Source organism: Euleptes europaea, chromosome 1, assembly GCF_029931775.1.
Source record: "Euleptes europaea isolate rEulEur1 chromosome 1, rEulEur1.hap1, whole genome shotgun sequence".
Taxonomy (NCBI): Eukaryota; Metazoa; Chordata; class Lepidosauria; order Squamata; family Sphaerodactylidae; genus Euleptes; species Euleptes europaea.
The window spans coordinates 9,528,333-9,672,139 of record NC_079312.1 but is presented as its reverse complement, the minus strand read 5'-3'; the positions used below and the strand labels follow the sequence as shown (position 1 = coordinate 9,672,139).

Sequence of the window (143,807 nt, the reverse complement as noted above, 5' to 3'; positions counted from 1 at the left end):
GCCTAGACTTCCTATTTTGTTTGCTTATTTGACTCCTGCTTCACACACCCAGGACTGTGAAACATTGCTCTACAGAACCTGTGATGATTTTTAGTAAACAGTGGGAGATGCAGAAGCATCCGGTATCCACGTTTCAGACTTCTGTGAGAGTTTATTAATGCCTTAACTTCTAAGCTCAAAAATATAACCGCTGGATCAGACCAAAATGCCCCTTAGTCCAGGCACAGGCATTCATTCTCTCCCTGCTGGGACCTTCCAGTTACCCTTGTGCTTAGATTGGCAGGAGTACAAGAGGGCACCCAAAATAATGTCACATGACAGGTCGCTGTTACATCCAGCCAAAAACCCAGATGTGATTTCAGCACATCAGTCAATGTCCTGGAAAACCTAGGGCAATACTAATGGGTTCCCCGAGCATCTGCATCCAAGTTTTTGGCCAGATGAGACATCACGTCCACCCCATGCCCACTCCTTAGCTCACAGGGGTGCCAGACATCGGCCTGGCATCCCTAATCCCATATCCTGTTCTTCCTGTGGTCCACCAGATGCCCTTAGAAACTTTTAAGCAGGGGCAAAGAAGCCAAATTGTTGGCCCCCACCACCAGGTTTTCAGAGATATGCTGCTGCGGAACGTGGAGGTTCCATTTATTCATGGTGGCTAATAGCTGCGCCCAGAATTGCCTACCTTTCCTTTTTTTAAACCACCTGTCGTCCCGCTAACAGAAAAAGGTGAGATAGGAATATTTTAATTTGGGGGAATAAGAATGGAATTGCCCTCCTTGAATCTGTCTAACCTGCTCTTGCCCTGTGGCTCTTAGCCTGTGGATCATGACTGGGGATCTGTAGGGTGAGTATAAAATCTTGTTATCTTGGCAGAGTAATTCTCTCCATCCGGTTGGAGTACCGAGCAACTTGCATATCGATGTGAATTAGCAGCAGATAGCTGCAGGGCAAGGAACTTCGGCACTCAGTTCTTATTTGGTACAGGAAGAGTGCAAGAGAGTAAAGGGCAGGGTTACCCCACCAAATAATAATATAATAATTAATAAATAAATAAAATACCAGTTGTGAAGGTAGAAAGCCAGCAGGGCTATTAGTTAGAATGGATACTAGTCATGCTGCATACCTATTCTCTCTAGTATCAGCGGAGCATGCCTATTATTTTGGGTGCGGAGGAACACAGGCAGGATGGTGCTGCTGCAGTCTTGTTTGTGGCTTCCTAGAGGCACCTGTTTGGCCACTGTGTGAACAGACTGCTGGACTTGATGGGCCTTGGTCTGATCCAGCAGGGCCTTTCTTATGTTCTTATGTTCTAACCCTTCAAGTGAACAGCCATCACTACATCCTGTGGCCCTGAGTCCCAGAAGTGAGGGAGGTGACAGGTGCCCACAGGTGAGGTATTTATTTTTTCTCCTGCCCTAAACCTTCTGCCCAACAACTTGATGATGTGCCCCAATCCCATTCGGGCACAAGGCACCCTTACCATGTGAGAGGGCATCTTGGGCAAGCTCCTGTGCCTGCGCCCTCTGCCACTCCTCCAACTGAGCTCCTTCTGCCTCAAGGAACTTAGGTTCTGTCTTCAAGGATGGTCCCCACAACTGAAAAAGCAGGAAGGGAGACGGGTAAGGGAAGGAATGGGACAGGCCGAGGAGATGGATCCTGCCCCACTCCCAGACTCCTCACCCCTGCATCGACCAGCAGAGGTGCTTCAACCACGGGGGCAAGAATCGGGGATGGGTTTTCTTCCCAGCCTAGTGAATTCTCTAAAGGTATAAATACCTGACAGGGAAGCCTTAGAATAAGGTCATTGCTTGAACAGAGTGAATGAAACTCCCTCACCTGCTCTGTCTGCCTCTTCTCCTCTGCCTCACTCAGGAGGAAACCTTCGGCCAGGGCCACTGCCTGGGAACTGGTCTCTGGCCCACATTCCCTGACCCAGCACTGCATTTCCAGGGGCAGGATGGTCAGGAACTGCTCCAAGATCACCAGGTCAAGGATCTGCTTCTTGGTGTGGCTCTCCGGCTGCAGCCAGTGGTTGCAAAGTCCATGGAGCTGGCTGCAAACCTCTCGGGGCCCGTCAGCGTCATTGTAACAGAATTGCTGGAAGTGTCGCCTATGTAAATCAGAGTTCATGGTGTCTTGATCCAGGACCTCTGACACAGCTCTTTCCCAGAATTCAACACCACTACCAGCCTGGGTCAGAAGGGGTCCTTTTCTTGATTTCTTGCCAATTCCAGATCCTTCTGGGTCCTGATCTTCCATCTCCTTCTCTTGGGTAGCCTCCGACTATGGAAAGATACTCTTACTCATGGGACTATGAAGAGGAAGAGGACAAGATATCAAAAAGGCAGAAAGAAACCAAAGGAGAAGGGAGCTACATCACCGACCCTGGTCAAAAGACACCTAAGGGTTCCCCAGGTGGATCAGAAAGAGCATCCTAGGTGTACTTTGCGAATCACGATTAATGTCACTGTGCTGTATTACATATCAAGCTCTTTAAAGATATGCTTGTTTGGTCCTTCAGGAAAGTAAACCATCTCTATTTGGCACTTTAAATATCTGTTGCAGATGTTTTGAGCTTGGCCTGCGATGTGTGGGGATCAGTCTGACTAGGGGGTAAATCTCAACGTCCACTGGAGCCCAGGACAAAATAACTGGGAACTGCTTTACCATTGCAGACCTCTCCTCAATAGGGCGGACATGTTTGGCAATAGCTCTGTGCAAACAGCCAGCAGAGGGGCAGGGGCAGGGGGTCATCAGGCCTCTTCAGGTCAGGGCAGAGGGGCTGCTGGGATGAACAGGAGGAGGCATTGAGTCCCCAGGGAAACTGCAGATGGGAGATGTCTAAAATGTGTGTCACTGGGTCAGCCGCTGCCATGAATGATTTCTCCCATGTCCCTAAGCCAGACTCCTTTCTGGGCCTCCCTACAACCTCCATGACTAAGAAATTATTTTAATTTATTTTCATTTACAAAATACAGATCCCCACCCTCAAGGGTCATTAAGACGGCTAACAAATTAAAACATACATAAGAAAAATCACATTTCAAAACAATTTTAAACCCCACCCCACCCCCTCAAAAGCGCACATGGTTAGCAGCATTTCTCTCTTCCAAGACGGGAAATCTCCCCCCACCCCCAATGCTTACTTGTGAGTAAGCTTTCCCAGGATCCCGCTGCTACATATCCGAAGCCCTTCCTATTCTCTTTCACAATTCAGTAGCAAATGGGCCGTGGCTCAGTGGCAGAGCATTTGCTTGGCATGCAGAAGGTCCCAGGTTCAATCCCCGGCATCTCCAGTTAAAGGGAACTAGGCAGGCAGATGATGTGAAAGACCTCTGCCTGAGACCCTGGAGAGCCTTGGAGAGGGGCCATGGCTCAGTGGCAGAGCCTCTGCTTGGCATGCAGAAGGTCCCAGGTTCAATCCCCGGCATCTCCAGTTAAAGGGAACTAGGCAGGCAGGTGATGTGAAAGACCTCTGCCTGACAGCCTTGGAGAGGGGCCATGGATCAGTGGTAGAGCATCTGCTTGGCATGCAGCAGGTCCCAGGTTCAATCCCCGGCATCTCCAGTCAAAGGGACGAAGCAAGTAGGTGATGTGAGTAGACCTCTGCCTGAGACCCTGGAGAGCCGCTGCTGGTCTGAGTAGACAATACTGACTTCGATGGACCAAGGGTCTGATTCAGTATAACGCAGCTTCATGTGTTCAGTCCTCCTTTGAGGAGAGGCTGTGCCTCAGTGGTAGGGCATCTGCTTGGCATGCAGAAGGTCCCGGGTTCAGTCCCCAGCATCTCCAGTTAAAGGGAGTAGGTGATGTGAAGGACCTCTGCCTGAGACCCTGGAGAGCCTTGGAGAGGGGCCATGGCTCCGTGGCAGAGCACCTGCTTGGCATGCAGAAGGCCCCAGGTTCAATCCCTGGCATCTCCAGTTCAAGGGAACTAGGCAGGCAGGTGATGGGAAAGACCTCTGCCTGAGACCCTGGAGAGCCTTGGAGAGGGGCCATGGCTCAGTGGCACAGCATCTGCTTGGCATGCAGAAGGCCCCAGGTTCAATCCCCGGCATCTCCAGTTCAAGGGAACTAGGCAGGCAGGTGATGGGAAAGACCTCTGCCTGAGACCCTGGAGAGCCTTGGAGAGGGGCCATGGCTCCGTGGCAGAGCACCTGCTTGGCATGCAGCAGGCCCCAGGTTCAATCCCCGGCATCTCCAGTTCAAGGGAACTAGGCAGGCAGGTGATGGGAAAGACCCCTCTCTGCCTGAGACCCTGGAGAGCCTTAGAGAGGGGCCAGGCAAGGAGGTGAAGTGAAAGATCTCAGCCCTGAGACCCTGGGGAGCCGCTGCCGGCCTGAGTGGACAATACTGACCTTGATGGGTTAAGGGTCTGATTCAGTAGAAGGCAGCTGTGCGTATGAGTGTGTGTGTGTGTTCAAACCTCTCCCATCCCCGCACCGGAACAGAACCCTTTTTCCTCTTCCGGCCCCCCCCCAATGCTAAGCCTCTCTAGCAAACGGCTCGGCAGGTTTAACCATTTCTGTGCTGCAGGCGAATGGAAAAACCCGCCTCCTGCTCTTCCGCCAGGCTGCCCTCGGAGGCGCCCTGGGCAGCTCAATGGGCCTACTTTGGAGTCACGCTGCACAGGGTTCTCGCACGCTGTTCAGCCATCCCCTACAATGGCACGTTTAAGGGGGGCGAAGGGGGGGGGGAGAAAGAAAAGACCTCAACTCAAAACAAAAGGTCCTGCCAGCCCACAATGCAAAGCCAGTCTGGTCCAAATCCCCTTCGAGCCTATCCTGTGAGGCTTTCACTCCCAGGAAAGTGGTTTTAGGGTTGCATTGAAAATGCGTGTTCCTACAAATCGGCGAAGATGAGTTTTACAAGTTTAGTTAATGGTTTTTATGGATTGATGTTTTTTTTTTTTAATACAATAGAGATAATATTAGTAATTTTAAACACTGTCAAAGCACCTCTCCGGAAGTCCAGAGGTGGTGGGAACAGTTTGGGGTGTGTGTGGGGTGGGGGGGGGGTACTGGAGCACTGTATTTTGCAATTGATACTATACGACTGTTACTACGATGGTTTTATAAGTGCTCTTTTTTGTACGTTTGGACTTTTGTATTTTGTATGTTTTCTTTTTTTTGAGTTTTGATTTATGTATGATTTATGTATACTATAATTTTTTTTATTATGAAAAATAATAAAAATTTATTAAAAAGAAAAAAAAGAAAATGTGTGTTCCTGCAAGATCTTCCCTGTTTCTCAAAACCAAATGCGAGCTAGATCGCACCCTCGATCTTCCTGAGCACTGATGTGATTCTGCCCTCTCGATGATAGGGGTCACCATCTCTTACTTGGGGGGGGTCTGTTGGCCATTCTCTGCGCCCTCAGAGAAGCTTTGGGAGATATTCAAATAACTGTTTTCAAGTTGGGGGGGGGAAGGGCACCCCTTGCCTCATTGTTTACACCTGCAGACTTTTTGTGTGTGCGTGTTAAGTGCTGTCAAGTCGCTTCCGACTCATGGCGACCCTATGAATGAAAGTCCTCCAAAATGTCCTATCTTTGACAGCCTTGCTCAGACCTTGCAAATTGAAGGCTGTGGCTTCCTTTATTGAGTCCATCCATCTCTTTCAGCAGAACCTTTTTTTTTGGGGGGGGGCAGTACTAGGGACACCAGCGTGGCGTTGTGGTTAAGGTGTCGGAGTAGGATCTGGGAAACTCAGGCTCGAATCCCCACTCTGCCTTGGAAACTTGTTGCTTGACCTTGGGCCAGCCATACACTCTCAGCCTCGACCCTGGCAAGTATTTGGATGGGAGACCTCCAAGGAATACCTGGGTTATGATGCAGAGCCAGACGATGGCAAACCACCTCTGAACATCTCTTGCCTCGAAAATCCTAAGGGGTCACTATAAGTCCCCTAAGACCTGGATGGCCCAGGCTAGCCTGATCCCGTCAGATCTCAGAAGCTAAGCAGGGTCAGCCCTGGTTAGTATTTGGATGGGAGACCACCAAAGAATACCAGGGTTGCTGTGCAGAGGAAGGCACTGGCAAAACACCTCTCTTGCCATGAAAATCCCCAAAAGGGGTCACCATGAGTCGGCTGTGACTTGAAGGCACATTACACACACACTATAAGTCAGCTGTGACTTAACGGGGAGGAGGGGGGCAACAACAACTAGGGACTCCAGCCTCCAGGTGGGACCTGGGGATCCCTGAGAATCACAGATCATGTCCAGACTACAGAGATCAGTTCCCCTGGAGAAAATGGATGCTTTGGAGGGTGGGCTCTACGGCATTGTACCAAACTGGGGTCCGTGCCTCCCTAAGCTCCACCCTCGAATCTCCAGGAGTTCCCCAACCTGAGCTGGCAACCCTACCTCCCCACTCTGCCAGTGGGAACCTGGCATCCCTACATGGTACTCACAGGTACTGAGTACCAGCACCTTTGGGGGGGGGATCTGCTATGTCCTGAGAGGGGAATTGGTGGAAAGTAATGCAACTTTTTATATGAGTAGTGGCACTTTTAATTTTAAAACTAAAAAACCCCCCTATTTTAGGGATTTCCCTTGCACATGGGGCACAGTTCTGTGTAGTTTAGTTGCAGGTGACGCAGGCAGTTTAGGGTCACAATCAAACTGAACCCTTTTCTGTGGACTTAGCAGGATGGCAAAGGTGCAGGAATCTGCCTGCTGGCTGTATTCCCTGTGGATCAATTCTCAGAAGCAGGGTGCTGGTGACACTGCTATAGACAGCTTGGGAGACTCCTTTCTGTGGGAATCTGAACTTTCTCAGCCCTCTTGTTGGTATGCTGTTCTGCCAGACCCTATCCGTACCACTGGGCTTCATTCCCATCCAACTGTACAGCTTTCAAGTCAAGAACATACATGCACAAGCAATCCAAACAGAGTCAGAATCAGTGCTTCTTTATTGTTCCTATTAAATGCCACTCATTCAGAGCTTTTTTCAAGTTATTTCAGACCCAAAAAGCTTCTGTTCGTTCTCCAGTAATGGCAAATGTAAAATTGTAGTTTTTAAAAGTTGTCAGGACAAATATATTGTCTGCCAGCAGATGGCAGGATTGCTTTTCAGAACCAGGATTGCTTTTCCTAAACCAGCCACCTGAAGAGTGAATTTCCACTGGGCAAACTGCTCTTAGGCTAGTGGGACTCCAGTCCAGTACCACCTTAAAAGTTCTTGGGTATAAGATTTCGAGATCACAGCTCCCTTCATCAGACCCAAGTAGGTATCTATTTTTACAAACTACACTATGCCAATAAAGGTATTTGAATTTGAGACCCAAGTAGAAAAAGATATCTCTGAATTTTTATATCCCAGTCAGAAGGTTGTAAATAATGCTTGTAAAAGATCCAAAGGTACAATGCATATTCTAAATCAACTTGAATAGAGCAGAGGGAAAATGCAGAAAGTATCACCTGTAGTGAAATAAAAATCCTATGTCCTTATTCAGCCCTGGGGGTGGTTCACTGTTCTCAACTTGTGAATTAAAATATTAAGTTTTATCTGAGAGTAGCTATATTGGTCTTCAGTAGAACAGGTACAATCAAATCCATATTTCTTGTAGGTCTCTAAGGTGTTACCAGACTCAATTCTGCTGCTCTAAGGTTGCTTCCACAAAGTTGGGTTCTGAAGCATCCATATGCCCTCATCACCGAATTGGCCACCTTCCGTGCCCCCACCCCCCGCCTTTTGCTGCAATAATGTCCAAATTTTAAATCTTTTGGGAAAGTACCTTTTCTCACTGTCATTTGTTCTTCCTTTTAATTTCCTCCAAAAGAGGGGGGATTTTTAAAAAAAACTATTTTAAAAAAGGATACACATAAAAATGTAACAGTGGTAGCGGATCTACACATAAGTTTCTATAAATTGTTTCCAAATATCTAAAAATAAATCCATGCACAATTGCTGTCTATATGCCATGCATTTAAATACACAAAGACTTCTAAGGTCCTCAAACTATTGTTTACCAGAGGTGGGCTTTTATTGTCCCGTGTTGTTATACGAGTCCTTTAGCTGTAGTAGGGGTGTAGTGGTCAAAGTGTCAGATCACTTTTGCGGTCCATCTGATAGCCTCCAGAAGACAGGCAAGTAGTTTAAAAGTACACAGACATCCTCAAAAATCAATGAACATTCTAATACAAAATTTATATGAGTAATAATTTCTTCCTGGAAAACCAAATGACTGGATGTGCCCAAAGCATACATTTAAGGGACTGCCCTGCAAGTTATGCCAGTGATTAGATACTTTACTCAGTCCTTTGCTAAAGAGTCGATGTGGTGTCCAATATATCTCAATCATAATTTTTTGCTCAATAATTCTCAACTTAAGATCCACACAGAGAGCAGATATAAACTTTAAGGCCACATCCCATTGCTTTGGCAAAATAGGGTGATCTAGCTCCTTATTCCATTCATTGTGGAGTCTCTGCGTGTCATATTGATGAATTGACATCAAATATTTATAAACAAATATTGTAGGTTTTGTTTTCTGCCTTGATTCAATTAATGTTTTCAGGACCAGAGGGGACTCTGAGACACTTAATGCCGCAGATACCAACAGATGTTGCAACTGCAAGTATTGCCATTCTACATAAGATGGCCAGCCATTTCTAGACCTCAGCTCAGAAAATGACAAATACTCACCATCATAACCTATCAACTGGCCCAAGTCTTCCATAAAAAAAAAAATTCTTCCTAATTTTAGATCTGGATTGGCACCTAATGTTAAGTTTGAATGTGAAAATGGATCTAACTTATATTGTCGTGCCATCATACACCATTGTTCTTCAGTTGCAGAAGCTGCAAGAGGAATGGGATCCACTCTAGGATAAGCAGACCCTAATGCATTCTACTTAAGAGAGGGGCACCAGACAAGAGACTTCCAAAAGAGTTCCAGGTGGATAGTCCAACTGCAAGCAATAATTTCAATAATTAGTACACGTTAACAAGGATACCTGATGATGTAAACGAAGCTCAGGGAAACCAGATCCTCCTTCATTGAATGGCCCATTTATAATCCTCTTTAAAGAAATCTGAGTCGGTGACAAATTCCACATAAATGTCCAAAACAACATATTAATTTTACAAATGTACCAACAATTTACATAGAAGGCATTGCCTGTAAAATATAAATAATCCTAGGTATAATATTAATTCCTTGAAGTGAAGACAATACTTGAATACTTCAGTTTTGTGTGGCTTGTGGAAGTGGGAAACACAATGTTGTTTAAGATCTCAGGCCTTCACAATTGGCATTTTGCCTGGGTGAAGTTTTCATTTGTTCATTTTCAGTCATTCGACCACACCAGTCTGAGAGGTTTAATGGGATGTTATCTCCATGCAATGAAAAGCTTCCCTGACCCATTTCCACACACTGTGCCTCTATGAAAGGGACAGGACAATTTTCTCCAGGCCAGTTGGCAATCTTAATTATACCTATCAAGGTCAGTCTTGTCTGCTCTGACTGGCAGCAGCTCTGAACCTGGGACTTTCTGCATGCTGAGCAGATGCTGTGCCACTGAGCCACTACCCCTCCCCCAAATTCCCCCACATGTACACAGTTTTTCAATTCACACCACCAGGTCGTTACATATAAGCAGTTAATATCCAATCAAATTAGGCTTTCTTGGTCTCGAAAAAAATGAAGAGTTCAAACACAACTTGTCCTGCTTCAGACACACAGTTTTTAGCCTCTACTTCTAGCTTACTACTGTGACTTTTCTTGGGGGTCAATTTTAATCAGGCCATTTTGAGGGCAATTAATCCTCTTCTGTCCCCCTTCCCCCTTTCAACTGTCATTTCCCAACTGCCATTTTGCTTCCAAGGGAAAAGAACGCCCCCACACACACCCTCAATCCTGTCTGGGAAGATACATTGCATCCGTCATCAACAAACTCCATTCTGATCGGTACTCATCATCCAATAGAAAGCCAGCCTTTTACTCCGGCTCCTCTTCCCTCCTTTTGTGTTCCTTTCTCTTCAAAGCCTTCTCTCATCCACTCTACTAAAATCAGCTTGTTGTGGTGGTTAAATTTGCTGAACCACTGAGCACTTCATATGCCTTTTCTCTGGTGGCCCAGGTGGAGGTTAGGGAGACAGTGGTGTAGTGGTCAGAGGGCTGAAAAAGGGCTCACCTCTCTCTGTAGCATCTCCCCCGCACAAGCTCCCTGCCATTCATGGCTGGTTGCTGACGTGGTTCACCCCACTGCACAAGCGTCCCTCCGTCTTTGAGTCAGGTGCTGCCTCCAGGTTCGGGGGCATCTGCTGCTCAAAGCCTTGCAGCGCTGCCCTGTCTGTCTCAGGTGTCGGTGGTACATTGCCTAGAGCTGCATGCTCATTCGATGGGGGAGAGGGGCCTGGTGCCATTGTCTGTATCTGTCTTCCGCGGCTCTGTAACACTAGCCCAGACTCTATTGGCAGTGCCTTGAAGGATGTCCACCGGATCTGAGACCATTGTGGATGACAACTCTGGGATCAAAGGCTTCACCAGATTCTCCCTTATGTGGGTTTTTCGATGATGTTGAAGGTGGCATCTCCCTCTGAATTTCTGTCCACACTCTGAGCATTCAAAAGTTCTCTCCCCTGTGTGGATTCTTTGATGCTGTTGAAGATCACCACTCAAGCTGAATCTCTTTCCACACACTGAGCACTCAAAAGGTTTCTCCCCTGTTTGAGTTCTTAGGTGCCGCTGCAGACTGCGACTTTCACTGAATCTCTTTCCACACTCTGAGCATTCAAAAGGCTTCTCACCTGTGTGGGTTCTTAGATGCCGCTGAAGATGGCCTTTCCGGCTGAAGCTCTTTCCGCACTCGGAGCATTCAAAAGGTTTCTCCCCTGTGTGGGTTCTTTGATGATGGTGAAGAAGGACACTGCAATGGAATCTCTTTCCACACTCTGAGCATTCAAAAGGTTTCTCACCTGTATGGGTTCTTAGATGCCGTTGAAGACTGACACTCACTCTGAATCTCTTTCCACACTCAGAGCATTCAAAAGGTTTTCCCCCTGTGTGGGTTCTTCGATGCTGTCGAAGATCACCTCTCGAGAAGAATCTCTTTCCACACTCTGAGCATTCAAAAGGTTTTTCACCTGTGTGGGTTCTTTGATGCCGCTGAAGACTGTGACTTTCAGTGAATCTCTTTCCACACTCAGAGCATTCAAAAGGTTTCTCCCCTGTGTGGCTTCTTAGATGCTTTTGAAGATTGCCTCTCCAGCTGAAGCTCTTTCCACACTCGGAGCATTGGAAAGGTTTCTCTCCTGTGTGTGTTCTTTGATGATAGTGAAGAAGGACCCTGTAATGGAATCTCTTTCCACACTCTGAGCACTCAAAAGGTTTCTCTTCTGTGTGGGTTCTCAGATGCTGTTGAAGACTGACACTCTGTTTGAATCTCTTTCCACACTCTGAGCATTCAAAAGGTTTTTCCCCTGGGTGGATTCTTTGGTGCAAAAGGAGCTGTGATCTCCTCTGTGATTCATCTGCTTTCGCATCAGACAAATTCTTTTCACTTTCTGAGTAGACAAATGTCTTCCCTCCTGAATGGTGGGAACTCTCTCTCTGGTGTTGAATAAGGTTTGAATTTTCTGAGAACCTCTTGCCACAGTCTGAGCAGCAATACAATTTCTCTCCTATATGGATTCTCTGGTGTCTCATAAGCTCCTCTCCAGAAAGGAAGCTCTTTCCACACTGGAAGCAAGAATGGGCTTTCTTTTCAGGGTGGTCTTGCAAATCAGTATCATATTGAGTTTGATCTGAGAAATTAAGTCCCCAGTCTAACCATTTGTACGTTTCCTCCACCTTGGGAATTACTTCATGGAAATCCCCTACTTGGGAGGGAATGGGTTTTTCACTCATCTTCTCTCCAGGGCTTCCTTCCTGCCTCTCAGGTCCATCTCGATCCAATTTTTGTTCCTTGTCTCTTTCCAAAGAGAACCCCTGGAATTCCCCAACCGTCTCCTCAACATTTTCTGCTGGAATCAAGAGAGAGATCCAATCAGCACTCATGCAAGGAGATAAGCAACAAATCAGGCTCTCTTGATCAATGGGGTTGCATTTTGTTTCCATTTTCGGAGCTTCTCTCTCCCCTCCACTCAATTTGAGCTGCTGGTCAAAACGTTTCCCTGGCCAGACCCTCCTCTAGTGCTGTTTATATATTCTGACTACCCCTTCCCAAACTTCCCAATATGTATTTTAATGGAAAACATAGGAAAGAATTGGCCCCCACCCTTCACATTTGACTTGCTGTGCAGGTCTTTTGATGATTAAATACAAGAAACTATCAGAGAGTTTCCATCCTGGTGTAACCAGAGCAATAAGGAGCTAGTTTTCAGCCTTCCAAAGTACATGTTTCCTGTGGTTGGGAGGGCAGGGACTCACTCAGTGAGCCCTACAGTTAAAAGGGGACCCCCATCATTTTTTAAAGAGGTGCCAGTTGTTGGTGGAGCAGGTAAGGCTGGAAGGCATCTAGGTGACCTGTGTAGGAAAGGGCGGATGGGCCTTTGGCCCCAGTCATCAGAACAGATCTTAAATAACCCCCTTTCCTTGGAATTCTGACATAGCATGGCGGGTACAGTAACAAAATGGCTGCCACAGGAGGCGGAACAAACCATGAAATGATTGCCATAGTTGAACTTCAGTAGCACAGTGTAGATTCTTGTGCTGTGCTGGTAGCTGCTGTCAGAGCAACATTTAAAAAATCTGTACAGACAACCAAATCTCCAATAGTCAATCACAAGCCTTGCTGGGCAAAATTAACCAATTTCCTAAAAACACTTCATGGGCATCAGAAAAGTTGGACATATGCCATTATGCCCATGGGCACCACATTGGGGACTCCTGATCTAGCTACCAACTCTAGGAAACAGAAAATGGGACTTTGTCTTAATCCAGTAGGGGTATTTTCAAGTTCCCAGCCCCTTTAGTATATACAGGATTACAGACCCTCAAAAGCCACAGCTGAGCTTCCAAGCTTCCCAGATTTCAGGCCCCAGAAGGCCTCCCCTCCTCAGAATCCAGCAGGCTTTATAATTATACCAAACCAAGTGTTGCTAAGAAGTGAATCAGAAATCTTCTATGGCTATTCCTCGCCTGATCCCTAGAAGTAACCATGAAGGATACCTACTTGCAGCCAGCTCATCTGGGGAGGAAATCCTCTCTTGAGATCCTCTTGAGAAACTCTCCAGCCCTCCTTTGGATGAAAGGCTTTCATCAGTCTCTGCTGGAGTTTCTCCTACATTCCTGGCTTCTTTGGCAGAGAAAGAGAAGAAATGACAAACATAAGAACATGATTCTTGTATTGGGAAGGAAAGACATCCAAGGAAGAGAACAATTTCTTCTGGAAGGATGGAAACATGGTAAAGATCAACGTCCACAATCCTAACCACTTTAAGGGAGACAGATCCATCCCAGAGCACAGACACAGAGAGTGACTGTAATCTCAACTGCGGAAAAAGCATGTTGTAATGGTTGGCAAGCAAGAAATTAGGATTTGACCCCTTCCAGAGTCTTTCTGAGGGCCTCTCAGCCCCACCTTGCCTCAAGCCAGGACACCGTCTCTGGCTTCGGTGATGGCCACAACACTGGCCTCAGTTATCCCGGAGCCAGCCAGGCGGCTTGGGTCACTCTACCTGGCCATGCTGAACATTGCGTTTGCTGCCATCCCAAGGCCCTAAGGAGGGGCTAAGTAATGCTTCTAAAAATGTATTGCTCGTCATGATTTTAATTCATGCATGATCCCAATGGCAGCAGTTTACACCTTTGGCACCTGTGAAATTTCCTTACCCAGAGAGGCCACGCTCCCATAGTTCTCCAGCATGACTTCCCTGTAGAGAGCTCTTTGGACTGGATCCAGCAGGGCCCACTCTGCCTCAGTAAAATAAACAGTCACCTCCTCAAAGTTAAATGGACACTGAAAGAAAAAGCAGATTCCCTCCTCAGAGATCATGGCAGGCAGAGACGGCACACTGGAAGGTTGTTCTGGGAGGATGCAGGATGGAGAGTTTGGCATGAGTAAAGCAAGTGGCATTCAGAACCTCTCTCACTTGGACTGCAGGAGCAAATGACCTCCTGAGAAAGAAGGGGGGACCCAGACTGTCTCCCTCTCATCTCCCCTACCTGGACTGGGGGTGCAGCAGCCATTTCCACACACATGCCAAAATGAAGGATTGACGTCTCCTCACTGCCTGCAAAGGAGACAAAATTAGAAGGGAGAGTGTTAGCCTAGACTTCCTATTTTGTTTGCTTGTTTGAATCCTGCTTCACACACCCAGGGCTGTGAAACATTGCTCTATGTACACTGAACGGAACTTGTGATGATTTTTAGTAAACTGTGGGAGATGCAGAAGCATCAGGTACCCATATTTTAGGCTTCTGTGAGAGGTGATTAATGCCTTGTTGACTCTGGAGCTCTAAAAGGTGATTGCTGGATCAGACTAAAGGGCTCCTTAGCCCAGGCACAAGCATTCATTCTCCCCTCGGCGGGGCCCTTCCATGTCCCATGTTGAGATCGGTAGGAGAACGAGAGGGGGCTGAAACTGATGTCACATGATAGGTCGTTGTCCAGCCAAAAACCCATATGTGATTTTAGCATATCAGTCAATGCTTTGAAAAATCTAGAGGAATACTAATAGGTTTCCAGAGCATCTGCGTCCAGGTTTTCGGCCAGATGAGACTTCACAACCATTCACCGCATGCCTCAAACATTAGCTCACATGGGTGCCAGACACCAGCCTGGCATCCCTAATCCTGTATCCTGTTACTGACTGTGGCCCACCAGATGCCTTTGGCAAGGCTTTAAGAAGGTGCATGGAAGCCAAAATATTGGCCCCTAGCAATGGGTTTTCAGAGGTATCCTGCCCCAGAACATGGAGGTTCCATTTATTCATGGTGTTTAATAGCTGGGCCCAGATTTGTCTATATTTCCTTTTTTTAAAACCACCTGGAGTCCCACTAACAGAAAGAAGGTGAGATAGGAATATTTTAATTTATGTGAATAAGAATGGAATTGCCTTCCTTGAATTTCTCTAAACCCCATCACCACATCCTATGGCTCTGAGTCCCAGAAGTTACATCTGTGTTGCATGCAGAAGTATTTATTTTTTCACTTGTCCTAAACCTTCTACCCACCAACTTCACTATGTGTCCCAGTCCCATCCAGGCACAAGGCACCCTTACCATGTGAGAGGCCATCTTGGGCAAGCTCCTGGCCCTGAGCCCTCTGCCCTTCCTCCAATGGAGCTCCTTCCGCCACAGAGAAGTTAGCTTCAGTCTTCACGGAGGGTCCCCGCATCTGAAACAGCAGAAGGGAGATGGGTAAGGGAAGGAATGGGACAGGCCGAGGAGATGGATCCTGCCCCACTCCCAGACTCCTCACTCCTGCATCGACCAGCAGAGCTGCTTCAACCACGGGGGCAAGAATCGGGGATGGGTTTTCTTCCCAGCCTAGTCAATTCTCTGCAGTATCTGGGAAGGAAGCTTTAGGATAAGACTGTTGCTGGAACTGAGTGAATTGAAAACCCCTCACCTGCTCTGCCTGCCTCTTCTCCTCTGCCTGACTCAGGAGGAAACCTTCAGCCAGGGCCACCGCCTGGGAACTGGTCTCCGGCCCACATCCCCTGACCCAGCACTGCATTTCCTGGGGCAGGACAGCCAGGAACTGCTCCAGGATCACCAGGTCCAGGATCTGCTTCTTGGTGTGGCTCTCTGGCTGCAGCCAGTGGTTGCAAAGTCCATGAAGCTGGCTGCAAACCTCTCGGGGCCCATCAGCGTCATTGTAACGAAACTGTCGGAAATGTGGCCTATGTACATCTGAGTTCACGGTGTCTTGATCCAGGATCTCTGGCACAGCTCTTTCCCAGAATTCAACACCACTCCCTGCTTGGATGGGAGGGGGGCCTTCCCTTGACCTCTTGCCAATTCCAAGCCCTTCTGGGTCCTCCTCTTCCATCTCCTTCCCCTTCATTTGGGTAGCTTCCAACTGTGGAAAGATAAGCTTATTCACGCGGCTGTGAAGAGAGAGAGGATTGAATAGAGGGGGTGGGGGAAACCCAAAGAAAATGAAGCTCCATCACCTGGTCAAGAAACACCGAAGGACTGCTCTGGTGGATCAAAAGGGCTGTCCTTTTTGTAGTCTGCATATCAGGATTAATGTCAATGTGCTGTATTACGCATCAAGCTTTTTTTTAGATATGCCTGTTTGGCCCATCAATAAAGTAAACTACCGTATCTCTATTTGTCACTTTAAATACATGTTGCAAATGCTTAGCCTCCCATTTCTAGGGATGAGTCTGTCTAAAGGCTGCACCTCAAGGTACGCTGGATCTCTGAATAAAATGACTGGCAATTCACAGCGGGTAGCCGTGTTAGTCTGTCCGCAGTAGTAGAAAAGAGCAAGAGTCCAGTAGCACCTTAAAGACTAACCTTTAGTCTTTAAGGTGCTACTGGACTCTTGCTCTTTTCTACTAACATGACCGGGACAGCGTTTGGCAGAAGCTCTGCGCAAGCAGCCAGCGGAGGGGAAGGGGGCAGAGGAGTGTCAGGGCGCTCCAGGGTGGGGCGGAGGGACTGTTGAGATGAAGGAGGGGGAGGCAACCAACCAACCCCCAGGGAAACAGCAGGTGGGGGGCACGTGTCCCATGGGGCATACGTGTCACAGAGCATGAATGATCCCTCCCGCGTGATGAAGCCCGAGACTCGTTTCTGGGCCTCCCTGCAATGGATCCTTTTTGATCCCTGCAATTGAGTTTGATTTAATTGCATTGACAAAATTCAGATCCCCCCCCCCAACAAGGGTCCCCAAGATGGCTAACGAATTAAAGCAGACATTAAGCAAATCACATTGCAAAATAAAGAAAGACTCAATCAAGGAAGCCGCAGCCTTCAGTTTGCAAGATCTGAGCAAGGCTGTCAAAGTTAGGACATTTGGGAGGACTTTCATTCATTGGGTCGCCATGAGTCGGAAGCGACTTGACGGCACTGAACACACGCACATTGCAAAATAATGTGAAACCCCACCCCAACCCTCAAAAAAGCACACGGTAGCAGCATTTCTTTCTTCCAAGTCTTACCTGTGAGCAACCCTTCCTAGGATCCGGCTGCAAGGCTTTTCCCTGCTGTTGCCTATCAGAAGCCCTTCCTGGTCTCTCCCCCCCCCCATTCAGCAGCAAAGCCTCCCCCACCCCCCAGCACCGGAAAAGAGCCTTTCTCCCCCCCCTTCCCCCAATGCTCGGCCTCTCCAGCAAACAGCTCCGTCGGTTTAACCCTTCCTGTGCTGCAGATGCATGGAAAAAAACGCTCCCTGCTCTTTCCACGAGGAGCAGCGCCCAGACCCGGCTGGTGGGAGTCGGTTTCAGCCAGGCTGCCGTCAGAGACGCCCTATGCAGCTCTGGAGTAACTGCACAGGGTTGGAGTAACGATAGGGCTGCCCTGGAGTAACTGCACAGGGTGGTGCTCCCGTGCTGTTCAGCCATCTGACAATGAGTGGTGGTGGGGGAAGTAAAGGCAAACTCACACGAACACATGAAGCTGCCTGATACTGAATCAGACCCTGGGTCCATCGAAGTCAGAATTGTCCACTCAGGCCGGCAGCGGCTCCCCAGGGTCTCAGGCAGAGGTCTTTCACATAACCTGCCTGCCTAGTTCCCTTGAACTGGAGATGCCGGGGATTGAACCTGGGGCCTTCTGCATGTCAAGCAGATGCTCTGCCTCTGAGCCATGGCCCCTCTCCAAGGCTCTCCATGGTCTCAGGCAGCGGTCCTTCACATCACCTACTCCCTTTAACTGGAGATGCAGGGGACTGAACCCGGGACCTTCTGCATGCCAAGCAGATGCTCTGCCACGGAGCCATGGCCCCTCTCCAAGGCTCTCCAGGGTCTCAGGCTGAGGTCTTTCACATCACCTGCCTGCCTAGTTCCCTGTAACTGGAAATGCCGGGATTGAAACCGGGGCCTTCTGCATGCCAAGCAGATGCTCGACCACTGAGCCATGGCCCCTCTCCAAGGCTCTCCAGGATCTCAGGCAGAGGTCTTTCACATCACCTTCCTGCCTAGTTCCCTTTAACTGGAGATGCCGGGGATTGAACCCGGGACCTGCTGCATACCAAGCAGATGCTCTGCCACTGAGCCATGGCCCCTCTCCAAGGCTCTTCAGGGTCTCAGGCAGAGAGAGGTCTTTCATATCACCTGCCTGCCTAGTTCCCTTTAACTGGAAATGCCGGGATTGAACCCGGGGCCTTCTGCATGCCAAGCAGATGCTCTACCGCTGAGCCACAGCCCCTCCCTGAGGGAGGTTATGGGGAGCAATTCAACCGCTCCCTCTGACTTCCTGGGGACTGACAGTCGTGATTCTGCCCTATCGGTCATAGGGTCGCCCTCTCTGACTTGAGAAATTCCTAGAGATTTGGCCCCTCTCTCTGCCCTCAGAGCCTTTGGCGGATATTTAAATAACTGTTTTCAGGTGGTCTAAGAAAGGGCATCTTTTACATCACCGTGTATACTTGCAGACAGTTTTTGTGGTGGTGGAAAGTGCTGTGAAGTCACAGCTGACTTGGGGTGACTCCACAGCATTTTCAAGGCGAGAGCGGCTGGAGGTGGTTTGCCATGGCCTGCCTCTGCATCTTGATCCTGGACCTGATCCTGAGGTCTCCCATCCAAACAGTAGCCAGGGTGGGTCTGAGAGAACTGTGTTTGGGCCAAGGTCACCCAGCAGGTTTCACGTGGAGGAGTGGGGAATCAAACCCGGTTCTCCAGATTAGAGTTTGCATGCTGGCTCTTGCACACAGTTTTAGGCAGGACTTTTGTGTGTGTGCAGTACTCACAGGTACTGAGGACTGGCACCTTTTGGGGGTTGTTCGGCCAAGTCCTGAGATGCACATTCCTGTCAATCTCCCCGTCTCCTTCTGATCATCTAATTACCTTCCCAGGTGATTTTTGGTTTCTGACTAATCTGGGTAACGCTTTCAATTATGAGCACATCTCTCAGAAACACTGTCCATTGGCCTTCTTTAGACAGAGCATGTGGCCCTGTCCATTGCTGTGATGTGGGAATTGGAAAGGAAGGAGACGAGTCAGCAATGGCGGTGCAACCAGACCTGGCCCTTGGGGGCCAGCGGGAGTTTAATATAGAGCAGAAGGCTGGAATGTAACCTCTGATCAGCAGAGCAGGTCAGCAGACCTGAGTAACTATGGTAACCAAGACAGTTGATAGTAGCGTTTACTAGGACATGATGCGCACTGCGAAGCATAATACTAGATACAATTCTACTGCAAGGAGCTGGGACCAAAGAATGTAGCTACCCAAGAACAAAGGCAGTCTGTCCCAACTGCCCACTCAAGGCCTAGTGACGGGATGTTCCCAGCGTCACGGCTGGATTGCTTACCAGCAATCCAGCTCGGCCAAGACCCTTCACCCTAGCCCTATACCCTATAGCTAGACCCCCCAAAACCCTGCTCTTAACGGTGGTGTGCCAACAACGTATAGAGCAAGACCTTGTTCTTTACAGCGGTGGCGTGCCAACAACGCCGGGGGTTTCGCCATGGGTCTAGGGGTTCAAACCCCACATCTCCCCCTTTTTAGTTTTAAGCTGGTAATAAGCATAGTACATGGTCCGACGTTGCAACTGCTCCTGTTCCTTAGAGAAAGCAAATAAGTTGTACAGATTAGGGAGACATTGGATGAAGCATCCCAATGCAATCAAACCAGCAATAAGTTCAAGCAGTGCTAGAAAGGACGCTCGCAGAGCATATGACGCAAGTTTTCCAGTTCGTCTTCAATGGTTTTGTTCAGGTCATGGAATGTGACTTTGCAACCTGCCTGACCGACAATCTTACAAAACCCACCTTGCCAAGCCAGGAGAAAATCTAAAGCAAAGCGGTGCTGTAAGGTGATGTGATGCAATTCAGAAATTTCATGCTGCAAGTCTTGAATCAGGCGGCTTGTAGCATTGACAGTCATTTTTAACCTACAAGTGAGACCTAAGATGGAATGACGGTTTTCCTGGGCAATGATCCCCGGGTAGCTTCCCAGAGTCAAAAGTCCAGTAAGACCAGCCCTTAAGGCGCGACCCCAGTCACTTCCCCACTGAGTTGGGTGTCCACAATTACCTGATCTGAACACCCGGGGCCAAGGGGGGCCGCTGCGGCACGCCTCACTTTGTGATGGACCACATGTGTCCTAGAAGCATCCAGGACTTGGACTGGTATTGTAAGATACCCAAGAGCCGCACAGTGATATTTTCCTGGGTGATAGTTGGTAGCCCACCCTGAACCCCAAAAGAACCAAAGGTTGGGATTTCGGATGAGCCAGTTGCCACAAATACTTCCAGAGGTTAGCTGGGAAGCATTGGGAGAAAACATCGGAAAGTGTGATACAGCTGTTGTATGGTGGTGTTCATGAGAGTGAGATTGGGCTGAAAGGAGGAGTTAAAGTTACCCCAAAGGTAAAAGCAGTTAGAACAAGCAGTATAATTGACAGCATTATTTCCCCACAGTTTATCAACAGTAGTCTTATAAGTCCAGTGAGAAAACTGAGGATTGTTAGCATAACAACAGAAACACAACCCAGGTAGAGAACGATGAAACCGAAATTTGTGAAAAGGAGTATTGTTCCAGTGAGAGTCAGTGATTGATGCAAACAATGTTGACTGGTTCAAGTTCTGTAGTTCAGCAAGAACCAGTTCAGGTGCATTGAAGGGAGTAGGCAAAAAGGACATAATAAAGGAGGTTCATAAATCAAAGAGACGTTTTGTCCATGAAATGCAAACATGTAAGCAGCAAGTTTGGTGCAGAGAAATCATGCTTGACCCCCTGCACCCCAGAGCTCAAGAGGCAGAAACACAAGTTGAGCAGGACTGAATTTGCAGTCAGCTGAGCAAAAACAGCAGCGAGGAAGTGCTCTGGGGTCACAGGCAGGTGTTGCTTGGCCAACTCCTGTTGGGCTTGCTCGGACAAGGTTTTGAGATCCCCCCAAGTGACAGAAGGGCTTGGTTTGCGCCCACGCCTCCTCTTGGCCATAGGCTCACGATCCCCCAACTGAAGGCGGAATTGAGGAATCGGGTTGGAGGACTCCAGTGGAGGAAGCAGGCTGGGGAGACTCTGATGCCACGCCATGGAAATCAGGCCGCACACACCGAGCAGGCACCCACAGAGGTCCGGTAGGAGTTTGGACAGCAGCGTAGCCCCGGCCCCACGTGATAAGAGGCACTGGCCCGTGCCAGTGGGGGTCGGGCAGACGGCAATACCGCACCAGGGGCTGTTGCAGCGGCTCGTCGGCCTGGAAATGCCGCTGAGTCCTAGTAAGAAATTTTGAATTAAAAGAGAGAAGGTTAAGATGGTTGAGAGTAAAGAGAGCCTGAGCCAAGAGGCTCTCTTTGTCCAAGAGGGAGAGGCCAACTCCCCCTTGTTTTTTAAGTTTTTCAAGCATGCGCTTGAGGGTGCCGTTGGCACGTTCCACGATGGCTTGGCCCGCGGAATTGTATGGGATGCCAAAGGTATGGCGTATGTGCCATCGTGCACAAAAGGCAGCGAAGGTGGAGGAACAATAGGCAGGGCCATTGTTCTGTTTTTAGTGCAGAGGGAACACCCATGACCGAAAAGGCACGGACCAAATGGGTGCAGACGTGCTTCACTTTCTCCCCTTTGTGAGGAGATGCAAAGAGATACCCAGAGGAGGTATCCACGACCACATGAAGATGATTCCAGGGGGCAAAGGGAGTAAAGTGAGTAACATCCATTTGCCATAATTGAGCGGCTCCAAAACCTCAAGGGTTTACACCTGTGGAAGGAAAAGAAGCCCGCCTAGAGCACTGAGGACATTGTTGAATGATGGCAGAGGCTTTTGCAAGGGCAAATGAAAGTGTTTTGCTAAGGCCTTGGCATTCTGGTGATGCATGGCATGACTTTTAATGGGAGAGAGAGCAGCATAGGAAACAAATCTTTTGGCTTGTCACCACCACTGAACATGTGCAGAGTGCACTTTGAAAACGGGCAGGTTTCAGGTTGGGAGAGCAATGAGGCTTCCAATGCTTACAAGTGATGGTAGTTTACACAAAGCAAGTTGCAAAAAATTTTGTTGTCAAAAAATTAAGCAAAAATATAAGTAAAAGAAAAATAGAGCTCCTGTGTTTCAGATTATGAAGGTCCTTGCTGTGAATCTGCTAAATTTTAAGCAAACCATAAGGTTTTTGCAAAAAGGCCCAAAAAAGACAGAAAGTGATGGCACCTCTGTGCTTACACAGAGTGTCAGGGCTTGCTTTGCAAGCCAGAGAGCAAGACCTAAAAAAAAATTCCTTTAGAAGTGGAGCTTGCGAGGAGGGGGGTGCAGGATAGAGCGGTGCAAAGGAATGTGTTCCTTTACCAGTCAAGGCCATTGGAGAGTACATCTTATCTCTGTACAGGCAAGGAGCAAACGGGCACCCTCCCTCTTTGGAGTGGGGGTACGGTGAATGCATTTCTATAGCAAAGTGTGAGCTGTAGGAAAAGTGTTACTGGGCCTGATGATTGCGTTCCTCCCCCTATTTCTCGGAATGAAGGCAGATGGGCTATTCAAAGAAGGTTTCTGCTTGAGATTTGGTAGGCATTTTAAAACCCTTTTCTAGTGTTAATTCACAAGCTTTTTGTACCATTTTATCAGCTGCAAAGCTGGATTTAAGAGTTTGGACAAATTTGTCATTGGTCCTGGAGTGTGCCAGTCCGGAGATACCTTGGAAGTTTGGCAGGCACAGATCAATGCAAAATCAGATTCCCCAGTCCTTGTAATTTGTTTTCTTTTACATCTGACTTTTAACAGCCAATACTTAAATCAAAATGCAAAGGTAAACAGGAGAAATTTCCTAAAGGAGGAGAGGACTGAGGTATACAAATGCTTGATCATTACTAAAGGGAAGACTTTCCTTGTGCAATGAAAGTAACCGTACTTATTTAACTATAATATGAGGACACAGAAATAGTTTTCTTGCCTTTCTTAGACATGGTGAGAGGGCATACATTTGCAGTTGGAAATCAAAACATGCAGGGTGGGGGGAGAGCCTGCTCCCCACAATGTGTTTGAGAGGAACCGGTCGGCTTCCTCACAAACAAGCACCCTAAAAGTACCAGTTAAAACACACACACACACATAAGCTTATTTTTACAAGAGCATAATATGACTAAAAGCTACACATTTTTCAATTTCAGGGCTAACATTCAGGGCTAAAAGACAAAAGAAAAAAACCAGGCCTCCATACTAAGGAGGCTTTTGTCACTATACTAAGCATTCATTTCTTCTTTATCATTACTCAGAACAAACCCTTATTTTCCCCTCATATTGCTTTTGTACACACTTTTACACTTCATACACACAGTAAAGAAATGGATGTCACACACACAAAGGGACTCTTAGGCGTTGCAAAGCTTCCACTTTACCACCAGGCAGCGGCCAGTGGTCGATCCACACATAGTTATTTGAAAGCCATGACAAAGCGAAGGCACGAGGCTTAGGCATTAGTGACTAAAGTAGCCTTTAATTGAGACAAAAGGTCTCGTCCCAAAGATTGATTTTAAGTGGGACGACAATGGAGTACATACTCCCATCTAATGCAGTGGAACCCCCCACCCCCCAGACAGCAGATGAACGTTCTAGAGGCCAGGAGGGGTCCCAATCATGAAAGGTGGTTACAGAAACATCAGCACTAGTATCAAGGAGATTTTTTAACTTTTACCTTGAACCTCATACTCACGACTTGGTTTCAGAAGTCAGATGTTTTCAGGACCAAGGTAATCTGTAAGGAATCAAAAGACAACTTCCCCTTGTCCCCCTCCCAGTGCGGGAGTGGGACAAGGTGCGCAAGGTGCGCACAGGAAGCACCCTCCTTTAATTTGAAAGGAAGAGCGCTCCAACACTGCAAGACAATAGGTACATTATCCTGGACCACAACACTGCTCTGACCCATAAGCCTGATCAGCAGTGATATCAGCAGTGACACTGAGCTGGGCTGCAGCACCATCCCAGACCACATACTGAGTCTTCTGACTAAGAATCAGTCTCATCAAAACTTTCCAATTTCTAGGCAACATACCATAACCAGTACAAAGCCCCTCAATCATACCTTGAAAGTAGGTTGACTGAAGGCCGTTCTCCTTTATTGCTTTATTCAACTCCCGAAGAAGTGAATAAGGCAAAGGAGCCCATTGCAGCGTGACAATCCCCTGAGCGTCTTGCTCACGCGTCAATGGAAAAAATGCAGGCGGTTCCCCCTCCCACTCTTCGGAAAGATCCAGGTCCCCATTGCAACGGGCTGCCTGGACTGCCAGCGCCACTTTTGATCGAGGCGGTGGACAAGCAGGAGAAGGAGGGACAGGTGAAGAAGGCATGGGAGTTAAAGACGAGGCTGCAGGGAGGAGAACCAAAGACGAGGCTGCAGGGAGGAGAACCAAAGACGAGGCTGCAGGGAGGAGAGCCGGATAGGGGGGCGGTAGCACCTCCACAGCAGGTTGCAAGAGCATGTTGGCCACTGGCGTCCCAGCGCAGACAGCTCTATCAACCTTTTGCCAGGCAAGAATAATTTGCACTGGTTCACGAGGCTCACCCTTCAATTCCCTTCCTATTCGTTCCCAGTCTCCTGGATTGAAAGTGCCTTCCTGGGGATACCAGGGACACTGACAATCAATCTCCCGTAGGAGATCCTTGAGATCTGCCACTGACATTGAATCCCCGCCACACTGCCTAACCAACTGATGAAGTTCTTTAGCATGCTTTACCTGTTCCGTAGATAATGTTTCACCCATACTTACCAAAGGGAGCCAAAAGCCGAGGGAGCAAAAGCCGAGGGAGCTGACAAGCCGAGGGGGCCGAAGCCGAAAGCGCGCAGAGACTTGTCAGCCGTGGTAAGCGGGCAGAGTCCGTTGGATCACGTCGGCGGCACCAGATGTGGGAATTGGAAAGGAAGGAGACGAGTCAGCAATGGCGGTGCAACCAGACCTGGCCCTTGGGGGCCAGCGGGAGTTTAATATAGAGCAGAAGGCTGGAATGTAACCTCTGATCAGCAGAGCAGGTCAGCAGACCTGAGTAACTATGGTAACCAAGACAGTTGATAGTAGCGTTTACTAGGACATGATGCGCACTGCGAAGCATAATACTAGATACAATTCTACTGCAAGGAGCTGGGACCAAAGAATGTAGCTACCCAAGAACAAAGGCAGTCTGTCCCAACTGCCCACTCAAGGCCTAGTGACGGGATGTTCCCAGCGTCACGGCTGGATTGCTTACCAGCAATCCAGCTCGGCCAAGACCCTTCACCCTAGCCCTATACCCTATAGCTAGACCCCCCAAAACCCTGCTCTTAACGGTGGTGTGCCAACAACGTATAGAGCAAGACCTTGTTCTTTACAGCGGTGGCGTGCCAACAACGCCGGGGGTTTCGCCATGGGTCTAGGGGTTCAAACCCCACACTGTGAGGGCAAAATTGAGGTGGGAAGACAACCGTACACCCCTCTCCATCTCCTTGGCAGAAGGAGGGGATTTTAATAGGACTCAAAAACAAATAAAACTCATGTTCAAAGACACAGCCTTGTCCTTGTGGAGCCCCGTTTTAGTGCCAGCCTTTCCTACGCTGAGGATTCACCAACGGGCACTTCTGTGGGCCACATTGCCTCCTTGAGGACTGGCAGCTTGGGAAGCTGCAGCTTTGCCTCCCGAGGAGCTCACCATGCCACCAGCCCACACGTTAACCCCCAATAGGCCTTTTGTGCAAAACCCTCTCTTCCCCCAGTCTGCTGCCTCCTGCTTGCAACATCTGTGGCCAGCCACCCCTTGAAGCACTGCAAACCTTTCCCTTTCTGCTTTCAGGCTCCCTAGTGCAAATTCCACCCCCAAGCCCCACCAAGGAACATGCTGCTGCTTCAGATGCACCCCCCCCCAAGCAAAAAACAAGCAGCTCCCCTGGTCCTAGGTGAGTGTGGGTAGGAGAGGTCTCTCTCCCTCTCCTCTTCCCCATTTTCCCTGACAGATGCTTTTCTCCTACCCAGGCAGTGATTTCCCTATTTCTCCTTGTCTCTGTGGGTCTGCCAAATCCTGAGCTCATCCAAATCCAAAGAAGGAGGCATGTGTAGGATCTAGCCCCAAAGCAGTGGCGTCAACTACAGGAGAGGAAAATGCATTCATAAGAGCAGGCAGAAAGTCTATGGAAATACGTTTCTAAATAAAACGTAATGAAAATAGAGCTTTCACAGAGACAGCAATAAAGATGCAATCTCAATTTTTGAAAAACATTTTTTTAGATATTTATACTTCTCATTTTCCCCAATGGGTAGAGTTGCCAACCTCCAGGTACTAGCTGGAGATCTCCTTATACTGCAACTGATCTCTAGTCAATAGAGATCAGTTCACCTGGAGAAAATGGCTGCTTTGACCATTGGACTCTATGGCATTGAAGTCCCTCCCCTCCCCAAACCCCGCTCTCCTCAGGCTCCGCCCTAAAAATCTCCAGGTATTTCCCATTCCGGAGCTTGCAACCCTACCAATGGGAACCCAAGGTGGGTTACTGCATTGACTTCCCTTTCCCTTTTTTATCCTCCCAACAACACTGTAAGGTAGGTTAGACTGAGAGGCAGAGGGCCTGTAGGGAACTGTAGGAGGGAAAATCCTCTCCCCCACTCAAGGCAGCAAGACCATTGGATGAAAACGCTGACCATAAATGCTTTGGAGGCATTTTCTTCTCTCCAGACTATCTGGGAGTTACGAGGAGGGTGGGGCTGCCAGTTCACCAAGGGTGAAATCTCCTGTCCCTTGAATGGATGCTTCATGAGTGGAAATGGGCAGCTGAACGTTTTCCTGGCCTGGATGCATGCCAAGCAGGGACCCAAGCCCTCTCTCCCACCACAGAGTGCCCCCCCTCCATCCACAGGCCATGTGCCATCCACATCTCATCTCTCATAGCAAGCAAAGAATTCTTTCCAGGAGAGCAGATAAGAAAATCCCCCACACGTGCACACAATTCATATGGGACTCATGTTGCTTTTAGACCTCTACAACACAGGAGCTTAGTTACATGGAGGCCCAGAGAGGACAGGGACCCTCCTTTCTCTCAAACTGGGGGGGGGGACTTTGTGGGGCCAGCTCTCTCTCCCCCCCTCTACAGCTCTCTCCAGATATCCAGAACTCTGCCTTCATGCCCAAATGTCTTTAAAGGAGAGCTGCCAAGTAACCAGGAGAAACTCCAGCCTGCTCAGCTCCTGGGCTTTTGACAGGTGGTTTCATCTGCAGAGATCAGGAAGGGAATCCGTTCTGAGCCTGCAGGGAAACCTGATCCCCTCCTGCTCGGTTCTGGAGATCCAGCCCCAGTTCCAGGGGGCAGATCCAGAGCTGTCGAAGCTCCCTGGAAAATGAGGCTGTCCTGACCGCCTCCTTCCTGGCCCTGCTATGCATGTAGGACCCAGAGACCCCCTTGAAGTGCTGCCCAGTCTGGGGGAGCTTCTCCACTGTCCCATACCACAGGTATTTACCCTCCCAGGCACTGAAGGGAGGGTGTCCAGTGGAATGCCAGAGCTCAATTCAGGTCCTGGTGTTTTAAAATATTTTTTTAAATGGCCTTGGTGAGGGGGTGGAGGGACTACTCATTAAATCTGCAGATGACACCAAATTGGGAGGAGTAGTGAACACCCTGGAAGTCAGAGACAGAATACAATGAGTTCCAATGAGATATGATCACACAGGAAAAGTGGGTGCATGTGAACAGGATGCAGTTCAACAAGGACAAGTGCAGAGTTCTACATCTGGGTAACAAAAATGAGAAGTACACATACTGGATAGGGGGATACAAGGGTAGCAATGTGTGTGAACGAGATCTTGGGGTACAGGTGGACTGTAAGCTGAATATGAGCAGTCAGTGTAATGTAGCAGCAAAAAAAAGCCAATGTGGTCTTGGGGTGTATCAACAGAGGCATAAAATCCGAATTGCAAGATGTCCTAGTTCTGCAGTACACCGCATTGATCTGGCTGAACCTTGAGTAGTGTGTGCAGTTCTGGAGGCCTCAATTCCAAAAGAATGGGGACAGAACGGAGCGGATGTAATGACTGGAAGATCAGACTTTCTAATATCTCTTTATTCTGTATTATTATTTTATACTATGTTTTTGTTTGTGTGTGTATATATAAATATATATAAATGATTTCAAAAAGACATGCCACACTCATTTATTTGATTAAAAAAATCTAATAACGTGGTGTCTATGGCTGAGTATAAGCCTCTGGGTGTGGGTCCCTTCTCAGTCTGTGTTTCAGACAGGCTTTTAGAACTACACCTGCTTAAGTAGCCATGAGAAAGGACTTGATCTGGAAAAGGAAGAAGGGGTGGAGAGTGTCCCTGCTAACTATCAGTACCATAGATGGTCATATTCTTTGCTGGCAAGTAGCAAAGATGCTAATTGGGGGCATTATCCTTTGGTGGCTCTGGCCCTATCTGGCTGATCAGTCCCAGAAGCAGGGTTGAGGGACAACCCCTAATAATATGGATCAAAAAAGAAGAGATGACAATATACTTCTTTGCAATACATAGTAAACATTACATATTAATTAAAACACTAATAGTTCCCTAATAATCATATTGTAAAACAAAGATTTTCAATACTTATAAAATACAATTTTAAATTAAACATTATTTAAAACCAGATTACTATTAAATTAAATTATTGAATCAAACATAATCAAACAATTTCTTACAAAAATCTTATAGATGCCAAAGATAGAGGAGGTTTGGCGTTCCCTGATTTAAGATGGTATTATGAAGCGTCTTGTTTTGTCTGGTTAAGACAATGGATTTTGTTAGAAAATCCCAGATTATTAGATTTAGAAGGATACAATATGAGATTCGGTTGGCACGCGTATTTATGGTATGATAAAGACAGGGTGAATAAAGATTTTAAGCATCATATTATAAGAGCAAGTTTATTACAAGTTTGGAAGAGATATAAGAGAGGTTTTGAATCTAAAACTCCAGGACAGCTTAGACCCCTGGAGGCTTTTTCAAGAAGAGGTCCAAATATGGACCCTCACTGTAAGACTTATAGGGAATATATGTGTGTGTGTGTAAAGTGCCGTCAAGTCGCAGCCGACTTATGGCGACCCCTTTTGGGGGTTTTCATGGCAAGAGACTAACAGAGGTGGTTTGCCAGTGCCTTCCTCTGCACAGCAACCCTGGTATTCCTTGATGGGCTCCCATCCAAATACTAACCAGGGCTGACCCTGCTTAGCTTCTGAGATCTGACGAGATCAAGCTAGCCTGGGCCATCCAGATCAGGGCAGGGAATATATACAATATGAAAATGGTCAATGGAAATTAAAAACAAGGAAGAATTAGGTATTTTAGATTGGTTTAAATATTTCCAATTAAATGATATATTTCAAAAAGATCAAAGGGTAGGGTTTATCGATAAGAAATCAACTTTGGAGGTAATATTAGAATCAGAAAATAAAGGTATGATTTCCAAACTGTATCAACTGAATACAATCTAGAACAAGAAAGAGTCAAAAAGGTTATGATAGCATGGGAAGTATATAGGACATAATATTCATCTGGAAGATGGGAAAGACTTTGGAAAAAAGAATTTAAATTTACAATTGCTAGTAGTATAAGAGAGAATATGTATAAGATGTTTTACAGATGGTATATAACCCCAGAGATATTGGCCAAAATGGACAAATCTATTTCAGACAAATGTTGGAGATGTAAAGAACAAAAAGGCACATTTTTCCATGCCTGGTGGACCTGCAATTTAGTTAAAAAAAAATTGGAAAATGTTTGTAAGAGAAACTAACAATTTGATTTACGGGAACATAAAATGGAAATCGGAATCCTGCCTATTAGGCCTATTACCAAAAAAAATGGAGAAAGCAGATAAGATGATCTGTCATTATAGTTTTGCGGCTGCAAGAATAACACTAGCTGAAATCTGGGAGAAACTAGGCTTCTTTTAAAGGATTGGAGAGACAAAGTATTATATTTTGTACAAATGGCCAAATTAACGTATAGTCTACATGGAAATGATGTAGAAGAGTTTTAAAAAGACTGGCATAAGGCCTTTGTACACTGGGCTAAAACGGCAAAGACTGATTTTATGAAGATTGTAAAAGAGTTGTAAATAAAATACTGTAGTAAAGGGGAACTAAATATATAGTAGATGATATAAAGTTAAGGGGTACTTCTCCGGAAGTTACAATGGGGGGGTGGGCGGGCACATAACACGAGGGAGGGACGGGGACTTTTACTTTTAATTCTATATTATTTTTTGTTCTTTCTGTTAACTTGTTTTAACTTTACTTAAAATCCCTTTTCTTTCTATTTTTTATGTAATTTCTTTAATTTAAAAAGTCAATAAAAATTCTATTTAAAAAAAAAAAGGTTTCTCCCCTCTGTGGATTCTTTGATGATGGTAAAGATGGCCTCTCCTACTGAATATATTTCCACATTCTGAGCATTCAAAGGTTTCTCCATCTGGGAGCCCTCCTGGTCCCCAGATGGCTTTGTGCCATTCTCCATCTCTACTTGCCTCCTCCCAACCTCAACCAGCTTCAGGAAGTGTGAAAGATTTATGAGGCTGGCTGCCCCAGCACCTCCTTCAATCCCCTGGAGCCCTCAGCCAGACTTTGACTATGTGGCTCTACACTCCTCACTTGCTTTCTTCCCACCCTTCTCTTTCATTCCTAGGCCTGGCTCATCCTGCCACCCTGTGCTTCACACCCAATCCTCTGTTCCTTCAAACCCCTGGCCTGGAAGGGGCTCACCACTTCCCCCCAAACTCCCCCCACCCATTCATGGCTGGTTGCCAATCAGCTGGCATACCTCCATAACTGCAGCTGCTGTGTCCCCCTCCCAAGCTTCCCTCCATCTTTGAGTCCAGCACCACCTGTAGGTTTGAGGGCATCTGCTGATGAAAGCCCTGTGACACCAGCCTGTTTGTCTTGGAATCAGCAATGCCATGACCAGAGTTGCATGCTCTCTCGATGGTGGAGAGGGGCACAGTGCTGGTGCCTGCGCCTGTCTTCCGTGGCTTTCCAACACATGCCCCACTCTGTTGGCAGCACCTTGAAGGATATGTTCATTGGATCTGGGACCACTGTGGGTGACAAGCCAGGGATCAAAAGCATCACCAGACACTCCCTTATGTGGGTTTCTTAGATGCTGTTGAAGGTTGCCTCTCTGCCTGAATCGCTTTCCACACTCTGAGCACTCTTGTGTGGGTTCTTTGATGCAGCAGAAGATGGCCATTATGACTTAATCTCTTTCCACATTCTGAGCATTCAAAGTTCCTCACTTGTGTGGGTTCTTTGATGCTTTTGAAGACTGCGACTATCACTGAATCTCTTTCCACACTCTGAGAACTCAAAAGGTTTCTCATCTGTGCGGGTACTTAGATGCTGTTGAAGACTAACACTCTGTTTGAATCTCTTTCAACACTCTGAGCATTCAACAGGTGTCTCCACTGTGTGGGTTCTTTGATGATTTTGAAGACTGCCCTTCCGACTGAATCTCTTTCCACACTCTGAGCACTGATAGGCTTTCTCCCCTGTGTGGGTTCTTTGATGCCTTTGAAGGTGTCCACTGTGACTGAATCTCTTTCCACACACTGAGCACTCAAAAGATTTCTCCCCTGTGTGGGTTCTTTGATGCCTTTGAAGGTGTCCACTGTGACTGAATCTCTTTCCACACTCTAAGCACCCAAAAGGTTTCTCCCCTGTGTGGGCTCTTTGATGAAGATGAAGATGGCCACTCTGACTGAATCTCTTTCCACACACTGAGCACTCAAAAGGTTTCTCCCCTGTGTGTGTTCTTTGATGCTGTTGAAAACTGCAACTGTGACTGAATCTCTTTCCACACTCTGAGCATTCAAAAGGTTTCTCCCCTGTGTGTGTTCTTTGATGCAGTTGAAGACTGCAACTGTGACTGAATCTCTTTCCACACTCAGAGCATTCAAAAGGTTTCTCCCCTGTGTGTGTTCTTTGATGCAGTTGAAGATTGCTACTGTGACTGAATCTCTTTCCACACTCAGAGCATTCAAAAGGTTTCTCCCCTGTGTGTGTTTTTTGATGCCTTTGAAGATTGCTACTGTTACTGAATCTCTTTCCACACACATAGCATTCAAAAGGTTTGTCCCCTGTGTGGATTCTTTGATGCCTTTGAAGGTGTCCACGTTGACCGAATCTCTTTCCACACACTGAGCATTCAAAAGGCTTCTCCCCTGTGTGGGCTCTTTGATGAAGATGAAGATTGCCACTGTGACTGAATCTATTTCCACACACTGAGCACTCAAAAGGTTTCTCCCCTGTGTGTGTTCTTTGATGCTGTTGAAGACTGCCACTGTGACTGAATCTCTTTCCACACTCTGAGCATTCAAAAGGTTTCTCCCCTGTGTGTGTTCTTTGATGCAGTTGAAGATTGCTACTTTGACTGAATCTCTTTCCACACTCAGAGCATTCAAAAGGTTTTTCCCCTGTATGTGTTCTTTGATGCCTTTGAAGGCTGCTACTGTGATTGAAACTCTTTCCACACTCAGAGCATTCAAAAGCTTTCTCCCCTTTATGCTTTCTTTGATGCAGTTGAAGACTGGCACTGTGACTGAATCTCTCTCCATACTCTGAATATTCAAAAGGTGTCTCTCCGGTGTGGATTCTTCGATGCATTTGAAGATGGCCCCTTTGTCTGAATCTCTCTCCACACACTGAGCACTCAAAAGGTTTCGCCCCTGGGTGGGTTCTTAGATGCCGCTGAAGACTGTGACTTTCAGTGAATCTCTTTCCACACTCAGAGCATTCAAAAGGTTTCTCCCCTGTGTGGCTTCTTAGATGCTTTTGAAGATTGCCTCTCCAGCTGAAGCTCTTTCCACACTCTGAGCATTCATAAGGTTTCTCCCCTGTGTGGGTTCTTAGATGATAGCGAAGAAGAACCCTGTTATGGAATCTCTTTCCACACTCTGAGCACTCAAAAGGTTTCTCACCTGTTTGGGTTCTTAGATGCTGTTGAAGACAGATATTCTGTTTGAATCTCTTTGCACATTGTGAGCGTTCAACAGATTTCTCCACTGGGTGGCTTATTTGCTGCAAAAGGAGCTGTGATTTCTTCTGTGATTCATCTACCTTCCCATCAGAGAAATTGTTCCCACTCTCTAAGCAGATGAATGTCTTCCCTCCTGAACAGTGGGAACTCTCTCTCTGGTGTTGAATAAGGTTTGAATTCTCTGAGAACCTCTTGCCACAGTTTGAGCAGCAATACAGTTTCTCTCCTATATGGATTCTCTGGTGTCTCATGAGCGCCTCTTCAGAAACGAAGCTCTTTTCACACTGGAAGCAATTATGAGCCTTCTTTTCATGGTGCTCTTGCAAATCAATATCATATTGAGTTTGAGCTGAGAAATTCAGTCCCCAGTCCAACCATTCGTATGTCTTCTCCACTTTTGGAATTACTTCATGGAAATCTCCGACTTGGCAGGGAATGGGGTTTTTGCTCATCTTCTCTCCATGGCTTCCTTCCTTCCTCTCTGGTCCATCTTGATCCCTGAACTTATGTTCAGACTTTTGTCCCTTGTTTCTTTCCAACGAGAACCCCTGGAATTCGCCAACCATCTCCTCGACAACTTCTGTTGAAATCAAGAGAGAGATCCAATCAGCACTCATGCAAGGATATAAGCCACAAATCAGGTTCTCTTGATTGATGGGTGTGCATTTTGTGGCCTTTGTCAGAGATACTCTCTCCCCTCCACTCACCTTGAGCTGTTGGTCAACACTTTTCATTGACAAGATCCTCCTCTAGTGATGTTCTGACTATCCCTCTCTTCACCAAACTTCCCAATATGTACTTTAAGGAACAAAGTGGGAATGAATCGGCCAACACCCTTCACATTTGACTTGCTATGCAGGTCTTCTGATGACTAAATATCATAATATATAAGCCTTTGACTATACAGAGTTTTCATCCTGGTGTGACAACAGCAATGTGCGGGTAGGTTTCAGCCTCCCACCACACATATTTCCTGGGGTTGTGGGAGCAGGAACTCACCCAACAAACCCCAAAGTTCTAAGGGAACTCCCATCATTTTTTAAAGAGGTGCCAGTTGTTGGTGGGGCAGGTAAGGCCTGAAGTCATCTTGGTGACTACTGATGGGGCTTTGGCCCCATTCATCAGGCTGTTCTTAATAACTCCCTTTTCCCCTGGAATTCTGACATGGCATGGTGGGCACAGAAGCAAAATGGTTGCCACAGAATGTGGAATCATCCACAAAATGATTGCCACAGCTGAACTTCAGTAGCACAGTGTAGATTCTTGTGCTTTGATGGCAACTGTCAGAGCAACATTTTAAAACGTCTGTACAGACAATCAAATGTTCAATAGTCAATCAGAAGCCTTGCTGGGGAAGAGCCCTATCTAGCTCCACCAATTTTCTAAAAACATTTGGTGGGCGCCAGAAAAGTTTGGCAGGCACCATGATGTCCACGGGCACCAAATGGGGGACTCCTAGCTACCAACTCTAGAAAACAGGAAATTAGTCTTTGTCTTCATCCAGTAGGGGTATTTTCAAGTTACCAACCCCTTCCTCTAGAATATATAGTATTTAAGGATACTGCAGACCCTCAAAAGCCAAAGCTGAGCTTAACCCCAAAGCAGCTTCCAAGCCTCCCAGATTTCAGGCCCCAGGCCTCCCTCAGAATCCAGCAGGCTTTATAATTCTACAATACCAAGAGTTGTTAAGAAGTGAACCAGAAATCCTTCATGGCTATGTTTGCCTGTTCCCTAGATGTAACCATGAAGGATACCTATTTGCAGCCAGCTCATCTGGGAAGAAAATACTCTCTTGAAATCCTCTTGAGAAACTCTCCACCCCTCTTTTAGATGCAAGGCTTTCGTCAGTCTCTGCTAGAGTCTCTCTTATATTCCCAATTTCTTTGGCACAGAAAGAGAGAGAAGTGATGAACATAAGAACATGATTCTTATATCGAGAATAAAGACATCCAAGGAAGAGGAAAATTTCTTCTGGAAGGATGGAAACATGGTCAAGATGAAAGCCCCAGCCATTGTAAGGAGAACAGATCCATTCCAGATCACAGTCAAAGAGAATGACCATAATCTCACCTGGGGGAAAGGCATGTTGTAATGGTTGACACGGCTTCAGTTGACCCTAGGCCAGCCAGGCAGTTCGGGTCGCTCTTCCCAGCTATGCTGAACATCACTTTCGTAACCACTCCAAGACCTTGAGGCCCCCAGGGGAGGCAAGTAGTGAGGCAGGGCTCAAAACAATGTACTGCTGGTCAAGATTTTAATTCATGCATGATCCCAATGGCAGCAATTCACACCTTTGGCACCTGTGAAATTTCCTTACCCAGAGAGGCCACGCTTCCATAGTTCTCCAGCATGACTTCCCTGTAGAGAGCTCTTTGGCCTGGATCCAGCAGGGCCCACTCTGCCTCAGTGAAATACACGGCCACCTCCTCAAAGGAAAAGGGACACTGAAAGAAAAAGCAGATTCCCTCCTCAGGGATCACGCCAGGCAGAAAATACACTTGGGGCATTCTGGGAGGGTGCAGGATGGAGGGCTTGGCATGGGTAATGGGAGGGGCATTCAGAACCTCTCTCACTCAGACAGCAGGAGCAAAAGCCCCCCTGAGAAAGAAGGAGCATCCCAGGCTGTTTCCCTCTCATCTCTCCTACCTGGACTAGGGGTGCAGCAGCTGTTTCCACATATATGCCAAACTGAAGGCTCAACAATGTCTCCCCACTGCCTGCAAGGGAGAAAAAATTAGTAGGGAGAGTGTTAGCTTAGCCTTCCTATTTTGTTTGCTTGTTTGACTCCTGCTTCACACACCCAGGGCTGTGAAACCTTGCTCTATGTACACTCAACAGAACTTGTGATGCTTTTTAGTAAACTGTGGGAGAGGCAGAAGAGAAGCATCAGGTTCCTACCTTTCAGACTTCTGTGAGAGTTGATTAATGCCCTGTTAACTCAGGAGCCTAAAAGGTGACCACTGAATCAGACTAAAGGGCCCCTTAATTCAGGAACAGGCATTCATTCTCCCCCTGGCTGGGCCCTTACATGTCTCCTGTGTTGAGATTGACAGGAGAATGAAAGGGGGCCAGAAATGATGTTGCATCCAGCCGAAAACTCAGATGTGATTTTAGCACATCAGTCAATGCTCTGGAAAATCTAGAGTTATACTAATGGGTTTCCAGAGCATCCGTGTCAGGTTTTCGGCCAGACGAGACATCACATGCACCCCATGCCCCAAACTTTAGCTCATGGGGTGCTGGACACGGGCCTGGAGTCCCTAATCCCATATCCTGTTTCTGATTGTGGCCCACCAGATGTCCTTGGAAAGAAGGCACAGAAGCCTAATTATTAGCCCCTAGCACCAGGTTTTCAGAGGTATGCTGCCTCAGAACATGGAGGTTCCATTTATTCATGGTAGCTAATGGCTACGCCCAGATTAGTCTACCTTTCCTTTTACAAGCCATCTAAAGTCCATCAAACAGAAGAAGGTGAGATAGAAATATTTTCATTAATGTGAATAAAAATGGAATTGCCCTCCATGAATCTCTCCAATCAGGCAGGATGGTGCTTCTGAAGTCGTCTTGTTTGGGGGCTTCCTAGAGGCACCTGGTTGGCCACTGTGTGAACAGACTGCTGGACTTGATGGGCCTTGGTCTGATCCAGCAGGGCCTTTCTTATGTTCTTATGTTCAATCCCCCTTCAAGTGAACGGCCATCACCACATCCTTTCTCCCAGAGCCAGACATCCACTCGTTGTGTGCAGAAGTATTTATTTTTTCACCTGTCCTAAACTTAGCCAACAACTTCACAATGTGCCCCAGTCCCATCTAGGCAAAAGGCACCCTTACCATGGGAGAGGCCATCTTGGGCACACTCCTGGCCCTGCGCCCCCTGCCACTCCTTCAACAGAGCCCCCTCCGCCTCAGAGAACTTAGCTTCCATCTTCACAGAGGGTCCCCGCATCTGAAACAGCAGGAAGGGAGACAGGTAAGGGAAGGAATGGGACAGGCCGAGATGGATCCTGCCCCACTCCCAGACTCCTCACCCCTGCATCGACCAGCAGAACTGCTTCAACCACGGGGCAAGAATCGGGGATGGTTTTTTCCCCAGCCTAGTCAATTCTCTACAGTATCTGGCAAGGAAGCTTTAGGATAAGACTGTTGCTGGAATTGAGTGAACTGAAAACCCCTCACCTGCTCTGCCTGCCTCTTCTCCTCTGCCTGACTCAGGAGGAAACCTTCGGCCAGGGCCACCGCCTGGGAACTGGTCTCCGGCCCACATCCCCTGACCCAGCGTTGCATTTCCTGGGGCAGGATGGCCAGGAACTGTTCCAGGATCACCAGGTCCAGGATCTGCTTCTTGGTGTGCCTCTCCGGCTGCAGCCAGTAGTTGCAAAGTCCATGGAGCTGGCTGCAAACCATTCGGGGCCCATCGGCCTCATGGTAACAGAACTGTCGGAAGCGTTGCCTATGTACATCGGAGTTCACAATGTCTTGATCCAGGATCTCTGGCACAGCTCTTTCCCAGAACTCAATCCCACTTTCAGCTTGGATGGGATGGGGGCCTTTCCTTACTCTCATGCCAATTCCAGGTCCTTCTTGGTCCTGCTCTTCCATTTCCTTCCCCTGCTCTTGGGTAGCCTCTGATGGTGAAAAGATACCCTTACTTTGTGTGGCTATGAAGAGGGAGAGGAAAGGACATTGAGAAGCAAAAAAACAAAACAAAAACCAAAGAAAATGAGGTGACATCTGGTTAAGACACACATAAGGATTGCACTGGTAGAACAAAAGGACTGAACTTATTGCAGTCTGCCTATCATAGAGTTGGAAGGGGTCCTACAGGCCATCTAGTCCAACCCCCGCTTAATGCAGGATCAGCCCTAGCGCATCCCTGACAAGTGTTTGTCCAGCCTCTGCTTAAAGACTGAATATCAATGTCATTGCGCTATATTACATATGAAGCTTTTTTTAGATATGCCTGTTTGGTCCTTCTGTTGGAATATGCAAGGCTGTCATATTAGCTGTGGCAGGCAGAGTTATAGATGTAGGGGATCGAACTGTCAACCTGGGCTGATGTCCTGGCCTGGAAAGCCCCTAGGAGGCCTGATGACACTGGCCAGAACCAGTTGAGGCCAGCGGCTGAGGTGAGGTGTTGCACCTGTAGGGTGACTCAGCCTGAACTACTAATTGATGCCTGGTGGTGGCATTATGTATCTAAGTGTTAGACTCCATGAGTCTGTGTCGGGAGATTGTGGTGGATAGAGTGTGTATTTAGCACTGTAAATAAAGCTCCAGTGGTTCTGCATTTCTATAAGCTCCAGTGGTTCTGGTGGTCATTCCTGGACGTTGGCACCATCCGCCAGCTCTCGCGTCACCTTCAAGAAAGCAAACCATCTTTATTTGTCTCTTTAAATATCTGTTGCAAATATGAACTTAGCCTCCAATTTCTGGGGATGAGTCTGTCTAAAGGCGGCACCCTCAAGGTACGCTGGATCTCTGAATAAAATGACTGGGATAGAAGCTCTGTGCAAGCAGCCAGCAGAGGGGAAGGGGGCAGAGGAGTATCAGGGTGCTCCAGGGTGGGGCGAAGGGACTGCTGGGATGAAGGGTGGGGGGAGACAACCAACCCCCAGGGAAACAGCAGGTGGGGATGCTGGCGAAAATGCGTGTCGCATGGGGCAGCCGAATGGCATGAATGCTTCCTCCGGTTGTGATTAAGCCCGAGACTCCTTGCTGGGGGGGCCTCCTTGCAACCTCCGTGGCTGAGAATTGATTTTGATTTAAGTGCATTTACAAAATTCAGATCCCCCCCCCCCACAAGAGCCACCGAGATGGCTAACAAATTAAAACACACCCAAGCAAATCACATTTCAGAATAATTTTAAACCCCAACCCTCAAAAACGCGCACGGTCGCCGCATTTCGCTCTTCCAAGACGGAAAACCTCCACCCCACGCTTACTTGCAAGTAAACCTTCCCAGGATCCGGCTGCAAGGTGTGTTTTTTTTCCTGCTGTTGCGTATCCGAAGTCCTTCCTGATCTTTCCCAATTCAGTAGCAAAGGCGACCCCCCCCCTCCGCCCCTCCAGCAAACAGCTCAGTCGGTTTAACCCTTTCTGGTCTGCAGACGAATTAAAAAACGCTTCCGGTTCTCTTACAAAGGAATTTCAAAGGGAGATTGGAAAGAGAGACTGCTGAATTACAGTTGATATTCAAACTAAAGTCAGTGCATTGATCTGGGCTGAATAAAGACCATGCATTCATGGCTCATGACCAATGCTGATTTCCCCACACCCGTCTCTCCCCTGGACATCACAGACTCTTCTGCAGACCACACCTCATCCCATCACGCCTGCTATTCACATTGACATGCTGTTAACATTGACACACTAATGCTTGTCTGAATTCACTCTCCTCTACTTAAAAGACAGATGGATTCACATTCTAGCTGTATCTGAAGAAGTGAGCTGTGGCTCACGAAAGCTCATACCCTGCCAGAAAATATTTTTGTTAGTCTTTAAGGTGCTACTGGACTCTTGCCCTTTTCTACTACTGTTCTTATGAGGAGCAGCGCCCAGACCCGGGTGATTGGAGTAGATTTCAGCCAGGCGGCCATCAGAGACGCCCTATGCAGCTCAATAGGGCTGCTCTGGAGTAAGTGCACACAGGGTTGCGCTCTCAGGGTATCCCATGTTCAGCCGTCTGACAATGGGGGGGGGGTCAGAGAAGTAAAGGAAAACTCACATGAACACATGAAGCTCCTTATACTGAATCAGACCCTTGGTCCATCAGTATTGTCTACTCAGACCGGCAGCAGCTCTCCAGGGTCTCAGACAGGGGGTCTTTCACGTCACCTACCTGCCTAGTCCCTTGAACTGGAGATGCCGGGGATTGAGCCTGGGACCTTCTGCATGCCAAGCAGATGCTCTACCCCTGAGCCACGGCCCCTCCCCAAGGGAGGTTATGCCGAGCAATCTGAAGCAGGTCTGGTCAAAATCCTCTTCGGACCTATTCTGTGCGGCTCACTCCCAGGATGGCACTGAAAATGTGTGTGTTCCTGTAACATCTCCCCGCCTCCCCATTCACAAGCCATGTGCCATCCACACCTCTCATGTCTCATAGCGAGTAAACAAACCATTCTTTTGATATGCCTGTGTTATTGTATCAATTCCCAATGACAACAACACAGTAGGAGGTTGAGAGTTCAAAGCAGTTTGCTTATTAGGCCCAATATACATACTGGGTGAGAACTGCCCCAAACGCACAGGACAATTCACACACCAGAACAAAGGATTGCAACGTTTATAACTTCTGGTCAAATGCGTAGTGTAGTGCATAGAGACACAAAGACCCAATAATGGATACATTTGGATTAGCAGATCCTATCAGTGTGGTTTTGAGGCGTGGATTTAGGTGGCCATATGACCTCTAATGGAGAAACGAAACTTAACATTCTTATCTGACACCCCTAAATCACTGCCTTGGGCCTCATTAGGGCGACTAGCTGTACCAGGCCCGCAAGGATGATCTCACTGGCACCTGATTCGTAGTGTATGCCAGTTTATGCTAACTCAGTGATCACACAGGAGTGAATAGGAACCAAAGAATAATACTTGACCCCTTATACATGGGGTATTGCCATTATATATGTGTGCAGAATATGGTATTGTGCTAGATGCTAACCCTTATACCCTGGGCTTAGCATCTTTATAAGTGTGAGTATGCGGACTGAGTATAAAAGCATACATTTCCAATAATAATGAAGATTATAGGCATTACACTTTCCGGGAGAGCAGAAAATCCCCCATACATGCACACAATTAATATGGGATTTTTAATTATTATTCCTGCCAGCCAGTTTTCAGTTTTGGGAGACTTCTGCAGTTTTGCATGCTTCACTGGCCTTAGCTGAACTAAGATCTTTTGTCTGTTTCTAGCAACCCATTTCCCCTTCTGCAGTCTTGGACATGTGGGACAATCTGATTTCTTCTTAAGGAGTCAGCAAACTGGACTTGGGCTTCTCAAATCAGCCACAAAACTCTGAAAGATCTCTGCCTTGCTTTGCTTTCTGGTAGGACAAAACTATGGATTCATTTTTCATTCGTCTACAGGACAGAAATTGAAATTGTTCAAGACTTTCTATTCCTTGGCTCCACCATCAACCAAAAGGGGGACTGCAGCCAAGAAATTAGAAGGAGATTGAGACTGAGAAGGGCAGCCATGAAGGAGCTAGAAAAGATTTTGAGGTGTAAGGATGTGTCACTGGCCACCAAGACTAGATTAATTCATGCCATCGTATTCCCTATTACTATGTATGGGTGTGAAAGCTGGACAGTGAAGAAAGCTGATAGGAAGAAAATAGATTCCTTTGAAATGTGGTGTTGGAGGAGAGGGTTACGGATACCCTGGACTGCCAAGAAAACCAATCAGTGGGTTCTAGATCAAATCAGGCCTGAACTGACCCTAGAAGCTAAAATGACTAAACTGAGGCTGTCGTATTTTGGTCACATCACGAGACGACAAGAGTCACTGGGAAAGACAGTCATGCTAGGAAAAGTGGAGGGCAGCAGGAAAAGAGGAAGACCCAACAAGAGATGGATTGACTCTATAAAGGAAGCCACAGCCTTCAATTTGCAAGATCTGAGCAAGGCTGTCAAAGATAGGGCATTTTGGAGGACTTTCATTCATAGGGTCGCCTGACGGCACTTAACACACACACAAACACACACACATAGCACAGAAGGGTTAAAGTGATGGAGTTGTTTGCTAGAGATGCCGAGCAAGGGGAGGGGAGGGGAGGGGAGGGGAGGGTCTAGAAAGAGGAAAGGCTCTTTTCTGCGGGAGGGGGCTTTGCTATTGAATTGGGAGGGAGGACTGGGAGGACTGGGAGGGCTCCAGACAAGCAAGAGCAGGAAAAAGCCTTGCAGCCGGATCCCTGGGAAGGTTTACTCACAAGTAAGTCATTCTCGGAGGAGAGAAATGTTCCCGGGGGGGGGGGAGGATATTAAAAACTCTTCCAGTGCAGTACTCTTAATGCTTTAATTTGTTAGTCGCCGTGGGGACCCTTGTGGGGGCAGAGAGCCGGGGGTCTGAATTTTGCAAATAAAAATAAATCCTTAGCCAGGGTGGTCATAAGGGAGTCCCAGGCATCGTCGCCCGGGAGGAATCATTCGTGCCGATCGCATTTTAGCTAGTGGCCATTTATTCATGGAAGGTTTTGCATTGGATTTGCCACTCTTTAGATGCACTTTCCCCCCCCCCCATCCCTATTCTCAAAACTCAACAATAAGCCGCCATGCAGAGTTTTGAGAATTCAGATGGGGGGAAAAGTGCATCTATAGAGTGACCCATCCAATGCAAAACCTTCCATGAATAAATGGCCAGTGTTTCTCTCTCCCTCCCGCACCATCTGCTGTTCCCTGGGGGGGGGGGGGAGCGTTGCATCACCCTGCTCTTGTTCATCCCAGCAACTTTTCTGGCTTGCATTGGAGAGGCCTGACGCCCCTCTGCCCCCCACCCCCTTCCTGGCTGCTTGGACAGAGCTATTGCCCACCGTGTCATTGGGTCCAGGGGCTCCAGTGTTCCTTGAGATTCACCCCTAGACAGGCTGAGCCCTAGAAATTAGAGGTAGGGATGCCAACTGCCAGGTGGAGGCTGGAGATCTCCCGGGATTACAACTGACCCCCGGGCGGTAGAGATCTGTTCACCTGGAGAAAGTGGCCACGGTGGAAGTTTTGGATTCTATGGCATTTATACCCTGAGCTCCCTTCCCTCCCCAAACCCTGCCATCCTCAGGCTCCACCTCCAAAACGTACAGGAATTTGCCAAACCCGAGCTGGAAACCCTAATCAGAAGCCAAGTTCATAACATCCCCAACAGATTTTTAAAGAGCCTGATAGAGACGTTTTTCTGAAGGACCAAACAGGCATGTCTAAAAAGAAGCCTAGTGCATAATATAGCACAATGATGTTAATCCTGACCCGCAAACTACAATAAAGACACTCCTCCTGATTCAACAGGGCAGCCCTTAACGTGTCTCTTTACCCGGGTGGGTGACGTAGCCCCCTTCTCTTTTGGTTTCTTTCTGCCTTTTTGATATATTTTACTCTCCCTCTTCATGGAGGCTATAGAAGACAAAGGGGAGGAGATGGAAGAGCCCAACCCAGAAGGACCTGGAGTTGGCAAGAGATCAAGGAAAGGCTCCCTTCCTACCCAGGCTGGGAGTGAAGTTGAATTCTGGGAAAGAGCTGTTCCAGAGATCCTGGCTGAAGACCCTGTGAACTCAGATGTACATAGGCGATGCTTCCGGAAGTTCTGTTACAATGACGCTGATGGGCCCCGAGAGGTTTGCAGCCAGCTTCATGGACTTTGCAACCACTGGTTGAAGCCGGAGAGGAACACCAAGAAGCAGATCCTGGACCTGGTGATCCTGGAGCAGTTCCTGGCCACCCTGCCCCAGGAAATGCAGTGCTGGGTGAGAGGATGCGAGCCAGAGACCAGCTCCCAGGCCGTGGCCCTGGCCGAAGGTTTCCTCCTGAGTCAGGCAGAGGAGAAGAGGCAGGCAGAGCAGGTGAGGGAGTTTCATTCACTCTCTTCAAGCAACGACCTTATCCTAAGATATTTATGCCTGTAGAGAATTCACTAGGCTGGGAAGAAAACCCAACCCTGATTCTTGCCCCCATGGTTGAAGCAGCTCTCCTGGCCAATGCAGGGGAGGAGAGTCTGGGAATGGGGCAGGATCCGTCTCCTCAGCCTGTCCCATTCCTTCTCTTACCCGTCTCCGTGGCTGCTGTTCCAGATGTGGGAACCAACCGTGAAGATGGAAGCTAAGTTCTCTGAGGTGGAAGGATCTCCGATGGAGGAAGGGCAGAGAGCGCAGGGCCAGGAGCATGCCCAAGATGGCCTCTTACATGGTAAGGGTGCCTGGTGCCCAGGTGGGATTGAGGCACATAGCGAAGTTGTTGGTTATAAGGTTTAGGACAGGAGTAAAAGGAAATACTTCTGCACACGACACAGATTTAACTTGTGGTACTCACAGCCACATTTTGGAGGACATTGATTCATAGGGTCGCCATGAGTCAGAAGCGACTTGACTGCACTTAACACAACACACTCACGGCCACAGGATGTATTGATGGCCTATTACTTGAAGGGGGGTTAGACAGATTCATGGCAGGAAATTCCAGTCTTGTTTACATGAATTAAAATATTCATATCTCACCTTCACTCCATTTGAGGGACTCCAGGTGGCTCAAAAAGGAAAGGTAGACAAATCTGGGCACATCTATTAGCCATGGTGAATAAATAGACCTTCTGTTCTGGGGAAGCATACTTTTAAAAACCCATTGCTAGGGGCGAAAAATTTGGCTTCTGTGCCCCTGCTCAAAGAAGAAGAGTTTATATCCCACTTTTCTCTACTGAAAAGAGTCTCAAAGTGGCCTACAATTGCCTTCCCTTCTCCTCCTCACAACAGACACCTTGTGAGGTAGGTGAGGCTGAGAGGGTTCTGAGAGAACTGTGACTGGCCCAAGGTCACCCAGCATGCTGCAGGTGGAAGAGTGGGGAATCAAACCTGGGTCTCCAGGCTTTCCAAGGACATCTGGCAGGCCAAAGTACTGGACTGGGAGCTTTGAGGGTGGAGCACAGGGTGGATGTGATGTTATTTTGATGTCTTGTCCAGTGGAAACCTGCTACTCTGTAAACTCATTGTTACTATCCTAGAGTTTTCAGATTCACTAAAGCCACGTTTGCGTTTTTGGACAGATGTAACGGAGACGTGTTGTTTGATGTCATTTCTGCCCCCTCTTTGTCTCCCACTAGGTGGGACACAAGGGCATGTAGGAGAGCCCAGCTGGCAGGAAACAACTGCTGCACCTCCAGTCCAGGTAGGTGAGAGAAGGGGACAGCCTGGGTTCCCACCCTTCTTTCTCAAGGGGGCTTTTGCTCTTGCACTTGCTTCTAAGGTGTCCAAGCGAGAAAAGCTCTGAATGCCCCTCCCTTTACTCATGCCAAGCTCTATCCTGCTCCCTCCTGGAATGCCCCTTTCCACAGTGCAGTCTCTGCCTTGCATGATCTCTGAGGAGGGAATCTGCTTTTTCTTTCAGTGTCCGTTTTCCTTTGAGGAGGTGGCAGTGTATTTCACCGAGGCAGAGTGGGCATTGCTGGATCCAGGCCAAAGAGCTCTCTACAGTGAAGTCATCCTGGAGAACTATGAGAACATGGCATTTTTGGGTAAGGATCTTTCACGGGTGCCAGAAGTGCGAATTGCTGCCTTTGGGTGTAAGCATGAATCAAAATCTTGACCAGCAATACATCATTTTGAGGCCTGCCCTGCTACTTGCTCCCTTTAGGGCGCCTTGTGTCCTAAGAAAGGCTGGAGAGTTTCTCAAAAGGATCTCAAGAGAATATTTCTTTCCCAAATAAGCTGGCTGAGTGTGGGTATCCTTCACAGTTCTGTCAAAGGGATGGGCAAGGAATAGCCATGGAGGATTTTTGCTTCAGTTCTTAGCAACTCTGGAGTTTGGTAGAATTCTAAAGCTTGCTCGCTCGGTAGTGAGGGAGGGAGGCCTTTCTGGGGCCTGAAATCAGGGAGGCTCGGGAGCTCCTTCTGGAGCTGAGCTGAGTTGCAGCTCTTGACGGGCTTAAATACTGGATATTCCAGGGAAAGGGGCTCTTAATTTGAGATCAACTCTAGTGGGTGAGGACAAAGCCCCATCTCTTGTTTCCTGGTGTAGACAGTTGGATCAGGGGCCTCCAACATGGTGCCCATGGGCACCATGGCATTTGCTGACAACTTTTCTGGAGTCCTCCAATTTTTTTTAGGAAGTGGGTTTGTCTAGAGGGTGATTTTGCCCAGCAAGGCTTCTGATTGACTCCTGGAGATCTGATTGGCTGTGCAGATTTTTAAATGTTGCTTTGGAAACAGCTGCCACCACAGCACAAAGATCTGTACTGTGTTACTGAAGTTAAGCTGTGAGAATTGTTTCGTGGCTGGCATCTCCAGTGGCAGCCATGTTTGTTTCTGCGCCCACCATGCTGTGTCAGAATTCTTAAGAAGAACTCAGCTAAAGAAGGCTGAAGGCCCATCAACCCTTCCTTACAGCGCTCACCTAGATTCCTTTGGACCTATGTGACCCACCAATGACTGGCACCTCTGCCAAAAATTATGTTGGTCCCCTTTGAATTGGGGGTTAACTTGGTGAGGTCCAGGCTTCTCTCCTCCCCCACCCCCACCATCAGCAAACGTGTATTTTGGGAAGCTGAAAACGAGTATCTCATGACTCTCATCACACCAGGAAGGAAACTGTCTGCATATCTGCAGGGCTACATATCATGATACGTTCTTCTATTTAATCATCAAAAGATCTTCATGGCAAGGAAAATGTGAAGGGAGGGGGAACAATTCTTTCCTACTTTTTCCGTTAAAGTACATATCGGGGAGTTTTAGGGAGGGGAAGGATAGTCAGAATAAATAAACAGCACTACTGGAGTGCCTGGCCAGAGAAAAGTTGTGATCAGCGGTTCAGGTTGAGTAGAGGAGAGAGAGAAGCTCTGAAAATGTAAACAAAATGCATACTCATTGATCAAGAGTGCCTGATTTGTTGCGAGTCTCCTAGCATGAGTGCTGATTGGATCTCTCTTTATTACAGCAGAAGATGTCAAGGAGACTGTTGGGGAATTCCAGAGGTTCTCATTGGAAAGAGACAAGGAACAAGAGTCTGAATGTAACTTTGAAGATCGGGATGAACCGGATGAAAGTCATGGAGAGAAGAAGAGTAGAAAACCCATTCCTTTCCAAGGAGGGGATATCCCTGAAGTAATTCACAAGGCAGAAGAAAGATACAAATGCTTGGACCAGGGATTGAATCTCTCAGATCAAACTCAGTATGATATTGATTTGCAAAAGCACCCTGGTAAGAAGGCCCATAATTGCTTGCAATGTGGAAAGAGCTTCCTTTGTGGAGAAGAGCTCATTAGACACCAAAGAATCCATATAGGAGAGGTACTGTATTGCTGCTCAGACTGTGGCAAGAGGTTCTCAGAGAAATCAAACTTTATTCAACACCAGAGAGAGAGTTCCCACCATTCAGAAGGGAAGCCATTTATCTGCTTAGAGAGAGGAAAGTATTTCTCTGATGGGAAGGCACATAAATGGTTTACATGTGGAAAGTATTTCACCTGCAGATCACATCTCCTTTTGCACCAAAGAACCCACACAGGGGAGAAACCTTTTGAATGCTCAGAGTGTGGAAAGACATTCAGTCAAAGTGCCAGTCTTCAACGGCATCAATTACTCCACACTGGGGAGAAACCTTTTGAGTGCTCAGAGTGTAAAAAGAAATTTAGTTGGAGTGGCAGTCTTCAACGGCATCTAGGAACCCACACAGGGGAAAAACCTTTCAAATGCTCAGTGTGTGGAAGGAGATTCAGTCGGAGTGGCAATCTTCAACTGCATCAAAAAACCCACACAGGAGAGAAATCTTTTGAATGCTCAGAATGTGGAAAGAGATTCAGGCAGAATGGCCACCTTCAACTGCATCAAAGAACCCACACAGGAGAGAAATCTTTTGAATGCTCAGAATGTGGAAAGAGATTCAGGCAGAATGGCCACCTTCGAAAGCATCAAAGAACCCACACCGGAGAGAAATCTTTTGAATGCTCAGAATGTGGAAAGAGATTCAGGCAGAATGACCACCTTCAAAAACATTTAAGAACACACATGAGGGAGAACCATTTTACATCTTAATGACAACCACAGACTACACACAGATAATGAGTATATATCAGATGTGCTTTTGTGGTTAAGAACTGATCATTTATCTGAACGGGGATCAGATATTTATATTAGAAAGGTTTCGTGTGAGATCCGAGTCCTTTTTTCATGTATATACATTTTGATGTGATTAGCAAGTCAGATTTCTCTGGAGTGAACTTTAAGAAGAGTTTAGATTTTCTGGGTATAAGCTTTCAAGAGTCAAAGCTCCTTTAATCAGATTTGTGTGCGTGTTAAGTGCCGTCAAGTCGCTTCCGACTCATGGCGACCCTATGAATGAAAGTCCTCCAAAATGTCCTATCTTTGACAGCCTTGCTCAGATCTTGCACATTGAAGGCTGTGGCTTCCTTTATTGAGTCAATCCATCTCTTGTTGGGGCTTCCTCTTTTCCTGCTGCCCTCAACTTTTCCTAGCATGACTGTCTTTTCCAGTGACTCTTGTCGTCTCATGATGTGACCAAAATACGATATCCTCAGTTTAGTCATTTTAGCTTCTAGGGTCAGTTCAGGCTTGATTTGATCTAGAACTCACTTTTTTTTTTTTTGGCAGTCTATCTTAATCAGATAGAATATATATATGTATATATATATTTCTAAAATCAGTTTAAGATCCTAATTTGAAATCGAGCTTGCTTTATATATTCTAATGCCACTTGTTTTTGCAGCAGTTATAGGGTTTGCTTTCAACTGCTTGTATTCTCTAACTTCTTGCCTAATAAAGAAAATTGAAAAAAACTGATAGATTCTGGAGATATGTGGGGGTAAAACAGCTTCAAGTACAATCCTTAGCAATCTAATTTGTCCAGATTCTCTAATTGGATACAAGAACTCATTATCTTGTTACAGAAGGAGTTTCAAGACCAGCTCATCTTTCCTTAAGCATGAAGTTATCCACATGGGGGTGGATTTGTTAGTTTGATTGCAGGCCTTGGGAGAGTGGTTCCGTGATGGAAATGATGAAGAAATCACACAAGTACACAGTGAAATAGGTTAGAAAAAGGCCACAGCTTTCCCTCTGTAATTTGTACTTTTCCTGCTTCAAACAGCAACCTGGCTTTGTGGTTTCCCTAGAACTTGACAAATTACAGAGCAAGGCTGAGCAGAGTCATACCTTTTTAAGCTCATGTAAGTAACTAAACTCTGTTTTGGACTGCGTACTTCAGAAGGTTGAGAGGAAAATGTGGGTTGATAAATTTTTCCAATGTTTAACTTTTTTGCCCCAAACACCCCATATACTGTTTTGAGATATAGGGTTCTTTTTATTAAAGGAGAGTTGGAGGACTGAGGCTGGATCCAGTCCTGGACGAATGCATAGAATCATAAGAGTTGGAAGGGGTCCTAGAGGCCATCTAGTCTAACCCCCTGCTCAATGCAGGATCAGCCCAACGCATCCCTGACAAATGTTCATGTAGCCACTGCTTGAAGACTGCCAGTGATGGGGAGCTCACCACGTCCCTAGGCAGCTGATTCCACTGCTGAACTACTCTTACTGTAAAAAAAAATTCATAGGCTAGCCTGATCTCAGAAGCTAAGCAGGGTCAGCCCTGGTTAGTATTTGGATGGGAGACCACCAAGGAATACCAGGGTTGCTGTGCAGAGGAAGGCACTGGCAAACCACCTCTATTAGTCTCTTGCCATGAAAACCCCATAAAGGGGTCGCCAAAAGTCGACTGCGACTTGACAGCACTTTACACACACACACACATAAGTGGACAGGAAACTGAATATGAGCTGCCTGTTTGATTCATTGGCAAAAAAGGCTAATGCAATCTTGGGGTATATCAACAGAGGCATAACATCCAAATTGCAAGATGTCATAGTCCTGCTGTACACTGCGTTGGTCAGGCCACACCTGCAGTACTGTACGCTGTTCTGGAGGCCGCACTCCAAAAAGAATGTGGACAGAATGGAGCGAGTGCAGAGGAGAGCAAAGAGGATGATCAGGAGCCTGGAGATTTGGTCATAAAGGCCATCTTCAATGGCATCTAAGAACCCACACAGGTAAGAAACCTGTGATCCTGCATGTTTTTGTGTAGTTGTGAACTTGCGTTGGGTTCGTCAGATGGTGAATCTGATGACATAAGGGTTTTCTTTTAACTTGGACAGTTACTGAAAATATTAGATTTATTGTCTTTTAATTAACAGTTCAGTTTGGACTTTTAATCTTGCTTAAAAAGTTAATGAGCACATATCACAGTTTTAGACACATCTGTGGTTAAGAACCAACAATTTATCTAGATGTTCACGTCTAAGTTAGAAAGATTTAGCATAAGATAAAGAGTGCTGCTTTTCCTGTATAAACCTGTTGATGTGATAAGCAAATTAAATTTCAGAGCCATTCTGGCTCTCAGATTGTAGCTTGCCGGGTGCTAATTGATGATGCTTTATTTTACCTTACTGTCTTGTATTTTTAAGATTTTGTACATTTTGTTATTAAATGAGAAGTCTATTGAATTGCTGTGAGCCGCCCTAAGCCATGTGACCCTGGAGAGGGGTGGGATATAAGTCTAAAATTAAAATAAAATAAAAATAAGATTCTTGGCTGCCATTTTGGTGTTGCTCGCAACCCAAAGCAACACTGCCAAGACGTTCGTGTCATAGTTAAAGTGTTTACTTATTTTCTGTAGAGCTTATAGTCTTTTATAAGCATTGGGTGAATGTTTCCTGACCCTTGTGGGGTAGCATTTTATTCCCTTTTCAGCCTAGTTTACTATTGCAACAGAGTGCCATGCTAACCCCATAGATCAACCACAGCCTTTACATTAGGAAGCAGAATTTAGTGGCCAGCAAGGCACATTTAATTATTTCCTTAATTTGAAAAATGTCATTAATTAAACAAGAGTTTTGTGGTGGTGGGGTGTGTGGGGGGAGAGTAGAGCTGGCCCAAGGAGACCCCCCCCCCAGTCTGAGAGAGGTCCCTGCCCTCTCTGGGTCTCCATTTAACTGAGCTCCTGTGGAAGCCTGAAAGCAACGGGAAAAGAGCTCCTGAAAAGGCTCTTTTGCTTACTAATACTGCATGGGGTTCCTTTTGAGCAGGAGGAGATGTCCAACTACAGCAAAGATATAAGAGACAAAGGGATTATCCATGGGAGGAGGGCTGTTACATAGCATACTCCCATGGGACCATAATGGTTTAACACTTCCAAAATCTTCTTTTGGTTCCTGCCTCTGACCATGAACAGACTGCCTAGTCATCCCCACTGTGTAACCACAACCAGCCTCTTTACTTCCAGTATTAGAGAGGTGATTTTCCTGGGCTTGAAAGAAACACCCATAAAATTGGGTCCTTTTTCACAACATGATTAAAACAAGAGTTTTAACCACACAGGCTATTAGTTTTTTAAAAAGCAGGATTTTCTAGACAGAATGCAAAAAGGGGTGTAGTCCTTTAAGGTGGAGCTCAGACTGTATCATGGAGAAGGGAATTGTTTGATTCTTCAGACTTGGACATAACAGGTGGACGTGGGCTTCCAAGTCTCCACTGTTGAGTTTTAAAAGTCAAAAAATCCCAACCTCAGAAGAAAAAATGGTGCATTTTAGGAGATGCAGCCGCTCTTTTGGGCTTCCTCTGAGATAAAATTGCCCTAGCAAGGGACAGGAGGTATGGACAGCACATGGCCTGTGGTGTGGAGAAGTCTTCTCTCAGTGGTAGAGCCTCTGTTTAGCATGCTGGGGACCCCTGGTTCTGGCCTAAACCAACCAATATGACTTTGTTGAGACTCAATAGAGCCGCTGGCAGTTGGAGTACACAGGAATTCACTATGCTGAAAGCTAGACTACTGTACTGCAGTCCACAGGAGGATCCCTTTGAAGACAACTTGGCAAGTGGAGCTGGTACAGAAAACCCTGGCCCAGTTAGTTATTAGAAGCTTGGCAAAGGGAGACGATTACACCTCTCCTGCATCAAGCCCTGCTTTCTTAAAAAAATATGTATATAAAATCCTACTTTGGGAGGGGCTGTGGCTCAGTGGTAGAGCATCTGCTTGTCATGCAAAGGGTTCCAGGTTCAATCCCCGGCATCTCCAGTTAAAGGAACTAGGCAGGTAAGTGATAAGACCCCTCCTGCCTTAGACCCTGGAGAGCCGCTGCTGGTCTGAGTAGACAATACTGAGTTTGATGGACCGAGGGTCTGATTCAGTATAAGGCAGCTTCATGTGTTCATGTGTACTTTCATCCATTTTCTCTCTTACCTGTTTCTGTCTCTTTCTTCTTGGGAGGGGTCCAGTCGAGAATGCTGTAATTTCCCCCCAGTTTTCTGTGGGAAAAACATCACTGAGCAATCAGCCAGCATGAAACTGGAAGGGAAGACCCACAAAAGGGAAGCACCAGAGGGGATAGGAAAGGCCCCTTCGTGTCTTCCAGGATGGGATTATCAGAGGATCCTCCGAAGCAGACCAGGGGAACACACTGAAACCAAGGGAGAGTTCACTTCAGCTGTGGGAATCCCAGCGGCAGGAGTTCCCCGGGGCAGTAGAGTCCCCTCAGTCACACAGGACGATTCCACTATGGCCTGAAAAACCTTCCCCCTGGGAGAAGGCCAAGGCCGTTTTGGCCTGCTTTGAGCAAGCGGCCAAAGCCAGTTGACGGCTGAAAGAAGAGTGGGTGACCCGACTTCTACCAGGACTCAGCGGAGAAGCTGAAAAGGCCTTTTGTAGAATGGAGACGGAGAGGATTAATGAAAAGCGAAGGCAGCTATCTTGCGAGGGGAAGCCATGAGTCAAGGGAAGCAGTGTCAACAGTTCAGGTTACCAGGAGGCTGAGGGGTCATGGGGGGGGGGGCTTACAGCTGACTGTGGGAAACTGGCCGTGGGTTGCTGAGAGTGAAAAATCAAGAGATTCATAGAGTTGGAAGGGGCCATACAGGCCATCTAGCCCAACCCCCTGCTTAATGCAGGATCAATCTAGAGCATCCCTGACAAGGATTTTCCAGACTCTGTTTAAAGACTGCCAGTGAAGGGGGGCTCACCACCTCCCTAGGTAGCCGATTCCACTGTTGAACAACTCTTACTGTAAAAAACGTTTCCCCCTAATATCCAGCCGGTACCTTTCCGCCCGCAATTTAAACCCATTATTGCGAATCCTATCCTCTGCTGTCAACAGGAACAGCTCCCTGCCATCCTCTAAGTGACAGCCCTTCAAATACTTAATACTGGAGAACCACCACAAGGAGAAGATCCTGGAGCTCTTGATCTTGGAGCAGCTGCTGAGCATCCTTTCCTCAGAGATCCAGGGTGAGGGAAAGGGCCCCCAAGAGCTGCTCTCAGGCGGTGAACCTAGCCTAAGAGGTCCTCTTGAGGCAGGACAAGCAGGGAGGATCTTCTGTTGTGTGGGTCTTGAGTGTGTGACGGCCTGGGGTGGAGATGGGGCTGAGCTCTCCAGCTCAGGTGGAGGGGGGGAAGAGAAGGGAACATCGTGGAGTAATGGGCTGGTCCATGTCCTCCTTTAAATGCTCAAGCCAGATAACTCCTCCCTATCCCAAAATGGTTTTATCTCTTACTTTGGGAATTGGTTTGCCTTGATTGGGATCCCCCTTCCACTGGGAGAGGAGGCCTGCAGGTTGCCTCCTGCTCCAATTTCCTGCCCTATTGCAGTGTTAGCAGATGAAGCCTGAAGGATCATCCACAGGTTTCGATCTGAGAGTCCTAAAGAACTTTATGTATGTCCATACTCCTGTGTGGTTTTTTAAAAGTGTTTTTCAGACAAAAAATAGAAAATATAAAACAATGTCTACAGATATTAAAAACAAGTCTACAGATAAACCTCTATGAAAGGCTTATCTATAAAATATCTAAACATATGGCAATGCATAACGGTCATCTATATGCAATACATTCAAATGTTCATAAGGCTGTAAGATCTTCAGTCCGTTGGATTACAGGAGATGGGCATTTATCCCTCCAATGATGTAATAATATGGCGTCAGGGTGGTGTATTGGTTAAAGTGTTGGGCTAGGATCTGGGAAACCCAGGCTTGAATCTCCACTGTTTCCAGGGAAGCTTGCTGGGTGACCTTGGACCAGGTCACAAACTCCCAGCCTAGCCCTTTCCTAGATAGCTCAGGCTAGTCCAATCTCGTCAGATCTCAGAAGCTAAGCAGAGCGGACCCTGGCAAGTATTTGGATGGGAGACCTCAAAAGGAATACCAGGGGCGTGATGCAGATGCAGGCAATGGCAAACCACCTCCAAACGTCTCTTGCCTTGAAAACCCCACCAGGAGTCACCATAAGTCATGTGACTTGGTGGCAAAAAATGTAATAATATAAGCCCTCATAATATTAAGGGCACAGAGGGTTCATTTGTTTTGACCATCATTTAGCCTACAGGAGACAGGCAAATAGTTTAAAAGTTCACTGCATCCTCAAAGATCTATGAATATTCTAATACAAAATTGATTTGAGTAATTCCTTACCCCCCAAAATAGTAAATAGCTGGACAGGCACAAAGCATATGTTTACGAGATGTGGCTTGTAAGTTAGTAAGCAAGGGTCAATAAATGCATGCTCTTTCCATGTCTTTAGTGCCACTGTACTATTTCTGCATCTAATTACTTTCCCAGATTTTTTGTTTCTGACGAATCTGGAGAAAGCTTTCATTTACCAGGATACTCTTCAAAATCGCTTTCCACTGGCCTTGTTTAGAGAGAGCTTGTGGCCCTGTTCATTGTTGTGAGGGCAAAATGGAAGTGGAAGGACGACCCTCCCCCATCTCCATGGAGGAAGGAGGGGATTTTAAAAGGACTCAAGAAATAAAATTCACATTCGGAGCCACAACATTGTCCTTGTGGAGCCATGGGAAGGGGCGGGGCTGTTTGTCTCATTAAAAACTAAAACACCATGAATATTTTTTTCTTGAAGGAATTTCCCAATTACTTGCCAGGCCACAAGGGTACTGCCATTTATTGATTTCAAATCCCCCACCCCCCTGCTGAGAAAGGTAACTTAGGAGAGGAGTCTATGTAGCCAAGACTGTGCTGGATTACATGAGGACCTAATTCCTTTTTAGATTTTCCCTGGGTCAGTGGATCAGGACCACACTTCTCAAGGAAAAGGGGCTTAAGAACATAAAAGGAGCACCGATGGACCAGACCAAAGCCCCATCTAGTCCAGCATTCTGTTCACATGGTGGCCAAAGAGCTCTCCATTCCTTTTATAGCCATCCAAGTTGTTGAACTCACTTGTGGCAGTGAGTTCTGCAATTTAATTGTGTTGTGTGAAGAGTTACATCCTCTTGTCTGTTCTCAGTCTCCCACCTTCAGCAACAGTGGATGGCCCTGGGTTCAAGTGTTATGGGAAGGGGAGAAAAGGCTCTCCCTGTCTACTCTGTCCACACCATGCATACTTATACAGACCTCTATAATGTCTCCCTTTACATGCCTTTTTTCTAGGCTAAAAAGCTTCATTGATCTTCATAGGGCAGCTGCTGTAGCTCTCTAATAATTTTGTTGCTGTTTTCTACTCTACAATATCCTTTTTTAGGTGTGGTGACCAGAACTGTACACAATATTCCAAAGGTGATCTCGCCATAGATTTGTATAAGAGCAGTATGATAGCAGCAGTTTTATTCTCTATTCCGGTTTTAATTATGGCCAGCATCGAATTTGCCTTTTTCACAACAGCTGCAACCTAGGTGGAAATTTTCGTCCAGCTATCCACAACCACCCCGAGACCCCTCTCTTGGTTTGTCGCTGCCAGATCAGATTCCATCAGTGGATATTTGAAGTTGGGAGTTTTTGCCCCAATATGTGTCGCTTCACAGTTGTTCACATTGAATCTCATTTGCCATTTTAATGCCCATTCCCCATGTCAGGAGAGCTCCTTTTGGAGCTCTTTGCAATGTTTTTGTCTTAACCACCCTAAATAATTTAAGCTTTCCCTAAGTGCCAGTTTCTTGACCTAAAATAGCCCCAGGGGTGCATTTGCCCCACTGGGGAACCCTTAATGTACCCAGTCCATGGAAATGGTGCCCCCATTGGATCAAATAGGACCCCCTGAGGTTGTTTCAAATTGAGAAATGACATGGCAGAAGGCCAAAGTCCCCTCTCCCCACGCACAGTCTACCTGATCCTAATTGGGTTTCTGCCCATGCCTAGAATTGAGCTCCAAACACAGAACTTGCAACGCATATCTGACAGCACAGATCCATGTAGACAGGCTCTTAAATGCAAAGCAAAGCTTCTGCTCCAGCCATGGGTCTTTCTGTTCTCGGGACATTTATAAGGCTTAACTCATGAATGAATTATTTGGTTTTCCAGAAGGTTTATTTATTTGGTCTCCTTCTCTCTTGCTTTCAATTTAGCAGAAAAAATCTTCTTTATTTACTTTATTTAGAGCCTACTTTTCCGAGACTCAAGCTCGATTACAAAAAATATTTGAAAAACCCAATAGTCATATAGGAGAAGCTCAGTAAATAAAAATGCAATATTCCTATGATGATAAAATTAAAAAGAAATACAAACAAAATTCTATCCAAAGCAGAAATAATGCAGAAACTGGGTTTTAAAGGCAGAAGAGGTGATACACATGGTGAATAGACTACAGTCCTCTTGCCTAATGGAAGTGCACCTCTGCTGCCTCCTTGGCAGACACACATACTCCCCGTACTGCTGCCTGCTGCTCTTTCATAGTGCCAGTGCTGACCACTGCAGCTGGGTGACAGATTTTGGGTGGGGAGCTCATCATAGCAGTTGGCTATCTTTTCCTCTCCCCCTGGGTTAGTGGGGGGGGGGAAGGTAGTAGTAGTGAATTTCATGTATTCTGCAAGTGGTTGGACTAAATAACTCTTCAAGTCTCTTCCAGCTCTATGCTTCTCTGTAGATTTCCAAGAGTATAGGTTGCCTCTGTGTGAGTTTTTTGATGCTGTTGAAGATGGCTCCTCTGACTGAATTTTTCCGCACATTCTGAGCATTCAAAAGGCTTTTCCCCTGTGTGAGTTTTGTGATGCTGTCGAAGATTGCTCCTCTGACTGAATTTCTTTCCACATTCTGAGCATTCAAAAGGTTTCTCCCCTGTGTGGGGTCTTAGATGATTTTGAAGAGTGGAACTGCACCTGAATTTCTTTCCACACTCTGAGCATTCAAAAGGTTTCTCTCCTGTATGGATTCTTTGATGCTTTTGAAGATTGAAATTGAAATTGAATTTCTTTCCACACTCCAAGCATTCAAAAGGTTTCTCCCCTCTGTGGAGTCTTAGATGATGTCGAAAGCTGCCACTTTGCCTGAATCTCCTTCCACACTCTGAGCATTTAAAAGGTTTCTGTCCTGTGTGGGTTCTTTGATGCTGTTGAAGATAGCCACTCCTACTAAATTTCTTTCCACACTCTGAGCATTCAAAAGGTTTTTCCCCTGTGTGGATTCTTTGATGCCGATGAAGATGGCTACTCCTACTGAATTTCTTTCCACACACTGAGCATTCAAAAAGTTTCTGCCCTGTATGGATTCTTTGATGCCACTGAAGGAGGCCTCGCAGAATGAATCTCTCTCCACACTCTGAGCATTCAAAAGGCTTTTCATCTGTGTGGGTTCTTTGATGCTCCTCAAGACGAACACTCTGATTGAATCTCATTACACAGTCTGAACATTCAAAAGGCTTTTCACCTGTGTGGGTTCTTAGATGCTGCTGAAGACTGAAACTCTCACTAAATCTCTTTCCACAGTCTGAGCATTCAAAAGGCTTTTCACCTGTGTGGTTTCTTAGATGTAGTTGAAGATGGCTACTTCTATTGAATTTCTTTCCACATTCTGAGCATTCAAAAGGTTTCTCTCCTGTGTGGATTGTTTGATGCCGCTGAAGATTACCTCTCTGACTGAATCTCTTGCCACACTCTGAGCATTCAAAAGGTTTCTCCCTTGTATGGTTTCTTTGATGCAGTTGAAGATAGCCACTATGACTAAATCTCAGTCCACACTCAGAGCATTTAAAAGGTTTATCTCTTGTGTGGCTTATTTGATGCCACTGAAGACTACCACTCCTACTGAATTTCTTTCCACATTCTGAGAATTCAAAAGGTTTCTCCCTTGTGTGTATTATTTGATGCAGTTTAAGATGAGCTCTCTGATTGAATCTCTTTTCACACTCTGAGAATTCAAAAAGGTTTTTCTCCTGTATGTATTCTTTGATGCCGTCGAAGAAGGCCACTACTACTGAATCTCTTTTCACACTCTGAGCATTCAAAAGATTTCTCTTCTGTGTGGATTCTTTGATGCCATTGAAGATGGCCACTCTGATCGGATTTTTTCCCATACTCTGAGAATCCAAAATGTTTCTCCCCTCTGTGGATTCTTGGTTGCACAAGGAGCTGTGATCTGTATTTGAAGTACTTTCCACATGAAAAGCATTTACCGTGCTTTGGAAAATGTATATTGCCCTTGCTTCCATCAGAGAACGTCATTCCACTCTCTGAGCAGACAAATGTCTTCTCTCCTGACTGATTTTTTTGGTGTTGAACAAGGTCTGATTTCTCTGAGAAGCTTTTGCTACAGTCTGAGCAGTTGTAAGATATCTCTCCTGTATGTGTTTTTAGATGTCTGATTAATTCTGCTCTACATAGGAAGCTCTTTCCACACACTAGGCATATATAGGTCTTCTTTCCACAGTGCATTTGCAAATGGATATTATATTGAGTTTGATTCAAGAAGTTCATTCCACACTCCAAGCACTTGTAGGTTTTCTCCACAATGTGTATTCCTTCATGGAAATCCACCCCTTGGGAAGGAATGGGTTCTCCCCTCGTCTCGACAATGTGGCTTTCTTTCTGCCTCTTAGGTCTGCCATGATTCCAGAAGTTACCTTTCACGTCATCATTCTTCACTTCATCTGATGATAGCTGATGCAGTTCTTCATCCTCCTCATTCCTCTGATCATCCCCTGATGGAATAAAGAGAGAGATCCTGTTAGCCCCCACGCAAGGAGGTCTGATTTGCACTTGAAGTTCTATCCAGACACCAAATATTTCAGGGGCTTCTTCCTGCTGTACAAAAAAGTATACAATAGGACACACTATTAAAGTACATTAAAGCTTCCTACATCAGAGACACTTGGTTTGGAATCTGACCATTTATATGGCTCCCTACCTGTGTGATTTCTTCAATGTGAAGTAAGGGCTGTTTTCTGACTGAATCACTTTCCACACTCCAAGCAATTATGTGGTTTCTCTCCTGAGGGAATTTGCATTAGTGACATTATGATCATACTCTGACTGAAGGTCTTGGCAAAGGCCACACTTTCATCTTCATTTTCTCTGAAGCTGATTCTTTGGTTAGCATGGGTACCTACACTCCTTTTTTGGACTGACCATTCTTCTTGGCCTGGAGTTTCATGGAAGCCCCCTTCTTGGCAAGGAATAGGCTTATCCCCCTTCTTCTCTGCATGGCTTCTCTCCTGCCTCTGTGGTCCATTTCCACCCCCAAAGTTTCCTTTGGAGTCTTAATTCTTGACTTTTTCCAAACAGAAACCCTGGAATTCCCCAACTGTCTCCTCTACATGTGATCCTGGAATAAAGATAAAAGTCCAGTCAGCACCCACGCAAGAAGCCAGGCCACTAGTCAGGCACTGCTAATTCCTGGATGTGCAATTCCTCTATCAGACCTTCTTCCCCTGCCCCCCAACTGAGCCGCTGATCACACCTTATCTCCTGCCAGGCCCCCCAGGTGAGCAGTTCTTATACTCTGCCTATCTTTCCCTTCCCCATATGTACTTTGAGGGGAAATGTGGCAAAGAACTTCCCCCCCACTTTCCCATTTGATTTGCCTTGCAGCTCTTTTGATTCTCTGCAGTTTATGATTAAATAGAAGAGAAGGTTTTTGTACCCCACTTTTCTTTACCCTGGAGTCTCAAAGCGGCTTACAATCGCCTTCCCTCCCCCTCCCCACAACAGACAACTTGTGAGGTAGGTGGGGCTGAGAGAGTCCTGAGAGAACTGTGACTGACCCAAGGTCACCCAGCAGGCTTCATATGGCCAAGTGCGGAATCAAACCCGGTTCTCCAGATTAGAGTCCACCTCTCATAATCACTATACCACAAGAAGTTACCATGACATCCAGTCCTGCAACTGCACAGAGAGTTTGATTCTAGTTGTGACAAAAACCTCGAGGAGCTGATTTTCAGCCTTTGCTGGAGCGAAGGGAGAAGCCAGGACCTCACCAAGTGAACTCCACAGTTCAAAGGGGATGCCCATGGTTTTTTGAAGAGGTACCAGTTGGGAAGGCAGGGAAGGCTCAAAGGCATCTAGGGGATGGCTGTAGGGAAGGGTTGATGGACATCTGGCCTTATCCATCTTGGTTGTTCTTAAGTAACTGTTCCCACCTTGCCCCAGAAAGAGATTCTGAGCTTCCCAGATCTCAGGCCCCAGAAGGCTACCCTCCCTCCTTTCACAGTGGGCATTATAATTCTACAAAATGAAAGAGTTGCTAAAAAGTGAAAAAGAAATGTCCCATGGGTATTCCTTGCCTGTTCTCTTGACATAGCCATGAAGGATACTCACTTGTAGCCAGCTCATCTGGAAAGGAAATACTCTCTTGAGATCCTATTAAGAAACTCTCCAGCCTTTTTTCAGATGCAAGGCCTTTGTCTGTCTCCACCACAGACTCTCTTACATTCTTGTCTTCTTTTGTTTTGTGGGGAGGGGGGAGAGAAAAAAAGAGAGAGAGATCATTCTTATATGGGGAAGGAAAGAAATCCAAGGAGGAAGAAAAATTCTTCTGGAAGGATTGGAAACATGGTCAACATCAAAGTCCAAAATCCCAACCAGTTTAAGTGGGACAGATCCATTCCAGATCACAATCAGAGTGGATGGCAGTAAGAGGATGGCAGTAATTCCATCTGGGGGAAAGGCGTATTATAAAAATACCTGAGAAATTAAGGTGTGGCCCTTTCCAAAGTCTTTCTGAGGTCCTCTTAGCCCCACCTGGCCTCAGGCCAGGACAGCCTGTCTTGCTTGGGTGAAGCCACAACACTGGCCTCAATTGCCCCTGGGCCAGCCAGGCGGTTTGGGTCACTCTAACTGGCTATGCTGAACATCGCTTTTGCTGCCACCACCCCACCACCTCGAGGCCCCCAAAAGGGAGCAAGTAGTGAGGCAAGCCTGAATACGGTGTAGTGCTGGTCAGGATTTTGATTCATATATGATCCCAATGGCATCAATTGGCACCTTTGACACCTGTGAAAGACCCTTACCCAGAGAGGCCACGCTCCCATAGTTTTCCAGCATGACTTCCCTATAGAGAGCTCTTTGGTCTGGATCCAGTAGAGCCCACTCTGCCTTGCTGAAATAGACAGCCACCTCCTCAAAGAAAAATGGACACTGAAAGAAAAAGCAGATTCACTCCTCAGACATTATGCCAGGCGGAGTCAGCACCCATGTAGGGGGCATTATTGGGGGGTGCAGGCTGGAGAGCTTGTCATGGGTAAAGGAAGTGGAGTTCAGAGCCTTAGAAGTGCAAAAGCTTCCCTGAAAAAGAAGGGGGGAGACCCAGGCTGTCCCCTTCTCTCGCCTACCTGGACTGGAAGTGCAGCAGTTGTTTCCTGTTGGCTGGGCCCTCCCGCATGCCCTTGAGTCCCACCTGGTGGGAGAGAAAGAGGGGGCGAAAATGACATTGCATGACACATCTCCATCACATTTATCCAAAAAATCCAGAAATGACTTTAGTGCATCGGAAAACTCTAGGATACTATCAATGGGTTACCAGAGTGGCAGGCTTCCGCCATCAAGATCAAGACATCAAGATCACACCTATCGCATGCTCCACCCTCAAAGCTTGCAGGATGCCAGGCCACAGCCTGGCATCTCTAGTCTAGTACCCTTCTCTGTGACTCTGGCCTGCCAGATGGCCCTGGAAAGCCTTTAATAAGGGGCACAGAATCCAAATTGTCGGCCCCTAGCAACAGGTTTTCAGAGGTATGCTGCCCCGGAATATGGAGGTTCTATTTATTCACCATGGCTGACATGCCCAGATTTGTCTATTTTTTTGAGCCACCTGGAGTCCCTCAAATGGAAGGAAGGTGAGATACGAATATTTTAATTCATGTGAAGAAGAATGCCCTCCATGAATCTGTCTAATCCCCCTTCAAGTGCATGGCCATCGCTAAATCCTGTGGCCAAGTCCCACAAGTTAATTCTCTGTTGCATGCAGAGGTATTTCTTTTTTCTCATGCCCTGAACTTTCTACCCTACAACTTCACTATGTGCCCCAATCCCATCCGGGCACAAGGCATCTTTACCATGTGAGAGGGCATCTTCGGCACACTCCTGGGTCTGCACCCTTTGCCACTCCTCCGACAGAGCTTCTTCCATGTCAGAGAAGTTAGATTCTATCTTCATGGACGGTTCCCACATCTGAAACAGCAGCCAGGGAGTCTGGTAAGAGTAGGAATGGGACAGGCCAAGGAGATGAATCCTGCCCCATTCCCAGATTCCTCATCCCTGCATTGACGAGCAGAACTACTTCAACCACAGGAACAAGAATCAGGGTTGGGTTTTCTTCCCAGCCTAGTGAATTCTCTAGAGGTAGAAATATTTGGCAGGGAAGCCACAGGATAAGGTCTTTGCTGGAACGGGGTGAATGAAACCCCCTCACCTGATCTGCCTGCCTTTTCTCCTCTGCCTGAGTCAGGAGGAAACCTTCAGCCAGGGCCACCGCCTGGGAACTGGTCTCCGGCCCGCATCCTCTCACCCAGCACTGCATTTCCTGAGGCATGATAGCCAGGAACTGCTCCAGGATCACCAGGTCCAGGATCTGCTTCTTGGTGAGCCTCTCCGGCTTCAGCCAGTGGTTGCAAAGTCCATGGAGCTGGCTGCAAACCTCTCGGGGCCCATCAGCCTCATGGTAGCAGAACTGCCGGAAGCATTGACTATGTTCATCTGCGGTCATAGTGTCCTGTGCTGGGATCTCTGCCACAGCTGTTTCCCAGAATTCAACACCACTTTCTGCTTGGATGGGATGGGGGCCCTTTCTTGACCTCTTGCCAATTCCAGGTCCTTCTGGATCCTGATCTTCCATCTCCTTCCCCTTCTCTTGGTTAGCCTCCAACTGTGGAAGATACCCTTACTCACGTGGCTATGAAGAAGGAGAGGAAAAGATATCAAAAAGGCAGAAAGAAACTGAAAGAGAAGGGGACTACATCACCGACCCTGGTCAAAAGACACCTAAGGGTTGCCCTGGTGAATCAGAAAGAGCATCTCTGTTGTACTTTGCGGGTCAGGATTAATGTCGTACTATATTATGTATCAGGAAAGTAAACCACCTCTATTTGGCTCTTTAAATAACAATTGCAAAAGTTATTAGCTTGGCCTGCGATGTGTGAGGATCAGTCTGCCAAAAGAGTACATCTCAAGGTACACTGGAGCCCTGTATAAAATGACTGGGAACAGCTTAACTGTCACAGATACCTTGTCAATAGGCCCGATGAGTTGTTAGGCAAGAGCTCTGTGCAAGCAGCCAGCAGAGGGGAAGGGGCAGAGGGGCGTCAGGCCTCTCCAGGGAAGACCAGGGGGGCTGCTGGGATGAACAAGAGCGGGGGAGGCAACACCCACCCACCCCAGGAAACAGCAGACGGGGCGGGGGGAGAGGAAATGCATGTCATGGGGGCAGCTGATCAGCATGAATGATTCCTCCCGTGTGATCACACACAGACTCCTTTCTGGGGCACCCCACGACTTCCACGGCTGAGAATTCATTTTGATTTATTGTCCTCTGCAAAATTCAAATCCCGCCTTTCTGCCCCCAGAAGGGTCACCGCGGTGACTCACAAATCAAAGCATTAAGAATATTACATCGGAAAAAATCTTAAAAAACCCCGCCCCAGCCCTCAAAAAAAAAAAAAAAAAAAGGGACGCAAGATCAGCATTTCTGTTGATTTGGTAAAATGGTTCGTAGAGGAGAAGGAGACCCAAGACCTAATTTGCAAGAAAACAGTTATTTATTCGGAGCAGCTGCTACCCAGAGCACTCTACTGAGTAAAAATCTCTGAGCCCCGATTGTACCGAGGAAGGGATATTTATCCAAATTCAAGATATGACCACCCATCAACATTCAGGGTATATCTGATATATATATATATATATATATATATACACACACACACACACACACACACACATATACTATAATTATTATAATATAGTAAGTAGCAGCTTCACCCAGTTCTTGTTGTGTGTGTGTGTGTGTACATATATATACACACACATATATTATATAATATTATATATATATATATATATATATATATATATATATATATATATATATATATATATATATATATATATATATATATATATATATATGATTATAATATAGTAAGTAGCAGCTTCACCCAGTTCTTGTTATGGTTTACTATAACCCTCCATGACTCTTGCCCCAATTCCTTAGCACACAGACAACAGAGACGCATTCTGCCCAGCAACAAGCTATTCCCTTGCTGTCCTAATACATTTCAGTACATTTTAAAGAAAGGAAAAGAGATTATTACAAATTGCTAAATCAGTGGCTCTTCCATAGCCAGGGGAAGCCTACCCTGCTGTCTCACTGTCCTCCGAGAATGAACAGCTTATTCCCCAACATTCCCTTCCTAGGATCCGGCTGCAAGGCTTGTCTCCTGCTGTTGCTTTGTCTGGAGCCCCCTTCCGCTCCTCTGTCCCAATTCAGTAATAAAGCCCCTCGGCCCCCCCCCCAAAAAGAGCCTTTCCACTTTCCCTCCCCGCTCGGCCTCGCTTGCAAACAGCTCGGCCAGTTTAACCCCTTCGGTTCTGCAGACCAAGCGACAAAGACTCCCGCCCCTCCCACGAGGAGAAGCGCCCGGAGACCCCCGGCGGGGGAGGCTGGAGCCAGGCTGCCGTCCGCCACGCGCTGTGCAACTCAACGGGTCTGCTCTGGAGTAAGGCGGCCCAGGGCTGCGCTCCCTGCGTACCCCCACGCTGTTCAACCCTCCCAGGAAATGGCACGCTTGAGTGGGGGAAAAAAATCCGGGGAGAGTCAATCTAAGGGTTAAATAGAAGGAGCCTGAATTTGGCAAATATATTGTAACACAATACATATTTATGGTATATAAGTGATGGGAGTAATACCCTTGTCCGAGGAAATGGATCGTTGACTATTAATGGTATTAGCGGTAGAAGCTCATTAATGTTGCACGCACACCATGAAGACCCACAGTCTCTTCTCTTAGCAAAATCAATTTTACTTACTAACATCAGGGAATTGAATTTAAAATCACAAATTGCTTACTACATCCTACGTTTCCTATCCCATCCCAGAAGCTGGGAGTTCTGTGGCTTTACATCTTCACATGGTAAAATCTAAAATGCAATGGCGACGGTGGCTTCTTCTTGCTAAACCAGTGGTTCCCAACTTTTTTTTGACCAGGGACCACTAGGACTTTTTTGTTCGGTGCAGGGACCCCAAGGTTCAAAATAAAAATTCAGAGAATTTGAAAATAAACTTTAATCATAGCTGTTAGTTAAACATTAAACTTAGAATAACATTTGAATATATATTTTATAATAGAGAACTTTTAATTGAAAATATTAATTTATTATGGGTTTATAACTTTGTTTCGCGGACCTTAATTTAGTTCTCGTGGACCCCTGGGGGTCCACGGACCCCTGGTTGGGAACCAGCGTGCTAAACAAAGAAGAAGCTCCTAGGATGCAAATACTTTTGCAACTGTCCTGTTTAACCAATAGCTAGTTGACACATCCTGTAGGTGACATCACCTTTGATCAGGTCAGCTTGGTTACAAACAAATTAACCCTTGACTGTCTGAGATACAATGAAACTCGCGACATAAAATGTCAATGTTACATCAGGTCTAGTATGTATAATTGTAAAAAATATATCAATTGATGGCAACATGGAAATCTTTTGTAACAGTGGCAGCTGAAGAAGACCACCCCCTCTAGTGGTTGACACAGGGAATATCCGGCACCCTGTATTATATATGCGTGATCTACTATTGCCAGTTGTCCTACTAAAGAGTCAATACACTCCAAACAGCAGCAACAGAAGATACCTGCTATTTCCACTACCAAGTCTGGACGTTATTGAGAGTATATCCACGTCTCCTTGGCGCACGCTTGGCGAGATATTCGCACAAAGACTCTTTGAGTGGGACTCAGACATTTGTACTTACAAGTTGTTTATGATTTATCCTGCGTAATATTGCACAGACAACGATTATACAATTGTATGTGAACTAGATGCCTAAACTGAACAAAGACACACTTTGCATTTATTGGATGCTTGTTTTTCTGCTGTTTTGTATTTGCTAACTGAGTTCCTAGAGTGGCATCAACAAAGCTGCCCACCTGACTTGCCACAATCACTTCCCGCTCCGGGTGAGGGACTTTTTAAGCGATAAAAGAATACTTCCTTTACAAAATGCCCCCCCCCTGCTTTGACAGTGGAATAGTCCAGAGGGGTGGCCGCGTTTGGCGTGTTCCAAAGGTTCCTGCAGCCTTCACCCACCTCCCTGGTGAAGCAATAATATTTCCTTCACATTATTAACCATCGGACTCCATTTTCGAAAGAGCTTCCCCCCCCCTCCCCTTGCTCCTTGGAAGCTCCTCTTCCTGAGCTCTTCCTGTAATCCGGAATCTGCAGATTATGCTGTTTGTTTCTGTGCATCTTGAGACAGCAGGGTAGACTTCCCCTGGCTATGGAAGATCCACTGGTTTAGCAATTTGCAATAATCCCTTTTCCTTTCTGTCAAATGTATTGAAATGTATTAGGACAGCCAGGGAATAGCTTGTTGCTGGGCAGAATGTGTCTGTGTGCTAAGGAATTGGGGCAAGAGTCATGGAGGGTTACAGTAAACCATCACAAGAACTGGGTGACACCGTTACTATTCTGCCGCCTCCAGGTCTGGAGTGCTATCAGCTTTACCCTGAATGTTGATGGGTTGTCATATCTTGAATTTGGATGAATATCCCTTCCTCAGTACAATCGGGGCTCAGAGATTTTTACTCAGTAGAGCGCTCTGGGTAGCAGCTGCTCCGAATAAATAACTGTTTTCTTGCAAACAACGGTCTTGGGTCTCCTTCTCCTCTACGAACCCTTTTACCACATCAGTCTGGCTGCAAACTCTAGCAAAACCGATTCTCTTTTGGCATTTTGTTGTCATCCTTTCCTTCAGCCTGGCGTTGTGGTGCAGGTGTGGTCCCCAAAGGCCTGCAGGTTTTTTCACTGCTGTTCTGGAAGAGCAAATTTAGGTGTTTTTTTGGGGGGAGGGGTTCTCCTCTCCACTGGTTTACCAAAGGCTTCATTCTGTCTTTTTATTCCTGGCAGCCAGTTTTCTTTCTTGAGATGTCTGCAGCTTGGCACACTTCAGTGGCCTTGGCTAAAGTAAGATCTTTCGTTTCTAGCAACCTGCCCTTCCTCTTGCAGTCTGGGGCATTCGGGACAATCTGATCCCTTCTTAAGGAGTCAGCAAGCTGGACTTGGGTTTCTCAAATCAGCCACAAAACTCTGAAAGATCTCTGCCTTGATTGAGTTAATCGTTTGGAGAATTTTTATGCTGTCTCTCCCAGACACCTGCCTGAGGTGGATTTAAAGGCAAAACTTAATAAAAACATAGAAGTTGAAAATTATGAATTAAAATCCAGCATAAAAAAACCCAGGCAGAGCATAAAAACATAGATCCTTGAGCAGTTTAAAATGAATAACACTTTCCAGGTCAGAAGCACCCTATATTAAAGATCAAAACCTGAATTAAAAGGTGCCCTTCAAAATCCTCATGTTTAGTTTCAAAGATGTATAAACTGCTGTTAACTATATATTCAGAGCAAGACCAAATCAAACCTACGATGATTACTTGGGCACAGACGCTGGGTCACAACATTCCATTGAATAGATGGGAAAAACTCTGGTCACGAGACATGAAATCCATACTTTCACAATCATTGAGAGAGAATATATACAAGATGATTTACAGATGGTATTTGACACCAAAAAAACCAGCTACAATGTATAAAACAATGTCACCAAACTGTTGGAAATGTAAGGACGCGATTGGCTCTTTTATCATGTTTGGTGGTTATGTGAAAAAGCAAATAATTTCTGGGATATAATTTATAATGAATTAAGACTGATATTACAACAAAATATTCCTAAAACACCAGAAATGATGTTGCTAAGTATCATACCGGATTCCATTTTAACTCAGAGATCATTTTTGATATATGCCACCACGGCTGCACGACTGGTATAGGCAGCAAAATGGAAATCATCAGAGACACCAGATAAGAGTGACTGGATACAAAAAATGTTAGAAGTGGCAGAAATGGCTAAATTAACTGCATTAATAAATCAAAAAGAGAATACGGAATTTGTGGGAGAATGGGAGGCATGGACGACTTACTGTGTAAATGAACTGTATATGGGAGATATTAAAGGATATGTATTGCTCTAATCCTGTTCATCAAATATCAGTATTAATGTTAAATTTTATATTTTAAGATAATTGAAAGTTTATTTAAATTTAAATCTATGTTACTATAACAGATTAGAAATTAAATGCAAAGGGAAGAACAGGTATATCAAAAGGATAGAGGGGGGAGGGGAAGTCTATATTGTTAGCATTGCATATAATGATTGAAGGGGTGGTGCTTATATTACAAATGTACGATATTGGATTGATTGATTGATGAAGGTGTTGTAACTAGAAAACAATAAAAAAATATTTAAAAAATCCTCATGTTTAGTTAGCATACAGTGCTCTTCAAACTTGTTGCCATGTTTAGATTTCTTGTCTGCACAGCTAGTGAAAAGGCATAAGGCGGAGGCCCTTCCAAGTTCAAAATTAGGTCTTCTCCAGCTCCTTCACAGCTCCACAGGTTCCCATGAACTAGCCCAACGGCTGTTTGGATTTTCTCCAGGTGTCTGCGGCAGGATCAGGTCCATCCAGTTCTTGTGGACTCTTAAGTGGCTCCACCCTGCTTCTTATCCCCTATTTCCAACTTCCCAACTGCTGTGTCAATTGCATCCAGTTCATAGTCCCATGCAGGGTTCTCTGCTTGGTGAATGCTTCAGGAATCTTCACTTTATAGTTTACAAACACTTTTATTAAGCTGTGGGTGACCTTTTTAGAAAGCCGTTCTGCTCGATCTCTGGAAGGCGAAAGGCCAGAAAAAACAGGAAACCTACTAATTTGTGCTCTGTGGGCGGCTGCTGCTCTCTTCAACCTGCTTTTTATTGTTCTTTATGTAATTTTCAGAATCTCATTTATACCCCACTTCTTGCCCCAATGGGGACCCAAAGTGGCCTGCCACATTTTCCTGTCGCCGTCCTTTGTGAATTAAATACAATGTTTACCTATCAGTCATTAGTATAGAGCTCATGTATAAGAATAAATGTATAGTGCAGCTTCTGTAATGTAATGTTGTAATGGTTATGCAATACTTGTCCTCAGAGGGAAGGGTTTTCACCAGCCCTCCAGGATAAGTGAACAGCTGTAAGGCCATGAGCGGTGTATAGTTGCTAGCCACTGCTTATCTGCTATCTTACTGTCTTAGAATATGGTCCTCTAACTAAGGGTCTTTGTCCCCTAAGCCTTGGAGCAAGGACAGATAAGAAGAGGGGAAGGAGTAATATGCCTTATGAAACTGCTGACTGTGAAATAGGCAGATCTTGTATGATAGTTAGCTCTTCTTACAGCTGCTGTACCAAGAATATCACAAGTACTGTTTTATTATCCTCCAAGCCATAAGGCCAGTTAAGCATGTGTAATGCAATGTAAGCATATAATTGTGTCTTATGATTTAAATGTGTTAACTTTATACTATTGATTCACAAATGAATGTATTAAATGTGTCTTGTTCAGGAGGTGAGAATGGTTATGAAATTGAATATATAAAGTACTCCTGAAGCTCAAAACTAATAGATTATGATTTAGTAAAACAGATCCAGAGGATATGGATGTCCAAATATGGTCTTACAAGGGTACAGTATTGACACCTTGTCCAGCTGTACAACCTTCATTTCATAGATGCAGAAGACAAGCACTACAAAGCTGCTGGTGCTTTATCCCAGGCTCCAGGGGTGCAGGGGCCCCCACATATCAGATAACACTGATCTGGAGAGAATATAAGGACAAGCCCAACAGACAGAAGGCAGAGGGTTGGTGGAGGACGACACTGGTCGTCTGGCCTCACTCTCTCGACATCTCCAAAGATGTAAAACCCAGAGATGCGAATGGAGAACAACACTGGTTGTTTGGCCATTGGCTTTCTCCGTCTTTTGCGTAAGATGTAGAAAGTGTGAGTGGAGGACAACATTCAAAGATGTAGAAGTGTGAGTGGAGGACAACACTGGTTGTCTGGCCATTTGCTCATTCTATCATTTCATATCTTGAGTGATATGGAAGTCTACCATTACACAAGTTCTTTGTGAGAGTGGGAAAGACTCTCCTTGAGAGAGATTAATTTCAGGGCAGAACTCCACAGTGTCCCCTTGGATTGCTTTCAAAACACACGGGATAAAAATGCTCAGGTGTGAAATATCATTAACATAACACAGACTGGTGGTAGACACTGGCAGAGGGAGGCAGGTGAATCTTCTTACAGAGGGATTTTCAGAAAGGGGAGCAAGGGTTGTCAAGGATGAAGTGTCCCTTTCTAACTTCATGGGCATGGTCAGGAATAGTTGCTGATCTTAACCAGAGAGATCATGGAGGATGTGTCCCCTGGCCAAAACCAGAACTGGCCTAGTTTCACAGCTATATATGCCAACAAGGGAGTGTAGAGACCCAGAAAAAATAGCCTTGGAGAGGAGGAAGAAACAAAGTATTAACACAATAACATGGCCTCTTCTAGATTAGAAACTATCTAACCGAAATTAATGGATATTACTTGTTGAGGTCTAGGAGCAGACTTATCTGTGGACGGCAAGAATATCCAAATTCCACAGAAGTGAAAATATAGTTCAAATATGGGGGGAACTGGCTGAGGGCCAACAGATAATCATAGGTATGAAAACCTTCTAATTACTACTTCAAAATAGACTTGCTTGTGGTACAAAGGAGAGAGAATGAAAAAAAAACAGTTTTTATGTATTTTAAGAAGATCCTCAAGCATAGATAACTTTGGTGTTTGAGGATATAAGTTAGTGAAGAATGTGCGTCCTTATTGAGTTGGACAGCTAGCTATTAGGAACTGATGTTAAAAACCTATAAATATGAGAAAACTGAATTTATTGGGCTTCTTAGAAAGGGCTCCTTGCTTGTGACCTGGTTATCTTTGGGTAGAATGTGTTTATGGACTCATGTAATTGCTGTCCTTTGATTACCTATATAGCAATAATGGATGGTATAGTAGTTATCTTTTGAATTATTGCTAAAGATGCAATTAGTTATGTTGCAATAAAGGATAAAATGGAAGCAATGATCCTCTAATAGTATCACTTGTGTACTAAAACTGTAACTCCCCACAAATGTTGTCGAGGTATATCTCTTGCCAGCAATAAAATGATCCAATACAGGGAAGAATTAGACATTTCTCCAGTCACCACAGACTCCATTGTCCCCCACATGCTCCTAACCACCGTGGAAAAGTCAAGGTCCTCCTCGGCTTTCACAGTGCTGGTCTGACTCTAGGGGGTTCTAACTGGGATGGGCTTAGAGTACCCGCTCTCCCCTTCCCAACCACTGGCTTCCTATTGGTGAGCATTGCCAGGCTTGAGGCATGAAGACCGAAGCATGATACAGTGTGATATTGTGTCAGAAATCCTAAAACTTGCTAAGGCTGAAGAGTGCCACCTACAGTGTCTGGGATCTTGAACCCCTAGACTGAGAATGAGCTATTCTCTTCCACTTCACATTGGATTATCCTGGCAGACTTAATCTCTTTTGGACAAAGGACAACCCTGTTTGGACCTGTTTGGAGTGGAGAAGGTGTTATGTATGCATGTGTGTGTGTGTGTGATTGAATCAAAGCGAAGATGCTTCGTGTAATTGCATCAGGGGAAACCTGGGCAGATTGGAGTTCCCCAAGGCTCCTGAACTGTATGCTCCCATTGGCTACTGGGGTCTTCCCCCCCAATCAAGGTTGTGGGGGGAGTGGCTGCAGGTGGCCAGGCGGGCATATAAGCAGGGGTCTGGTCACTGTAATTAGTTCTGTTCCTGTTCACCGAATAAAGCGGTTGCTGTTGGAACTCTGTCTCTGACCTCGTGTGTTCCCCCCACGCGGACTTAACAGAAACGAATCCACCAGATTAACCTCCGCCGCTCATGGAGGAGTGGGGAATCAAACCCGGTTTTCCAGATCAGACTCCACCTCTCCAAACCACAGCTCTTAACCACCATACCACTCTGGCTCTCTACCACCTAGTCTCCACCACCTAGTCTGTTGCAGTTTCCTCAGATCATGTGCAGAGTTCTTTGCAGTACCAATATGAGGGAGCAGTCCTTAACCCCCACCCAGTATTTTGAGTCACTAGATTTCACACTGTCCAAATAGAGACAAAAAGCTGCTCCAAAACCCTCAGGTATTTATGTGTCCTGCAGTTTGACCTAAGCCACCCACCTCTGAAAGATGGGCAGTGCCATCTTGAGGATCGACAGCTATGCTGTGGCCGGCCGTGGCATTTCTAGACTGCAGAGAGCAGTGACCATGGATACCATGGCTACTTTGGAGGGTGGTCCTTATGGCGACACAGCCCCACTCATGTGCTCTTCCCAGCCCCACCCTAAAACCACAAGGGACCTCATGATCAGCTTCTGGGTGCTCCCCCCAGCCTGTCAGTGGAAAGCCATCTGCACAGTGAAAGGGACCAAGGACAGGCCCAAGCAGCATGGCAAAAGCACAAGGGCCTGAGCTCCAGCATCCATCCTCCGCCCCCTCACTCCCCCCCCCAAGGCACTCCACTAGATGTCCAGCTGAGAGGGGGAGGTGTTGGAATGACACACAAGAGGGCTATAACCCATCACCCAAAAGGTCCAAGGTGCCCGTCCCATGTGCGCTATGTTCTGCAGAACAAAACAGAAGTCCAGGGATACTGGGAAAACCAGTCATTGCCCCTAGACACACAAGTTGCTTGCTTTGGGGCACCATTTCCATGGACTGGGTATACCTAGGTTTCCCGAGTGGGGCAAATGCACCTCAGGAGCTATTTTAGGTCAAGAAACTGGCACTTAGAAGAAGAAGTTGGTTTTTATATGCCGACTTTCTCTACCACTTAAGGGAGAATTACTACCACTTCTCTACCACTTAAGGGAGTGCTTTGATTGTGGGATCCTGCATGGCAGGGGGTTGGACTAGATGGCCCTTGTGGTCTCTTCCAACCTTGTGTGATTTTGTGTGATTTGTGAAACCGGCTTACAATCACCTTCCCTTCCCCTCCCCACCACAGACACCCTGTGAGGTAGGTGGGGCTGAGAGAGCTCTAAGAGCTGTGACTAGCCCAAGGTCATCCAGGTGGCTTCATGTGGAGGACTGGAGAAACAAATCCAGTGCATCAGATTAGTGTCCGCTGCTCATGTGGAGGAGTGAGGAATCAAACCTGGTTCTCCAGATCAGAGTCGACCACTTCAAACCTCTGCTCTTAACCACTACACCACACTTGCTTACCTGCCAATGCATAGTCACCCTGTTGAGATGAGCCTCCAGGAACAGGGTACCTGTTAGCCACACAGGATGGACTGTGCTCTCCCCCCAAGGTGTTCGTGCCAAGGGTTCCCACAATAGTGCTACGGTAAGTGCCCTCTCTGTGCTTCTGCCACCAGCAAAGTGCAATGCCATGTGCTCTAAGTCCGCACAGCAGAGACCTCAGAGTTCTGTGCCACATGCCCTACCTAAGGAGTTACAGTGCACCCTGGCAGGGGCTTATGTAGTACTAGGGGTCGGTGCTGGGAGGGGAGTTAGCTGTGTTGGGTCTTAGATAGCGAGATTCGTTACATGTCAGACAGTCAAAGGGTTAATTAGCCAAATGGTCAGTTTCAATAAGCCATAAACCAAGATCCATCACCCTGAATGGTAGCAGATTAATTAAGTAAGTTTCAGATCCTAACAAGCTGCCCCTGGGGAGAGAGGTGATTAGTTGTGGTTGTATTTGGCGTCTTGTACGCATCTGGGCCTTTGGGTAGGGCTGTGCCATTGGGTAGAAGGGTTAATAAAAGGGTGAGGGTTCCAGTTTTGCATTTCTAAAACATTGTCCTGGAGCATTTGTAACACATCCCACTTTTCTTTCTTTCTTTTCTTTTTTCTTTTGCAGTACTATTCTTTGTTTAATGGCCGTTCTGGGGTGTTCTGGAGGCATTTTGGTTGGGAGTTAATAAAAGGGCAAGAGTTCCATGTTTTGCATTTCTAAAACACTCTTAAGTGTCTATAATGCACCCCATTGTCTTTTGTGGTACTATTATTTGTTTAACGCCTCTTCACCCTTTCTGGCTTTTTCCTCTTCCCTGTGGAATTTAATAGGAATGACAAAGAAGCACCATATCTTACTCTATTTGGATTGCATATGTGAATTTGTTCCTGACATATCCAGTTGCCTGGAAATCAAGCCCAGTGGTACGCACATGGTCCTAGGCTGAACAGCATGCCAACAGTGCCGGGAGAGTCAGGTTCCTGTGGAAAGGAGTCTCACAAGCTGTGTATAAATCAAGAGTCCCCAGCACCCTGCTTCTGAGAAAGGATCCAGAGGGAATACAGTGAGAAGAAAGATTCCTACACCTTTGCTGTGCCTCTAAGCCCATGGAAAAGGGTTGAGGTTGACCCTGATCCTCTACAGCTGGTGTCTCCTGCAGACAAATTGCACAAAACTGCACCCATGAATAAGGGGACCCCCCCCAAAAAAAAACTAGTGCTTTTTTTCTTTAAAAGGGGGGTAGTACTCAGATATAGAGTTGCCAACCTCCAGGTGATGGCTGAAGATCTCCTGGGGTTACACCTCATCTCCAGGCAACATCACCTGGGCAAAAAGGCTGCTTTAGAAGGTGGATTCTATGACATCGGACCCCACTGAAGTCCCTCCTCTCTCCAAACCCTGCACTCCTCAGGCTCCACCCCTAAAATCTCCAGGTATTTCCCCACCCAGACATGGCAACTCAACTCATAGATAAAGTTGCACTGCTTTCCACGAATGCCTGGCGGCACCGCCAAAAAGGTGAGTAGCACCACACACACACCCTGCCTAAAACTGTCTGCGGGTGCAAACAATTATGTGAGGGGGGCCCTTCCTTAGGACCCTCCCAACCTGCAAACATCCATTTGAATATCCTCCAAAGCCTCCGAGGTTAAGAGGGAGCGGCCAAACCTTCAGGGATATCCCAAGCCGATCTCCGATCTTATTGGGGACGATTGCAATTCTGCAATATTGGATATCCAATATTGCAGAATTGCAATATCCAATATTGCAGAATTGCAATCGTCCCCAATAAGTGAGCGGGAGTGGTCTAGCCGGCTGGAGGAACAGCGCAGCCTTACTCCAGAGCAACCCCGATGAGCTGCAGAGGGAGTCGCTGTCGGCAGGGAGGAAGTATTTTTCACTCGGCTGCAGCACTGAAAGGGTTAAAGCGGCAGGGCTGTTTGCTAGAGAGGCCGAGACAGCAGTGGGGAGGGGGGGCTGGAAAGTGGAAAGGCTCTTTTCCCGGGGTGGGTGGAAGGGGGGGAGCTCTGCTAAGGAGCTGGGACCAGGGCGGGCTGCAAACGTGCAGCAGCCGGAGAGAAAGCCTTTGCAGCCGGCTCCTGGGAAGGTAATGCTGGGGATCAGCTTGCCATGCTCGGGGGAAAGAAGCGCTGGGATCGGGCCCATTTTGGGGGGCTGGGGGGTGGCATTCAAGACTCTTCCAATGGGACATTCTCAATGCTTTAATTGGTTAGTCGCCCTGGTGACCCTCGTGGGGGGGGGAGCAGAGAGGCAGGGTCTGAATTTTGCAGATCAAAATAAATATTTTGCAGATCAAAAATAAATATTTTGCAAATCAAAAATAAATATTTTGCAGATCAAAATAAATCAACGTAAATTCTAAGCCGTAGAGGTGGGTAGGGAGCCCCAGGCATTATCACCTGGGAGAGAAATAATGCATGGCGATCGGCTGCCTCCAGGTGACAGGCACTGTAGCTAGGGTCTCCCCCTCCATCCCGCCATCTGCTGTTTCCCTGGGCGGGGATGGCCTCTCCCCCCCTCCTCCTGTTCATCCCCAGCTGCCCCTCTGCCCCTTCCCCTCTGCTGGGGGCTTTTGCACAGACCTCCTGCCTGACCGGTGGGGTCTGTGCAGGAGGTCGTCCCCAGTCGTTTTGCCTCTGGGCTCCAGTTCACCTCGAGCTGCACCCCCTTAGACAGACGGACCCCCACGCCTCGGAGGCCAGCCTCCTAACATCCGCAACAGATTTTTATAGGGCCTGATACAGATGGTTTATTTTCGTGAAAGACCAAACAGTAATGTCTCTAAAAAGCTTGATATGCAACATAGAAATCATAGAATCATAAGAACACAAGAAAGGCCCTGCTGGGTCAGACCCAGGCCCATCAAGTCCAGCAGTCGGTTCACACAGTGGCCAACCAGGTGCCTCTACGAAGCCCCCAAACAAGACGACTGCAGCAGCACCATCCTGCCTGTGTTCCACCGCACCCAAAATAATAGGCCTGCTCCTCTGATACTAGAGAGAATAGGTATGCAGCATGACTGGTATCCATTCTAACTAACAGCCATGAATACCCCTCTCCTCCATGAATATGTCCACTCCCCGCTTAAAGCCCTCCAAGCTGGCAGCCATCACCACATCCTGGGGCAGGGAGTTCCACAATTTAACTATGCATTGTCTGAAAAAATACTTCCTTTCATAGAGTTGGAAGGGACCACCAGGGTCATCAAGTCCAACCCCCTGCACAATGCAGGACACTCACAACTACCTCCCCACCCCACACCCCTAGTGACCAGAAGATGGCCAAGATGCCCTCCCTCTCATCATCTGCCTAAGGCCACAGAATCAGCACTGCTGACAGATGGCCATCTAACCTCTTCTTAAAAACCTCTAGGGAAGGAGCGCTTACCACCTCCCGAGGAAGCCTGTTCCGCTGAGGAACCGCTCTAACTGTTAGAAAATTCTTCCTAATGTCTAGACAGAAACTCTTTTGATTTAATTTCAACCCGTTGGTTCTGGTCCGACTTACTTGGGCAACAGAAAAAAACTTGGCACCATCCTCAATATGACAGCCCCTCAAGTACTTGAACATGGTTATCATATCCCCTCTCAGTCTTCTCCTCTTCAGGCTAAACATACCAACTCCTTCAATCTTTCCTCATAGGACAATTACGTAAATCCTGATCCACAGCGTACAATAAAGACTCTCATTCTGGGGCACGGGGGAAGCCTTGGGTGCCTCTTGTCCAGGGTCACTGATGTAGCCCCCTTCTCTTTTGGTTTCTTTCTGCCTTTTTGATATCTTTTCCTCTTCATAGCCACACGAATAAAGGTATGATTCCACAGTAGGAGGCTACGCAAGAGAAGGGGAAGGAGATGGAAGAGGAGGACCCAGAAGGACCTGGAGTTGGCAAGAGAGGAGGGAAAGGCCCCCTCCTCACCCAGGCTGTGGGTGGTGTTGAATTCTGGGAAAGAGCTGTGCTTGAGGTCCTGGCTCAGGACACTGTGACTGCAGATGAACATAGCCGACGCTTCCGGCAGTTCTGCTACCATGAGGCTGATGGGCCCCGAGAGGTTTGCAGCCAGCTCCATGGACATTGCAACCACTGGCTGAAGCCGGAGGGGCGCACCAAGAAGCAGATCCTGGACCTGGTGATCCTGGAGCAGTTCCTCGCCATCGTGCCTCAGGAAATGCAGAGCTGGGTGAGAGGATGCGGGCCAGAGACCAGTTCCCAGGCGGTGGCCCTGGCCGAAGGTTTTCTCCTGACTCAGACAGAGGAGAAGAGGCAGGAAGAGCAGGTGAGGGGCTTCATTCACTCCATTCAACCAACGACCTTATCCTGTGGCTTCCCTGCCAGACATTTATGCCTGTAGAGAATTCAATAGGCTGGGAAGAAAACCCAGCCCTGATCCTTGCCCCTATGGTTGAAGCAGTTCTGCTGGTTGATGCAGGGGTGAGGAGTCTTGGAGTGGGGCAGGATCCATCTCCTCAGCCTGTCACTTTCCTTTTCTTACCTGTCTCCCTTCCTGCTGTTTCAGATGTGGGGACCATCCATGAAGGTGGAAGCTAACTTCTCTGAGGTGGAAGGCGCTCTGTTGGAGGAGTGGCAGAGGGCGCAGGCCCAGGAGCGTGCCCAAGATGCCCTCTCGTGTGGTAAAGTTGCTTTGTGCCTGGATGGGATTGGGACATGTTGTGAAATTGTTGAGTAGAAGGTTTAGGACCGGAGAAAAAAGGAACACTTTTGCACACAACAACAAGTGGACTTCTCTTGAAGGGGGATAAGAAAGATTCATGGAGGACTATTCCATTCTTATTCCATGTAATATAGTCCTATTTCACCTTCTTTATGTTAGCTGGACTTCAGGTGGTTTAAAAAAGGGAAAGGCAGACAAATCTCGGTGATACTTAGCCACCATGAATGAATGGGACCTCCATGTTCCGGGGCAGCATACCTCTGAAAACCCGGTGTTAGGGGCCAATCGTTTGGCTTCTGTGCCCCTGCTTAAAAGCTTTCCAGGGGGTTCTGGTGGGATGCAGTTAGAAATAGGATACAGGATTAGGTATGTTTGGTGTCTGGCAGCCCTGTGAGCTATGGGATGGGCATGGGGTGATGTGATATCTAGCCAAAAACCTGGATGTAGGTGCTCTGGAAACTCATTAGTATTGCCGTAGATTTTCCAGAGGATCAACTGATGTGCTAAAACCACATCTCGGGGACATGGAAGGGCCCAGCAGGGGGGAGAAGGGATGCCTGGGCTAAGTGGCCCTTAGGTCTGAACCAGTGGTCACCTTTAGGAGCTCCAGATTCAATAGGGCATTAATCACCTCACAGAAGTCTGAAAGGTGGGGACCTGATAGTTCTGCATCTCCCACAGTTTACTAAAAATCATCACAGGTTGTTCGGAGGGTACAATAGAGCCAGGTTTCACAGCCCTAGGAATGAGGGTGTGTGAAGCAGGAGTCAAAGAAGCAAATGAAATAGGTAGTCTAGGCTAACACTCTCCCTTCCAATTTTGTCTTTCCCACAGGCAATGGGGAGTGGTTGTTGAGGCTTCGATTTGACAGACGTGTGGAAATGGCTGCTGTGTCTCCAGTCCAGGTAGGAGAGATGAGCAGGGGACAGCCTTGGGGGGCCCTTTTTTCTCAGGGGGGACTTTGCTCCTGCAGTTGCTGCTAAGGTGTCTGAGTGAGAGAGGCTCTGAGGGCTCGTCCCTTTGCCCATGCAAAGCTCTTCATCGTGCCCCCTTCCAGAACGCCCCCTTCCAGAGTGCAGTCCCTCTGAGGAGGGAATCTGCTTTTTCTTCCAGAGTCCTTTTTCCTTTGAGGAGGTGGCCGTGTATTTCACTGAGGCAGAGTGGGCCCTGTTGGATCCAGGCCAAAGAGCTCTCTACAGGGAAGTCATGCTGGAGAACTGTAGGAGTGTGGCCTTTTTGGGTAAGGATCTTTCATAAGTGGTGAAGGTACGAATTGCTTCTATTGGATGATTCATGAATCAAAATCTTGACGAGCCATATAATGTTTTGACAACTGGCCTGCTACTTGCTCCCTTTTGGGGGTCTTGAGGAGGTGGGGTGGCAGCGAAAGCGATGTTCATCATGGTCAGGGAGAACAGCCTAAGCTGCCTGGCTGGTCCAGGGTCAGTTGAGGCCAGTGTTGTGGCCATCATCCAAGCCAAAGAGGCTGTCCTGACTTGATTCTAAAGGGGTGTGTGTGCTGAGACGCCCTCAGAAAGACTCTGGAAGGGGCCTTGTCCTAACTTTGCATTTGCTAACCTTTACAGCACACCCTGCCACCTGCATGGGATTATAGTCAACTGCTCTGACTGTCATCTTGAATGGATCCATACTGTTTGTACTGGTTGGGATTGTTTGCTTTGATCTTGATCCTGTTTCCATCCTTCCAGAAGAATTTTTGTTAGTTCTTGGATTTCTTTCCTTCCTGATATAAGAATGATCTTTTTTTTTTCTCTCTCTCTCCCCCAAAGAAGCTAGGATTGTAAGAGAGACTACAGCAGAGACAGAAAAAAGCCTTGCAACCAAAGGAGGGCTGGAGACTTTCTCAAGAGGATCTCAAGAGAATATCTCCTTCCCAGATGATCTGTCTGTGGGTGGGTATCATTCATGGTTATGTGATGGGAATGGGAAAGGAATAGCCATGGAGGGTTTCCTCTTCACTTCTTAGCAACTCTTGGTTTGATAGAGTTATAAAGCCCTCCAAATACTGAGAAAGGGAAGCCTTCCAGGGCCTGAAATCTGGGAGGCTCGGAAGCTCCTTCTGGGGCTGAGCTCAGCTGCGGCTCTTGAGGAGCTGCACTATCCTTAAATACTGGATATTCTAGAGGAAATGGCTGGTAACTTGAAAACACCCCCCCGGGTGAGGACAAAACCTGTTTCCTGTTTACTAGAGTTAGTAGCTAGATAGGGGTCCCTAATGTGGTGCACGTGGGCCCCGTGGCACCTGCCGACACCTTTTCTGGAGCCCACCATGTCCACCCAAGGAAGTGGGTGGGGCCAGGTAGGGCTTTTGCCCAGCAAGGCTTCTGATTGACTACTGGAGATTTGATTGGCTGTGCAGATTTTTTAAAATGTTGCATTGGCAGCAGCTGCAACCACAGCACAAGAATCTACCCTATGCTACTGAAGTTAAGCTGTGGCAATCATTTTGTGTCTGGTTCCATCTCCTGTGGCAGCCATTTTGTTGCTGCACCCACTATGCCGTGCCACAATTCCAGGGAAAAGTGGGGGGTATTTAAGAACAGCCCCTGCTAAACAAGGCCGAAGGCCCATCAAACCTTCCCTACAGCACTCACCTAGATTCTGTCGCACCTTAGGTGCCCCATCAACAATTGGTTCCAAAAACGATGGGGGTCTCCTTTGAAATCTGGAGTTCACTGGGTGAGGTACTGCTCCCCTGACCCCAGGAAACATATATTTTCTGAGGCTAAAACCAGCTACTCGTGGCTCTCATCATACTAGGAAGTAAACTGTAAAATTGCAGGGATAGTTATTATAATAACTTTGTGTATTTAATAATCACATGACCTGCACAACAAGTCCAACGTGAAGTGAGGGGGAATGGTTATTTTAGCGGGATACTCAGTAAACAGCACTACTGGAGTGCGCAGCTCGAGAAAAGATGTGAACAGCTGATCAGATTGAGCGGAGGGAGAAGCTCTGAAAATGGAAGCAAAATGCACGCCCATCGATCAAGAGTGCCTGATCTGTGGCTTGGCTTCTTGTATGAGTGCTGACTGGATCTCTCTCTTTATTCCAGGCGAAGGTGGAAAGGAGACGGATGGGAAATTGGCAACCCAAGAGAAATGGAAGGAGATGGAAGAGGAGGACCCAGAAGGACATGGAATTGGCAAGAGATTAGGGAAAGCCCCCCTTCCCACCCAGAATGAGAGTCTTGTTGAATTCTGGGAACGAGCTGTGCCAGAGATCCTGGCTCAGGATTCTGTGCCTGCAGATGGACATTGCCGACGCTTCCGGCAGTTCCGCTACCATGAGGCGGATGGGCCCCGAGAGGTTTGCAGCCAGCTCCATGGACTTTGCAACCACTGGCTGAAGCCGGAGAGGCACACCAAGAAGCAGATCCTGGACCTGGTGATCCTGGAGCAGTTCCTCACCATCGTGCCTCAGGAAATGCAGAGCTGGGTGAGAGGATGCGGGCCAGAGGCCACTTCCCAGGCGGTGGCCCTGGCCGAAGGCTTCCTACTTACTCAGGCAGAGGAGAAGAAGCAGAGAGAGCAGGTGAGGGGGTTTCATTCACTCCATTTAAGCAACAACCTTATCCTGTGGCTTCCCTGCCAGATACTGTATTTATGCCTGTAGAGCAGTGGTTCCCAACCTTTTTTTGACCAGGGACCACTAGGACTTTTTTGTTCGGTGCAGGGACCCCAAGGTTCAAAATAAAAATTCCGAGAATTTGAAAATAAACTTTAATCATAACTGTTTGTTAAACATTAAACTTAGAATAATATTTGAATATATTTTTATAATAGAGAACTTTTAATTGAAAATATTAATTTATTATGGGTTTATAACTTTGTTTCGCGGACCTTAATTTAGTTCTCGCGGACCCCTGGGGGTCCATGGACCCCTGGTTGGGAATCAGTGCTGAAGAGAATTCACTAGGCTGGAAAGAAAGCCGAGCCCTTATTCTTGCTCCTGTGGTTGAGGCAGTTCTGCTGATCGATGCAGGGGGGAGGAGTCTTGGAGTGGGGCAGGACCCTTCTCCTCAACCTGTCCCATTCCTTTTTTTACCCGTCTCCCTTCCTGCTGTTTCAGATGTGGGGACCATCCATGAAGATGGAAACTAACTTCTCTGAGGTGGAAGGAGCTCTGTTGGAGGAAGGGCAGAGGGCGCATGCCCAGGAGTGTGCCCAAGATGCCCTTTCATGTGGTAAGGGTGCCCTGTGCTTGGATGGGGTTGGGGTACATCATAAAATTTTTGGGTAGAAAGTTTAGGACTGGAGAGAAATTAATGCTTCTGCACAAAACGCAGACTGCTCTTCTGAGCTCAGGGTGATAGGATGTTGTGATGGCCACTCAACTCAAAGGTTTAGAGAGACTCCTGGAGGACAATTGCACTCTTATTCACATGAATTAAAATATTCCCAAGTCATCTTTCTGTTAGTGGAATGCAAGGTTTTTTGTTTTTTTTTGTAAAGGTAGACAAATCAGGGCATAGCTATCAGCCACCATGAATAAATGGATCCTCCGTGTTCTGGGGCAGCACACCTCTGAAAACACGGTGCTAGTGGCCAATCACTACAGCCAGTATGGTGAGTGGGTAAGAGCGGCAGATGCTAATGTGGAGAATTGGGTTTGATTCCTTCTCCACCATATGAAGCCTGCTGGGTAACCTTGGGCCAGTCACAGTTCTCTCCGAACTCTCTCAGCCCCACCTACCTCACAAGATGCCTGTTGTGGGGAGAGGAAAGGAAGGTGGTTGTAATCTGCTTTGTGACTCCTTAAAGTAGAGAAAAGCGGGGTATAAAAACCAACTTTTCTTCTTCTGTGTCCCTGCTTAAAAGCTTTCTTAGGGCATCTGGCGGACCACAGTCAGAAACAGGACATGGGATTAGCGGTGCTAGGCACCCCATGAGCAAAGTGGGGGTGGACGCGATGTCTTATCTGGCCGAAAACCTGGATGCAGATGCTCAGGAAACCTATTAGTGTTACCCTACCTTTTCCAGAGCATCGACTGATGTGCTAAAATCACATCTGGGTTTTCAGCTGGATGTAACAGAGACCTGTCATGTGACATCACTTCCAGCCCCTCTCATTCTCCTGCCAGTCTGAACACAAGGTCACGTGGAAGGTCCCAGCCAGAGGGAGAATGGATACCTGTGCCTGGACTAAGAGGCCGTTTGGTTTGATCCAGTGGTCGCCTTTTAGAGCTCCAGAGTCAACGGCATTAATCACCTCTCACAGATGTCTGAAATGTGGGTACCTGGTGCTTCCGTACTGCATCTGCCACTGCTACTAAAAATCATCACAAATTTTGTTGAGGGTACATAGAGCAAGGTTTCACAGCCTGAGGTGGTGTGCAGCAATAATGAAACAAGCAAATGAAATAGGAAGTCTAGGCTAATACTCTCCCTTCCAATTTTGTCTTCCTCACAGGCCGTGGACACTTAATGTCGATCCATCATCTTTGCAGAGGTGGGGAAATGGCTGCTGCACCTCCAGTCCAGGTAGGGGAAATGAGCGGGGGATGTTCTCAGGGTGGCTTTTGCCACTAAGGTGTCCGGGTTAGAGAGGCTCTGAGTGGCCCTCCCTTTACCCATGCCAAGCTCTCCGTCCTGCACCCTCCCAGAATGCCCCCTTCCAGAGTGCGGTCTCTGCCTAGCATGGTCTCTGGGGAGGGAATCTCCTCTTTTTTTTCCAGAGCCCGTTTTCCTTTGAGGAGGTGGCTGTATATTTCACTGAGGCAGAGTGGGCCTTGCTTGATCCAGGCCAAAGAGCTCTCTACAGGGAAGTCATGCTGGAGAACTGTGGGAACGTGGCCTCTCTGGGTAAGGATCCTTCATTGGTGCCAAAGCTGCAAATTGCTGCCATTCTGATGATTCATGAATCAAAACCTTGACCAGCAATATGTCGTTTTGAGGCCTGCTCTGCTACTTGCTTCCTTTTTGGGGGGGTCTTGAGGAGGTGGGGTGACAGCAAAAGCTATGTTCAGGATGGCTGGGTAGAGCGACGCATGCCGCCTGGTTGGCCAAGGGTAATTGAGGCCAATGTTTTGGCCGTCATCCAAACCAGAGAGGCTGTCCTTGGCTGTGGATCTGAGAGGCCTTCAGAAAAACTCTGGAAGGGGCCATGTCCTAACTTTGCAGTTGCCAACCTTTACAACACATCCTCCCACCTGAATGGGATTATGGTCAGCTGCTCTGTCACCCGGAATGGTTTATACTGGTTAGGATTGTGTTTTTTGATCTTGATCATGTTCCTGTCCTTCTAGCAGAATTATTCTTGGATTTCTTTTCTTCCCAATATAAGAATGATCACTTTTTTCTCTCTCTCTCTGCCAACGAAGCCAGGAATGTAAGAGAGAGTACAGCAGAAACCGACAAAAGCCTTGCATCCAGAAGAGGGCTGAAGAGTTTCTCAAGAGGATCTCAGGAGCGTATTTCCTTCCAAAATGAGCTGGCTGCAAGTGGGTATCCTTCACAGTTACATCTAGGGAGTGTGGAAGGAATACCCATGAAGGATTTCAGATTCACTTCTTAGCAACTCTTGATTTTGGTAGAATTATAAATCCTGTTGGATACTGAGGGAAGGAGGCCTTCTGGGGCCTGAAATCTGGAGGCTCGGAAGGTCCCTCTGGGGCTGACCTCAACTGTGGCTCTTGAGGAGCTTATTAAATACTGGATATGCCAGGAAATGGGGCTCTTAACTTAAGAACAGCCCTGCTGGATGAGGACAAGGACCCATCTCCTATTTCCTAGAGTACTCAGCTAAACAAGGGGTCCCCAAAGTGGTGCTCATGGGCACCATGGCCCCTGCCTACACCCTTTCTGGCACTCGCCAAGTGTTTTTAGGAAAGTGGGTGGGGCCAGGTAGGGCTTTTGCCCAGCAAGGCTTCTGATTGACTATGAGAGATTTGACTGGCTGTGCAGATTTTTTTAATGTTGCTTTGGCAGCTGCTGCAACCACAGCACAAGAATCTACACTGTGCTATTGAAGTTCAGCTACGGCTGGTTTTGTGGCTGGTTGCTCCTCCTGCAGCCGCCATTTTGTTGCTGCACCTAACTTGCCATGTCAGAATTCCAGGGAAAGGTGGGGGAGGTTATTTAAAAACAGTCCCGCAATCAAGGCTGAAGGCCCATCAATTTTTCCCTACTGCTCTCACCTTTGGGCCTTTACTGCCCCAACAGCACCTGGCACCTCTTCCAAAAACATGGGGGTCCCCTTTGAAATATGGGGTTCACTGGGTAAACCCAGGAAACATATTTCTTCTTAGGCTAACACCAGCCCCTCATGGCTCTGATCATACTACAATGGAAACTCTTCATAACTGCAGGGCTCATTATCATGATAACTTCCTGTATTTAATCATGAAAAGACCTTCCCAGCAAGTCCACTGTGAAGGGAGGAGGAGTGAATCTTTGCCACTTTTCCCCCCTTAGAGTAAATTTCAGGAGTTTTGGGAAGGGGAGTTATAGTCAGAATATATAAAGAGCACTGCTGGAGTGCCTCACCAGAGAAAAGTTGTGACCAGTGGCTCAGGTTGAGTGGAGGGGAGTGAGAAGCTCTGAAAATGCAAGCAAAATGCACCCCCATCAGTCAAGAGTGCCTGATCTGTGGCTTGTCTCCTTGCATGAGTGCTGACTGGATCTCTCTTTTTCTTCCAGCAGAAGATGTCAAGGAGACTGTTGAGGAATTCCAGGGGTTCTCATTGGAAAGAGACATGGAACAAGAGTCTGAATGTAATTCCAGGGATCGAGATAGACCAGAGAGGCAGGAAGGAAGTCATGGAGAGAAGATGAGGGAAAAACAAATTCCTTTCCAAGGAGGGGTTTTCCATGATGTAATTGACATAGCGGAGGAAACATACAAATGCTCAGACCAGGGATTCAATTTCTCAGATAAAACTCAAAACATCGATTTGCAAAAACCCTCTGGAAAGAATTGCTTCCATTGTGGAAAGAGCTTCCTTTCTGGAGAAGAGCTTGTTAGACACCAAAGAATCCATATAGGAGAAAAACTGTATAGCTGCTCAGACTGTGGCAAAAGGTTCTCAGAGCATCCAGACCTTTCTCAACATAAGCGTTCCCACCATTCAGGAGAGAAGACATTTATCTGTTCAGCGAGTGGAAAGAATGTCTCTGATGGAAAGGGGCATAAATGTGGAAAGAGCAGTGTTGATCTTCAACAGCATCTAAGAACCCACACAAAGGAAAAATCTTTTGAGTGCTCAGAGTGTGGAAAGAGATTTCGTCTTAGAAGCCATCTTCAACAGCATCAAAGAACCCACACAGGGAAGAAACATTTAGAGTGCTCAGAGTGTGGAAAGAGATTTCGTCTTAGTAGCCGTCTTGAACTGCATCAAAGAACCCACACAGGGAAGAAACCTTTTGAGAGCTCAGAGTGTGGAAGGAAATTCAGTCAGAGTGGCCACCTTCAACTGCATGAAAGAATCCACACAGGTGAGAAACCTTTTGAGTGTGGAAAGAGATTCACTTAGGGTAGCGATCTTCAAAGGCATCTAAAGTCCCACACAGGGGAGTGTCTGGTGATGCCTTTGATCCCTGGGTTGTCAGCCACGACGGTCCCAGATCCAATGGACGTATTCTTCCAGGTGCTGCTGACAGAGTGGGCTATATTTGAGTCTAGCGGCATCTTAGAGATGAAGAAGATTTCTGGGTATAAGCTTTCGAGAGGCAAAGCTCCCTTCATTGGATAGATTTAAAAAATTCTTAAAATCAGTTTAAGATCATAATCTGAAATCTAGCTTGGTTTATATCAGGATGGATTTGATTTAAATCAAATTGATTTGAATCTTGATTTAAATCACTAGTTATAGTAAGGCTAGATTTAAATGATAGTTTTCTACATAGACTTCTGGAGTATTCTGCTCAAATGTTTCACTTTCATTTTTTGCGTCTTGCCTTTCCCTCTTCATACTTTGCTCCTTGTGCAGATTTATTCTACTCCAAACAATCATCTGTTCATTTAACTTCTTGAAACTTAGCATTTAAGAGGTAAAGGATTGATTCTGTGTTTTTTTTTCTCCTCTGTATGTTTATTTTATAACATTTTTGCTCTGAAGAAAGAGATGTTATCTCTGCAGACACAAATTCTCAGTTTTGAGATTTGCAAAACCCAGCATCTGTGTGATAGAAGAAGAAGAGTTGGTTTTTATATGCCGACTTTCTCTGCCACTTAAGGGAGAATCAAACCGACTTACAATCACCTTCCCTTCCCCTCCCCACAACAGATACCCTGTGAGGTAGGTGAGGCTGAGAGAGAATGACTTGCCCAAGGTCACCCAGCTGGCTTCGTGCGTAGGAGTGGGGAAACAAATCCAGTTCACCAGGTTAGCCTCCACCGCTCTTGTGGAGGAGGAGTGGGGAATCAAACCCGGTTCTCCAGATCAGACTCCACCGCTCCAAACCACCGTTCTTAACCACCACACCACACTGGCTCTCTGATAGTATCTTCTAGGTAGATATTTTGGCAAAATAATCTTACAGAAACCTCTGGAAGAACATGACATTTCAAATGGATTAATGGAATTCATTTACCAAAAAAATTAAACATTGCATGAATATACAGACTCATGCTACAGAATTAAAATCTAATCCTTATTTCATGATGAATAACCTTTGGACTATAATGTATCTTAAATAGAAAACTATCTTTAAATAGTTTTTTCCCCTCAAAGCATTTTTAAATGACATTTTATTTTTTTTAAATGATTTTTAATCATTGATATTTATCCACCCTGCTTTATATATTCTAACATGGTTGAGAAATGTTAGAATATTTGGTTTGATTGGCACTTGTTTTTGCACCATCTATAGGCTTCCTTTACAACTGTTTCTATTTTCTAACTTCTTGCTGAGTTAATGGAATTAATTGCCTCTCACAGAAGTCTGAAACATGGGTACCTGGTGCTTCCCTTATGTGTCTCCCACAGTTTACTAAAAATCATCCCAAGTTTTGTTGAGTGTACATAGAACAAGATTTCACAGTCTTGGGAATGAGGGTGCGTGAAGCAGGAATCAAACAAAATGTTAAGTCTAGGCTAACACTTAAGAGGGGAGTGGATATGTTCATGGAGGATAGGGCTATCCATGGCTACTAATCAAAATGGATACTAATCATGCTGCATACCTAGTAGTTCCAGTACTAGAGGAGCATGCCTATTATATTAGGTGCTGTAGAACACAGGGAGGATGCTGCTGCGACTGTCTTGTTTGTGCTTCCCAGAAGCACCTGGTTGGCTACTGTATGAACAGACTGCTGGACTCAATGGGCCTTCATCTGATCCAGCATGGCTTTTCTTATGTTCTTCCAATGAACAAGGCCAAGGCAGGGCTGAGAGGCCCTCAGAAAGACTCTGGAAGGGGCTACATCCTAACTTCTCAGTTGCCAACCTTTACAACACTCCCTTCCACCTGAATGGTATTACAGTCATCCACTCTGACTTGTCATCTGGAGTGGATCCTTCTCGTTTATATTGGTTGGGATTGTGTGTTTTGATCATGACCGTGTTTCAATCCTTGCAGAAGAATTTTTCTTCTTCCTTGGATTTCTTTATTTCCCTATATAAGAATCATCACTTTTCTCTCTCTCTCTCCCAAAGAAGCCAGGAATGTAGGAGACAATACAGTGGAGACAGACAAAAGCCTTGCATCCAGAGGGGGGCTGGAGAGTTTCTCAAGCGGATCTGAAGAGAGTATTTCCTTCCCAAATGAGCTTGCTGCAAGTAGATGTATTGCCAAGGGGCAAAAGGTTCATTTCCCCTTGGTATTTCAGAGGCAATGATTACAATACTGCAAGCTTTTAAGCGGTTTTATTGCCTACAACGATAAACAGAGTGACAGACAAAAGAATAAACATGTCCCTTGCTCTGCACAAACCCCAGAATACAGCCATAGGTAGACTCCAACACACACAGCTCAGTCTGCGCAGTTTGGTCTGTAACTAAAAAAGCCCTGGCCGAACGCAGCCGCCCTTTCTTATAGAAAAGCAGAAGTGTATGTGTGTGTAGGTCCTGCTGCCTAGCAACTTGAGGGGGGGGCGCTCTTCAAATACAGTAGAATACAGTACAAGACAGAGCCAGGATACAGGATGATCTTGACTGGCTGGAGAATTGGGCTAAATCTAATAAAATGCATTTCAGCAGGGATAAATGTAAAGTTCTACATTTAGGTAGGAAAATTCAAATCCATAATTATAGGATGGGGGGGACTTGTTTTGCAGTAGTGTGTGCAAAACGGATCTAGGGGTCTTAGTAGACCAAACACTGAACATGAGTCAGCCGTGTGATGTAGTAGCTAAAAAGGCAGTTGCGATCTCGGGCTTAGCAGAAGTATAGTGTCCAGATCATGCGAAGTGATGGTATCGCTGTACTCTGCTCTGGTTAGACCTCACTTAGAGTATTGTGTTCAGTTTTGGACACCGCAATTTAAGAAGGATGTAGACAAACGAACATGTCCAGAGAAGGGGGAAAAAGATGGTGAGGGGTCTGGAGACCAAGTCCCATGAGGAAAGGTTGAAGGAGCTGGGGATGTTTAGCCTGAAGAAAAGACTGAGAGGTGATATGATTACCATCTTCAAGTACTTGAAGGGCTGTCATATAGAGGAGGGTGCCGAGTTGTTTTCTGTTGTCGGACCAGAACCAACGGGTGGAAATTAAATCAAGAGTGTCCACCTAAACATTAGGAAGAACTTTCTAACAGAGTGGTTCCTCAGTGGAACAGGCTTCCTCGGGAGGTGGTAAGCTCTCCTTCCCTGGAGGTTTTTAAGTAGAGTCTAGATGGCCATCTGTCAGAAATGTTGATTCTATGACCTTTGGCCGATCATGAAAGGGAGGGCATCTCCTACTCCTGGGCAAGGAGTAGGGGTCACTGGGGGTGTGGGGGGTAGTTGTGAATTTCCTGCATTGTGCAGGGGGTTGGACTAGATGACCCTGGTGGTACCTTCCAAATTGGTTCTGATTCAATTATTCTAAGGCCAGGAGATAAGACTGCTTTAGCATACAAATGCCAGATGTAAAATTACTCCCTTACCCTCCCCGAAAGTGCAAGTTGCTTGGGGAGAAAATGGAATATGTCAGCTTCTTAACCCCTTCCACCCCAGTGCTGTCATAGGACAATCTATATGAAAGTGAAGAAGCATGTGGTTCACCACTAGCTCCTCTTGTTACAAAGGTCTTTCACGAGTTTTCCACTACAGTAGGTATTCTTCATGGTTACATTTAGGGAACAGGCAAGGAATGCCCATGGAGGATTTCTGATTCACTTCTGGGTGCTGAGGAAGAGAGGCTTTCTGGGGACTAAAATCTGGAGGCTCAGAAGCTCCTTCTGGGGCTGAGCTCAGCTGTGGCTCTTGAGGGGCCTAAATCCTGGATATTCCAGGGATAACTTGATGAGGACAAAGCCCCATCTATTCCATAGAGCACTCAGCTAGATCAGGGGTCCCAAGGCGGTGCCAATGGGCACCCTGGCCCCTGCCAGTATGTTTTTTGGTGCTTGCCAAGTGTTTTTAGGAAGTGGGTGGGGCCAATTAGGCCTTTTGCCCAGCAAGGCTTCTGATTGACTATTGGAGATTTGATTGGCTATACTGATTGAAGCCGGTCATTGCATTTCAGTAATTATGCTCTTAGAATTGACCCCTCCCTGAGAAGTATGTTATTATATTCAGATAATCACCTAATAAGCAGGACACAACTTAATTTACTAATAGAAGTAAGACTTTTTATTGAATAGCTTCAAACAATATATATATGTGTGTGTACATATGAAAAGTCTTTAACATATAAAGTATATATGTATGTAGATGGATACATAGTCTAAATATTACAAATGTTCAGACATTATAAGTCTTATTTCATGTTACAAGAAATCTCTATATTAAAGTTTCTATATTAGAGCTTCAAATCTTAAAATGAATCAGTAGAAATCTTTCATTTAGAAAATAAAACAGTTACAGAAATCAGTAAAAATAGTTAGAGACCTGATTTAGTTAAAAGTATTTTGATTCCCAATATCTAGAATATAAGTTAGTAGACATACTTTACCCAATCATGTCATCTGTGAAACTCTCCAGTCCATAAGGACTAGAGAGATCTGAGAGTCCCCAGTCTATGTAAAGACGGGGTAGACTTCTAAGACCCTCCATTTGTTGGAGAAATCTCTGAGAATCTAGTATATGCAAAGACTAGAGAAATCTCTGAGACCCCTAGCCCAAGGGCTAGAGAGATCTATGTGAGAACCCTCAGTCCACACAAGGACTGAGGAGATCTGTGAGAACTTCCAACCCACACAAGGGATGGAGAGATCTGTGAGAACCCCCAGGTTAGGGAGCTCTAACTTTTCTGCCTTTCTGCATTCTTATTTATATATCACCAATATTAATTAAATAATGTGTGTGTGTGAAGTGCCGTCAAGTCGCAGCTGACTTATGGCGACCCCTTTTTTTTGGGTTTTCATGGCAAGAGACTAACAGAGGTGGTTTGCCAGTGCCTTCCTCTGCACAGCAACCCTGGTATTCCTTGGTGGTCTCCTATCCAAATACTAACCAGGGCTGACCCTGCTTAGCTTCTGAGATCTGACGAGATCAGGCTAGCCTGGGCCATCCAGGTCAGGGCAATTAAATAATAGGAGTGCAGAAAATCTTGCTATATTTCAACCTCTGAAGCAGTCAAGATTGAGTACTCAAAAAAGGCCCAATGTTGCCGCTATCTTTGAACCCTTCAAGTTGAGGTTTCCTGGAGCACTCCCATGTAAGGACTTCCTCTTTCAGCCAAGTGTTTCTGTGGCTGACTTTGGCTCTGATACCATCCACTATTAACACTGTCAATTACTATTGTCTTTAACAGTCTAATATCGACATCAAATAATCGTAAATTGTAAACTTAGTATCAAATACTTGTAATCTTGGGATCATTCATCTTTATACAAAATACATAGCATTTCTATAAGCATGCTTAACCATGTTTCTTCTCTTAAACAAACAATAAGAAACTTAAGAAAGGATTAAGTTACATATCTTGCTATAACACTGTTCAGTTACTAAGTTTGTTTATGTATCGAGTTTATTCAACTATATTTAATACGGTTTATGAATCTAATACCATTTCACTATCCTTAGTGAGGCACCTCTTAGACATTTTTTACTGGAGTGTGAATGAGACATGACCTTGAGGTTGAAAAGCACACCAAAATGAAGTTGATAGTCCATCAAGATTGAATGTTAGTTAAAGCTTGACATTCTTACATATGATGTCATAGATTTTTAGCATATTTTCAAGGTCTCTACAGAGTCAGATAGTGAGACAGCCAGAAAGTGCTTTAATAAGATGAAAAATAGACAGAACCTTTAAATGGATTCCAATAAGAACTCGATTCAAAAATAGGAAAATTCTACCAATCTATACAATTTTATGTGCTCAATATGGCCTGTAGGTCAAAGGCCATAACATGATTTCCCCCCCACCCCGAAGTTGCTTTGGCAGTAGCTGCCACCACAGTTTAAGAATCTACACAGTGCTACTGAAGTTAAGCTGTGGCAATCATTTTGTGGCTGGTTCCACCTCCTGAGGTAGCCATTTTGTTGCTGTGCCATGTCATAATTCCAGGGAAAGGTGGGGAAAATTATTTAAGAACACAACTGCTAAACAAGGCCAAAGGCCCACCAGCCCTTCTCTAAAGCACTCCCCTAGATACCTTTGTGACTTTACTGCCCCACCAACAAGTGGCACTGCTTCGAAAAACTATGAGGGTCCCCTTTGAAATCTGTGGTACACTGGGTGAGGTGCTGTCCCCATTCCAGGAAACATATTTTGGGATGGTAAAACCAGCTCCTCGTGGCTCTGATCATACCACGATGGAAACTCTGTATAGTCACAGGGTAGTTATCATGATAAATTCTTGTATTTAATCATGAAAATTCCTACATGGCACGTCAAATGTGAAGAGAGGGGGAATAATTCTTTGCCACTATTTCCTTAAAGTACATTCGGGAAATTTTGGGGAGGGGAGGGATAGTCAGAATAAACAGCACTACAGGAGTGCCAGGCCAGAGAAAAGTTGTGATCAGTGGTTCAAGTTGAGTGGTGGGGAGAGAGAAGCTCTGAAAATGGAAAGAAAATGCACACCCATTGATCAAGAGTGCCTGATTTGTGGCTTATCTCCTTGCATGAATGCTGATTGGAGCTTTCTGTTTATTTCTGCAGAAGATGTCGAGGAGACAGTTGGGGAATTCAAGGGGTTTGCATTGGAAAGAGACAAGGAACAAGAATTTCAATATAACTTCATGGATCAAGGGAGACCAGAGAGGCAGGAGGGAAGCCATGGAGAGAAGATGAAGGGTTCCATTCCTTTCCAAAGAGGGGAATTCCATGATGTAATTGACACGGCAGAGGAAACATACAAATGCTTAGACTGGGTATTGAACTTCTCAGATCAAACTCAGTATGATACTGATTTGCAAAAGCCTCTTGAAAAGAAGGGCCATAATTGCTTCCATTGTGGAAAGAGCTTCCTTTATGGAGATGAGCTCATTAGACACCAAAGAATCCATATAGGAGAGAAACTGTATACCTGCTCAGACTGTGGCAAGAGGTTCTCAGATAATTCAAAACTTGTTCAACACCAGAATTCCCACAATTCAGGAGGGAAGACGTTTATCTGTGTAATGTGTGGAGAAAATTTCTCTGATTGGAAGGGACATAAATGTGAAAACATATTCCATAGCAGTGTTGATCTTGAACAGAATCTAACAACCCATACAGAGGAAAAAACACTTGAGTGCTCTGCATGTGGAAAGAGATTCAGTCAGAGTAATCATCTTAAAATGCATCAAAGAACCCACACAGAGAAGAAATCTTTTGAATGCTCCAAGTGTGGAAAGAGATTCAGTCAGAGTAATCATCTTCGACTGCATCAAAAAACCCACACAGAGAAAAAATATTTTGAATGCTCCAAGTGTGGAAAGAGATTCGGTCATAGTAGCGGCCTTCGACTGCATCAAAGAACCCACCCACTAAAAAAACCTTTTAAATGCTCCGAGTGTGGAAAGAGATTCTGTCATAGTGGCAGTCTTCGCCTGCATCAAAGAACTCACACAATGAAACCTTTTGAGTGCTCAGAATGTGAAAAGAGATTCTGGCAGAAGGGAAATCTTTTACAGCATCTACAAACCCACATAGGGGAGAAGCTTTTTGAACGCTCTGAGTGTGGAAAGAGATTCAGTCAGCATGGAAGTCTTCAAACGCATCAAATAATCTACATAGGGGAGAAACTTTTTGAGTGCTCAGAGTGTGGAAAGAGATTTAGACACACTGTCAGACTTCAACAGCATTTGCGAACCCACACAACGGAGAAACCTTTTGAGTGCTCAGAGTGTGGAAAAAGATTCTGGCAGAAGTGCCATCTACAACTGCATCAAAGAACCCACACAGGGGAGAAACCTTTTGAGTGCTCAGAGTGTGGAAAGAGGTTCAGTCAGAGAGGTCATCTTCAACTGCATCAAAGAACCCACACAGAGGAGAAACCTTTTGAATGCTCTGAGTGTGGAAAGAAATTCAGCCATAGTGGCAGTCTTCAACTGCACCAAAGAACCCACACAATGAAGAAACCTTTTGAGTGCTCAGAGTGTGGAAAGAGATTCTGGCAGAGGGGAAGTCTTCGGCAGCATCTACGAACCCACACGGGTGAGAAACATTTTGAACGCTCTGATTGTGGAAAGAGATTCGGTCAACGTAGAAGTCTTCAAAAGCATCAAATAATCTACACAGGGGAGAAAACTTTTGACTGCTCAGAGTGTGGAAAAAGATTCAGACACACTGTCAGACTTCAACAGCATCTACGAACCCACACAACAGAGAAACCTTTTGAGTGCTGCAAGTGTAGAAAGAGATTCTGGCAGAGGGGCAGTCTTCAGCTGCATCAAAGAACCCACACAGGAAAGAAATCTTTTGAGTGCTCTGAGTGTGGAAAGAGATTTGGTCATAGTGGCAGTCTTCAGCTGCATCAAAGAACCCACTCAGAGTATGGAAAGAGATTCAGGCAGAGTGGCCATTTTCAAAAACATTTAAGAACCCACACAAAGGACAAAGCTTTTCAATTCTCCCAGCGTAGAAAGAGATTCTGGCAGAGGTGCAGTCTTCGACAGCATCTACAAACCCACACAGGGGAGAAACCTTTTGAGTGCTCTGAGTGTGGAAAGAGATTCAGTCATAGTTGCCAACTTCAACTGCACCAAAGAACCCACACAGGGGAGAGACCTTTTGAGTGCTCCAAGTGTGGAAAGAGATTCAGGCAGAATGGCCACCTTCAAAAGCATTTAAGAATGCACAAGAGGGGAAACCATTTCACATCTTAATGACAACCATGGCATACAAACAGATAATGAATACATATCACATGAGTTTTTTGTGATTAAGAATCAATCATTTATCTGAACAGCGATCTGATGGTTACGTTAGAAAGGTTTAGTGTGAGATCACAGTCCTTTTTTCATGTATAAACATTTTTATGTGATTAGCAAATCAAATTTCTCTGGATGGAACTTTTAGAAGATATTAGGTGAGATTTCTGTTTGTATGTGTGACTTGGGTTGACTGAATTTATTTGCAGTCAAAGACCAATAAATACGTATTATATGTATTAACCAACATACAGCATAATACATAAAATAAATTATAAAAACTTATCAGAAAATAGATTACCGCATGGTAGTTAAACTATAAACTCTTTCTTACACATCAAAAGTCATCAGAATCATTCATTAGTAGGCTTCATTAGACCAAGCTCGTCATTACTTACATCTTTAGTTTTTATCCTACTTCGAACTTTAATTGCTGTAACACAGTATTTACCAACCTGTCCTGTAATTAAAGGGTTTTTATCTATCAATAATTTTTCAAGTCTATATGTATTGGAACAGCCAGGTAAATTAATTAATAATGGGGACAGAATAGCGAGTTGAAGCTGATTATGTATAGGACATTTAAAGAAAATATGCTCCCTAGTTTCAACTTCCAAGTTCACGTGGACAAATCCTCGCCTCTAATGGAATCCTATTGTATTTGCCTTCCATTACAGTGGACGGTAATACTGTGCATCTAGCTAGCGTAATTTGTTTACATTTAAATCTGAGGTACAAGAGGGGTGCCAATATATATCTGTTTTTTAAAGACGACAAGAAACCAGGTGTCCTTGTTAGAGCATACTGCCGTTCAGTGTCCTCTACCCATTGACTTACTAGTTGTTTTATGCAGTCTTTATCCAGTTTCAATAGGTCCTGTGGACATAGGCCAAATCTCTCTAAATCATGTTGGACTGCACTCCCATTTAGATTTAAAATGGTCTTGTTCAATCAACGGTAAAAGACCTTGCTGGTATTGCTTTATTTTAAACCATTGATGGCAAGACAACAGCCGAATCCTTGCCCCATCCTAATCGTGTATGTCTCAAGGCAAGCCATAGAGTTGGAAACACAAGAGGGAACCTGTAGGATGGCGTGCAAAAATGTAGATTGTACTTTCTCTAGCAGTGCTAAACCTGTGGTTGAAGACCCTACGTAAGTTCCATATGTGAGCAGAGACATTGTTTCTGCTTGGAATAACTTCCTTCCACCAGAAAAATTTAGTTACAGTGTGCGCAGACCTCTCTGCGTGTTCCGCCACATAATTACAGAGGGCAAGATTGGACCCCGATACCTGTAGGACAACCCCCAGATATTTGAAGCTATTTACTTGTTCAATACTATTGTCAAGAGTCATGCTTATTTCTGTTCTAAGTGTATCTATTGGTTTTACTGTTCTAGTGTATTGAGTACTTTGTTGCTCTGGGATGTGCGAGCTGTCAGGAGTCGTGCTGTCCATGACTCTTGACATGAGTTAGGCCCAAGCCTGTACAAGTGTTAACCTTTGGTTTCTTTTCTCTGTACCGTTCAAGCTGTCCCTGCTCCTCTCCTCCTCCCCTGCTCTGGCCCCCTGCTCTGACCTTGAGTCCCTGGCAGACAACTCCGGTATTATGGCTTGCTTACTCCCTACTGCCTGCTAGGCACCATTATCTCCTAATTCCCAGGCTGCATGGCTGTGCACCTGGGATGACTCTGTGCTTAAAGTTATGCTTTGTAGTTTTGTTCGCCAAACTGTGGATTGCTCATGCTGTATCCTGCGGCTCCTGAATAAACGTTTACCTGCTTTAGACCTGCCTGTCTGAGTGAGTTACTTTTTGGGATTGCCGAGGTTGGCTGGAGAACCTCACATTAAGCTGCTAATCAGTTTTTTACTCTGTTGCCCGCTCCCAACCCAATGCGAGGATGGCTATGGTGGGGGATGGAGACAGTAACAACGAAGAGGCCAAGACGGAGCCTCCGACCGAGCCCGATCTTGGTTCGACGGGAGACAAGACGGTGCCTCTGGGTGAGCCCGATCCTGGCTTGTTGGGGGACAAGCCCGTGAAGGAGAAACCAAGCGGCACCGGGAAGGGTGCAGTGCCTAAGGTTTCCCATGTTCGATCCTGGTTGGAGTCCCCCCAACCTTGCATGGGGCCGGGGGCAGATACTAGACACTGGAGGCCAGCGATTTCTGGGATGCTGGAGGGGTTCGGGGAGGACCCGATCCATGGAGAATTGTTCTGGCAGCGCGAGTGGGAGGAGGAACGCCAGCAACTCCGTTTTGAGAAGCAGGAGATGGTGGAAAGGATGGATGCCATGCAAACCTTGATGCAAGAAATGTGGCAAGAGTTGGGCGACTTGCGGTGACAACAGCCTTCGCAGCCGCCGCAGCCTCCCGGCAACCAACCAGCAGCTCCAGGTAACCAGCCGGTCCAGCCGCCTCCGCCTCCGGGGCAGCCCGGACCAGCGCCTTTAACCCAACATGAGTTGAAGGTGATGTTTGATGGGTCAAGGGACCTTTTGTCTTATTTCCTGATCCAAGTGGATGTGTTCATGCGTGAACAGGGTGCAACCTTCACCTTGGACGAAAGCCGGGTTCAATACATTACATCACTGCTTCAGGGGGAAGCGGTGGCGTGGATGGTGCAACAGTACGAACTGCGCTCTCGAGTTTTGAGAAGTTTGGATGACTTCATGATAGCCCTCCTTAACCGGTTTGAAGACCCGCACCAGGGGGAACGGGCCAAGACGGCTCTTCTGCAGCTGCGCCAAGGGACTAAGTCGGTGGTGCAGTATGCTAGCGAGTTTCAATTGCCCTCGAGTAAAATTCTGGACTGGAGCAAGGCCACCCGAGTACAGTATTTTCGAGAGGGGCTCAATCCCGAATTGCAGCACTGGGCTTTCATGCAAGGGAATCCTCCGGACGTGGAGGGATGGGTTGCAACTCTCGAAGCAGCGTACTGCGCGGGAGACCAAGCCCTGTGGAGACAGGCCAGGCGCCCCGAAAGACTTACGATCAGTGCAAGGAGGGGGTCTGTCAGTGGTGGAACGGAGTAAACGCTTCCAGAATGGTGCCTGTCTAGTTTGCGGAGGCTTGGGGCATTTTGCTGCTCGTTGCCCATCCCGGCCGGAAAGACCGGCTCCAGTCCAGCCAGCCACTGTGGAGTCGGACAAGGCGCGCACCGAGGGACAGGCCCGCCGCAAGAGCATCCTGCCGGGACAACGGGGGAAACCCTTGGCTCTTCAGCTTCAACTCACCCAAGAACCGCCGAAAGCCACCGGCTCATCGGAGCCGTGGATTACAAACCAAGACTCCATCGGCTCGTTGGAGCTGCGGATTACAAACCAAGGCTCTTCCTCCAGTGGGGAGGATTTGGAGCCCGCCAGCAAAAAACACCGTCGGTCTGCTGTAAAGGGAGCTCCACAGCAGACCGCCCCGGACCTTGAGCAGGGAGCTCCGGTGATGGTAAGCGATCATGAGGACAATGTATTCATTAAAGTCACTCTAGCGTTACCTGGGGGGGCGTGTTGCGAGTATCGGCACTAGTAGATTCAGGCTGTGCTCGGACTTTAATAAATGAAGAGATGGCACATGAATTACGGGTGAAGAGGGTTAAGTTGCCCAAGCCCATTCAGTTTGCTCAGATGGACGGTAGTGACTTTGGGGGGGGGGCAGTCACGCATAGAACAGCCCGGATTGCCATGGGAGTTGGGGAGCATTGGGAACAGCTCCATTTTACCATAGCCCCCACTATTCAGTACCCCATAGTGTTGGGGATGAACTGGCTCCGTAGTCATAGTCCTACCATAAACTGGAAAGAACGGACTACTGCGTTTTTGCAAGCTCAATGCGATCAACACAGGAGAGAGGTGGCTTTCAGAGAACAAGTAGCCGCGTTGCAGGAGCAGCCGCCAGCGGAGGCTCTGCCACCTCAACTTCCCAAGGAATATGCACAGTTTGCAGATGTATTTGATGTGCGCGAGTGTGATGAATTGGCTCCCCACTGAGCCACAGACTGTGCATTTGAGGTGGTGGGGGAGGGCAGACTCTCCAAAGGGAAAATCTACCCCATGAGCCCTAAGGAAAAGGTGGTGTTAAGAGACTATTTGGACACTAATTTGGCAAGGGGGTTCATACGTCCGTCTTCGGCGCCTCACTCGACACCCGCTTTCTTTGTGAAGAAAAAGACTGGTGATTTGCGGCTCTGTATAGATTACGGCAGGCTCAATGCGGTCACGCAGACTAATGCCTACCTCTTCCTCTCATTCCAGATCTGCTCGGTCAGTTGAAGGAAGGGCAAATTTTTACTAAACTTGATTTGGTGGAAGCGTACCATCGTATTAGAATCAGAGAAGGAGATGAACACAAGACGGCCTTCTCTAGTTGCTTTGGAATGTTTGAATATTTAGTCATGCTGTTTGGATTGACGGGGGCTCCGAGTGTCTTCATGCAAATGATTAATGAGGTGTTGCATGATTTATTGTTCAAAGGAGTGATTGTTTATTTGGACAATATTTTAATATACACCAAAACCATGGACGAGCATGTGGCTCTAGCGAAAGAAGTGTTAAGTCGATTGCGTGCCCACAGGTTGTATGCCAAGGTTTCCAAATGTGACTTTCATCGGTCTTCCATAATGTTTCTAGGATATATAGTGTCACAACAGGGACTCGCTATGGACCCAGAAAAGGTTTGAGCGGTGGTGGAGTGGGAAGTCCCCACTACACACGAAGCAACTGCAGTAATTTCTCGGTTTCGCTAATTTCTACTGCAATTTTATTAGCGACTTTGTGCAAGTAGCCTTGCCTCTCACCTCTCTTCTGCGAACGAAAGGGAAGGGGTCTGCAGCCATGTTGCCGTCCGCCAGGTTACTTTGGACTCCTGAGTGTCAGCGAGCGTTTGATACGTTAAAACGGTTGTTCACGTCCAAACCAGTGTTGAAACACCTTGATTGTGAAAAACCATTCATTGTTCAGGTGGACGCTTCAGAGGTTGCCATAGGAGGGGCGCTCTTACAAATGGGTGAGGGTGACCAATTGCAACCATGTGCATAGTTATCTAAGAAATTCTCTCAAGCTGAACTAAACTGGGCTATTTGGGAAAAGGAGATAGCAGCCGTGAAATATGCTTTTACGGTCTGGAGACATTTTCTGGAAGGGGTTGACGTTCCGTTTAAAGTTTGGACCGATCACAAAAATTTGGAGGCGTTAAAAGGGTCTAGAAAATTATCGGCGAAACAGGTTCGTTGGGCACAATTCTTTGCCAAATTTTGCTTTGTGTTTATCCCGACTCCCCCAATACTGCTGTCAAATCGACCGCCCCATAGATTCTTTGTTCACTCTGGAGCAGTGGGGGGAGGTGCCAGTGTTGGCCGTGGTGACTGGTGCCCAGAGCCAAGTTGTGGATACTGACCCGGCAAGCGGACTCCCGGAGGCTTTCCATGCGAGAGTGGCCGAAGCCGCACGCCAAGAAGAAGGGGACCAAAAGCTTCCTCACACTCTTACTTGCCAGGGGGGGGCGTTGTGGTTTCATGGGGTGAAACTGTACGTTCCGGAACCTGTTCGGAGGGAGGTGTTGGAGATGGCGCATGGAGCAAAAACCGCAGGACATTTTGGGTTTGTCAAATCTTTGCATTTGTTAAGACATCAATTTTGGTGGCCGGACATGAGAGCTGATGTGGACCTTTTTGTGCACAGTTGCCCCACCTGTGCAACCTCTAAAAGACTTATGGGGAAGCCCCCTGGACTCCTCAAACCCTTGGAAGTTCCATCCGTCCCCTGGGAGGTCATTGCCATGGACTTTATTATGGTCTTCCCCCCAGCCGAGGGAAGACAGTGTTGTGGGTGGTGACAAATTTGTTTTCTAAGCAAGTGCATTTTGTTCCTTGTACGGGCTTACCGACAGCCCAGAAGCTGGCACGTATGTTCGTTACACATGTGATGAAACATCACTCGTTCCCACGCAAGATAGTCTCTGACAGGGGCCCACAGTTTGTGGCAAAGTTCTGGAAAGCCTTTTTAAAATTGATGGGGGTGGAACAAGGTTTGTCTTCAGCACACCATCTTCAGATGGATGGACAAACAGAACGAGTCAATTCTGTGTTGGAATGTTATTTGCACTGTTATGTGAACTATCACCAGGATGATTGGGTGGATTTACTGCCTTTTGCTGAATATGCTTATAATAATGCTCCTCATTCGTCTACTGGGTACAGTCCCTTCCAGGTGGTGTACGGCAAGGATTTCTGACCTTTTGGGAACGTGGACCTTCTCCAGGAGGAGGGGATTAAAAGTGAAGTGGGAGATTGGGTGCAGGTGGTCCAGAACACATGGCCTTGGCTCCAGAAAAATCTGGAGCGAGCTAAACGCAAATACAAAGAGCATGCAGATAAACATCGTTCCATAGGGTGGGACTTTAAGGTGGGGGATCAAGTGTACCTTTCCACCAAAAACCTTCGGACTCTACAACCGTGTAAAAAGCTCAGTGACAAATATGTAGGTCCTTATCCCATTACAAGGGTGATCAATGAAGTGGCTGTAGAGCTGGCTCTTCCCAAAGCCCTCAGGGGAGTCCATCTGGTGTTTCATATCAGTCTTCTCAAACCCTATGTAGCGGCTCCCCAATTCCATCCTGAACCTAAGCCTGAGGTACCAATGGTGGTGGGAGGGGAGATGCATCTGGAAGTTTCTAAAATCCTTGATTCCAGACTGAAGAAAGGGAAGTTGTTCTATTTGGTACGTTGGAAACATTTAGCACCAGCACATGATGAATGGGTGGCGGCTCCACATGTTGCAGCCCCCTGTCGGGTGCGACAATTTCATGACGCCTACCCTCAAAAGCCTCAACCTATCGGATCTGGGAGGGGGGGCTTAAGGGGGGCAGAATGTCAAGAGTCATGCCAAGAGTCATGCTTATTTCTGTTCAAGTGTATCTATTGGTTTTATTGTTCTAGTGTATTGAGTACTTTTGTTGCTCTGGAATGTGCGAGCTGTCAGGAGTCATGCTGTCCATGACTTTTGACATGAGTTAGGCCCAAGCCTGTACAAGTGTTAACCTTTGGTTTCGTTTCTCTGAACCGTTCAAGCTGTCCCCACTCTTCTCCTCCTCCCCTGCTCTGGCCCCCTGCTCTGACCTTGAGTCCCTGGCAGACAACTCCGGTATTATGGCTTGCTTACTCCCTACTGCCTGCTAGGCACCGTTATCTCCTAATTCCCAGGCCGCATGGCTGTGCACCTGGGATGACTCTATGCTTAAAGTTATGCTTTGTAGTTTGGTTCGCCATTAGCAGCTTTGAAACTGTGGATTGCTCATGCTGTATCCTGCGGCTCCTGAATAAACGTTTACCTGCTTTAGACCTGCCTGTCTGAGCGAGTGACTTTTTGGGATTGCCGAGGTTGGCTGGAGAACCTCACAACTATGGCCATTTTCCAATTTCAAATTTTTGGATGTTTCAGAAAGCCATTATTTTAGTCTTGCTAGAATTAATCTGTAGGTGTTGCAGAATTCTGCAAATCTACTTAGTGCTCGTTTCAAATCCACAGGTGTTCTAGATATCACAACTGCATCCTCTGCATAAAGCAGTATGGATATGTGTTGATGGGCAATTTTTGGTGGATGGACACTGATCACACTCATATAGCTAACCATGTCATTTATATAATATATAAACAGCAGTGGCGCTAAGAGACATCCCTGTCTGGACTTGGGTTTATATGGCTAGATTTGAGTACAGCAGCACCTTAGTGATGAGAAGATTTTCTGAGTATAAGCTTTCAAGAGTCAAAGCTCCTTTAATCAGATTCCTAAAATCAATTATAAGATCCTAATCTGAAATCTAGCTTGCTTTATATAGTCTAACATGGTTGAGAAATGTTAAAAGGTTTGATTTGATTGCCACTTGTTTTTGCAGCAGCTGTAGGGCTCATTTTCAACTGTTTGTATTCTCTAACTACTTATCTAATAAAGAAAATAAAAAACCCAATAAATCCTAGAGATATGTGGTGTTAAACAGCTTCACAGACCATTTTTAAACATCTAATCTGCCCAGACTCTCTAACTGGATACAAGAGCTCATTATCTTTTTACAGAAGGAGTTTCAAGACCAGCTCATTTCTCCTTAAGCATCAAGTTATCCACATGGGGGTGAATTTGTTACTTTGATTGCAGTCCTAGGGCAGATGGAAATGATGAAGAAATCCCACAAGTACACAGTGAAATGGGTTAGAAAAAAGGCCACAGCTTTATGGATTACAACAGAATGGAGCATTGGCGAGGCATGGGGGTGGATCCCATCATCGACTGACCACCCTGTCAGGCAATGAAATGATCCCTGAACCCAAGTGTTGGGGGAACAACCAGAATGGCAAAACAGTGGCTCCACTAGGATGTAAATCTCAGTGGTCCCCTTGCCATCTGGAATGGAGCCCAACGACAGCCCCCGAGCTGGGCATCCGTAAGGGACTCAAGCACAAGACCTCTTATGGGGATCCCCAAAAAGAGGGAAGCAGACATGCAAGTCATTTTTCCCCAATTGGATTTGGCCTGATACCAAAAAACGGCCTATGCTGTTAGTGTTAGCCCAATTCTCCAGCCTGTCAAGATCATTCTGTACTGTGGCTCAGTCCTCTACTGTATTTGCTACCCCTCCTTTGCGGATGCCCAGCTTGGGGGCTGTCGTTGGGCTCCACTCCAGATGGCGAAGGGACCACTTACAGATTTACATTCTAGTGGAGCCACTGTTTTGCCATTCTGGTTGTTCCCCCAACGCTTGGGTTCAGGGATCATTTCATTGCCTGATAGGCAATTGATGACAGTCGATGATGGGATCCACCCCCATGCCTTGCCAATGCTCCATTCTATTGTAATCCATAAAGTGGTGGCCTTTTTCTAACCCATTTCACTGTGTACTTGTGGGATCTCTTCATCATTTCTGTCTGCCCTAGGACCACAATCAAACTAACAAATTCACCCCTATGTGGATAACTTGATGCTTAAGGAGAAGTGAGCTGGTCTTGAAACTCCTGAAGATATATTTCTCCCTTGCAATATATCAGCTAGACACACTCATTACTTGCCACTTGACCTATCACACTGCTTGATGTATACACATCCTTAAGAGCCCGGCATGGAACAGAAGGTTAGTTTTAAAACTGATAATGGGTTATAGCTAAAAGAAATAGGGTAAGCTATATGGGAAAGATATAGTCATGGACTACACAACTAAAGGTTTTTAGGCTAATAACATATATTTTAATGCAGGTGAGACGTGGAAGCCCGGCATGGAACAGAAGGTTAGTTTTAAAACTGATAATGGGTTATAGCTAAAAGAAATAGGGTAAGCTATATGGGAAAGATATAGTCATGGACTACACAACTAAAGGTTTTTAGGCTAATAACATATATTTTAATGCAGGTGAGACGTGGAAGCCACGTTCTAGTATATAAGGAATAAAACTTACAGGGAGCTTCACTATACTAGAAGGTAATTTGACTTGTGGTTCTATAAGTATATTAAAAAAATTTTTTTTTGACCTAATAAATATTAACAGTAGTATTAGGATTAGAATTTTGCGCAAAAGCGATTACTAATTTATCGCAAGATGAAGGGAGGTGTAGGGGAAGTCAACAATTTTTGATTGTAGATTTTTTTTAACAATGTCACTTATTCGTTTTTACTTTAAATTCTTTATGCTTTGTTAAACTATGTGATTAATAATTTTGGAAAAATAATAAAAAAATTATTTTAAAAAACACACACACACAAGTAGACCCGATTCCGATTCCTTGGCGTGAGCTGGCTTTAGTCGGCCTGACTTTTCCTCTTTCCCTTCTCCACCCAAGCGTGCCATTTTCTCAGATGGCTGAATAGCGTGGGGGTGCTCGGGGAGCGCAGCCTTACTCCAGAGCAACCCCGTTGAGCTGCAGAGGGAGTCGCTGTCGGCAGCCTGACTGAGGTCCCGTCCGTCGGAGTCTGGGCGCTCCTCCTCTTGGGGAGGGCGGAAGGATTTTTTCACTCGGCTGCAGCACTGAAAGGGTTAAAGCGGCAGCTGTTTGCTAGCGAGGCCGGGCCAGCTGTGGGGAAAGGGGCGGGGGGGCTGGAAAGTGGAAAGGCTCTTTTCCCGGGGTGGGGGTGGGTGGAAGGGGGGGAGCCTTGCAAGGGAGCTGGGACCAGGGCGGGCTGCAAACGTGCAGCAGCCGGAGAGAAAGCCTTTGCAGCCGGGTCCTGGGAAGGTAATGCTGGGGATCAGCTTGCCATGCTCGGGGGAAAGAAGCGCTGGGATCGGGCCCATTTTGGGGGGCTGGGGGGTGGCATTCAAGACTCTTCCAATGGGACATTCTCAATGCTTTAATTGGTTAGTCGCCCTGGTGACCCTCGTGGGGGGGGGCAGAGAGGCGGGGATTTTGCAGATCAAAATAAACATTTTGCAAATCAAAATAAATATTTTGCAGATCAAAATAAATCAACGTAAATTCTAAGGCGTAGAGGTGGTTGGTTGGTTGGTAGGTAGGTAGGTGGGTGGGTGGGTGGGTGAGTGGGTGGGAGGGAGCCCCAGACATTATCACAGGGGAGAGAAATAATGCATGGCGATCGGCTGCCCCCACATGACAGGCATTTTAGCTAGTGTCTCCCCCTCCTTCCTCCATCCCGCCATCTGCTGTTTCCCTGGGGGGGGGGGTTCAGTGCCTCTCCCCCCCCTCCTCCTGTTCATTCCCATTGGCCTCTCTGCCCCTTCCCCTCTGCTGGGGGCTTTTGCACAGAGCTCTTGCCTGACCGGTCGGGCCTGTGGAGGAGTTCACTGCAATGGTAGTCGTCCCAGTCGTTTTGCCCCTGGGCTCCAGTTCACCTTGAGCTCTACCCCCTTAGACAGACGGATCCCCAGGCATCGGAGGCCAGGTCCCTCTTTGCCATGGCAGGAGATTTTTGGGGGCAGAGCCTGAGGAGGGGCTTGGATGCCATAGAGTCCAGTTGCCAAAGCGGCCTTTTTATCCAGGTGAACTGATCTCTATCGGCTGGAGATCAGCTGTAATAGCAGATCTCCAGCTAGTACCTGCAGGATGGCAACCCTACTCATACCATCCACATCAGATTTTTAAAGGGCTTGATAGAGATGGTTTATTTTCCTTTAAAAAGCTTGATATGTAATATAAAACAATGATGTTAATCCTGAACCACAACGTACAACAAAGACGCTCATTCTGGGGCATGGGGCCTCTTGACCAGGGTTGCTGATGTAGCCTCCTTCACTTTTGGTTTCTTTCTGCCTTTTTGAGATTTTTTCTCCCTCTCCCCTCTTCATAGCCATGTGAGTAAGGGTATCATTCCACAGTAGGAGGCTACCCAAGAGAAGGGGAAGAAGATGGAAGAGGAGGAGCCAGAAGGACCTGGAATTGGCAAGAAAGCAAGGAAAGGCCCCCTCCCCACCCAGGCTGAGAAGTGTTGAAGTTTGGGAAAGAGCGGTGCCAGAGATCCTGGCTCAGGACACTATGACCGTAGATGTACATAGCCAACGCTTCCGGCAGTTCTGCTACCATGAGGCGGGTGGGCCCCGAGAGGTTTGCAGCCAGCTCCATGGACTTTGCAACCACTGGCTGAAGCCGGAGAGGCACATCAAGAAGCAGATCCTGGACCTGGTGATCCTGGAGCAGTTCCTGACCATCCTGCCCCAGGAAATGCAGCGCTGGGTCAGGGAATGCGGGTCGGAGACCAGTTGCCAGGCGGTGGCCCTGGCCGAAGGTTTCCTCCTGAGTCAGGCAGAGGAAAACAAGAAAGCAGAGCAGGTGAGGGGGTTTCACTCACTCCGTTCAAGCAACGATCTTATCCTAAGGCTTCCCTGCCAGATATTTATGCCTGGAGAGAATTCATCAGGCTGGGAAGAAAACCCAGTCCTCTTTCCCCTGTGGTTGAAGCAATTCTGCTGGTCAATGCAGCGGTGAGGAGTCTTGGAGAGGGGCAGATCCTTCTCCTCAGCCTATCCCATTCCTTTTCTTACCCATCTCCCTTCCTCCTGTTTCAGATGTGGGGACCATTCATGAAGATGGAAACTAACTTCACTGAGGTGGAAGGAGCTCCGTTGGACGAAGGGGAGAGGACACATGACCAGGAGTGTGCCCAAGATGCCCTCTCATGTGGTAAGGGTGCCCTGTGCCTGGTTGGGATTGGGGCACATCATAGAATTTTTGGGTAGAAAGTTTAGGACCGGAGAAAAATAAATGGTTCTGCACACAACGCAGACTGCACTTCTGGGCTCAGGGCAATAGGAAGTAGTGTTGGCTACTCACTTCAAAGGGGATTAGAGAGATTCCTGGAGGACAATTCTATTCCTATTCACATGAATTAATATAGTCCTATCTCATCTTCTTTATGTTAGCTGGACTTCAGGCGGTTTAAAAAAGGAAAGGCAGACAAATCTGGACTACACTTAGCCACCATGACTAAATGGAACCTCCATGTTCCGGGGCAGCATACCTCTGAAAACCCAGTGCTAGGGGCCAATAAAGGCTTTCCAAGGGGTTCTGGTGGGATTCAGTCAGAAATAGGATACAGGATTAGGTACGCCAGGGGGATGATGTGATGTCTAGCCGAAAACCTGGATGCAGATGCTCTGGAAAAGCATTAGTATTGCCCTAGATTTTCCAGAGGATCAACTGATGTGCTAAAACCATATCTTGGTGACACATCGTGTGACATCATTTCGTGCCCCCATCCCGTTCTCCTGCCATTCACAACACGGGACATGGAAGGGCCCAGCAGGGGGGAGAAGGGATGCTTGGGCTAAGGGGCCTTTTGGTTTGATCCAGAGGTCACCTTTTAGCACTCCAGAGTGAACAGGGCTTTAATAACCTCTCACAGAAGTCTGAAAGGTGGGAACCTAATGCTTCTGCATCTCCCACAACTTACTAAAAATCATCACGAGTACTTTTGAGGGTACATAGAGCGAGGTTTCACAGCCCTGGGAATGAGGGTGTGTGAAGCAGGAGTCAAAGAAGCAAATGAAATAGGCACTCTAGGCTAACACTCTCCCTTCCAATTCTCTCCCCCTCAGGTAGTTGCGAGTGGTTGTCTAGCCTTCGATTTGATGTGGAAAAGGCTGCTGCGCCTCCAGTCCAGGTAGGGGAGATGAGCGTGGGACAGCCTCGGTCCCCCCTTATTTCTCAGGGGGGCTTTTTGCTCCTGCAGTTGCTGCTAAGGTGACTTTTACTACCTTTTTTTACCTTTATTAGGCATTTACATCAGTATACCATAAACAGAATTACAAAATCGGTTAAAACAGATTACATACTAAGGTGACCTATCAAGAGATTCTCTGAATGCCCCTCCCTTTACCCATGCCAAACTCTCCATCCTGCACCCTCCTGGAATGCCCCCTTCCAACGTCCAAGCAGCCTGTAATGATCTCTGACTAAGGAATGTGATTTTTCATTCAGAGCCCGTTTTCCTTTGAGGAGGTGGCTGTATATTTCACTGAGGCTGAGTGGGCCCTGCTGGATCCAGGCCAAAGAGCTCTCTACAGGGAAGTCATGCTGGAGAACTGTAGGAGCGTGGCCTTTTTGGGTAAGGATCTTTCATAAGTGTCAAAAGTATGAATTGCTGCCATTGGGATGATACATGAAACAAAATCTTTATTCGTGAATCAAAATTTTGACACTTCCCCTGCTACTTGCTTCCTTTTGGGGGTCTTGAGGAGGTGGGGTGGCAGTGAAAGCGATGTTCATCATGGTTGGGTAGAACAACCTAAGCCACATTGCTGGCCCAGGGACAGTTGCCAAGCCAGTGAGGCTGCCCTGGCTTGATTCTAAGGCGGGGCTGAGAGGCCCTCAGAAAGACTCTGGAAGGGGCCATGTCCTAACGTATTATAATTATATAATTATAAATAATTATTAATATTTGCATTTGCTAATCTTTACAGCACACCCTTCCACCTGAATGGGATTATAGTCAACCCTTCTGACTGTCATCTGGATCTGTACTGTTTATACTGGTTGGGATTGTTTGCTTTTATCCTGACTATGTTTCCTTCCTTTCAGAAGAAGGGATTTCTTTCCCTCCTGATTGATCATTTTTTTCTCTCTCTGCAAAAGAAGCTAGGATTGTAAGAGAGACTACAGTGGAAACAGACAAGAGCCTCGTATCCAAAGGAGGGCTGGAAACTTTCTCAAGAGGATCTCAAGAGAATATCTCCTTCCCAGATGATATGGCTGTAGGTGGGTATTGTTCATGCTTATGTGAAGAGAATGGGCAAGGAATAGCTATGGATAACTTCTTGTGTTTAATCATCAAAAGACTTTCCCAGCAAATCCAATATGAAGGGAGGGGAATTATTATTATTTGCCATTGTTCCCTTAAAGTACATTTGGGAAGTTTAGGGGGGCAGTGGGATAGTCAGTAAATATAAACAGCACTACAGGAGAGCCCAGCCAAAGAAAAGATGTGACCAGCCAATCCGTTTGAGTGGAGGGGAGCGAGAAGCTATGAAAATGGAAGCAAAATGCACGCCCATCGATCAAGAGTGCCTGATCTGTGGCTTGGCTTCTTGTATGAGTGCTGACTGGATCTCTTTCTTTATTCCAGGCGAAGTTGGAAAGGAGACACATGGGAAATTGGCAACCCAAGAGAAATGGAAGGAGATGGAAGAGGAGGACCCAGAAGGAAATGGAATTGGCAAGAGATCAATGAAAGGCTCCCTTCCCACCCAGAATGAGAGTGGTGTTGAATTCTGGGAAAGAGCCATGCCAGAGATCCTGGCTCAGGATACTATGACCACAGATGGACATAGGCAATGCTTCCGGCAGTTCCGCTACCATGAGGGGCGTGGGCCCCGAGAGGTTTGCAGCCAGCTCCATGGACTTTGCAGCCACTGGCTGAAGCCGGAGAGCCACACCAAGAAGCAGATCCTGGACCTGGTGATCCTGGAGCAGTTCCTGACCATCCTGCCCCAGGAAATGCAGTGCTGGGTCAGGGAATGCGGGTCGGAGACCAGTTCCCAGGCGGTGGCCCTGGCCGAAGGCTTCCTCCTGAGTCAGGCAGAGGAAAACAGGAAAGCAGAGCAGGTGAGGGGTTTTCATTCACTCCATTCAAGCAAAGACCTTACCCTAAGGCTTCCCTGCCAGATATTTATGCCTGCAGAGAATTCACTAGGCTGGGAAGAAAACCCAATCCTCTTTCTCCTGTGGTTGAAGCAATTCTGCTGGTCAGTGCAGGATGAGGAGTCTTGGAGTGGGATAGGATCCTTCTCCTTAGCCTATCCCATTCCTTTTCTTACCCATCTCCCTTCCTGCTGTTTCAGATGTGGGGACCATCCATGAAGATGGAAGCTTACTTCTCTGCGGTGGAAGAGGCTCTGTCGGAGAAAGGGCAGAGTGTGCAGGCCCAGGAGCATGCCCAATATGTCCTCTTACGTGGTAAGAGTGCCTTGTGCCTGGATGGGATTGGGGCACACTGTGAAGTTGTTGGGTAGAAGGTTTAGGACAGGAGAAAAAATAACTACTTCTGCACAGAACACAGAGTGGACGTCTGGGCTCAGGGCAACAGGATGTAGCGATGGCCACTCACTTCAAAGAGGATTAAAGAGAATCCTGGAGGACAATTCCATTCTTGTTCACATTAATAAAATATTCCTATCTCACCTTCTTTATGTTAGTGGGATGCCAGCTGGTTTTTTAAAAAGAAAGGTAGACAAATAAGGGTGTAGCTATTAGCCGCCATGAATAAATGGATCCTCCATGTTCTGGGGCAGCATTCCTCTGAAAACCTGGTGCTAGGGGCCAATCATTACAGCCAGTGTGGTGTATTGGGTAATAGCAGCGGACTCTTATTTGGAGAAATGGGTTTGATTCCCCACTCCTCCACGTGAAGCCTGCTGGGTGATCTTGGACCAGTCACAGTTCTCTCAGAACTGTCTCTACCCCACCTACCTCACAAGGTGTGTGTGTGTGGGGGGGGGGGAAGGGAAGGTGATTGTAAGCTGCTTTGAAACTCCTTAAGGTAGAGGAAAGTGGGGTATAAAAACCAACCCTTTGTCGTCTTCTGTGCCCCTGGTTATAGGCTGTCCAAGGGCATCTGGCGGGCCACAGTCAGAAACAGGATATGGGATTAGGGAGGTCAGGTCTGATCCAGTGGTCACCATTTAGAGTTCCAGAGTCAACAGGGCATTAATTGCCTTTCACAGTTGTCTGAATGTGGGTACCTGGTTCTTCCGTCCTGCATCTGCCACTGTTTACTAAAAATCATCACAAGTTGTTTTGAGGGTACATAGAGCCAGGTTTCACAGCCCTGAGACTGAGGGTGTGTGCAGCAGGAGTCAAACAAGTGAATGAAATAGGAAGTCTAGACTAATATGCTCCCTTCCAATTTTGTCTTCCTCACAGGCAGTGGACAGATAGTGTCGATCCACCATCTTTGCAGAGGTCTGGAAATGGCTGCTGCCCCTCAAGTCCAGGTAGTGGGATGAGTTGGGGACAGCCTGCCCCCCCTTCTTTCCCAGGATGGCTTTTGCTCCTGCAGTTGCCTCTACAGTGGAAACAGACAAGAGACAAGTGTCTGAGTGAGAGAGGCTCTGAGGGCCCCGCCCTTTACCAATGCCAAGCTCTCCACCCTGCACCCTCCCAGATTGCCCCCTCCCAGTGTGCAGCCTCTGCCTGCTATGATCTCTGAAAAGGGAATCTGCTTTTACTTTCAGAGTCCATTTTCCTTTGAGAAGGTGGCCGTGTATTTAACCGAGGCAGAGTGGGCCCTGCTGGATCTCAGCCAAAGAGCTCTCTACAAGGAGGTCATGCTGGAGAACTATCGGAACGTGGCTTCTCTGAGTTAAGATCTTTCATTGGTGTCAAAGTTGTAAATTGCTACCATTGTGATGATTCATTAATCAAAATCTTGACCAGCAATACATCATTTTGAGGCCTGCTGTGCTACTTGCTCCCTTTTGGGGGGTCTTGAGGAGGTGGGGTGGCAGCAAAAGCTATGTTTAGCATGGCCAGGTAGAGTGACCCATGCAACCTGGGTGGCCAAGGGGCAATTGAGGCCATTGTTGTGGCCATCATCCAAGCCAGGGAGGCTGTCCTGGCCTGAGACCAAGGATGGGCTGAGAGGCCTCTGGAAGGGGCCACATCCTAACGTCTCAGTTGGCAACCTTTACAAAACACCCTTCCACCTGAATGGGATTCCAGTCATCTACTCTTGATGGTCACCTAGAATGCATCCATCCAGTTTATACTGGTTGAGATTTTGCTTTCATCTTGACTATGCTTCCAGAATTCCATCCTACTGTATTTGCTACCCCTCCCAATTTAGTATTGTCTGCAAATTTAATAAACATCTCCTTTATTCCTTCATCCAAATCATTTATAACCATGTTGAACAACACAGAGCCCAGGACAGATCCCCGAGTCACTCCTCCTGGATGAGGAACCATTAATAAGCACTGTTTGAGCGCGATCTGTCAATCAATTAAAGATCCACCTAACAGAAATAGGATCTAAACCACATTTTCCCAATTTGTCAACAATAATATTATGTGGAACCTTATCAAAAGCCTTACTGAAATCAAGATAAACTATGTTTAGTTTATTAGGGAGAACATTAGGAAGAACTTCCTGACGGTGAGGGCTGTTCGATGGTGGAATGTGCTGCCTTGGAGGGTGGTGGAGTCCTCGTCTTTGGAGGTCTTTAAGCAGAGGCTGGATGGCCATCTGTCGGGAGTGCTTTGATTGTGGGATCCTGCATGGTGGAGGGAGGGTTGGGATCACTGGGGATGTGGGGTGGGGAGGTAGTTGTTAATTTCCTGCATTGGGCAGGGGGTAGGACTAGATGACCCTGGTGGTCCCTTCCCAACTTTATGATTCTATGTCTACAGCATTCCCCTGATCCAGCAAGGTACAGTGAGGGAAAAAAGTATTTGATCCCCTGCTGAATTTGCCCGTTTGCCCTCTGACGAAGAAATGACCAGTCCATAATTTTAATGGTAGGTCTATTGTAGCTGTGAGAGACAGAATAACAACATGAAAACCCCCAGAAACCCAGAAGACAAAAGTCAGAGATTGATGTGCGTTATAATGAGTGAAATAAGTATTTGATCCCTTTGCAAAAGACGACTTAGTACTTGGTGGCAAAACCCTTGTTGGCAATTACAGAGGTCAGACGTTTCTTGTAGGTGGCCACCAGGTTTGCACACATCTCAGAGGTATTTTGTCCCACTCCTCTTTGCAGATCCTCTCCAAGTCAGTAAGATTTCGAGGCTGATGTGTAGCTACTCGAACCTTCAGCTCCCTCTAGATTTTCAATGGGATTAAGGTCTGGAGACTGGCTAGGCTACCCCAGGACCTTAATGTGCTTCTTCTTGAGCCACTCCTTTGTTGCCTTGGCCATGTGTTTTGGGTCATTGTCATGCTGGAATACCCATCCTCGACCCAATTTCAATGCCCTGGCTGAGGGAAGGAGGTTCTCACCCAAGATTTGACGATACATGGTCCCGTCCATTGTCCCTTCCATGCGGTGAAGGTGTCCTGTCCCCTTAGCAGAAAAACACCCCCAAAGCATAATATGTCCCCCTCCATGTTTGACGGTGGGGATGGTGTTCTTGGGGTCGTAGGCAGCATTCCTCCTCCTCCAAACATGGCGAGTTGAGTTGATGCCAAAGAACTCGATTTTAGTCTCATCGGACCACAACACTTTCACCCAGTTCTCCTCTGGGTCATTCAGATGTGCATTGGCAAACTGCAGACAGGCCTGTACATGTGCTGTCTTGAGCAAGGGGACCTTGCGGGCTCTTCAAGTTCTCAGTCCTTCACGGCATAGTGTGTTACCAACTGTTTTCATGGTGACTATGGTCCCAGCTGCCCTGAGATCATTGACAAGTTCCCCCCGTGTAGTTCTGGGCTTCTTCATCACCGTTCTCATGATCATTGCAACTCCACGAGATGAGATCTTGCATGGAGCCCCAGACCGAGGGAGGTTGACAGTTATTTTGTGTTTCTTCCATTTGCGAATTATTGCACCAACTGTTGTCACCTTCTCACCAAGCTGCTTGGCAATAGTCTTGTAGCCCAGTCCAGCCTTGTGCAGGTTTACAATCTTGTCCCTGATATCCTTGGACAGCTCTTTGGTCTTGGTGGCTAGTTTGGAATCTGATGGATTGATTGCTTCTGTCGACAGGTGTCTTTTGTACAGGTACTATATCGAGCTGGGATTACAGGTAAAACCTCTCCCTTACAGCAGGTGCTTCTAATCTCAGCTCATTACATACAGTGAAGATACCAGGTATCCTGACATCTGGCTGGTTGATAGGGGATCGAATCTGGCTGGTTGATAGGGGATTAAAAATCTGGCTGGTTGATAGGGGATCAAATAGTTATTTCACTCATTATAATGCAAATCAATCTCTGACTTTTGTCTTCTGGGTTTCTGGGGGTTTTCCTGTTGTTATTCTGTCTCTCACAGCTACAATAGACCTACGATTAAAATTATGGACTGGTCATTTCTTCGTCAGAGGGCAAACGGCCAAATTTAGCAGGGGATCAAATACTTTCCCCCCTTACTGTAGTAATTTTCTCAAAAAAAAGAAATAAGATTAGTCTGACATGACTTGTTCTTGAGAAACCTGTGCTGGCTCTTAGTAATCAGAGCCATCCTTTTTAAATGCTCCAGGACTGACCGTTTGATGATTTGTTCTAAGACTTTTCCAGGTATAGACATCAAGGTGATGGGTCGGTAGTTACCTGGATCCTCCTTTTTCCCCTTCTTGAAGATGGGGGCAACATTTGCCTGCCTCCAATCTTCTGGAACCTCATCTGCTCTCCAAGAATTCTCAAAAATAATGGACAGAGGCTCAGAAATTACATCTGCAAGTTCTTTTAGTACTCTTAGATGCAGTTCATCTGGCCATGAGGACCTTTTTCATTCAAAGAAACTGGGTGTTTGTGCACTATTCCTACGCCAATCCTAGGCTCCAACTTCCTGCCCTCATAATGTGTTTTGTTTATTCCATTCTGAGCACCATTTCCCTCGCAAGAGAAGACTGAGGAAAAGTAGGAATTGAGCAGTTCTGTCCTCTCTTCATCTCCTTTTACAATTTCACTTTCTGGTCCCTGCAATGGGCTTATCATGTCTTTGTTCTTATTCTTACTCTGAACATAGGAAAAGAACCCTTTTTTGTTGTGTTGAGCATCTCGCTTTCCTAACACTTTCCCTACAAGTACTAGTTATTTGTTTATATTCCTCTTTGGTTATAAGGCCCTCCTTCCACTTCCTAAATGAGTCTTTTTTATTTCTCAAATCTTTAAAAACCTGGCCTCTTTAGGCTCCTCCCATTTTTCTTTCTCATGGGAATGGTTTGTGATTGCGCCTTCAGTATTTCATTTTTAAGAAATTCACACTTTTCTTGAACTCCTTATTTCTGACCATGGGATTCTACTAGCATAAGTTTAAGATTGTTAACATTTGCTTTCCTAAAGTCCAACCTTGGGGGAAATAAAAGCTGTACGTAGTCAGACATATAGGTTGGACTGTGTGTTTGTTAAGTGCTGTCAAGTCGATTCCGACTCATGGTGACCCTATGAATCAATGTCCTCCAAAATGTCCTATCTTTGACAGCCTTGCTCAGATCTTGCCCTCAATTTGCAAGTCAGGAATTCATATGACCACTGTGTCCTGTCTCTGGGAACTTTGTAATCTGTCCAAGAATATCTCATCTAAATCCTCTGCCTGGTTTGCTGGTCTGATAGTAGACTCCCACCATAATATTACTGTTATTTCTTACTCCTTTTATTTTTACCCATAGACTCTCGACTGAACTTCCATTCTCAGATTCATGTATTTCTTCACAAGTGTATACACATCCTTGACATATAATGCTACTCCTCCTCCCTTCCTTATCAATCTCTTTTAAACAAGTTGTACCCCTCAGTCCTAATATTCCAATTGTGAGTGTCATCCCACCGAGTTTCAGTAATGCCTATTAGGTCAAAATCCCCTTCCTATATTAGGACTTTGAATTCCCCCTGTTTGTTTCCCATACTCTGCGCATAAGTGTAGAGATATTAGTATCCATGGTTTTGTGCCCTGAGGTTTTCATTTCTGTACTTACCCATAAGTTAGTTTCCTTACATATGTGCCACTTCCCGCAAATCTTTATTATTCTTATCTTCAGTTCTTGTCATCATACTAGGCTTTAAGTTTGTGTCTCGCTCCACCATAGGATTTAGTTTAAAGCCCTCCTTATCAGGTTTGCAGGGGTCTCACCAAGCACATTTTTTCTTACCCTCATGAGGTGCAAACCATCTCCCATTAGAAGAGCTTCATCTCAAAAGCATAAGCCATGGTCCAATAAACCAAACCTTTCCTGATGACACCATCTACGCAGCCAGTCATTAATTTGCAGTATTCTTTCTCTTCCCAAGCCATGACCTTCCACAGGAAGAACTGTGCCCCCAGGTCCTTCACCTTCTTGCACAGAGCTGCATAGTCTCTTTTAATTTGTATAGGACTGTGCTGGGCAATATCATTTGTTCCCACATGAATGAGCGAGAAAGGATAATAATCTGTGGGCTTGATGAGTGTGCACCTGGTAGACAATATGCCTCTCAAGACAACAAGTCCAGTCAGCACTCTTTACACTCTACCCCTCTCAGTAGGGTATCCCCAATTACCAGAACACACAGTTTCCTAAATTGGGCAGCAGAAGCTCGCGTCCTCTCATCCACAGGTGCCTGAGAAACTTCCCTCAAGTTTTGAGGAGGTTTGGGGGGGTAGTCCTTGTTTCAGTGGTCCAGAATCAATATCTATGGGGAGATCCTGGAACCGATTGCTTAGCAACAGAGGATTAGAGTGACTCCTGAATTTCCTGCTCCTGAGGGTCACATTCTTTCATGCACCCTCCTCCTGTGTTGGTTGTTCCTCTATTTGTTGAGATACTTTTCTTTCCTCCTCCTGTTGCCCCCTCAAGAGTGCTTCATGAGTTCTGTCCATGAACCCTTCACCTTCCCTTATAAAACAGAGTGTGGACAAATGTGCCTCAAGTCCCTGTATCTTCTCCTCCAGTAGGGCTGCCAACTTAAACTTGCTGCAAATGTAATTGCTGTTACCCTCAGGTAAGAATACAAACATGCCAAAAACGTTGCAAAAACACTGCTTCAGCTCCCTCACTAGCCATGCTGATGAAATCCATTTCTGAAGTGGTTCAGTTCTTTTCTGGCTTCCCTGATAACTCTCCTGATAAACTGCATCTCAAGATTCCTTCCTTGAAGAAGCAAAAACATTCAAAACATATAAATGTATAAACTTTTCCGCTGCTTACAAGGTCCCCCAGGCCTGACCCTCCAGGATAAGAGCCACAGGGCAAAAGCCTCGGTCCTAACTCAATTAAAGGCTCACCCAGGAGAAGGTGGGGCCAGCAGTCACCCCATGCAGAGCAGACCCTCCTAATCAAGGACGATAAGCTTCTGCAGTCACCTCCGTCTATCAAACACACTCCGCTACAACTCAACTAAAAGAGATAAACAGAAACAACACTTACTCAAACAGGGACCACTCTACAGCAGGCTATACACACCCACACACCCTTAAACAATGTCCTCTCACACTGTAACCTCTTCTAAGAAAGAAAGAGGGGGATAACCTCTTCCAAAAACCGTAGGGGTCCCCTTTGAAATCTAGGATTCTGGGTGAGGTGCTGACCCCCTCAACCCCAGGAAACAAAACCAGCACCTCATGGCTCTGTCATTCCATGATGGAAACTCTCTGTATATTCACATGGGTAGTTATCATGATAACCTTTTTTATTTAATCATCAAAATTTGTACAAGGCAAATCAAATGTGAAGGAAAGGGGAATGATTCTTTGCCACTTTCCCCTTAAAGTATATTCGGGGAGTTTTGGGGAGGGGAGGGATAGTCAGAATAAACAGCACTACTAGAGTGCCTGGCCAGAGAAAAGTTGTGACCAGCGGTTCAGGTTGAGTGGTGGGGAGAGAGAAACTGTGAAAAAGGAAAGAAAATGCACACCCATTGATCAAGAATGCTTGATTTGTGGCTTATGTCCTTGCATGAGTGCTGATTGGATCTCTCTCTTGCTTCCAGCAGAAGATGCCGAGGAGACGGTTGGGGAATTCCAGGGGTACTCATTGGAAAGAGACAAGGAACAAGAATTTCAATGTAACTTCATGGATCAAGAGAGACCAGAGAGGCAGGAGGTAAGCCATGGAGAGAAGATGAAAGAAAAACACATTCTTTTCCAAAGAGAGGAATTCCATGATGTAATTGACATGGCAGAGGAAACATACAAATGCTCAGACCGGATATTCAGTTTCTCAGGTAGAACTCAAAATATTGATTTGCAAAAACCCTCTGGAAAGAATTGCTTCCATTGTGGAAAGAGCTTCCTTTCTGGAGAAGAGCTTGTTAGACACCAAAGAATCCATATAGGAGAGAAACTGTATAGCTGCTCAGACTGTGGTAAGAGGTTCTCAGAGCATTCAGACCTTTCTCAACACCAGAGCTCCCACCATTCAGGAAGGAAGACATTTATCTGTTTAGCAAATGGAAAGATTGTCTCTGATTGGAAGCAGCATAAATGTGGAAAGAGATTCCAAAACAGTGTCGATCTTCAGCAGCATCTAAGAACCCACACAGAGGAAAAAACTTTTCAGTGCTCTGCTTGTGGAAAAAGATTTAATCAGAGGGATAGTCTTCAACAGCATCTACAAACCCACACAGGGAAGAAACCTTTTGAGTGCTCAGAGAGTGGAAAGAGATTCAGTCAGAGTAGCAGCCTTCGAAAGCATCAGAGAACCCACACTGGGGAGAAACCTTTTGAGTGCTGTGAGTGTGGAAAGAGATTCAGGCGGAGTGACCATTTTCATCTGCATGAAAGAACCCACATAAGTGAGAAATCTTTTGCGTGTGCAGAGTGTGGAAAGAGATTCAGGCGGAGTGACCATTTTCATCTGCATGAAAGAACCCACATAAGTGAGAAATCTTTTGCGTGTGCAGAGTGTGGAAAGAGATTCAGGCGGAGTGACCATCTTCATCTGCATGAAAGAACCCACAGAAGTGAGAAATCTTTTGCGTGTGCAGAGTGTGGAAAGAGATTCAGTCATAATGGCAGTCTTCAACTGCATCGAAGAACCCACACAAAGAAGAAACTTGTTGAGTGCTTAGAGTGTGGACAGAGATTCGGTCATAACGGCAGTCTTCAACTGCATCAAAGAACCCACACAAAGAAGAAACTTGTTGAGTGCTCGGAGTGTGGACAGAGATTTGGTCATAATGGCAGTCTTCAACTGCATCGAAGAACCCACACAAAGAAGAAACTTGTTGAGTGCTCGGAGTGTGGACAGAGATTTGGTCATAATGGAAGTCTTCAACTGCATCGAAGAACCCACACAAAGAAGAAACTTGTTGAGTGCTCGGAGTGTGGACAAAGATTCGGTCATAATGGAAGTCTTCAACTGCATCGCAGAACCCACACAAAGAAGAAACTTGTTGAGTGCTCAGAGTGTGGACAGAGATTCGGTCATAACGGCAGTCTTCAGCTTCATCAAAGAACCCACAAAAAGAAGAAACTGGTTGAGTGCTTGGAGTGTGGACAGAGATTCGGTCATAGTGGCAGTCTTCAACTGCATCAAAGAACCCACACAAAGAAGAAACTTGTTGAGTGCTCAGAGTGTGGAAAGAGATTCGGTCATAACGGCAGTCTTCAACTGCATCGAAGAACCCACACAATGAAGAAACGTTTTGAGTGCTCAGAGTGTGGACAGAGATTCGATCATAATGACAGCCTTCAACTGCATCGAAGAACCCACACAATGAAGAAACTTTTTGAGTGCTCAGAGTGTGGACAGAGATTCGGTCATAGTGGCAGTCTTCAACTGCATCAAAGAACCCACACAGTGAAGAAACTTTTTCAGTGCTCAGAGTCTGGAAAGAGATTCTGGCAGAGGGAAAGTCTTCGACAGCATCTACACACCCACATGGGGGAGAGACTTTTTGGGCGCTCTGAGTACGGAAAGAGATTTAGTCAGTGTGGAAGTCCTCAAACTCATCAAATAATCTACATAGGAGAGAAACCTTCTGAGTGCTCAAAGTGTGGAAAAAGATTCAGAAACATTGTCAGACTTCAACAGCATCTACGAACCCACACAACAGAGAAACCTTTTGAGTGCTGCGAGTGTGGAAAGAGATTCTGGCAGAAGGGCAGTCTTCAGCAGCATCTAAAAATCCACACAGGGGAGGAACCTTTTGAGTGCTGAGTGTGTAGAAAGAGACTCAGAGTGGCAATCTTCAACTGCAAGGGGAGAGAAATCTTTCTGAATGCTCCTAGTCTGTAAAGAGATTCAGTTGTAGTTTCCATCTTCAACTTCATCAAGGAACCTACACAGGGGAGAAACCTTTTGAATGTTCAGAATGTAGAAAGAGATTCAGTCAGAACGGTAATCTTCAAGTGCATCAAAGAACCCACACAGGGAGAAATATTTAGAATGCGGAAAGAGATTCAGGCAGAATGGCCACCTTCAAAAGCATTTAAGAACACTCAAGAGGGGAAACCATTTCACCATTAATGACAACCACAGACTACACACAGATAATGAATACATATCAGATGTGTTTTTGTGGTTAAGAACTGATCATTTATTGGAACAGCGATCAGATGTTCACGTTAAAAAGGTTTAGCATGAGATCAGAGTCCTTTTCTATGTATAAACATTTTGCTGCAATCAGCAAATCAGATTTCTCTGGATGGAATTTTCAGAAGAAATTAGATGAGATGTGTGTTTGTATGTGTGACTTGGGTTTATATGGCTAGATTTGAGTCCAACAGCACCTTAGAGACAAAGATTTTCTTGGTATAAGCTTTCAAGAGTCAAAGCTCGTTTAATTGGATAAAAAATACATACATTCTATATATATATATATATAAATATAAAATGTGTATATGTGTATATATGTGTGTGTGTGTGTATGTATATATATATGTATATATATATATATATTCCTAAAATCAATTTAAGATCCTAGTCTGAAATCTAGCTTGCTGTATATATTCTGACGTGGTTGAGAAATGGTAAAATATTTGATTTGATTGCCACTTGTTTGTGCAGCAGCTATAGAATTCTTTTTCAGCTGTTTATATTCTCTAACTTCTTGCCTAATAAAGAAAATTGGAGAAAAAAAACAGCTTCAAGAACAATTCATAAACATCTAATTTGTCCAGATTCTCTAATTGGATACAAGAATTCATTATCTTGTTATAGAAGGAGTTTCAGGACCAGCTCATCTCTCCTTAAGCATGAAGTTACCTACATGGGGGTGAATTTATTAGTTTGATTGTAGTCCTAGTGCAGACAGAAATGATGAAGAAATCCCACAAGTACATAGTGAAGTGGGTTAGAAAAAGGCCACCACTTTATTGATTACAACAGAATGGAGCATTAGCGAGGCATGGGGGGGGGGATCCCATAATCGCTAAGCACCCTGTCAGGCGATGAAACAATCCCTGAACCCGAGTGTTGGGAGAGCAACCGGAATGGCAAAACAGTGGTTCCACTAGGATGTAAATCTCTAAGTGGTCCCTTTGCCATCTGGAGTGGAGCCCAATGACAGCCCCAAAGCTGGGCATCCGCAAAGGACTCAAGCCTAAAACCTCTTATGGGGGTCTCCAAAAAGAGGGAAGCAGATACTAGGTCATGGGTTGCAAAAGTGCGGCTCCCGAGCCGCAGGCGGCTCTTTGAGCCTTTGAGTGCGGCTCTTTCCATGTGCGGGCCAGGCTGAGTAGCAAAGGGGGGGGCGGGAGAGAGTCTGCGCAGGAGGTGCTTGGGTTACGTCGGAGCGACCAGGTGCCGCTGCTGCTGGCGGGCCTGCTGTGGGGAGAGAGTCTGCACAGGAGGCGCTTGAATTACAAAGGGGCGACCACGTGCTGCTGCTGGCTGGCCTGCTGTGGGGATTGGGGGTTTCTTAAGCAGCGGAGGGAGCGACCGCCGTTTAGATATTTGCATGGTAAGCCCGCTCGCTGCCTCCTGGCTTCTGCTGTCAGCTCCTCGAGTCCCTTTTCAGAAAGGCTCGAGAGAAATTCTCATTGCTTTGGACGCGCTTCGCCTGGAAGAGGAAGCCCTGTGCGGCGCCTTTCTCACTTGAGGCCGCCCGCAGCCCGGACGGGAGGGGGAGGCAGAGAGTGAGCTGCCCCGGCGGCTGCCACCTCTTCCCTCCCTGCGGCGCAGGCCTCTCTTTCGGTACGGCCGCTCTCGTCCCCTTGCCCCCAGGGCTGCAGAGCGAGCCCAAGACCGTGCTCAGGCTGCCCCTGGGAGGGGGGAGGGGGCTGGCGCCATGGCCTCAAGGGAGGGAGGGGCAGTTGGGGGACTCTCCTTTCTTCCCCCCCCCCGTGGAAGCTGCCTGGGCGCGCGGCCCTGCCTGCCTGCCTGCCCCCCCAGCCGAGGGGGGGGCTCCTCCAGCCAAGCTACTTTGCTCGGGCGTCTGCCTGCCCTGAATCTGGAGCCCGTAGGTCCCAGTATGGTAGGGGGGGGTGAGCACCTGCCCCTCCCTCTGGCCAGGAGGGAACTGGCATGTCCGTGGTGGGGGGGGAGGATGGATGGACTGTGCATCTCCCTCTCTCCAGGGAGGGAGGAAGGGGCCGTTGGGGGACTCTCCTTTCTCCCCCTCCCCCCCGTGGAAGCCACCTGGACACGCAGGCCTGCCCCTCCAGCCGAGGGAGGGGGGGGGCTCCTCCAGCCAAGCCACCTTGCTCAGGCATCTGCCTGCCCTGAATCTGGAGCCCGTCAGTCCCACTATGGTAGGGGGGGTGAGCACCTGCCCCTCCCTCTGGCCAGGAGGGAACTGGCATGTCCTTGGGTGGGGGGGGGAGGAGGGATGGACTGTGCATCTCCACCTTGTTTGTTTGCATGGAACACACACAGACCGGGGACCTGCTGGCCTCTTCCTCTGTGCCTGGGATCCCTGGACATCTGGACCCTCGCTGGGTGATGGGGGGGGGAAAGAAAACAGTGGGCCTTTTTGTCTGGCAATTGTTAGCCCTCCCCTGGCCTATTACTACAGGTTTCCCCTGTTCCTGCTACTTTGTGCCTCTTTCAAAAGGAACGGGGGGTGGGTGGGGGTTACACTCTCCCCACAGCCATTCAGCACCCCACTGTGCAGTAGGTGCTCTACTGGTTTCTACTCCTGCTTCTTTTCTTTTCTGTTACCCAGATGGAAAACTCGGCACTTATCCTTGTTGAATTGCATCCTGTTCACATCTGTCTACTTTTCCAGTGTGTTCAGATCTCATTGAATGCTTTCTCTATCTTCTGGTTACCTGGTGTGTTCGCTGCTCCTCCCAATTTGGTGTCATCTGGAGTAGTACCTCTCTTGCCCTCTTCCAGATCATTAATAAAAAATAATGAAAAGTACCAGGCCCAGAACTTATCCCTGTGCCCCCCCACTGGACACCTCTCTCCATTCAGATGAAATGCCTGCTCCTGCTGCTTTCTTCTCCCCCCCCCCCCCCCCGGCGAGGATTTAATATATTTATGTTGTGTCCCCCTCTAAGCCATCTTTATTCTGATCTGAGAAGCGCCAAATGCCAAATGCGTTTGTTTTTTCTCTCACGTGGGAGCTGCTGTGAATCATGTCCCTTGCAAACTATGCCTTCCCACCCAGCCCTGGAGAGCCCGCTCTCTTTTCTAGGTCGGCTGCCCTCAATAGTCATTTGGGGTCATTTAGTCCAGGATCAGAGGAGCAGGCCTGTTAGGTTCTTTGGGGCACAGGCAGGACAGTACTGCTGCTGCAGTCATTGTCATGATTTAATGTTATGGATACCTTACTTACAAGTTAATTTTTATCAATAAATAAGATCATTATTAAGTTTGATGTCAAGTTTTAGTCAGTGTACCTATAGTTTAATTAAGACTTAAAACTTTAATTAAAGTTTATTAAGTCAATAAACAGTGTACCTACCTATATAGTTTGAGTTTAAAAAATTTGGCTCTCAAAAGAAATCTCAATCGTACTGTTGATATTTGGCTCTCTTGACTAATGAGTTTGGCGACCCCTGTACTAGGCCATTTCCCCCCAATTGGATTTGGCCTGATGCCAAAAATCTTCCTAAGCTGTGACAACACAAGAAAACATAATAACCATTGAATAAAGGGAGGGAGGGAAGGTCCATTGCCAGCCAAAAAAGGCTGGGTGTCTGGGCGGCCAAGCCTTAAATAGGCCAGAAGGAGGCAGGGTGGTGCCACATGATGACGTTGCCACCCCATGTGATCCCTGCTGCATAGCCCCCCCCCCCCCGCTAATTGCAAGGCTGCCGAAGGGAGGGGGCGGGCAAAGAACCGGCCGTGGGCAGAAGTGGCTGGAGCCTGTTAGGCCTCTGGAGCTCCATTTCTGAAGCAGAACCGCCATCCTCCAGCTGCAACCGGTGGTGTGGGTGAGTCCAGACCATGTGAATATGGTATTCTCATAATAACCAAACAGTTGATATTTGGCACACAACCAATCCAAGATGCACCATTTATGAAGGAAGCCCTGAGATTTCTGCACCTATCAAACACATTTCTTCCAAGTAGGGTATGTGTAGCCTCCCCAACAAGAATTCATCCGTACAAGTATCTTGCAAGGTATGTTAGTCTGAAAATGTGATTGGCTGAAGGTCATCCAATGCTCTTCCCAGCCAAGTGTGGATTTGAGATCAGATCCACCAGGTCAAATTCCAACACTCTGGCTCTTGAACATAACAGACCCACATTGTGAATGTGGGAAAAGTGGGTTGCATTCAATCATGGGGATCAGTTGTTGTACTTAGTGCCAGTCTCAAGCATCTGCAAGAGGATTTCTTCCTGCATCTTTACACACAATTGAAAAAAGACATGCCACACTCTTCTTCATTTTTAGGAGGTGTAGAAATTGCCCATTTATTAGATGAAAAAATCTAATAAGCAGAGAACTGGTGTCCATGCCTGGGTGTAAGACTCTGGGTGTGGGTCCCTTTTAAGTCTGTGTTTCAGGCAGGGTTTTGGAATGGCAACAAAGTCCCACTATGGTCCCCTCTCCAGGCTCCATGCCCAAATTGAAGCTGACCTAACCTGAGAGAGCCAGCATGGTGTAGTGGTTAAGAACGTGGTTTGGAGTGGTAGAGTGATCTGGAGACCCAAGTTGATTCCCCATTCCTCATGAGTGGGGGAGGCTAATCTGGTGAACTGGATTTGTTTCCCCACTCCTACACATGAAGCCAGCTGGGTAACCTTGGGCTAGTTACACTCAGCCCCACCTACCTCACAGGGTGTCTGTTGTGGGGAGGGGAATGGAAGGTGATTGTAAGCCAGTTTGATTCTTCCTTAAGTGATAAAGTCGGCATATAAAAACCAATTCTTCTTTGCACTCCACTCCACCCCACCCACTTGTCCGTGGAACAACCACCTTCCCACCAATAGGGAACAATTACTGTCCTAAACACCAGTGGAAAAGACAGATGTGGCATGGGCTCCACCATCCGTCCCCCAGCCCCCACCCCAAGCAGACATTCCACCTGGTGTCCAGCCAAGCAGGGGAGGCATTGGAAGGGCACACAAGAAGGCTGGGCCCTGTTACTCAAAGGGTCTGGGGTGCCCCTCTCGTGTGCCCATGAAACAACTGACCATATGGCTTGATGGGATGGCCAGGGGCATTCCATGAAGGCATTGTGTGGAGCACCAGAGGGGTCCCTTCTGGATGCTGGGTTCTAAATTTCACCATTAGTATGGGTTCCCTCTGAAAAGGGGGAGGGGCTGCAGTGACCATGGAGCTAGGAATTTCCATGTTCCGGGAACAGCAAATATTTCCCTTCAGGGTCTGGGCCAATTGTTATTCTATTTTTTTTTCAATGTAAAAGAGTGGCCAGCCTGGAAGGAACTGCACATCTGATCCAATGGCTGTTCCTGCAGAGAGCAATTCCCCATAAGCTCTGAGGGCCCCAGGATGAAAGCGAGGTAGCCAAAACCATGTAGAATACCCTTCAGGCTGCCATATGAAAATAGGTTGACTTTTCACCAGCAATGCCAGATGGCAGTATTATGTGTGCGATGGCCTACAAACTACACTCTAGGATAGTTAGGTGGATCGGGAACTGGTTGCACAACTGCACCCAAAGAGTTGTTGCCAGTGGAATTTCATATTATTGGTGGAAGGTGTCCGGTGGGGTGCCAAAGGGTTCAGTTTTGGGCCAAGTACTTTTCAATATTTTTATAAATGATCTGGATGAGTGGGTGGAGGGACTACTCATTAAATGATATCAACTGAGGAGAAGTAGTGAACAGCCCGGAAGATAAAGCTCAAATTCAACGAGATCTGAACACACCAGAAAAGTGGGAGGATGTGAACAAGTTGCATTTCAGCAAGGACAAGTGCAGACTTCTACATCTACGTAACAAAAATGAGAAGCACATGTACTGGATGGGGAATACACTTCTGGGTAACACTGTATGAACAAGATCTAGGTGTATTGGTGCGGTACGCTGAATATGAGCAATCAGTGTGATGCAGCAGCAAAAATGGTGAATGCGATCTTGGGGTGCATCAACAGGGTCATAACATCCAAATCCAAGATGTCATAGTCCCTCTGTACACCGCAATGGTCAAGTTGCACCTGGAGTACTAAGTGCAGTTCTCGAGGCCTCACTTCAAAAAGGATGAGGACAGAATGGAGTGGGTGCAAAGAAGAGCAATGAGAATGTGCTTCCTGGGCAGGTAGAAGAGTTTGGGAATGAAAAGAAAAGGTTACTCAACCCCCAAAAGCACACCAGCAGTGGGACCTGAGCATGCTTCTCCCAGGTGAAGTCTACAAGCATAAGCCAAAGTGTGGGTCAAGCAAGCATGGAACCCCACGTAAAACTCCCAGGCATAAACAACCATTGTAAAGCTGCTTTGGGTTCCAGTTTGGAACCTCTTATTTTTTGCATGGGGGGTTGCATCTGAAGCAGCAGCATGTTCCTTATTGGGGCTTCGAGGGGCCTTTGCACAAGGGAACCTGAAAGCAGAGAGGGAAAAGGGTTGCAGTGCTTCAAGGGGTGACTGGCTGGAGACGTTGCAAGCAGGAGGCAGGGGGCTGGGGACAGAGAAAGTTTTGCACAGAAGGCCTTGGGGGAGTGAAAGTGAAGGCAAAGCTGCCACTTCCCAAGCTGCCAATCCTAAGGGAGGGCAAAAGCCTGCTGGGCAAAACCCAACATGGTTTCTGTAAAGGTAGGTCCTGTCTCACTAACCTACTAGAGTTTTTTGAAAGTGTCAATAAGCATGTGGACAGGAATGAGCCTGTGGACATTGTGTATTTGTATTTACAAAAGGCTTTTGACAAAGTCCCTCACCAAAGACTGCTAAGCAAACTTCATAGTCATGGGATAAGAGGACAAGTCCTCTTATGGATTGAGAGCTGGCTGAAAAATAGGAAGCAGAGAGTAGGAATCAATGATCTTCTGCATCAGAGAGACTGGCATCTCTTCACAGCCTCTTCCTTTCCCTAGGCTCCACAAGGACAATGCTGTGGCTCTATACATGAGTTTTATTTCTTTCTCGAGTCCTTTTAAAATCCCCTCCTTCCTCTAAGGAGATGGGTGTGTGTGTATGGTTGTCAGCCTCAAATGTGTGTGGGAAGAAGCTACCCAAGCTGAAGAAGCGGACTCCTCGGTGAGGTGGCCAATTCGGGGAGGAGGGCATGAGGATGCTCCAAAACCCATCTTTGTTATGGGGGGCAGGGGAGACCAAGAGTATCCACTTCAAGATTCTCAAAAGGTTGGCCCGATGACTCATGAATATTCCCGTCACCCTTAGTAAGGTGACAGTTGTAGGTGTGATCTTTGACGGGGGCAATATTTTATCAAAGGAGGAAGTCTGCAGAGAATTAATTGAGGAAGCAGACGATAAAGCTGGAGTTGGCTGAAGTAGGTCTACCTCTATGTTGACTGCAGTGGGGGGAAGGGAATGGGACAAAGACATTGAAGAATCCTCCCTTGTTTCCAAAAGTCTAGTTTGTAACTGTTTCAGCCTATCTGTTATCACTGTTTGCTCTGAGCCAGGTAGAGCTGTAAAAGAGCTGATCAAATTCTCCCCAATACTGTTTTCAAGATGGAGTAGGTCTTTGTTTTCTTTAAATTCAGCATCATCAGCATCATTCCAGCTGATTAAATCCTGTTGGATAGCATTGTAAAGAGTCCCCTCGGCAGGAGGTTGCTCACTCTTTCAGAAAAGTGGAGATTGAACAGCATTGAGAAAAACCCATGGTGGAAAAACACCTTTGGAGCTTAAGTAGCATTTCTGCTGGAAAAATAGTGAAGGAAAGACAGAACTGTCAAAGCTTAAAAGCACTTTGCAGGACTGTTGTGTTAAGGAGCTCAACTGATTTCAAGTCGATAGAGTTGAATTTATTTCCAAAAAGACATCTCAAATGCAAGGAACTTAGTCTTCCAGTCGGAGATATAACTATTAAAACGACGTATGTTCAAGCGAACCTTGTGTGGATGGAGAACAACCTGATAAATACCTCTGTTGCATTGGAATAAGGGATTTAGAACCCACTCAACTTTTTGTAGTCTCATCTTTGTACCCACCTTTGTGGAAATGGCCTCAGAGCAGTCGAGGACCCGTTTGCCCAATTCACCCTTTATTCAGCCAGTTTGCTAAAAAGCAATCCTGCATTGCCATCTACAGGTAGATGATATGTTTGTCCAGATAACTTTACATTCTTACATTTGCTGAAAATGCTTCTGAAGGACAAAAGAACCCTTTTTGAGCCTGAAATAGCTTGGGGGGGGGGAGCTCTGGATGTGTGCAATTTAATAATATAAGGAAAAAAATAAGGAAAATAAAGAACTCAACCCCAGTGGTACGGACAGGGTGCTGCCTGAACAGAATGCCAGCAGTTACCAGAGAGTCAGATTGCCATAGAAAGGAGTCTCACAACCAGTCTATAAATTGGAAGTCAACAGCACCCTGCTTCTGAGAAGGGACTCACAGGGAATACAGTGAGCAGAAAGATTCCCACATCTTTGCTATGCCACTAAGTGAATGGAAAAGGGTTGAGGTTGACCCTGACCCTCTCTACAGCTGGCACCTACTGCAGCCCACTTGCACAAAACCACATCCCATGTATAAGGGGAACCCACAAAAAACAGTGTTTTCTCTCTCTCTAAAAGGGGGAGCAGTACTCATGTATAGAATTGCCAACCTCCTGGCGGTGGCTGGAGATCTCCTGGGATTACAACTGATCTCCAGGCGACATCAGTTCAACCTGGAGAAAATGGCTCCCCACTCAAGCGGGCCGTTTCCTGGGAAGGCTGGGCAGCGTGGGATACGCCCTGGGCAGCCTTACTCCAGAGCAGCCCCGTTGAGCTGCACAGGGAGGCGCTGACGGCAGCCTGGCTGAAGTAGGGCTGCTTGTCCTCGTGGGGAGGGCGGAAGTCTTATTTCACTCAGCTGCAGAACTGAAAGGGTTAAAGTGGCAGCTGTTTGCTAGCGAGGCTGAGCCGCTTCCCTAGCTGGTTTCCTACTCCTAATATACTTAAAGAATTTCTTATTGTTTGTTTTGTAGCAATATGCCCCTCAAAATCTTTTTTTGCATCACTAATTATCTGCTTGCATTTCCTTCGTGCAAGTTGGTGTTCGCTTTTGTTCGGCTCATTTGGGCAAACCTTCCATTCTCTGAAGGAAGACTTTTTTTCTCTAATTGCTTCCTTCATCTTACCCATTAGCCAGGGTGGTGACCTCTTGGACTTATTACTACCTTTCCTGACCTGTGGTATACAAGCTAGCTGAGCCTCTAGTTTTGAAAGACTGACAAGTATGGTAGATGAAGGGAATACTGTAGATGTAGTGTACCTTGATTTCAGTAAAGCCCTTGATAAAGTCCCCCATGATCTTCTTGAAACAAAGCTAGTAAGATGTGGGCTGGACACTGCTACTGTTAGGTGGTTTGGTAATTGGTTGACCAACCGAACCCAAACGGTGCTCATCAAAGGCACAACTTCATCCTGGAGAGGAGTGACCAGTGGGGTGCCACAGGGGTCTGTCCTGGGACCGGTACTATTTAATATTTTTATAAATGACTTGGATGATGGAATAGAGGACATGTTAATCAAATTTGCAGATGACACCAAGTTAGGAGGGGTAGTTAATACCCCAGAGAACAGGGTCAGAGTTCAGAATGACCTTGATAGACTGGAGAGCTGGGCCGTAAGCAATAAAATGGAATTTCAGTAGGGAGAAATGTAAGGTACTTCACCTAGGCAGAAACAACATAAAGCACAGATACAGGATGGGAGATAGTTGGCTTGACAATAGTACAGGTGAAAGAGATCTGGGAGTCTTAGTGGACCACAAACTGAATATGAGTCAACAGTGTGATATGGCGGCTAAGAAGGCCAATGCAATTCTTGGCTGCATCAATAGGAGTATTGTGTCTAGATCAAGGAAAGTAATACTACCCTTGTATTCTTCATTGGTCAGACCTCACTTGGAATACTGTGTCCAGTTTTGAGCTCCACAATTTAAGAAGGATGTTGAGAAGTTGGAGCGAGTCCAGAGGAGAGCAACCAGAATGGTCAAAGGTCTGGAATCCATGCCCTATGAGGAGAGACTTAAGGAGCTGGGTTTGTTTAGTCTGGAGAAGAGAAGGTTAACTAGCTTGTTCTCTGTTGCTCCAGAGACTGGGACATGGAGTAATGGATCTAAACTAAGAGAAAAGCGTTTCCACCTAAACGTTAAGAAGAACTTTCTGACGTTGAGGGCGGTTCAACAGTGGAATGCACTGCCTCGGAGGGTGGTGGAGTCCCCGTCTTTGGAGGTCTTTAAGCAGAGGCTAGATGGCTATCTGTCAGGAGTGCTTTGATTGTGGGATCCTGCAAGGCAGGGCATTGGATTGGATGTCCCTCGTGGCCTCTTCCAATCTTGTGTGATTTTGTGATCTGTTCAGTAAAAATACAAAGTTCAAATACCTCTGGATGGGCCATGCTGGGGAAAATTCTTTAGACAGACAGCCTTGCAGCATAGTCTGCTAAAGAACTCCCAACTACTGAACAATTTCTAACCCCTTATATACTCTTTCTCCATGAGAACTTTAATCTGTTTTATCTATTCTCATCTGTTCTCATCTATTCCAACTTTCATCTCACATTTTTTCCAAGGATCAAAAGACATCATTCTCATACATCAAAAATATAAATCAAACCGATTCCCCCCCATTAAGCACTCTTTTTACTTTTCTTATCTGTTTCCCATCCTTGGTATTAATAGTTACATCTGCAAAGTCAATTGATAACGATATGAATTGCTAATTATATAACATGGTGAGAAATACTTTTTATTCCCATAAAGGATGTGAGAAAGATGCTTACATGCATTTCTATTACTTGCACAGGCAGCATAGGCAGCAAAAAGCGTTTCTGTCATTATCTCTTTGTTTGGCTAAGAGTTGGCTGGCTTTGCCCTTCTGCCTGGATCTGCTTAGAGTTCATGGTATCTGTTGTACTTTCAATTCTCAGTGAGACCAAAACAATGTTCAACTACACTTGCCCTGTTCCCGACAGGAGCTTAAAGCCTCAACATTCTAATTGTTGCAGTTTGCAACTATATTTAATGAGTTTCAACCTTTTATTTGTATAACACTGTAACAGATCCCCTCCTTGGAAACAAGGCAATTAGATATAAAGAAAAACACAATATATCATAATAGATGAATGAATATACTATGAATACATAATACAGATAATAAGATAAGCAAAACTAAATGGTTACATACATAGCAATATTTGAAAAGCATACAACATACAATAATAACACAGCATTAATTGTTGGCATTCAGTTGTTGGTCATCTTTTGAAAGAGGAAGAATCAGGTTTTGAAAAAGTTGAATCAGGTTTTCAAGATTGTAATCTTCTTGAAATAGTCAGAAATTGTCCTCCAAATTAGTATTCAGTCATCTCTTTAGGTTCTTATTCTCATTATTATTGCTTGAAACATTTAATCTGTGAAGACAATCTGTTTTAATGAAAAATGAGAATCTTAGTATAACAGTCATGCAAACTGTTAGCCTCAAAAAGGTAAGTACTACGAACATTATAAAACAACTTTTCCAAGATTTCTTATAAACATTGTAAATCACTGTACCACCTTGCAGGCAATTTTCATTTTCAGGCAAAACATTCTCTTAAGACTGTGTCTGAGAAAAAAAAGCTGCTATGAATGAAACATATTTACCCAAACATTTGATAATCATTGTTGACACTATAGTACAACACACTGTCCTTGAATTTGTCCATTCAAGCGTTCATTGAGCAGACTTACTGATAATATTATTCCAAGCTGCAATAATTACATAGCTATTGGACATCTGTGTCAGACATCCTTGTTGCTTTTTAGAAATCAGTTCTGTAGTCATTCCTTTCTCCTTTATTTCTTTTCTTTACAGAAAAAGTATAGAGGTTCTTTAGGGGAAGAACCTAAAGACAGCTGAAGTCAAAATATATTAGCATTTTTCATTCAAACATCATAGGCCATTCATTTAACCCATTGCATATGAACACACAGCCTTGGTCGTTGTCGTGATACAGGCAAGGAGCGAGGGCTGGGAGCTGGAAGCGTAGTCTAGAGAACAGTCCAAGGTCATTCACAGTTCATGCAGAGTCCAAGATCTCAGTACAGGCCTGTCTGCAGCAAAGAGACCAGGAGCCCTGGGGCTTCTTTCCAGGAGGTGCTCCCAGGGAACCAGATGGTCAGGAAAGCGGTGCCAGATCTGCTCCCAGGGAAGGAAGCAGGAAGGCAGGGTGCTCTGCTCCTTTTCTGTCTGCCCTCCTGGTGCAGCACCGGGGCCAGGATCTCTCGGCGCATGGCTGCCTCCTGTGCAAGAAACTTGCTGTGTTCCCCCCTTCCCCCTCCAGGGTGCAAGAGATTTCTGGGCGAGAAAGCAGGTTGGATGCCGTGGGGGTGGGGGCTTGGAAGGAAATCCTTTTCCTTCCTTAGCTTGCCAGTGTCTGGAAAGGTCCCGACAATGTTCTTGGCAAAGTGCCAGAGGATGAGTTCTGCACCTCTGACCTCTTGCCTTGGGCCAGGCTCACCTGTGGACCAGCCCTCTCTGCCCTACCCCCCCCCCCCGCTGGGCCAGATGGCCACACGTGACAGCTAAACTGGGAGTAAACGTACTGAGTGTGTAAAGCAACCTAGTAGACAACAGTGTTGTGGATAACCATAAGAATGGGCCACAGACACATTTGGTCCAGGCTTGCTGAATCAACTGCTTGGATGGGAGACCATCAAGGAAGTGGAGGCAGGCTATGTACTTCTCTTGCCTTGAAAATCCTACGTGATCGCCATAAGTCAGCTGCAACTTGACAGCACTTTCCACCATACGAAACAGGAGGTCCATCAATCAGGCGGAGCCTCTAAAAGGCAATGTAGGTATAGAAGGCTACATGTACTATAAATCCATTCCTTCATACAATACACAGATGTTTGGGTGTGCAAAAATTATAGTGTAATCCAAAGCCAGGTTACATATTTCTGAGTGAGAGACTGCCGACCTTCATATCAGTTAGGTCACAAGGTCTACCGGAAACCAACTCACACAGATCGCTACTTACACAAAAACTCCAACCACCACCCCCGACAGAAAAGAGGAATAATCAAAACATTAATGGACCGTGCAAGACGGATCTGTGAACCACAGTTTCTCAAGGAAGAAACTAATCATCTAAATCACTCAGTGCTAGCAAACGGCTACTCCAAGAATGAAATCAGAAGGGCCATTAAACCAAACAAAAATCAGAAAACTCAGGAAAAACAGTCTCCCATAGGAAAGGTATGGGAAGAGATTCTGTTGGAGTGGCTATCTTCAACTGCATCAAAGAACCCACACAGGGGAGAAACCTTTTGAATGCTCAGAGTGTGGAAAGAGATTTAGTCAGAGTAGCAGTCTTCAGCAGCATCAAAAAATCCACAGAGGGGAGAAATCTTTTGAGTGCTCTGAGTGTGGACTGAGGTTCAGTCAGCATGGCAATCTTCAACGGCATCAACGAACCCACACAGGGGAGAAACCTTTTGGATGCTTAGATTGTGGAAAGAGATTCAGTCAGAGTGGCACTCTTCAAGTGCATCAAAGGACCCACACTGGGGAGAAACCTTTTGAATGCTCAGAGTGTGGAAAGAGATTCAGTCGGAGTGGCGATCTTCAAGACCATCTACGAACTCATAGCAGGGAGAAAAGTTTGGAATGCGCAGTGTGTGGGAAGAGATTCCATCACCGTGGCAATTTTCAACAGCATCTAAGAACCCACACAGGGGAGAAACCTTTTGAATGTTCAGAGTGTGGGAAGAGATTCGCTCAGAGAAGCAGTCGGGAACGGCATCTAAAAACGCACTCAAAGGAGAAACCTTTTAAATGTTCAGAGTGTGGAAAGAGATTCAAGCAGAGTGGGGATCTTCAAAAGCATCTAAGAACACACACAGAGGAGAAATCTTTTGAATCTTCATAGTGTGGAAAGAGATTCAATCACAGAGGCAGTCATGAACAGCATCTAAGTATTCACACAAAGGAGAAACCTTTGAATGCACTGAGTGTGGAAAGACATTCACTCCACATGCAATCTTCAAGAGCATCTAAGAACCCACACATTGAGAAACCATATAACTGCTTAGCCTGGGAAATGAACTTTTCTCTTATTTCACATCTCAAAGACAGCCGCTGATCATAGAAAGGATTGAAGCCATGTAAACTGTTGTAATCTTGCATCTTCACAGAAATCTTACCCTACCTGGAAAGAAATGGTATAAATGCTCAGAATGTGGAAAGAGCTTTGGCCATGATTGAAGCCTCAAATAGATCACACATTGAATAAGCAATCATTGAATAAGCAATTGAATGATTCTATGATATTAGGCAGATGATGAGAGGGAGGACGTCTTGGCCTTCTTCTGGACATGGAGTGGGGGTACTGGGGGTGTAGGGGGGAGGTGGTTGTGGGTTTCCTGCATTGTGCAGGGGGTTGGACTAGATGACCCTGGTGGTCCCTTCCAGCTCTATGATTCTAAGGATGGGATCTTAGGGTAGAAGGAGATTCAAGACCAATTCATAGCTTCTTAAGCATCGAGGAATCCACACGGGAGAAACCATATATTCTGTTCTATTTTTATCCCAACATCTTTCTCCCATATTGTTTTAATCCATTGGATGTATTAGTTTCAGTCAAATGTAGATTTATTTTAGAGATTAATCCTTTAGTTTTGTTCATATGCTCCATTAAAGTGTGTTCAAATTTTTCCAATTTCCTAGTCATACTTTGCTTTATTGAGGAGTTCGAGATTAAATACCATAATATAGTTGGTAAAATTACATCCAATTTGTTGAACTTCCTAGTTTTTCTGTTACCATAAAGGGGTTTTTATTTTTGTAGAAGTCTCTCATTCTATATAGCCCCCTTTCTTTCCATATATAGTATTTCTCTATCTAAATAAATAAATAAATAAAGGTCCCCTGTGCATGCACCGGGTCATTCCTGACCCATGGGGTGACGTCCCATCCCGACGTTTCCTAGGCAGACTTTGTTTACGGGGTGGCTTGCCAGTGGCTTGCCAGTGCCTTCCCCAGTCATCTTCCCTTAACCCCCAGCACGCTGGGTACACATTTTACCGACCTCAGAAGGATGGAAGGCTGAGTCAACCTTGAGTCGGCTACCCTAAATAATTTAAGCCAGATTCTTGACCTAAATCAGCTCATGGGGTTGTAAAGATCTCTCCCCCACCACAGAGAGAGCCAGAGTGGTGTAGTGGTTAAGAGCAGTGGTTTGGAGCGGTGGACTCTGATCATGAGAACCAGGTCGGATTTCCTACGCCTCCACATGAGTGGCAGAGGTTAATCTGGTGAACTGAATTTGTTTCCCCACTCCTACACATGAAGCCAGGTGGGTGACCTTGGGCAAGTCACTCTCAGCTCCACCTACCTCACAGGGTGTCTGTTGTGAGGAGGGGAAGTTAAGGTGATTGTAAGCTGGTTTGAGTCTCCCTTAAATGGTGGAGAAAGTTGGCATAGAAAGAAACTAATTCAACTCTTCAGAATATCTTCCTCCCCATCCACAGGCCATGCAAACTGTTGCCAGGACTTTGTATAAATGGATAAACTTTGCCCATTTGAAATCCATAGAAACAGAATCAAGGATGTTACAAGGATTTTAACAGCTTGTCTCTCACAGACACAGCTTGTCTCTTGGAAAGATGCTCTGTAAAGATACAGAGTAACTCTGATGAGATAAGATGATAGAATGACTTCCAACAGAATGTAATTGACTTTGTTTGTACTTGGATAACAGTGATCTGATGACAATGATGTAATACTTCCTGTATTGTTGTTATTATAGTTTTTGTAAAGTTAAGAAAGTCTTATAAAGGCAAGAAATATATTGAATTAACCGTATTCGCAGCACAATGTAAATGCTGAAAAAGTTATATTTTAAGGATTATCATACTGCCATAAAACTACCATAAGAATGTTTAGTTTAAGTGCCTCATAGGCACATGACCTACTAAAGGCAGACACTCCTTATGAGAAACTCCTGATATCTGCTGGTATCTCAAAGTCAAAGGGACAAACTCAAGAATCAGATTCTGCCAAAGGACAAGGACAAGAAACGGTTTCTGGTCTGAACTAGTATAAAAGATCAAGCTTCCCAGCCTGTGGCCAGAGTTCCTAACAAGTTGATGCCTATTGACTTTGTCATGGTTCTCTCCATCCATCTACCTGGGATGTAAAAGACATAGGGCTCTGATTCTTGCGTGGATTACAGTATTAACTTTTACAAATCTATCTGTGAGACTGGAGAACTCCCAAAGGGGGATTCTTTGCCAGTCCTAACTAGGACTGGATGTTTGAAATGAAATGCCTTCAAACTTCTTCATCTTATAAGATGGGGACTCTTAGAAACCATTCACTTTAATATGGGTTCTAAGGGTTTGGATCTTTCCATATTTGGATATGGTGACACTAAGCTAACAGCTATATATGAGTTCTCACAAGATCTACAGTATCTAGCTTTGTACAGGCTTCCCAGTCCTGACAGACATGGATGTTGTAAAACCAATAGCTGTGAGGTACTGTGTTGCTTTTCTTTTGGTTATGCCCGTACAAGCGGCTAGGGTCTGGTACGAAGGCCAGGTTCTTGACATGAGTCAGGCCTCTGCCGGTATGTTCTCACTCCCAGTGATTCCCTCCCCCCGTGTCCTTGACTGCTAACAAGCAACTGCTAACGAGCAAGCCCAAGACTGTGTTTTGATGTCTGCTCTGCCTTCCTGCTCAAGACTCTGTTATCAATCCCTTTCCCAGGCCTCTGGGCTGTGCACCTGTGATGTAGATATGTTTAAAACTATGCAATGTTTTCTAAGTAGTCACTAGCAGCTTTGCCTTTGCGAGGGCCTGGCTGAACCTGTTGCTTCTACAATAAAGTTTACCTGCTTCTGACCTGATCGTCTGAGCGAGTGGCTTTTTGAGAATTGCCCAGGGTGGCTGGAGAGCCTCACATTAGCTTCCTTTACACAGGTCCTTCAAAAAGAAGAGACCAGGAGCTTATTCTCAGAGCATGCATCAGAGGTTTCTCTAACTGATAGAGATAACTGAACATGCTCTGCACTCAGTTCTCACATAGAACTACATAGAACAACACATAGAATACATGGATTGAAGTCCATGGAGCCTTAAGCTCTTACATTGAATTACAGGTTCACACACAGAATTCTCTAAGATTGGCACAGCCAGAGAGACTTCAGAACAGAGTCTTACACTACACTCTTGAACATTTTACAGCTTTAAGCTTACACATAGCTTTAAATACTGACTGACTACAGTCTTGCATAGCTTCAGCTTTGCACATACACATAGATCTTCCTGATCCTAATATAGATCAGAGGCCTTTCCATAGGCTAACATATAAAAACAAGAGATTTCTCTGTGGTTTCATGATCTTAGTCCTGGTATGGACTGCTTTAAGAGCTGTTAACTTTAGCTCTGACATGAACCCATGGAACCAGAGATTTCTCTGACCTATGCATATATCAATGCTGACATAACATATAAAGACCTTTGAATAACAAGACAACACATAAAGCAACACAAAGGTTTAAACAACCTCAACCTGCATTGGGAACCTTTCAGATCTCTCTAGCCCTGCTGAGCTGGGGAGGTTTGACAAATAACATGACTTATGGTAAAGTATGTCTTCTATATATTATGAATTAAGATGCTTTTTAACTATTTTATTTTATCCAATGCATTAACCATATTTTACAAGATTTCTGTAATTGCTTTATTTCCTAAATGAAATATTATAACTCTCATATAGAGGCATAGATACTTGTTAAAGATAGCTTGCAACATGAATATGTTTAAGACTCAGAGTCTAAATGTAATATTTAAAACTGTTTAACCATTTACATGTACATTATGTACAATAAATCATATATATTGTTAAGTCCCTTTTCATCAATTTATTGACGCACTTCAATAGAAAGCTTGCTCCGGCAAGAAGTAGTCGATTCCTGTTCAGTAGGTGTCTGTCTGAATAAGAACATATTCCTTCTCAGGAAGGGGTCCATTCTAAGAGCATAGGCACTGAAAGGCACGAACCGCGACACAACCTCCACACCTCCTGTCTATTGCTAGAGCTGTCTTGGAAAAGAGTCTTTCCAGGTGAACAGATAGGAACCCCCACAGAAACAGTTTCCCATTTGTACAGGAGCTGAATTAAATGAAGACCAAGAGAGCGCAGGGACCCTCTCTCTTGGATTGGGGGGTTCTCCATGGGTCTAGCTTTAAACCCCCAAGCCACACAGCCCTCTCTATGCAATCAGGACTCTGTCCTGAAGAGTTGGTTTTTATATGCCAACTTTATCTACCTTTTAAGGAGAAACAAACCAGCATACAATCTCTTTCCCTTCCTCTCCCCACGACTGACACCTTGTGAGGTACAGTAGGTGGGGCTGAGAGAGTTTGGAGAAAACTGTGACTAGGCCAATGTCACCCACCTGGCTTCATATATAGGAGTGGAAAACCAACCTGGTTCACCAGATTTGAGTCCACTGCTCACGTGGAGGAGTGGGAAATCAAACTCAGTTTTCCAGATTAGAGTCCACCGCTTCTAACCACTACACCACTCGGGCTCCCATGATGGTGTACATGCCTTTAAGATGGTGATGGCCACATGGCTTTAAGCAGGGGCTGCCACGTGCCCAGGAGAGCATCAGAATATTGGTTCCTGGCCTGGAGGGAAAAAGGATCCTCCCTTGCTCCTTGCCGGAGGGCCAGCCCCACTTTCAGGGGCTGGTTGCAGAGCTGGCAACCCCGTTGGGGGCAGAGAAGAGGCCAGCATGACCTCCTCCTTCCTGGCCCTGCTCTGCTCTGTACACGTGAGCCAGGGAGACCCCTTCGCAAGGTTGCACAGCCTGAGGGGAGCTTTGTCCCCTCCCCTTCCTGATGCTCTTCTAGCAATCATCTGGAGGAACTGCAATCTCTCTCTGCTTCTTAACTCTACTAGCTCCTGTGGACAGAGAGGGAAGGAAAAGATTAAAAATGCCTTTTAAGTCCAACCTGGCCAGAAAAATCTGCTTTCTAATCCCAGTGGTGTAAAGTCTGGCTGTGATTGCTCAGTGAGGATGGCAAGACACTCTGTTCATGCTCACATACATTGTCAGCAAGTGGGAAGCTCCATAAAAAACAAAAGGGAGTAAAAATTATCCCAGAAAGAACAGGGAGCATTCACCCAGTGCTTAGAAAAGACTAAGGCAGGAGTCCCCAGCGTGGTGCCCATGGACCATGTCACCCATCAAGAATTTTTTTGGTACCCACCAAGTATTTTTTTAGAAGGTGGATGTGGCAAGGTGGAACCCAGAAGGGCTTGTGACTGACCACTGAAGAGCCAATTGGCTGTGCATATTAAAATATTGTTTCAGAGGCAGCTGCTACCAGAGTGTTTGCTTCATTCTTTCTCCTCTTCCCAGTATATTTACACCTCTTCTCCCTTCCACTTGTGCTTCCTCTGCATGTTTGGCTCTGCCTCCTGCAGCAGCCATTTCTAGAGTTGCGCCCAGCTCGCTGTGTTCAAATTTCAAAATTGCCCATAGGCTCAAAAAGGATGGGAACCCCTGCTCTAAGCTGTCCAGATGGTGGTGAAGAATACTTCAACTCAGGCACGAATTTTTCAGCACAGCAGCCAACTTCTTATCAACACTCATTACAATTTCGAAACTGACAAACTGACCGAATATTTTATTGGCAATGGCACCCATTCAACACTAATTTTAGAAAACAAGAAGTGTTTAAAAAGGGAAATGTTTTAGCAGTAAAAAAAAGTATTGCAAAAAATTTCTCTCTCCACATCTCTGGCCATTTAAGCTTTGGATGGTTTGCCTCTTGGTAAACACACTGTTTTGTGATCTGAATTTTTAAAACCCTATGGATTAGTGCTTATTGCCCCGAAGAAATTCCATGAGAACCAGGAGTAAATTTCTGCTATGAAGAAATCATCAGCAAAAATGTGGGCCGTCAGAGTCCCTCCCTCTGAAAACACTACTCTCTAATTGCCTGGATTTTTTTACAATACATCACCAACCCGTTAGCCCCACCGTGGGAGCTCTGTCTGCCCTGCCACTGCAACCAAGATGGTGAAGGGCCACACGAGCCCCATCTCTCCCATTCTTGGTCTGGCTCTCTCAGTTTTATCCTGTGTACCATTTCAGGCGGCAGGCAGGGGTGGAACGGCTTGCAAATTTTCCCACCCCACCTCCTCCTGCCTACTGCCCAGAGCCGAGCCTCCTCCTGAAAGGCAGGCTCGCTTTCTCCAGGTCAGGGCTGGGAAGGAGTGAGGAAATGGGAGGGGAAATGGAAATAGGAGGGTTGGGGGCATGGGAAAAAGCCCACAGTTGCCCTTATTTACAAAAATGGCGGCTATTTGCCTCGATTTGGGATCGAGGCAAACTTTAAATTCATGCCAAAATAGGTTCCTAAAGCCATGGGACGAGTGCGGGGCAGCAGCAAGGTGACCCTTGAACGATGGAAAAAACCATGAAGAACTCAAAAGAAGACCTGGGGAAGTTCCAGAGGGATTGTGCGGGTAATAACCAAGCATAAATGGCCTCTGTCAATCTTTTTGAAAAGGGCAGTCCAAAGGAATGTTTACTGTGATGGACTAAGAACAGAGTTACTTCTCTCACCTTGTTTGGCAATGCTTCCAGTTCTGGGGACAACCATGGAGCTAGACTCTTGTTTGAAGGAAGAACACTGGAAAGAGATCCCGTCCAATGCCTCAAAGCCCATTAAAGGCCTGAACAAAGACTCCAACAGAAACACCTTTCAGACTCTCAAAGTCCTCAGAACATTTCAGAATCCAATGCATGGAGGACAAGATAGAGCCCTCTTGGATCCTGTGGCCCATGTCAAGCAAGGGTCCCCTTGGCTCAGTTCTGGGACACATCAGCTAGATAGGACTGGAACCACCAGAAAGTGATGCCCCCAAGTACCATCTTGGCTACTTGGCAGAAAGGATACCACCATCTATGGTATCCATGGAGAGTCAGCAGGGACAATCTTTATCCCCTCTGCCTTTCCCAGAACAGGTCTTCTCTCATGGCCACTGAAGCAGTTGAAGCTCCAAAATCCTGCCTGAAACATGGACTGAGAAGGAACCCACATCCAGATGTTTAAACCTAGGGACTGCTTTGTTGCCAGGGCTTGTCTGGGGCTCTGAATGGCCGGCATCTTTTAAGGGAGTGAGTGGGCTAAGATGAGGGGTTTGCTATTTTTAGTTTTAAATGAAAATGTTTTGAGCATTAATGTAAGTTGCCTTGAACCACAAGGAAAAGCAGGATATAAAAGTTTTAATAAAATAAACAAATAAATATATAAGGAAGCCCTGAGATTTATACATCATACCCATTTCTTCTAAGAATGACCCTCCACACTGAATCCTTACAACTATCTTGCCTAAAGGGCATCCAAAGGGCTTCCAGGCCTAGTGTGGATTTGAACTCAGATCCACCCAATCATAAGTCAACACTCTGGCTCTTGACCTTAACTGGCCTGCATCATGAATGTGGGCAAAGTAGGTTGGATTCATTCCTAGGGATCAGTGGTGGCACAAGGTACCTGCCTCAAGAGTCCGCAAGAGGATTTCTTTCTTACAGCTTTATACACAATTAAAAAAACAACATGCCATTCTAACCTTTGAAACATTTAATGCAGCCCAACTCATTAAAAAAATCCCACAAAACACAGAAAAGACAAAGTCTGAATTACTTAATACAAATAATATTTCCACAATACTGGGGGTTGTTGGGGGTCTGACCCCTTTCAACTTACTCAGTTGTTGGTTTGGAGGACAAAACCTTTTCCTCTCAACCCAAATTAATCCTACTGCCAGAACTGTTTGGCCTTCAAAGTGGTGTGATCCCCAAAATCTTGCACCAGGCTGGACTGGGGAAGGTGTTAGCCAAATTGCCCTTTAACTTGGGGAATTAGCAGACAAGATGGCAAATTACAATATTTATTTTTATAGCGGTATCGCAACCTTTGTCTACCAGAGACCGTAACTGTGACCTTTAAATACAGACAGAAGCAATAGATTTCCAATTAAAAGTGTTTATGTCCTTTTCATTCGATTCAGTGGTGCACACAAACATACATAGAATCTAGGAATATCAAGAGAGGAGTGTAAGCACAGATGCCAACATGGCAGGAGGTCGTTGGTGGGATTATATTTACCTTCCAGACGAGGTGGTGTCCAAGCTCAGTCAGACTAAAACAGATTGAAAGTAAAAACTGAGATGGGGGCAGGGGTTCCCGTAGACTTGACCAGCAAGGCTGGAGGGAGCGAGGTAAGGCTGCACAAAACCAAACCAGCCAAGTTGCGGCGAAGGTGCCAGAAAAGACCTAAGGTGTCGGAGTTCCGAGAGGGATTCCAGAGATTCGAGAGAGAGCGCTAATGGCAGGGGGCACCCCAGATATACTGTTTTTCTGGGGGCGGGGAGAGGGGTTTCACCCCTCCTAGGTTCCCAGGTGGCAAAAAGGTGACAAAGGATTAAACTGTGGGTGGGGTAGTGAGAATTTGGAAATCTATTCTGATTCCGATGACTTTTGCAACCCGTGAGGAGCTGGAAAGTCTCTGCTGATGAGATTAACATACTGGAACAATGAGTGCGATCTATGCAAACGTCCTAGGATCGCTCGGGCATAGCAAGAGGAACGACTCATCTTGATATCTGGATCACTGTTGACGGCCCATTAAGCGGTGGATGTTGCAGGAGGGAAGGGGGGGTTGACATCGACTACGTGACTGTCTGCTTTCTATAACATAGCTGCGGCTGGAACAGAGGTTGTACAGGAACATGGCTTCTCTCAGGTTCACTGGAGGCT

At 46.3% G+C, this 143,807-nt stretch overlaps 2 protein-coding genes across 2 annotated transcripts; both read right to left on the bottom strand.

Moving 5' to 3' along the window:
* Window positions 1-10,343: 10,343 nt before the first annotated feature.
* On the bottom strand, window positions 10,344-25,682 carry LOC130486697 (zinc finger and SCAN domain-containing protein 2-like). Its single transcript, XM_056859983.1, has 7 exons — window positions 25,597-25,682; window positions 21,127-21,288; window positions 15,526-16,006; window positions 15,177-15,291; window positions 14,183-14,185; window positions 13,126-13,248; window positions 10,344-11,974 (listed from the first exon to the last, which is right to left on the bottom strand). Exons 1-7 carry the CDS (start codon window positions 25,680-25,682, stop codon window positions 10,344-10,346), a joined length of 2,601 nt encoding a protein of 866 aa, XP_056715961.1.
* Window positions 25,683-31,418: 5,736 nt separating this feature from the next.
* LOC130486578 (zinc finger protein 239-like) lies at window positions 31,419-141,647 on the bottom strand. The gene is made up of 3 exons (XM_056859923.1): window positions 141,611-141,647; window positions 136,680-136,710; window positions 31,419-32,409 (listed from the first exon to the last, which is right to left on the bottom strand). Exons 1-3 carry the CDS (start codon window positions 141,645-141,647, stop codon window positions 31,419-31,421), a joined length of 1,059 nt encoding a protein of 352 aa, XP_056715901.1.
* Window positions 141,648-143,807: the final 2,160 nt, after the last annotated feature.

Coding starts and splice junctions, on each gene's coding strand:
- LOC130486697 (XM_056859983.1), bottom strand. CDS start 25,682: ATGGTGAGCTCCTCGGGAGGCAAAGCTGCAGCTTCCCAAGCTGCCAGT. Junction 16,007..21,126: donor CCTCTGTGGGTGCCTGCTCG/GTGTGTGCGGCC, acceptor CTCTCTTCACAG/CCGCGTGAATAAGCTTATCT. Junction 15,292..15,525: donor AGAAGAGGCAGGCAGAGCAG/GTGAGGGGTTTT, acceptor CTGCTGTTTCAG/ATGCGGGGACCCTCCGTGAA.
- LOC130486578 (XM_056859923.1), bottom strand. CDS start 141,647: ATGGTTGTCCCCAGAACTGGAAGCATTGCCAAACAAG. Junction 136,711..141,610: donor TGGAAGCATTGCCAAACAAG/GTGAGAGAAGTA, acceptor CTGTTATCCAAG/TACAAACAAAGTCAATTACA. Junction 32,410..136,679: donor TCAATTACATTCTGTTGGAA/GTCATTCTATCA, acceptor ATTCAGTCAAAG/TAGCAATCTTCAACTGCATC.